We start from the raw sequence: 132,329 nt of genomic DNA, 5'->3' as shown, positions 1-132,329 counted from the left end.
CCCCCCCCCCCCCCCCCCCCCCCCCCCCCCCCCCCCCCCCCCCCCCCCCCCAACTGCCACTCTTGTTTTGTTTCACCTAAACTGGTCTGTGAAGAGAAGAAGCTCCCCCCTTTCCCTTTGAGAGCTGAGGACGAAGAAGAATAGCAGTAAGTGAGCAGTGCGGAGTAGTGGCTTGCGAAATACTAAGCCCTTGGACCAACGAAGATCCCCCTCAGTTGGCCTAGATCTACCAAGCATGGCATTGGCCTCACGTTAGGGCCGTCTTACCCCAACCTCAACTCAAACTCGGGGGTGTGCACGCGCACCTTTTGACACGGCACTCGAGCGGCCGAATGATTGGACGGCCGAAGCGTCTCTTTCGCAGCCGGTCTAAATTAGAGCAAGGAAAAAAAACGGTGGGCTAAAATGCTGGGGTAAGAAAAGTATGAGGGGAGAAGAAGAAAAAGGGAAATACACAATGCCGATCTGGGGTCTATTCTGTAGAGACATCCAACGGCTTTTTATTTTTGTTTGATAAACTGCCCTCGGAGCGTCGTATTGCATCTGCTTTCTTGTCGCATCATATTTTCGCCGCGGCATTGCTTCGCTTATCCTTGCCTGGGACTCCTTTTCCGCTGTGACTCTGCGACAAAGCAAGAAGCGCGACTTTCTGGCGTTTTCCTTTCCTTTTTGCAACAGCCGCCCTCGTATGCAATGCAAACAAATCCTTTCAAGACGAGATGCTGCATGAAAATAGAAACAAACAAATCAGGGTATAAACAAGCAAGCAAGCAAAAAACAAGGAAAAAAAAAGACACACAGAGGGGGGGGGGGAAAGGGCCCCTGCACCCGTCAAGTGACCGGCAAGCCACCTCCGCAAAATTCGCTCGCTCCTTTGCTCTACTGCAACTCGTACATACCACATGCTGTAAGCCCGTCAACCTTACATGGAGGGTTTTCCCCATTTCCCGTCTCTCGCCCGCCAATTGGACGGTGACCCTCGACTGACCCCCTTGGCATCATGACACAGGCGCGCATCTGCTAACTAGAATGACTTTGGTGAGCCGATTTGCTAGAAGGCCGAAAGCCTGCCCAATCGTGCATGACTTTTTTCTTTTCCCTTGCTTGCTTGCTTTGGTTCGGAACGCCCGTCTTGCGACGTTGCCTCGTGATCGCGTGCCTTTTTGTGGGCAGACGAAGCATCATCAGAGACGGGGTTTTATTTCTCTCTCTCTCTCTCTCGCTTGCTCTCCCTCTTTTCATTCTTTTTTCTTCCCTTTTTGCTAGACACTGAATTGAAAAGGCGATTCATCTTGCTATTGCTTCTTTTTTTTTTTTGGGTTGCTGCTTGTTCGCATCGTATACCCGCATCGGCTTTCCTCAGACAAATCTCATCCGTCCTACTGCACAGCACAAAATAGCTTCAGTTCTTCGGCTCCCTACATCCTCCATCCGTATCTCTGCCTCGCCCATTCCCCCAGGCATCTCTTCTCGGGCTGCATAACATAGCCTTCTAAGGGGGGCCCGAGCAAGGAGCTTTTTGAAAAAAAAAAAACAAAACAAGTGTCAGTCAAGTTGTTTATAAACCGAGTATGTGTGTCTCCAATTTTGGAAACCCGCCCCGTTGCTACCATAACACACACCACACCACACACTCGCCCGGCATTTATATTTAGTGCTCGCCCATTCCACTCCTCTTCGAGTCCATTCCCCCGTTGCTGATCGTCTTCTTCCTCTTTCTTCTCTCTACATAGGCTTTGCTCGTCCCTGGAACTTGAGCTGTTTTTGCTCCTCTTATACGAAATCCTGGCTTGGGAGAGTAAGCTTACTCGCGAGACTTCATCCTTGCGTTTTTGCCCGAGTAGTCACTGTTATTGCCACAAAACCTTCTTACCGACGGGTTTTTATTTTTATTTTTTTTATTTTAAATACACCAACGTCTTGTTAAATGCGGCTCCAGAAGCTGCATATACATAGCAGCAACACTGGTGCTGCTCAGACCTCCCTCAACAATCGCCAAAACCCACACGCAAACGCGCCCTTCGCCATGTTCTACGAGACCCTCTACGTCCATGATGCCAAAATGGCAGCTCACCAGCCCATGCCGCACAGAGCTGCAGCAAAGACCTCTTCGCGCAATCACGCCTCCAAGCCGCAGTCGCAGCGTCTCAAGGCCCTCGACGCAGATGACCTGACCAGGAGGCTGTATGTCGTGCTGGCTGAGCAAAAGGCCCAAGCCGAGAGGAAGAAGCGCGCGAGGGCAGCCGTCGAGGCCGAACGACAAGCAAACGCCGCGGCCGTGGCACGGAATGCCAACGCACTGCACCCCGGCCAGCACGGGATCCCATTGGGACCAACGGTTGCGTCTACGCAGATACAGAAGAGGGAGGCCACGGCGGCCAAATCACATGTCAGAAACGCACCGCGAGACTCAAACGAATATCCGCCCAAGGCAGACAAGCTGCAAAAGGCCGGCATGAAGAATTCTACCTCGTCATCTAGCAACAGGAATTCGGAGGATGCGGCGCCGCCGGCATCAAACTACCGTCACGTCCCGCAGGTTGCTGCTTCGCAGTTTGCCCGCACCACAACCACCGAGACGGTGACGGAGAAGCACCTCGTGCACAAGCTGTCCAGGCAGGCCGTCAAGTTTCACATGCAAGGCCCCAATGCCATGGTGGCGACGGACCTCGCGCCGTCCGAGCAGAACAAGGCGCTCCGAAGGGTGCAGAGCATGAGGGAGAGGCAGTATGAGCGGAACCAATTCCAACACACCCACTCGCTCGCCGCCACGGCCGAGGTGGACGAGAGACCCGCGTCCACCGCTCCTCACACGTTCCACGAATATCTCAAATCTAGAAACCCAGACCCCCTTGACGAAATGAGCAAGGAAACGCGGAGGAGAAGCATGGGCGCTATCCTCGGCATGATGATGCCGGCGGATGCCGAACCTGCGGAGAGGTCCATGTCGTCGTCGGACAACCAGTCGGACACCGTGCCCGTCAACCCTGACGAGCACCGCGTGGACTGGACCCAAAGTGACGAAGCCACAGTTCTGCTCCAACAGAGGCAACAGCAGCCGCCATCACAACAACAACCTCCACAGCAGCCGCAAAAAGGCGTCTTGCGCAAAGCCGAATCAAAATGGGCCCTGCGGACAAGGCTCGGGAGTTTCAGCAAGAAGGGCGACAAGCTTTCCTCGCCAACCGAGGAGAAAGACGCCGAGTCTTTCACCGAGACACCAAAGTCTCCCACAAAGACAGGAGGGCTCTTTGCGCGATTCAAGCGTTAGCCAAATGCCAAATGACGGATTATGCCCCGACATGATGGGGGGGCAAACAAACACACGTACCTTGGATCATCTGATGGGTATGACTTAACGATGAGGATGATATAATGCATAATGTAGGGAAAGGCGGGATTTATACATCGGTTTTTAAGGAGGGATGATGAGCCATTCGTGAGAGAGGAGGCAGGGGAGGCGAGCCGGTGTATGCTGCAGCAAAGTCGTATCGTAAAACATCATTATACCCCAAAAGCCATAGAGGCCGTCCAGGCCTGTAGTCGTCAAGTTTTCTTTCTGTTCTTCGTATCTTCGTATCTTCGCTCTCCCTCTCCAGTAGCTTTATCCGTGACGCCTGTCTTCGGCAAGCAGACGCTCGATGAGGGCCGTGTCTTGTTGAGCAACCTGTCGCTGCACAAACGCAGCGGCGTTGTTCTGCTCGCTCGTCTCGTTCATGATGTGCAGTATCAACTCGGTGTACTCTCGGATCGCCTCGCCGTCTTGGCCACTCGCTTTCCGCGCCCTTCGCAGCGCTGCCTTTCCGTTCTTGATGCCGATATCGTGGTTCCATGTGCCTCTGCCGCTGTTGGCCGGAAGGCCCTTCATGAGCGAGGCAGGTATAGCCTTGGTGGCAGCATCTGGGGCTTCCGCCGGAGGCTGAGTCGCGGCGTGGATCTCGAGGAGCTGGTTTGGGAGGTTGGGATATTTGTTGAAGAGGAGCTGGAGCTTGTCCGAATTGGCGAGGGCGCTGAAGGGGTTCGTTGGGTCGATGGGGCCAGGCGGAGGCAGGTTTGCGCTTGCTGCTTGCTGCTTGCTCGAGGCGAGGCTTGTCGGGTTGGGCTCTTCTTTAGGAGGGTCTGGCGGATGGTTCTGTTGGTGGGCTTTGCTACACGGGACAGAGCAGCTGGAACGGTAGTCAGTATTAGATCATAGGTGTCTTGCCACCGTCGTCCCGTTTGCTTCTTTGTCTTTTGCGACATGGCCACGACGGTTGAGAGGTGTGAAACGTACTAAGGAAGACGGCATCGCGAGCATTTGTATTTGCCAGGATTGGTTTCGCAGACGCCGCACAGGAGTGCGTTTGTCTTTTGCACGGACGGTTCCTGGGATGCTGCCATCTCGCTACTATTGCCTTGGTGATGCTGATTTGCGACTGCTCTCGCGTCAGACACGTGCGTCTGCTGGTCGTTGAAGCTATTCTCGCCAATAGTAGCAGCCTTGTTCGAAGGAGCAGGAGAAGCAGAGATCTTGTCAGCCTCGCCGCGAGCCTCTGACGCCATTGCTTTGGATTGGCAGGTGTCGCAGCAGGATTAATTTTTTTTCTCTCTCTCTCTGAAGGCGCGTGTTTGCACAAGAGTGCAAATGTCGAAATTTAGCGCCCCGCCAACCCGGACTTTTTTTTTTTTCAAGCTTCAAGGTTCCCTTTCGCAAGCCAAGCCTTTCTCATGTCAAAAGTATCAAAGTACAGTCAGTACTGCACTCGCACGGCACAGACTTCAAATGATCACGGTACTGTACTTTGCACGACTACCTACAAGGGGGATCCTGGCTCAAAAGAAACATGTTCACCAGGGCGAAAATTCTGGTGGCCGTGCACCCTGGAAGTGAATGCAAGTCAGACAGCATGCGAGCAATGCCATTGGTGCAGTTGCGTCATGACAGACGGCGCTGAAGCTTGCTAGCTTCTGGCAGTTCTGCAAATGAGCGTCTTCAGGCTGCCCCTTTTCGGAGCATTGCGCTACAGCAATATGTACTGCTGTACAAAGAAATACATGTTGACGGACATGAGGCTGCCGTTTGAGCCCTGTGATGTGGCGACGGCGAGTTCAAGTTTTGCTGCCTTGAGCTTGCTCTCAATTGGCCGCGGGATGAAGACAAGACCCGGCATGGGTTCGTTCTACTCGCAACCTGCTGCAAGCGTGCATTTTACCATTACGACGGTCCGCATTGTTCAATGCGAGCCTGCTTGCTTGGATGGACGCCACCTGGACGCCTCTGGTCCAACCCATCAATGCTGGGCACAAAGTCTGTGGTGGCCAGGCTCCGAGGGAAGAATTGAGAACGAATCGTGATTGCTCTGGTGTTACCGGTGTTACCATCATGTCTTGCCATGATTGTCACCTTGGGCATCTGGGCCGACAGCCATGTCGTCTGGCTTGACTCGTAGCGATAGCCCGTAGGGCTACAATGCCGCGCCAAGGGAATAAGCTCCAGCTGGCAAGTCCTTAGACCTGGATTTTCTGGAGATGCACTTTGGTAGCCTCAATAGCCTCGACTTGACGGCACAGTGCAGAGGAGCGGGGGCGGCCAGTCCAAGACGCCACCGAATCACCACATGACATGACGGCCATTGAGTGCCTTTGCAAACAAATGTCATTGCCGCGTGGACATTGCCCGGCGTTGCCCCAGAGGCTGATGCAAATCATGCAACCGGCATTGCTTATCCCCCATCCTTTTGAACATCTGGGGCAGAAGCTCGGCAGAAGACTTGATGACAACGTTGGTGCCGCCCTTCTTTTGGCTCGATGCTGAGAGATGCCGTGCCCAATTGGAGAAGCTGTCGAGGGCAATTGGAGCTGCGGCCGCAGATTGGAGCTTCGTAGCAGCCCGGCTATTATGCATAGCTGCAAGAGTTCTCCATCCCCCGCCGCAAAAGGCGTCGCGTGACGCCGTTTCAGCTGCTCGTATGGTACAGCACCTTGGGTCCTCTTGGAGCTCTCACCGGCCGAAGGCTTGCAAACGCGCTTGATGGTGGCCGAAGCGAATGAGAGGTGCCCGCCGCTATGCCATGCTAGCCCGTCAAGCTTTGGAGCGGAGAGCGAGAGGCTAAGGTGGCTAGCAATTAGCATCTTGGACAACGCCAATCTCGATGCCTGGCAGCCCAGAGGCAGTTGGAGCAGGCCAGGTGACTTGGGACAGCATCAAGGCGGGGTTCTGGAACCAGGCGAATTGCGGGGTGGCGATCCCTCGATGTCTGGTCGAAAACTGGGGTTCCATCACCTCTTGTCATCTTCTCTCGTGTCTTGTCTGCGTTTCTTTGCATGCGGCACGGCACCAGCAGGTACATACTTGGTATAGTGCTTCTGCTTCGTAATAAAGTGCAAGTGGTTGGAGAGAGGACGAGGCAGAGCTGTCCGCAACCAGCAACAGCCCAGTTCCAACAGCCAAAGCTCGGTGTTCAAGGAAACAGAAAACACACTCCCTCCTGCTCTCTCCTCTTCTCCACGTCCCCATATGCGGACTACTCGTTCTCCGTACCGTATCCAACTCAAAATCGTCTTGACTGACGGTGGCTGCTGAGCTAAGGTGGCGTGGCTTACAGGGCCCCCGCGATGGTTGACTTGTTTGTCTGTCTGCACCAAGTCTAGGCCATCTTTAAGCGCTCGTGTGCCGTCGCCGTGGTGCCCAAGATTCCCGAACGGCGTCTCGCCAGCGTGAGGATGATCGTCGATGGATATTTCAGGTTGGATTTAGTTTTGGGCCTTTGGCTGTTAGGGCACAATTCCAGCCGCACCTCCAAAGTTTCTGCCCGCCCCTCCAGAGCCAAGGTTGAGTGCCGGGATCAACCTGTAGGGTCGGGTACTAATTCATACAGTACGGGGTACAAGTACGAGACTCTACAAGCACGACTAAGCGGCCAGGATCCTCTCGCCGGCCCAGGAGCACGCAGGCACGGGCAGACCAGGCACGAGATGTACCCGCGGGTACTGGTGCTATTCCCACTAATGCAGGTCGCTTTGCAGGGGCCGGAAAATCACCAGATTGGCTCTCCGGCAACTGTTGCAAGAGTCCAAGTCAAGGAATTGGTGAAATTGATATGCGTGAGAGCAAGATGTCAAGTCAATACTAAAGCCAGCTATATAGCAGGCATGAAACAGCAGAATCAATGGCCATCTAATGTTGGTAAATACCTGGTGATTCAATACTACTAATGTCCGTCGTGTTGTGTATTGTCGGCATCTTGTCGACCAATATCAAGCAGAAGGATGCGGGAGCCGAGACAGGGACCTCATGGACTGCATGTGCCATGCTCCAACCAAGCGGGAGTGGCAGAGAGCCAAAAGATGCACAACTGAGACGGGAGAAGGGCGCAAACAAGGTGCGAATACTCTCGTACGTCGTTGTGAGTCAATGGCGCTGGCGCGTTGCGATATGGAAGCAGTCAAGACAGTCGATCAATCGTACGAGTGCCGTGCCGACTTCTCTTCACCGTAAGGTTTTCGTGTAACTACATGAATTTTCTGGGAGCATCGTAATCTAAGATTCGACAGACTATTTCATTCAATTGAATCCGTATGGACAGCCTCTGGCAGGGTGCAGAGAATCCCGCTCTTGGATTTCCAAAGGGGTAAACCACCGATTCCGTAATGGTATAATGCAGCAAATTACTGTGAAAAAAAGAGAGAGAGAAAATAACAAAATCTTACCAAGCTGGCACCGAGTATTACTACATTGCTCCGTACCTTGTCGTGCTTGTCTTGGCTCTGCACCCTCAGAGAAAAACCCCCGTCTGTTCCTGGGGCGAGGTTCAGGTAGTAGCCAGAGCCACGACTTAAAATAACCGCAAGGCGAGAGTCGCATTGCCCCAATAGGCTATAGTGGCAGCTTCAGGTTACCTAGATGCTACTGCTTGTCCCCATCAGCAGTCGGGGATGCCGGCGTCAGGCGGGCGGCATCGGTGATGCGAACTAGGATCGATCATGGTCAAAGTAGCAGCTCGCAGAAGCACCTGAAAAAGGGCATTCCGAAAAAAAAAAAAAAAAAGAAAAGCCTCTACAGTAGTCTATGGAGTATGTACGCAAACATGGCAGAAGGACGAACACATCGCCACCCTTGCGCATATATGTACTATGGTATACGAAATGTTGTACTTGTAGTACGTGGAGATGTTGGTTAAATGTCGATCTTGCAACGCCGCATGTACATGTAGCTGGTCCCGTGCTCGTGCCATGGGCGAATCGACTTACATGTACTTACATCCGATGCGGTGATACAATCGCCATGGCCCTCTTTTTCCTTTCCCATGCGCATGCTCCCCACTTTGCACCAGCATCCAAAACCTGGGCCGGGGGGAGCCTTGGCCGCAGAAGCTTGCAATATTGGCATCAGATGGAGCCCGCGTACTCCATACAGACGAGAAGCGAGAGTTGCGGGCAAGCGACTTGTAACAGGTACGAGTACGATGCGTGTCTGGATGGAGCACCGGCGTTTAGATTCCTGGTAGGGAAATTGACATGCAGCACGAATCTCACAAGCGAAGGGAAAAAAAGAAGAAGGACGGCTTGTGCATGCGAGAACACGACGGAGACATATCAACCAGCTCTGGGCATGGAATCCCAGGCTCTGGCGGTGTCACGCTGTCCAGGTGCCCATCAGAGAGAGGTATAGAGCCATGCTCGGCACTTGAATCCTCTCCAAAAGCCGCTCCAAGACGGAGACAAAAGACAAAGGACAAAGGACAAAAAACACTCGCTGTCTGTCCTCTTGTCCATGCAACAGGTTGGATCACATCACACCACATGCACGACATCCCGCAGCTCGTCTCCTCACTGTGAGATGCAAACTAACGCCTGGGCACTCCCCCTTTCTCCCCAATTCAATGCAGCGCCCATTCAGCTTTTGTGCAGGCCCGGTTCCACGGCCACCTCGGGCCGCCACCTGGTCCAACCCACATCGACTGCCCTAGGCCCCATCGTCATCTCGAGAGGCCTTTGGCTGGGCAGGATTGAGGTGCCGGAATGCTGCGAGGGGAAAGGGCCTGAGCAGTGCCGAAGTTGTCGATTGGCGCGTTGAGCCTTGCTTCGCCCGTCTGCTCGGCCTCAATGGTTCACTTGGTGGCCTCTTTCTCTGCTCCTCTCTGGCCTTTGCCTTCTGGCACCACCTCCATCATCCGACAAAAGAGCTGCGGGTGCTTTGTGCCAGCCAGAGCCCTCCAACCCCATGAATGAATCCACCACCCATCCATCCCATCCACTTCCCCCCTGTTAGCTCTCCGACTCGCTTCTTCTGTACATACACAGAGGAGAGGATGTGTGTTAGCGCTGCGAGTCAACACGACGACGGAGAGGGGTGAGTGCAGAGGGCAGAGGGTAGAGGACGGCGGGCAGAGGAAAAGGTGGAAAAAGCATAATTGCGGCGCCAGCTCCTCGTTGCAAGCCTCTTGCGGACGCCATCGCCGGCCGTCGTCGAGCTTCTCCATCTTGTGAGACGACTTTCTGCAATTACAATTACATGCTTCCCCTCTCTTGGGAGCATCTCCACTTCTCCCAGCGACGGCCAGCCTATCCGGATCGCCTAGCCCGGTATCTGCTTTTACTTCACACGGTATGGCCAAGTACTCCGTGGGCGCTGTTGGAGTTTCTGGAGTCTGTGCCTCTGAAATTAACCTCCAGCTTGTGGTAGCGGTATCCGTCTCGACACAGAGCTGAGGGGAGCCGGACAACTTTGCGTCTTTGTACATGTCCAGTGGCCCCCGGTACAGCCAAGTACCCTTTGCTGCTCCATGGCTTGCGTTCAATGCTCTTTGTATTAGGTAGGACAAGACAACGAAGAGAACAAACAAGCAGCATCTGCTTGACATTCTCGCAAGAGCACGCAGTAAAGTATAGTAGGCAATAAATAGGTATACGGGTTAGTCATAGTAGTCATGGCATCAAATTGGCATGGCAAAAACTTTCACACAACCCATGCAGCCCACCCATCAAATCAAATCTCATCAAATTCTTGCTCCTGGCTCCCTGCATCTGCCGCAATTCAATTCCCCTTGTGCAGCAATTGCTACGGTACCTGGCAGTTCGTACTTGTTCCAGCGCGTGCCCCGTGCGTTTGGCGGCATCCAGGGGCCCCCCCTTAGCGCTCAAGCCCCCAGTGGCCGCTATGCAGCAGCGCTATGCAGCAGCGCTCTGCAGTGCTGCGACCCTCCTCCCCCCCAAAGTTAGACCTGCAGAGGCCTGGTACTTCGGGGTACTCCGGACCCCATAAAGCTACAGCGGCCGTCCTCGTCCACGCCACTGACTGCTGGGGGACTCTCGTCTCTCCACCGGTTGAAAACGTCGACGCTTGCGCCGGCTTCTGTCGCGAAGCTCTTGACCTTCCCCCCCACCTGCTCTGCTCTACTGTACAAACCGCGACGCCTTCAGAGCTCAAGTGACTTGGACATTTTTTTTTTACCTTTTGCCGCATCCTGAAACTTGATCCCTTTTCAACTCTCGCCCCTCCCCCAAACTCGACCCTCCACGAGCATCGTCATCGCCTCGATTGCTCGTTCGTGCTCGTGCTCGATCCTTTGTCTCTCTCGCCTGCAGTGCAAAGAGCTGCTCACAAGTACAGACCCGACAGCTTTTGCGCTGGCATCGTGCGTTGTCAGCCGTCGCTGCGCTTGGATTGGCGAGTCCCGGGGCCTCTAGCAGGAGAATCATGGGCCTCGACTGGCACAAGGCGCTTCCCCAGCTCTAGCAACGCAACACCATTGCCTCCCCTTCATCTGCCGTCGCTCGCCATTTCCAGCGGCTGCGGATGCGTGCAAGGCCGGAGCACATCCCGCCTGGTTCCCTCCTTACAGCCACAATCCCTGCCTTTCCTCCCATCGTCTCACGCTCTTGACTCTTGTCTCTTGACTCTTGTCTCTTGACTCTTGTCTCTTGACTCTTGTCTCGTCTCTCTTTCGGGTTCAGTTCAGTTCAGTTCAGTTCTGGTTTAGACGCGCCGGCTTAGAAGTTGCTATACCCTCGGATATCGTCCCTCTCCTCCCGCTTCCTCGTTCTTCTTTTTAATCAATCGACCGCCCAACCGTCACCTGCGGCACCCAACCAGAACCACCAACTGCCGCGACACCACCGACGCACGGCAGTCTTTCGCCACCAGAAAAACCTTCATCGGCCTGTCGCGTCCCATCCAGTCGATCTCGTCCTCGTCACCTCTTTTTTTCCACCTTTTAGAGCTTCTTTTTTTCCATTTGATTCCCCACATAGACCGTACCTGACTTTGTTACTGGTGAGTGCAATCTCCTTTGAGCCTCAGCTGGCATCGAACCAGTCCCAACGGCCCCCCCGCAACTCTACGCACCTGCGGCAACCTAAGCGGATGCAAAGAACTTCGTCGCTCAGATCGGGAACCGTCCATGAGGCCAACGGCTCCGTCATTGCGCGCGCCTCTCCTTTTTTGCATCTGCTAGGCTGCCCCGAATTACATCATTCGCCGAGATTCGGGTGCTGTGGTCGTTCGAGACATCTCGCCATGCTTGCATGGGTTGGGCTCATCTGTGTTTTGGATTGATGCGCTAACAGCCCGGCAGTTTACTTTCTTCTTTTTCGAATTTCTTCTTCAAGAGCCATCCGTCTACTAAACTCTCAATCCTTCGTTCGGACCTCCTCCCTCGCGGATCTACATTCTCTTGGTTGGCATTCTTTGCCCAGAAGACCTCACGTGCTGAACCACTCCGGCTGATAACCCCCCGACTCTTTCCGCTCTACATCGCCATCTTTGGGCATTGGACTGTCTTCCATTAGTATCGATATCCTGCATTCTTTACGTTTGGAGAAGAAACAAGCACACGCAATAAAAAAAACAAGTCTTGGTACTTGGTCGAAATACTCGAAATTAGGCCTCTCGAATAGTGTTGCCTTTCCCAATCGATCATGAGTTCAAGCTCAATCAAGAACGGATCATCGTCGAGATTGACCCAGGCGCCATCCAGCCAGTCCCTGCTGCTGGAGAAGGTGAATGCTAGGACATCGACCCCAGATTCCGAAGCGCTAGCAAGCTCCGAAGACGAAGGCGAACACCGCCACGAATCATCTCAAAACCTTGCGCATCCCGTGAAGCCTGTTCGCCGGGCCTCTTGGTTGAACGATACATCTGCACCTCTCAGCCGACCTCGTAAGGGATCATTTGCGAGCAATTCAATGTCTCCCACCACATCGCACCCCAGCACCCCGTCCATCGAAACCGGGGCTGGTGCTTGGGGATCTCATTCTACTTCTTCCGTCATGGCCCGCGCCCCAGGCTCAAACTTCCCGTGGGGGACTGGCATCTGGAACAACGATCGCAAGGATCCACCGGCAAGGCTCAGTGAAGTCCTGCCATCTCCCACTTCGACAGTCCCCCCTGGGGCAGGAAACAACTCCTTCTTTGGGCCAGATCCTTCTGGCCTAACGCCAGTCTCCTCTGCAGGTCGCGAACCGGGCACCAACTCGCAGATTCCCTTCCCCATTCCGCTCCATCCTACACCAAAAACGTATCGCTCGCAGTCGTATTCTGCTGGACAACTCGATCCCGAGATGTCATCCGGCACTGGAATGAGCTCTTCCACCGTCATCGGCCGAGCCCGCTATCCTACTCTCCAACACCGACCATCACGGCCTAGCATGCTGAGTGAGATGGCGAGTGACGGAACCATGCTTGGAAAGGTCAAGGAGGTGGATGACGATGACGATGAGAACTCCTCGGAATCGCTTCAAGGCTCGTTTCACCAGAGTGCCGAGTCAAAGACTATTGAAATGCTTGCGCGAGAGAATGCCATGCTCAGGCAGCAGCAACAACAGCAACAGCAACAGCAGCAACATCAGCAACATCAGCAGCAGCAACAGCAGCAGCAACAGCAACAGCAGTACGGCTCTAGAATTCGACAACGTGGCGCCCCGGGATCCTATCATGGCAACGGATACCCTCTCCGTGAGTATGTTCCCGAGGAGGGAGAATATGCTATCGACGAGCTGGACGAAACGAATGACGGCGAGGCCATGGCCAGACGAGCTACTGATAGGAGAATGAGCGAGTTTGGTACAACCGGACCGTATCGCGGTCCTATGGGCTTTGAGCAACGCAAAGAAATGCCTTCCTTGAAAAAGGCTCTTTGGTCCAGCTCCCCGAGCTTCTTTGCAAACGACTTTTCTCAGAGCAGACGCCACTCCTTCGCCAACATGCCTACGCGGCAGGGCTCCATCAGCTCGATTGCCGATTCTGTAGCTACGCTGGAAGCACCCAATCCTGATAATCAGCTCAACCAGGGGTACCCATCAGGATATCCAGACAACACAGCTTTTGCAAGTTCAAGCAACGGTAAGTCTCGAACCGGGGCGCTTTATCGGTGTAACAATACTGACAGTCTCCTTGCAGCCAATTTCTTCCCCGGAAGTAGCAACATGGCGGGCTCTATCCCCTCGGCATTTGGCAACCCGTACATGTCCCAGTTTGGAATGCACAACCAATTTCCGAATCGGCCACCATCCCCCCATCGCAGCGTGTACAGTGTGGGCCAACCAAGGCACAATCAGCTTCTCCACGTCGTGCTGTTCAAGTGTGCCAGGGCAGACGTATTTTACATCCAGGAAGGAACTGGACTCACCGTCAAGCCCGGCGACTTGGTCATTGTGGAGGCCGATCGAGGCACTGACCTGGGCACTGTTGCACGCGACAATGTCGATTGGCAGATGGCCAAAGAGCTCAAGGAGCACTATGCAGAGGAGCAATACAAGTGGTTGATGATGTACTCTCAAAACGCAGCTGCCGCGCAGGAAGGCTCTGGTGCCGGCCTCTTGGCTTCGTCCAACGGCCTTCAGGGCAGCGCCATTGGCGGAATGGGGCCGCCGAATCAGCACCACATGCAGGAGCCAAGCGCCGGTGAGCTCCGTCCAAAGCTCATCAAGCGGCTTGCTCAGAATCACGAGATCCACGCTCTGCGGGATAAAGAAGGCCAAGAGGCCAAGGCAAAGAGGGTGTGCATGCAAAAGGTGAAGGAACATGGCCTCAACATGGAAATTCTCGACGCTGAATTCCAAATGTAAGTTGCACTGTTGTTTCATGGCGTTGATGGCATGTAAACTGACTGAAATCACTAGGGACTGGAAGAAGTTGACCTTTTACTACTTTGCCGATTCTTACATTAATTTCAACTCACTTGTCACGGACCTCTTCAAGATTTACAAGACGCGAATCTGGATGTCTGCGATCAACCCGGCCTCATTTGCTAGTCCTACTCTGGGCATCCAGGCTCCTAGCGGAGTTGGACCAGGCGCCGTTGGCGTTGGCCGTGGTGCCAATGCAAACGAGCGTCGCCAGAATCCAGTCTCGCAGCAGGAACAGCAATCTCAGGTCTTTGCAGGCGCTGCGCAAGCTCGGGGAATGCGATCTGGCTATGCTCAACCTCAGCTGGCTGCGGATAGGCAGGCCCCTTCGGCCACCGGATTCCCGCCTTCCAACTACGCATATGGGTCTGCTGGTGCCTTTGGAAATGCGCGAATGAATGGCGGTGCCTACACCTTGGGCATCAACCAGGGTATTGATCCCTTTGCCAACGCCGGATTCCCTCAGTCGGGTGATCTGCAATCGATCCGCCAACGATTTCCCACCTCTCAAACCATGCCGTCTCCTGGGCCGCACTCCCAAGGCGTGACTGCAATCTCACCCTCCAACGAATGGACGGCTAGCTTCCAAGGTCTTTCGCTCAACACTCACTAAAATCCAGGACGGCATAAATTGGACGAATTATACTAGCATGATTAGACTACAACACTCGTTTTCTTGTTTTTTTGGGCGCGCCGATTGCTACACTCTTAAAGGATATTGAACGATAATGAAAGAACAAAAGAAGACAAAATATTTCGTTTCGCAGTATCCCCTATCATCAGTTTTTATTCGATTTTATTTATATTTTCATCCGGCGGTGGCGGTGGCCATTTTGAAGACCACACGGGCGACACCGAGTTCGTGCTGGAAAGGAGCCTCAGTGCAAGGTTCCTCCCGACTGTCATTACCTCTTGAACAACTTTTTTTGCTATATACACACACATATATATACATATTATCCCTCTATGACTCTGGTACGGATTACGGGTTTGGCTACTGGACATGCGAGATCGAAGAATGGAGAACGGGTATGGTTTTGCTTTCGCTTCCATTGGCTGAGAATATAGACAGAGAGACCTGAGTTAACGCATGCATGCTGTAACTAATACACAATCAAAAAAGGGAAAACGGATTGGGTATGGCTAATGTCATGTACGACAAGAAACTTGTTGATTTTTGTTTTTGTTTTTCTTCTCTTGATGCTTTTCTTCTTCTCTTTTTGTCGCTCTCTCTCGACAATTGATATTCTACTTTTATTAGTACTTTTACTTTTATTCTACAGAATCTGGACTGCATTAGTACTTGTTTGTATTTTGGGCTTGGGAAATTGTACGTTTGAGACAAACATATGATTTTGTTCTTGAGACTAAATTGATGATTGAGGGCATATATATGGTTTTATTATTACATCTTCTGATGACTCTGGGAATGACCACGTGCATGATGCGTTGCTTCTTTTGAGAGCCTGGTTGCGGAGAGATACGTAAGCAAGCATCGAGGATGCACCCAAGACGGATGATTCACTTTACCACTACCTCTCTCTTTTTATATATGATGCTCTAATGAGGAATCATCTAATCTAAAAGACATTATTTTGCCTTTTAGATGACGAATGCAAACCTGAAGGTACAGATGTACTATACAAGGTACATCGTCATGTGGATTCCTCAGGTGTGAATTCTTCAACAGGAGGAAGGAGCGACGTTGGTGTTCAATGACCTCTGCGTTTCAATCCTGCAGCTGCATTTTCTTCTCTCTCTGCCAAACTTGGTCTTTCCATCAAGTCACTGGAAAGTCTCAGCCCTCCAGCGTATTGAGCGGAAACTTTTGTTCCTTTATTATTGCGTATTTCTTGCATTCTTCGTACTTGAGATGCCAGCGAAGACGAGGAAGAGAAAGGCCTCGGAGGAAGGTAAGTGGCTATGAGCGGGCTTGTGCTGCTTAGTGTTGCATATGTGTAGCTGACTCTGATGTCCTTAGAAGGAGATGATGTTGAAGAAGTTCCACAGCCCGTGAAGAAAACTGCTCGCAAGACACAGAAGAAGCAAGTGGGAGAGTCTTCAAAGAGAAGCCGAGCTGGACCCAGGTAAGACGGTGCCTTGGAATCATACGTGCGAAATGAATTGGTATTAATCGACGCGAGCAGTAATCGGGCCACCAACAGTACTTTAAAAAAGTCAAAGGCAGCATCTTCTTCTTCAAAGAGCGCAAAGAGTGCGATTCGCCGAGATGCGGATAGCTTGCTCCATATGATTGAGGGCCAGTACAACAACGCCCGGTGAGTTTTTTTAGACACATGTTTGAACGATTTTTTAATTCTAACGAGAAATAACGTTCCATAGATCTGCAATGACGGGAAACAACTCGTTGAGTTCCAAAATTTCTGCTCTTCTTCAAGATGGTCTCGATACACAGAACATTATACATCAAAAGCCGCTTGGTCGTATCAAAGCCTTGCAGCATACCCTAGATGAGTACGAGACGGCCAATCGCGACTCGATCAAGGCCAGAAAGCCAGCTGAAGGGGCCCAGTGGGAGCAAGATGCCAGAGATGTCGCCAAGGTGAATAAGAAGGCAATGGAAATGTCAATACAGATGATCAATTGCTTGGTTATTTCTGGAGAGCATGCTACATCACTTAAATCACCACCTCGTTCTGACGACGATGTCGAACAGGCAGCATGGCGGTGGATTGAAGGCGGGATTCCATCCGCAGATGATTCATGGGGATCAAGCGCACGAGAAACTTTGAAGGCTTTTGCGGGAGTTGCAAAGCTTCTTTTGTAATCTAAATGACACACACTTTAGGCGCATTTATATGCCATGTCTGGTAATTTGCTGCGGCAGTTGGTAACAAACGTTTACACACACAGAGAGAGAATCCGATATGATTGGAAGCCCAATATTACTGGGTACTCGATGGCTCCACACCCTCACCTTGTGAACTTTGCGGTGAATTTTGATGCTCACCTGGATGACTCAGCATCTTACCGCAGCTTAATTTTCCATCAAAAAATGGGCACGAGGGCTCTGAGGGGCAAGTCCTATTACGCTAGCACTAGAATAAGCCTAGCGCATCGCTTAACCCACAAACAGGCCCTTGAATTTTCAATGTCGTTTTCGGTTTTGCAGCCTCCTCCTCCGAAATTTCGACATCCTCTTGATCAACCTCCTTCAACTAACCCTCGGCAGGAAATTCTCTGACCTCAAGCCGGTTCGTCCCCTCCCCTTTCTCTATCCCCTTGAGCAACATCAATTCTTCTGTCTTCAATTGAGGAAAAAAGAAGAAGAAGAAACATTTCGCAAGAAAAGCTAACATTCTCGTCGCCGTCGCCGCATAGCCAAAATGGGTGCCCTCAAGTATGTCGAAGAGCTCCAGAAGAAGAAGCAGTCCGACCTGGTCCGCTTCCTTCTCCGCGTGCGCTGCTGGGAAGTACGTTGCCACCACTCCGAATAGCTACACAAACACACAAAATCTCGAGACGATGAAATATACGTTCTCCTTTGTGGACTTGGGCGGGCTGGATTTGTGAGGTCGAGGCAGTTTTGGGAAAGACTTTTTTCTTTGATGGGTCTGAAATTTTTCTCTACTCTCTTTTCTCGCCGGTCCCCTTTTCCCGTCTTGGGATGGGGATCTCGTGTGCGAAGTTTTTTTTTTCTTGGAATACAGAAAAAAATCTTGCACTGCTGATTTCTTGGTTTTGCCTATGAAACGGCAAAATTGATGAGATCACAGAAGAGAGACACAAAGAGAAAGATTTAGACTTCGTCTTTGTGATGTCCCCCTTGCTGCCAACATCTTCACTTTCCTTCCCCCTTGTCTTTGCTATACACTCGTTGAACATATGCTGAGAGTGCATCAATATAGTACCGTCAATTGAACGTTATCCACCGCGCCTCCCGCCCTTCGCGCCCCGACAAGGCCCGCCGTCTCGGCTACAAGGCCAAGCAGGGCTACGTTATCTACCGCGTGCGTGTCCGCCGTGGTGGCCGCAAGCGCCCTGCCCCCAAGGGTGCCACCTATGGTACGATTCTTCTCTCTCTCTCTCTCTTCCTCTTGTTTGTACTGACCGGGGAAACCGTGTGTGATCAACAGGCAAGCCCACCAACCAGGGTATCAACCAGCTCAAGTACCAGCGCTCCCTCAAGGCCACCGCCGAGGAGCGTGTCGGCCGCCGCTGCGCCAACTTGCGCGTCCTCAACTCGTACTGGATCAACCAGGACTCCACCTACAAGTACTACGAGGTCATCCTGGTCGACCCCAGCCACAAGGCCATCCGCATCGACCCCCGCATCAACTGGATCGTCAACCCCGTCCACAAGCACCGCGAGGCCCGCGGCCTCACTGCCACCGGCAAGCGCTCCCGCGGCCTCAACAAGGGCCACCGCTACAACAAGACCACCGCCGGCCGCAGAAAGACCTGGAAGAGACACAACACCCTGTCCCTGTGGCGCTACAGGTAAACGCTCTCTGCCGGAAAGCGGAAGCGTTGATGACGGCCGAGGAGGCGTCGTGGCGGTCTTCCTGGGTGTCCTTCTGGGAGTGTTTCGCGCGAGTCCTCTGGTGTCTTCTTTATTTGCGGCAGTCTCTTCTTCTTTTTGTTCGGAGTTTTGCCTGCAGTAAAAGAATCGGCGTGTCTTGAAAGTCGGGGGGGAGGCGATGAAAAAAAAAAAAAGGCCCAAGAGATGCTTCTTTGGTAGTTTTTAAAAATGGAAATGGTATGACATCTTCCGATAATAACTCGGAACTGCGATGATATCTCTTTATTTTCTTTTTTTCCTTATGTAGAAAGCAATTGTGACACTTTCACGTTCATCATCCTCATGTGTTCCCCACCATCTTAGCCATCAATCAGGTGCTTTTCGTATACTCACGATGCAAATCAATCCAGATCCCCTTGTTTCAACATCGTAGCAAAGCACACATACATCACAGCCCATAATGAACCCAAAGAAGAGAGTCGAAAAATCACATTCAATCCCAAAACCCCACGTCAAATTCGGAAGAAAAGCAAACGAAGTCTTATCTAAGTACAGTTTCAGAAGCGAGGACCCAACCTTATAAGACCCCCAAAGGCAGGAAAAGAAAAAGCCCAATGCCGCAGCTCCATCCAGAAAGCTGCCTCCTCAAGTCTTCCATCCCTTCAAATCGAACCACAGTCAAAGCAAAAAGAAGCTTCAACTGGTTCCGACTCAGTTTGTCTGCTCTCTTTCCCCCCCACCACATCATACAAGCAAGCACCGTAACCCGCAGATATTTTCGAAGAGATGAGGAAAAATAAGAAACACGCAACAATAAAGAAGAAGAAAGATAAGAAGAAAATTATCCAGCTACCCCAGTTCTACGTAAAATTCGCGACATTACCACTTCATTTCGCCCCCCATAACCCAACCAGTTTGCCATGATCTTTTCCTTTCCCACTTTAACCCTTATGAAGCTCCAATGTATAGAGTCCAATCTAGTAGTAGCTGGATCAGTCAGCTGCTCCCAAATCGAATCGGGGAACTGGCTCCATGCAGTCAATCAGAAATACAGGCCCCATTGGAAGACTCAGCATAGTCCCCCAAGTGCGGCATACAGGATCGTAGGCTCTGGACGTATAAAATGGCTGTCTGTCGTGATAAATGACCATTCTTGATCGTAGAACTGCGAACCGTAAAAGGAGAAATTGAGAAAGCACATCAAATGACAATAGAAGAATCGAAGATGAGAAGAAGTAGAAAAGATTTTGTTGCCGACGCCAGTATTGGCAACGACGGGGACGATCCAAATACAGATACAGACGAGGTTTGGGGCGAGAGCTTGCCTGCCTTTCGCTCTCAGCTCAATGCAGCTTGGAGTACCGGATGGTGCGAACTCGGAAACCCATTTCGACCCGTGTTTTTTTTTGTTTGTTTTTGTTCATAATGTACACACAAAGCATTGCGGAAATGCTGTGCTGCTCAGATCTGGAGTTGGCCGTTTCTGAAGGAATAACGCGTCCGGACTTGATGGGCTAGTGAAACAGAAAAAAGAAAACGTGAATCGAAATAGAAATGTCATCATCGTGGCAGTGTCATCACCGTGCCGCATGAAGTCGTATTCCACTGAAATGGCCGTGAGTGAATAAAAGAAGAAGAAAAGCACAAGCGGCCGAAGCGTCGTTATACAGGCAAATGGTTGAAATAAGAGGATTCAAATAGTTTACACCCAGCGTGCCTCGCCGGCATCCACCGACGTGTTGGAGGAATGTCCCTGGCTATAGCTGCCAGACAGCATCTGGTTGAACGGGGGAGGCTGGACAGGGCCGCCCGAGCTGGTGGTTGTAGAAGTTGTCGGCATCGAGACGCTGCTAGTGAAAGGAGGAGGTGCCTGCTGGCGAATGCCTTGGCTCCCAACACTAGACGTTGCTCCGTTGGTATTGCTGCCGTTCGTAGGCAGCACAGGAGTGCCAGAGAGACCTCGGTTGTGGCTTGGCCGCAGCGGGATCTGCCCTTGTGTGTTGTCGGCGGGCGTGACTTGTCCGCTTGAGGCAGCACTTCCGCGGTTATCGTAGGCGGCAATTTTGGCTTGGATACGGCGTCCATAAGGAGTTGTGCGAACCTGTGGAAGGACTGGACGAATAGCCTCGACAAGGCGATATTTTTGATGGGGGGTAGAGAAGTCAAGAGCCGTCTGGATAACGTAGTTGGCAAACGAATCGCGGAGGAATCGTTCCATCTCGTTGAGTATCTCCTCGACAATCATGTCCTTGGAAGCAGGCTGAGCGCAGCGCAAGCACTTCTCAATCACGTTGGAGCTGAACTTGTGGCGGGACAGCTGGCTGATACAGCCCTGGAACGTGGCAACGATGGGCTCAGTGAAGGTGGGCTCGTTCAGGTCGATGATGTACTGGACAACATAGTTTCCAAACGGGTCCTGCACCAGGATGCGCGCATGCTCGGTGATGCGCTGAATCAGCCAGAGCTTCTGCTGGCCAGTTGCATGATCGATGCAGCGCTGGAGCACACAGCAGCCATGTCGATGGGTTCCAACCTCGACACAGTTGTTACCAACAGCATCAAAGATGAACTGCGCGTCAGAAGCGGTGAGCTTGTTAAGGCACTTCTGGATGACGTGGTTGCCGTTGAGATCTTGGATGAGTTCCACAACTCGGAAGCGGAGAGCTTCGATGATGAGATGAACCTGCTGAGGAGTACTGACATACTCAATCATCTTCTGGAGGGCCCTTGTTCCGTGCTGGTTGAGAGCGATGCGCACCATGTCTTTGGATGCGTTCTGGATCAAGACAGTTCTTTCGTCGTCATTGCAGAACTCGAGGAGCTTTTGGCACAAATAATTACCAAACGGATCCGTCATGAGCTCGATGACATGCTGATTGGTCTCGAGCCAAATCATGTGAACTTGATCGCCTTCGCGCTCCTCCAGCTTCTTTTGGAGATAGCGGCAGCCGTGCTGATCCTTGCACAGCTCGTAAATCTGGCCTCGGAATGACTCCAGCGGCATGTTCTGATACCGAGACATCGCTGTAAAAATGGTTAGCACAGAGAATCAAGAAGAGGGAAGGTAAACCTGCTGTTACTATCCGACTGACCTTCATTGTCAAGTTGTCGACGATGTTGGATGACACGGGCCTGACTATCGCGAGGCTGACCATTCTGAGGATATGGCACGTTACCGTAGGGAGAGTAACTCTGAGGAGAGTAAGAATTCCCATTACCAGCGCCGTTAAGATTCATCTGCTGCATCCCAGTAGAGAGCGAGTGAGCCCCGTAAGAAGGTGGAGACGTAGTGCTCGGGGATGTGTAACCATTTGGCTGGTAGAAGCCACCGCCAGAGGAAGTTACAGGTGCGGCGGCGTGAGGCGCGGCGGTATGAGGAGCGGCGGTGGCCATGGTTGGCCCGAATGGAGCGGCACTCGCTTGGAGGGCTGAGTTGATGGATGGGAATACACCGGCCTGCTCACGGTTGGTGTTGATGCCATTGTCGTTGGACAGCTCGCGAGCATGACGGATTGGCATTGCCCCAGCGGGAATGCGGCCGATGCTGGCATTGTGGTTATGGAAGTGCTGCTGAGCGTGGTTGTTGGCGCTGCCGTTCAAGAGAGAAGAACCACCAGGGTTTTTGACCGTAGGTATATCGTTGGCAGAATAAGAACTCTGGAGTTTGGGAGGCGCGTGAATCGCCTGGGAACCGCCAGAGGTCTCATTCGAGCTTTCCGAGATATACTTAAGGTCAAGAGAATGACGAATGGACGAAGGGCGGCTTCCAATATTGCCAGCATCGCCAGTCTGGCTGGTGGAGAGCCCATTGATGGCTGACATGCTGTGCTGGGTGCGATGCCGGTTTACGCTGGTTCTCCAATTGTGGGAGGCCCGCGCTTCAGGGTTGGGTGAGGGCGATAGAGCAAGATCAAGAGCGGCTGAGGATGCTGAGAGCTAAAGAGGGAATGGCGAGATTAGCAAGGTCGGAATTTAATGATGAGAAGACTCTGGCCAGACGAATCACAGATCAAAGTTGGGTTGGATGAGGGTGGTGCAGGATGGAGAAAAGTCAGACGATAGGGAGGAAGAGGAGAAGAGAATTTATAGAGGAGGAAAGGATGAAAGAAGAGGAGAGCATGAGGGAAAAAAGAACAGGAGAGAGAGGAGAGTTGCAAACGCAAATCTGTGCCAAGTGGGTGAGTGAGAGAGGAGGGAGCGCTGCCAGCTGCTAAGCGCCAACTGACAGCCGCAAGAAGCTGGTGTGGAAAAAGGCACGGAGAACATAGCAGAGAAGACCTTCTTTCCTTCTCCAACCGAGATACATTGCAGGAGCGAAAAAACAAAACAAAAGATGGCTTACAATTTGATCGTCACGGCGAACGAGCGTGGGAAAGCTGTCGTCAGGAGTGTGGCCCCTAGGTAGGTGGTTGGGCTCGTCGTCACCGAACAAGAACCGCGTGGTGTTGGTCTGATCAAGGTTTAGATCATAGAACCCATTCCTTGTCCGAGTGACGGGCATTGAGTATCTGTTCGTTCTACTATTACCAAAGGTTGGGTCAGCAATTGTGTCAAGATATCCAGCTGTAAGCAAAGCAGTCGCGCAGCTTGGTATGCAGGATGGTGGCGGGAGGTGTGCGCGCATGCAGCCAGCTCTGCTCAGCGCAAAAGCTACATCAAGAGCCTGATCCCTGATGCCAACCGACAATGCTAAATACATTGCTCGCAATCCATTGCCAAGAAAGCCGCTCTTCATATGGGCTGGCTATTCTGATGGACACCGGCCCCATTCATGCAGCCCAGAGCAAAGGATTACGCCGACCAAGCAACAAATCACTCCAAGAGACAACGTCAATAAGGCTCTACTTACGAATTGGTCGCCCGGTGGCTGCTTGGATCCTGGCGAACAGCCTCTTCCTTGTCATCATCGTCGCTGTTCCGGCGCGTGGTAGGGACGGATCGTGATGGCATCTGGTTGTCGTCGAACCCGTATCGTTGCTGGAACACGCCTGTAGTGCCAGGAGGCGGAGAGGTCAAAAGCGATCCGGAGCGCGCTGGTCGATTAAACAAAGCCGCGGGAGAGGTCAAGCTTGAAGTGGAGTAGCGGTTTGGTCGCGAGAATATGCCAGGAAAGCCATTGTTGGTGCTGGTGTTTCGATACTCGGGAGGCGTTGTCGGTTCAGATTGGTGCCCGGCGAATCTATTCATGTCTTCTTCCATCTGAGCCAGCTCTAGGGCCTCCCGTCGCTGTTGTTGGTCTAGCTTTTGCATCTCGACTTCAAAGCGCCGCCTCTGTTCTCGGATCCTCTCATATTCTTGCTTTTTCTTCTCTATCTAGAAAGGAGGAGATTTAGAGTCAGCCGGGCTTCGCGAATTCAACCGCCCTCCTTGTTTCCCAAGGGTTTGCCGCGCCCGAATCTAACGGCGCCGGCCGGAACTGGGTGAAGGGGGTGGATGGGAGGCTTTTTGCGGACGAAAGCCATCAGGCTGGAGCAAGGGGGGCCACCTACCAATTGGACTTTATGCAATGCCTGCTTCGCATACAGTCAGCCAGCCAATCTCGCACATGAATAGAAGGAGAGTTCCCGGCCTGCGCACAGCAGCGAGCAGCGGCAAACAAGGGATTCTCAGCCAGAACTCTGCGACTCACGTTATTATAATCTTGAGCTGCGTCGGGCACGCGGGGGGGAGATGCCAAGGAGTTCATGGAAGACATTGTCGGTACACGCCCCGAGTCGGTTGTAAAACGGCGAGGCAGGGCGGAGCGCAGATCGTGATTCGCAGGCTGTTGTTGAGGGATGCGAGCGGCGCCGCGAGGAGGTGAGACAAGCGGGTTGATGGAGGGCTCGTTCCTCGGCGGCTGCTGAGGGCGGAAGCGCAGGTCTTCCATGCTGGGACGGAGGGAAACGAAGGACGGACAGGAATCGTACAGGCCGAATTGGCAGCGCTTGGGACGTCTATCTCGCTGCAGACATGAAGCAGGCAGGGCAAAGTCAGCAAGCTTGTCGTTGTGGACGACCAAGTTAGGGCCAGGCACAAGCCGGCGACGCTGGAGGCGGGGTGGGATAGGGTCAAGGGATTGGACAGTTGACGAGACAAGATGCTCGGTGTTGCAGCCAAGGACAAGGATGAGCCGGTGGATGCCCAGATGGTCTGGGCTGGACTGGGGCCAGCGCGCCAGGCAGGGGTCTGCGTCGAGTTCCCACACGTCGTGCTGCAGGAAGATCAGAGACTCGTTGCGGCCGAGTCGTCATCGCCTGTCTGCCAGCTCAGCATCACGTTGGTGTTGGGTGAGCGAGGCCAAGTCCAGAGCCAAGTCCAGAGCCAGAGCCAAAGCCAAAGCCAAAGCCAAAGCCACGGGCCTGAGCCTGGACAAAATCCAAAGCCACGAGCTAAGGCCCAGCCACGAACCGCCGGTGGATGGACAGAGGCGTCCAGGGCTGGTGCTACTGCCTGAGAGCAGCAGTTGCTCGTGTGGAATGGACGGCAGAAAACGTGCTCGTGCTCGTGTTCTTGGTCTCCCGCATTCCCTTGATAGCGTCCTGGTTGTACGAAGCACCGAGGGCCCAGCGTCGGGTCCAAAGAGCAAGGACAGCAGCAGAAAGCTAGCAACGCCATAGCAGCCCGCAAATCCCTTTTGTTTTCGACTTGAACCCTCTGGCCAGCTCTTTGTCCGGGGAGGGGATGAAGAATAAACAGGCCAGTCCATCACGTCTTGAACCCGCCGCCAGAGAACAGACATCGCCAGCGAAAGGAGGAGAGACAGGGAAATCCACGACCAACGGAATTGATGACATGGATATAACACTGACGGCATACGTACCTTGCTGCTTGCAATGGACTAAACAAGACGGGACAAGCGAAAGAATTAATCGTACACAACGTCTGCAATCGATTTGTCGATGGACATGGATGGAGCGGATAGACAGAAGACGAGGAAAGCGGGTGGCCTCAATGCCGCCCGCAAGGGGAAATCGAACCAAGGAATCCAATAGTACAACAGAAGAAACGAAGGTATTGAGAGAAGTTATACAAAAAGGGAACAGCCTCAGCAGCTCACGAGCGAGGATGGCGATCTGATCAAGATTCCTCCGTATAATACAAGTCGGGGAGAGGAGGGTGAGGGTGAGAGTGGGCGTGGGGAAGAGAAACAGAGACAGTGAGAGAATGTGTCTGAAGCACGGGATTCGAGAGGACATGAAACTATTTGATGGATGGATTTTCTGGGGATCCCGATATAGGCAAGTGGCGGAGGTCATGGATGACTACAGTGCTAAGGCTCAACTCCATGCTAGAGCAGCTGCTAGAGGCCCTGAGGTGGCCCTGAGGTGGCCGGTGGTGGCCGGTGGTCAGGGCAGGTTTTTAGTGAGCGCAGGAGGCGGCGCCACTGGGCTACAGCGCCAATCAGGCCGCGGCGTCGTTGTTGTGCCGGTGAAGGAAACGATGTGATCCATCGATTGAGCCTGAGGTCTCCGTACTTGGTACTTGGTACTTGGTACCTACGCATTTACTCGTGTTGGAATTGCCTTGCTTGTACGTGGCTGTGGTTACCGGAGAGCGAGGCATCAATGCGGCGGCCTGGTTGTCTCCGGTGGAATCTATCTGGGTGTAAAGGATGTAACTATATCTGCCAGCGTCTGTCTAACCTCAATCTTGGGTCCCAAGTACACCTATGTATACCAGCCTATCATTACGCGGCTGAACTCGTCAGTAGCACATCCATGGGCCACCGAGTGCCGGCGTGATTCTCCGTGCGGCCTTGCTAATTGAGTCTGGATCCCATTGCTTCCAGATTTTAATTTGATTGCTCTGCTCCTCCACTTGGGCAGCAGAGTTAGAAGTTTAAGGTTTTGCTGTTCAGGGGAAATCCGAAGCCCTCGGAGGCGATACTAATGGGACGAAAAAAATTTGGCCGAGTCGAGTTCGTTCTAGGATAGCCTTAGCGCAAGACCTGCCAGAAGGGGGATTGACTCGGGGACAAGCGGCTGTCACCCTCCCATGGATGGATGGATAAAGAAGAAAGACAGGAATTGAATTGAGCCATCACATACGAGTAGAATCGCCAGTGCTCCGTATATGCAGCATACGGTTGTGTCGTGTCGTGTCGTGTCGTGTCGTGTCCTGTACATGTATGTAGCTGGAGTGCATTCTGAGCCCCAGCCGTGCGGATACCTGTACTTATGCGGTACATGCGCTTCAAGACAAGCCCAAGCGAGGCAGAGTGCCGGGCTCTGCAGCCACCTCACTCCAATGGTTTGCATGTACATGTACATATATGTATATGTAGGTATGCTGTAAGGTGGTAGTATATCGTGGCAGCTGTATGTCATCTGCACGGATGAGTTGTTTGCGACTCAAGTGCGTCTTCGTTGCATGCTGACGCATTGTCGAGGCAGACGGGACACGCTGTTGGTACATGTACCTGGATCAAGACCAAGCATCGAGACAATTGGGAGGCGGTTTCACGGCGAAGTGGTCAATTCCAACACTCTTGATGTACAGGTACCGACTGGCATGGCGAAGCAAAAGAGCGGAACACCGGAGATACGCACGCGAACCTGGGGAAATGCACCGCAGGCCAGTTTATCCAGCAAGATGCTGCTCTTCAAAGGGACCAAGGCGCCAGCCCCCTCGTATATGTTGCCTACCTAGGTACTATTAGGTGGTAATATGGACTACCAAGGTAAGTACTAGGTAGGCAATAAGCCGCCGGCATTCAAGCCCAACAAACAACTTGGGCTTCCAATTACCAATTACCAATTGGCAGCCAAGATGGCCTCCTCACCTTGACCTGGAACGCCACTTGCCGACGTGCTCTCGAGCCGCTGCAATTGGATGCTCAAGATCCCGGCCGCATATACGCAGTACTCGTAGTCTACCGGAATTATGAGACCCTCCTGGAGATAGCAGAGCCAGTCCAATGCTTGTACCACTGAGGAGTTTGACAAGGCCGGAATCGCATCGGCAGTGGTGGCAACGGTCTGAACAGCAAGCCAGCATCCGACAGGGCTGCTAACCTGAAGGATCACCAACCAGTATCCATGCCGTTTTGGATCTCCCCGCCTGCCCCTCATGGCTAGATGCATGAATAGTGCGTGTGCTGTTAGATGAATTGTCCAACTAGATTCGCAGGCACCAGCTTAACATGTAATGGGTAGCAAGGGACGGAGTAGAGAGGCCGGTTTGGCCTGTTAAAAGGCATGCTGGCTGGTGGGAGCTACAAGAGCGACATGCGTGTGTGTCCCAGGCTGTCCCATGGGCAGGTAGAAGAATGTTGCAGATAGTCAGTGGTTGTTGGCAACCTAATCTTTGAGAGATGACGCCTCCTAGGCCTCACATCCAAGGACATGAATACCAATGGATTCGTTGAGCTCTTGCAGCATCTCACCGGTGTTGTTCAATGTCTGGGAGGCTGAGCCGAGAGTACCTTGCATGGCTTAATTTGACCCCGCCTCATAACCGTTTCCAACAAACAGAACAAAGTACTCCATGGACTGGTACCTGAATTCTCAAAGTCCAAAATTCAAAGCCCAAAGTTCGCCTTCCCCTTGTGGGCTTTTTTTTTTTTCACTTTCTATCTTGCACGCCTCGCTCCGCCTCTAGGCGTATTAGCAGGCAATGTTAGTCAAAAGTCGGTGAGTGGTTGAAAGGTTTTGCATTGATTCCATTTCATTCGGTACTCGTGAGCCTCAGCCTCATCATCTACGAGTACTACGAGCCTCGCCATGCTGATCTCCAAAAATATTCGGCAGCTGGCTAAATACATGTACACACTCCAGGGTATCACTTCCAAGTTTGTAGGCACTTGTAGAGTTCAATGTTACTCAATACCAAGATTATATGGACATTGCCTGCACTATTCAAGTAGCTTCTATCTCCAGGATTAACTGGGAGGCACCTGCCCGGACTACTAAATAACCGCCATGTGATACATCATGATTTCCAACCCTCAGATGCATTTTCTTTAGTAGTGAACCATTCCAAGCTTTTCACATTCCGCCTCAAACTTGTCATCATCTTCATCTTCATTATCCTCTTTTTTCTTTTCTTTCTTTTTTTTTTTTTTTTACTTCTGCTTACATATCCGCTCCCTGGCTACCCCCGCTAAAATAAGTCTCATTCGCACAGCAGACCCATCCAAACGCCGGCAAGCGACTCGTCATTGCGGGCGATAAAAATCGGAGACGCCTCAATCCGTATTACTCGCTCTTACGCCCCTTGAGCAACGACGAGACGATCCAAGCACCAAAAACATCATCTGCCTCTCTCTATTTAAAGGTACGGAGACTTCTAAAAATGAGACGCCCACCATCGCAAAGATTCGAAGCCAGCCTTTGAACGTTCCACAAAGCGGTTGATGCGGATAGCCCCGACTGCTGAAACCCAAGCGCCTCTTCCGACACTCTCGATATGCGAACCATCTGAGCGTGGCTCAACGCCAGGCCCGAATCTGGGCCCCCACTCGGCTAGCCAACGATCACTCTGTTGCGCGCTAGAGTTGATGGGAGAGGCAAGGGAACGAGGGGCCCTGATATCCTGGTCTGGCATCCCGGTCGGATCTGGCCGCTGACTAGATGGCATTGGAAGGTCGCTCGCCAACCAGACACAGGGGCCGGGCAGTTGCACGTCTTGGAGAATGCCCTATCCAAAGTCGAGCCAGGCACGTGTGCGCAGCTGGATGGCTGGCCCAAGTTCTGCTTTGTGTCCGTACCTATGAAGGCTTGCTCAGGCCACGGAGGCTGAACTCTCTCTGGGAGGGCCGTCGTGGCAGCAAATATGCGCGTATGTATGTATGTGGTGCATGCATGCGTTCTCTGTTCATGCGTAACAGACAGCACCTCTGGCAATCTACGCTTACCCAGTGAACTACCACAGACAGCGTAAGCACATGCAGGAGCACAAGCACAAGCACGAGCACGAGCACAAGAGCAGAGACCGCAGCGACAGTCGACGCTGAGTCTGTGCGCTCACATCAGGCCAAGCCTCCAAAAAGGACGCTGGCATTTGATACATGTATTGAGTTACGAAAGGCCTTCAGTTGGACGTGCGGGGTCGCAAGGAAAGCTACTCAACCTCGACTTGTCACGCATTTCCAAGACCTTTCGTTGGCCGAGATAGCCGCCTCCTGCCTCCGTCGACCCGCAAGAGGCTGTTCTCGGTCTGTCTGCCCGACGCAATTCCGTCATCAGATGTGAGAGCTGAGCGGGCTAGGCTGGATTAAACCTAGAGATGGATCTACCAACATCATGCATCGCCTTAGATGCGGTTTAATTAAGCACCAAGGATCTACTGCCCGGCCCTATGATGTACTACCGCAGTATTGCTTGCTGTTGAGGGTTGACTCATGGGTACGGGACTGAGGTAAAGAAACATGAGTATCGACAGTGCTAAAGCTTACAGGCAATCATCACACAAGCTACAAGCTACATTGATCCATCCACCATCTCTCTGCTGCCAGCAAAAGCCCTCTCGTTATCGGCCCAAATAGCGATTCGGATACTTTATATCTGGAGCAGCAAAAGCACTAGTTTGTCATTGGTGCGATGGTGACAACAAATTGGGGGTGTGGACCTCGTCTGGCATACCTGCTTGTACATGTGCATAAACGTTAATTAAAAATTGATGCCAGAGAGCCCAACGCACGAGAGCAAAGGCGCTCTATATGATTGTGACGATGGACCGGATGTCTGTTCTGTGTACGACTACCGGCCTGCTCTGAGGGGAAACCGTTGTCGAGGCGAATGTTGGGATATGAGAACGAGAGAGAGAGAGAGTCCATCCAGACAGGTCCCAAGTATCCAAGAGTACTGATTTGTTGGATGTCAAGATAGGTAACATCGATGTGCCTGAGCTGACGAGGAGATGCACAACTTGGTGATACACCACTTCAACCACTTGACACGCCACTCCTCTTTATCTTTCTGGCGTCAATGGCAAGGCACATGTGCGTGTGGTGTCACTTATACCCAATGCCTCGACTAATCACTCTCCGCATGCTTTATCATCCTTTTCTAGCTGCATTGGCTAGTTACTACCGTCAATGACATGGTTGGAGTAAACAAGACACAATGGTCAGTACTTAGTACTGACTCCGAGAGCAACGTGCATTACCTTCTCGAATTCCCTTTTCGATGTATTTAGGCACGGAAACCCGTATCCAGATCCCCCATTACCAAATACCCGCATCGAAGAGGGCCGTCGATTTTTGCCTAAGCAAGTGTATATCCTGATTTGACGAATCCCTTTATCCGCCTTTTATCCCTCTTTTGAAACGTGCCGCCGTTGCATCGGGAACCTTTCGGTTATGCTGTTCTGGACGTCAAGAGGAATAATTAATGGCTAGATTCCATCACTTGTCGACGTTTGCTTCGGTCGTACGGCGGTTTTGAGCAACATCTCTTCCGGTGGACCTAAATTGACGTCCCGATGTTAGTAATAAGTGGTGGTCACTGTACTTTGTTTGTGTTTGAGTGGTTGACGGTGAATGTGAAGCCACTGTAAGCAAAGCATGAGCATGTGTACTGGAAGAAATTGGGGCGATGCGAATCCCCCATCTTCTGGCGACCCAATTACGAATACAATATCAGCATAGATTCAATCATGAAATAATGATAGTATGATACATAGATCTTGCGTAAAGCTGTGCCGTAATTCAGCATCAGTAATCGTGATGTTACCACAACAGTGACCGAGAACACTCCAGACCTGCCCCCAATTTGCGTATTCCACTCGTGTTCTTTAACAGGACTTACGTAAATCTAATAGATAACGACATGAATCCAGCTCATACCAGGTATAGTGAATCTACAGAACTAGGGTCGTTTCCCATCATCTTGCAGAGTACCTAGCCGGCCTGATACACCGCAAGAGCGGCGACATGAGGGTTGATAAGACTCAAATTGTATGGAGTGACAGGCAAATTAGTATCCGTGAGTGCGAGGAACATTGTCCCGTTGATGGCCGGATCATGATCCCATGTCGACACATTGGGTTGGAACGTGTACGCCGTGTTGCCTCGTAGACTCATGTTGAGAAGCGGCGAGTATGTGACGTTTAGCTGCGATACCCAGGCCGCAAACCTGGGTTGTCTCACGGTGGTTGAAGTCACATAGCTGTTGTTTGGTCCGACTAACTGCCCCGGGTTGTCCCAGCGCAAGAAAACCTGGCGACCTGGATATGAAAGTGGGATGCTGCGATTCTGGGTGATGGCTGGCGAGCAGTCCAGCGTCTTGTTGGTCGCATTGAAGCAAAGCTGAGAACTGGAGATGTTTTTGGTAGACAAAGTGTTGGCCCAGCCGCCAGTCGTCTCGTTGAACGCGGCAGAGGCATTAATGCGAGCTGGGTTGGGCTGATTGAGGATATACAGCGCTGGAAAGTTCTGCCACACCAGTCTTGTCTGGTTTAAAGGGCAACTTGAGATGTAAGGCGCCAACAGAGACCATGCCCAACTCTGGGGTATTCCAGGTGTATGCCATTCCGGCATGGGGAATTGCCCGCCGAACTGACGGAAGATGAGTTGCTGGCGAGCTTCAATCGTGATGCTCTGGAGCAGTAACTGGGCTGCCGGCCCCGAGTTCAAGTGTGGCAGAAAGCCGTAAACGCCTGCCTCTCCCCACCGTGTGAGTTTTTGGTTGAAATCGACGAATTCCCGGACGTTGGAAACAGGGTAGTTGTAAGTACACTGTTTAGGCGCCTGCGGACCGAGCATATTGGTGAGAACAGTGGCATGTCCAATCTCCTGGTCGGCCATGTACTCGATGAGGAACCTGTCCTTGGCATTAATCCCGTTCGCCTCAAACTGTTCGGTCGTGAAATTCTTTAAGCCCCAGTGAAACAAGTCTAGTTCTATCCATTCTTGATAGAGAGCCAAGGCGAGTGACTGGTAGTCGTAATCACTTTGGACTCGGTATACCGGAGCAGAACCATTAGTCCCGATGCCGCCGTTGGGGGTAAACGGCGCAGGTTCGGGGCCGTGAAGTTTGCCATCGGCTGTGTAATTGAACGATCCCGGAGCAGGAGGCTGAGGGCGAATCGCAGAGGCTAAAACTGAAGTCGAGAGAGCCCCGGTGGTAGTTGCTGGCGGCCCGGTGTACGGGCCATGAGAGGTAACATTGCTCTGAGTCACCACGGCTGGAGTCACAGTTTCAGCGGCAGAAAATGTAGTTGTCGGAGTGTATTCTCTCGGGATAGCCTGGACAGGCAGCAGGTTCGAGAGGGCGAAAAGCCCCGCGCAATTGAGTACCGCTTTGTAGATCATGATGGCTTCGTTTCTGACGCGAAGCAAAGCGTTGTAAGACTCAACATCAGAGCACTGCTATTTGCATGCCTGAGAATATACGAAATAGTCGACTCCTTATATCTTTCCATAACTGTTCATACTCATTCACATGAAAAATGTGCCGATACACCCGGAACCCGTCACTCTGTCATGTCATTCAACGCGCGTGTCTGCCCTACTTCCCCAAATCCTCTCCACAAAATCTCCCATCGAGCCCAGCCCAGATGACGTGTCTCTACCATATTATCGAAACATCGATATGAGGTGACAACGCCATGTTGTAATGTCGCCGTCATGGAGATCTGTGGTATGCGAATTCCTTACGTGTCGAGATGTGGCGCAGGTGTAAAGTTAATGCTTGGACGGCTGGAGCGGGCGATGATCTGGAGGCATGTCATACCCGCGTATAGTAGTAATGCATGAAATCATATGCTGAAGTCTGGGAGTATCTTTAAAAGTGCTGTCATAATTTGTTTACGAATGAAAAGATAGGTCTTCGTCATGATATCCGTAGAATGTCTCATGATATAATGGTCCTGATGTCAGCAAAGTACTATTCTGAAGTTGTATGAACACTGCCCAAAATAACCCTCTTATTCGGCTCAGTGACCTACGATGGCCTTTCGAAATTGCTGTTTACTTATAAACAAACTTTTAGTTACATCACATTCACCATTCTAAGCGCGCTCCGATGAGACTTAATGGAGATTGGCGTATACACTTGCAGAGATCAATTGATGCTTGAGAGCCATTGTCAACTTCAACCATGCACCGGCATAATCACTCATTTATTGGTGCAAATAATTGAAAATAGATGACCGAGAATAAGGTTAGTATCAGTGGGCTTAACTTTTGATGTCAAATTAGTGAATCTCGTTCCCCAGCTCGTCCGTTACACAATCCGCCATTTTACAATTCATAACTTCAGAGTTATGCCGAAAGAGACCTTCAGGTATATATTACTTACCAACCAGGCTCCTCGGAGTCATCTGTATGTTTTTAGACAGTAGTGACATGAATATTTCCGCACCTCTGGCTTGCTGACCAGCATGCCGTGCTTCAAATTGAAAACTGGCAACATTACAAGACGCTAGAAGAACACAGCTGGAATAGCAGATACTAGAGGAATACAGTTCTAGTAGTGGATACCAGAGGAAAGTAGAGATAATAGCAGAAAGTAGTTAGTAGTAGTAGAAAGTAGTTGATAGTAGTGAAAAGTAGTAATAGTAGCAGGAAGTAGTTGATGATAGAAGAGAGTAGTTGATGATTGCAGATACAAAGAAAACGGACATCTACTACCATAGGTAGGTGGGCGTTCAGTATCTGTACCTAGTAGCAGATACAAAGCTTCCTTTGGTATCCTACTCCGACCGTGAAATCCACGGGATGCTGGATGGCAAACTCCGGGCGCTGAATGCTTCCTCCCTATTAAAAACATTCAACCGCTTTCGGATGGGGTTTCTGATCGTTGAGTGTCTAGTTAGCATTCGTTTCTACTATTTGCAGACATCTTAGTTCATACATTGCCGCGATCTCTATATGAGTTTGCGATATATAAGGCCTCCAGGAATATTGATTAGCGACAAAGACTTAAAAGCAACGGCCAAAGGCAGCTTACCTACTTCGTCTTGGGGTTAGGCTAGCAACCAAGATGTCAGGATGCATAACTCAAGATAGTAACGCATTCTAAACTGACCACCTCCCCTGCGGGAGGGGCTGCCGAAGTAGTGAGCATTAAGAAGGACATAGGCATGAATTTCGTGATTGCCAATAGCGTACCGGAGCAGGGCGGTGGGCGGCTTGCTTCGAATCTGGTGAATTGGATTACTATAATGTCGTATACCTAGAAAGTACGTTGAAGGAAGGAATTGAGGTGGTCACTGCAGAGCGCGCTCGTGGGTGATAGAGAAATAAAGGCGGGTATAGACTTGGGATAATTGATGGGAGGGTTATAAAGGGACAATCTGTCGGGGCCTAGTAACTTACGTTTCTTTGTTGTTCTTTGTGAAGGTTAGTGGTGAACTCATGAATACAAGAATGGAGGTAGTATGGTAATCACATACTTGTTTAAGATGTTGCTATATCAATTTGATAGCGTGTTAGTATGTTTGTAACTATGGAGTGGATGGAACCTACTTGCTTCTTTTGTCTTTTAGAGAGCAAAGCGTCAAGAGCAATATTCCAGCCAGCAGTAAAAGAGGATGGGGGTCAAGTTGGCCGCTGTTAGTAACCCAGAAGAGAACTCTAGAGTCTTCGGTTTGATGAGATATCGGTCAGCGACATGCGCGTGTCTTGGTGGGGATGATGGTGTTCCTGTGTTGTTGTTGAGAGAAGAAAAGAAGAGAAGATAATGGGAAGAAAAGAAGAAGAGAGAGGCAGGATGAAGTAAATTGCTGCTGCAGTGAAAACGCCGGGGGTTGTTTGGCCTGACGGCTGGCGGCCACTCTCAAGGTGCACTTCTCAACTCCATGCCCCGATCTTCGAAACATTAGGCACCATGGAAACCAGGCGGTACCATGAGGAGGTTGTAGAATCCGACTTCGCCACCCGCGTACTCTTCTTCCTGTGGATGGCAAGAGTCGTTCTACGGTTGGGAAGAATTGGTGTGGTGTTTACGAGACAAGGTCACCGATCTGGTCTGGGCCAGCATTGGAGCTTACATGCAGTTTCACAATACCAAAAGTACATCGTATGCCAAGTGGACTTGATACTGTCACACCATCCATCTTCTAGAGGGCGTCCGGCGTCTTTGCAGATATTGCCATATCAGACTTCTAGCTGAACCCTCTTTATAGAGTGGCCCCATGCCGTGTGGCTACATGTATGTACTCGGAAGTCTATGCCTCTGCTGTCTTCTCTAGAAGATGAAGATATCGACTCGTAGCTCGAGTGTAGGACGTTTTGGCAGTATCTTCAAGGCCATCGTCTCCATAGCCGTTGAAAACGTTTCCCCGGGTCATGAATTGGCGACCAAAACATCTGACGGTAGGTTGAGAGCATTCTGGCAGAACCTTTGCCATGGTCGGTGGCCAGCAGAGTATAGAATTCCTACAACATGATCTGACGCAGTAAATGCACTAACATCATCGTATTTGTCCAAGCAACCAGATTATTGGCCGGGGCTACCAGCAGCAGATTCACGAGCCGCATCTGCTGCTGCTCGCTGCGCTTCTTCGTACCTCTCTTCCCTGGCGTCTTTGTTGCCCTGCATCCAAAACGCCGTCTTTTCATACCGGGGCATGAGAGAAGCCTCGTTGTACTTCCCACTCCCTGTCCACTGCGGATATTTCTTGTCGTCTACCCATTGAGAGTGTGGCCCGACTAGCGGTTCGGTCTCTCCTATCGATCGTCAAGCCTCGAGCATGTCTTGGCTCGGTTTCCAATCGGTTGGATCAGGTCGAAGTCCAAACGCAGCGGCCTCTCTGGCCTCTAGGCCAATGACAGAATCAATGGCTGTCTCCAGAGTGACTTGAATAACACATCCAGGTTCGACATAATTGATGATCTTGGCTGCGAGAGGCTCAAACGAAATAGGTGCGTTGAGTTCTTCTTCCACCCCTGTTCGAGCTAAATAGACAGGAAGATTCCCAAGTGCTGTGGAGGGTTCTTTGTTGTATTTCTCATCGGAGACAATAATAACCAACGCTCGGAATAATGGTTGGAGGATGTAATGATCTAGGTCTTCTGGATCACCCCAGGAAATGCTGCACCAGTTTCGGGTCGCAGCGCGCTCTTCAACTTTGTCAATGCGTTGTTCTTCAAATTTGGCAATAACAGCCTTGTTTAAGGAGAGAATACTATCCACAGTTGATGGAGAAACTTTTGTGTTATCAGGCAGGTCCTCTGGGATTATGAACTTGCAGATGAAGCGCAAAAGGTCGATTTCGCTTCGATATGGGCGAAACCACCGTCGGTAAATGTAGTTGTGAAGTACAACACGGAGTAGTAGACATCTTTTCCCTGGCAAAAGATAGAGCGGTACTGATTTATTGCAGAAATCGATCCAATGATACGGGTATGTTGGGATATCGGGCAGGCAGTTGGCAGCGGCATCGCGAACCGAGGGTTTATAGGAGGGCACAGTAACAACACTGTGAATATTAGATCGGTGGCTTCCTTCCATGTCAGTACGAAAGAGCCAGAGGAGTTCGTCTCGTGTAAATTCGCTGAGCAATCGTGTGCCGCCGTCGCAGAGAAGGCCATCGCGTCCTCTACGCACAAACGGAGCATACATCTTGTGATCGGCGTCCTCCATGTCTGGAAATGGAGGTGAAATGTTTCAAGGGGAGAAAGAGGCGAAATCGAAGAGCAAAGCGATGGAAGCGAAAGATGGAATTGAATCGAGTAGAGGCGACCGAATATAGAGGTGAATAAAAAATGAAGGATTGTTTTGAGGGACGACGAGTTGGAGAGCCAAATTCACTTATGCGTCACCAAGTGTTAGCATCACATACCCTAGGCTTAGGTACTCCATATATATACTCCGTATATCTTGGTAGTATATCGAATCTAAAGTCAGATTCGCCTTAACAACGGGATGATGCCACTGCGCATATTTAATGTTGGGAGGCTTTATTTTGCTGTCCAACGCCAGCGCGAATGATAGTTGGATCACATTCATCCTACTGCGCTCGTCTGCCGGATTCCCTGTCGCAGACTCGATCATTATGTATGGCAACTTTACCAAGAGATCATGAAACAAGTTGAAAAACGCGCTCAACAGGTTTGGTGTCTCATGATCATCTTTGGCTTCTGCAATATATCAAGTCGATAGCTACTATAGCCCTGAATCAGAGTGTTTTAGGTTCACAAGACGGGACAATTAAGATATGGAAATTGGCCATAGGCACGAGTGAGAGAAGACTTGACAGCCATAGCCGCATTGATTAATCAATAGCTGATAGGAGCAAAAGATGGAATTGAATATAAGTAGAGGTGAACGGATATAGAGGTGAAATAAAAATAAAGGATTGTTTGAGGGACGAGTTGTTCGCCCGCCCAAAGATGGAGATAACGGGTACAACCCCTATACTCGGTATTGATGTCGAATCTAAAGTCAGATTCGCACCAACGATACATATAGTTGTATCGGAGTGCGTCAAATGTCATCCAAACATTGTAGAGGGGATCCGTGGCTGACAATTGCGGCTCTGCTTTTCGTCCCGGCTCTTGCTTCCTCCCACACACAGTTGGGTGGTAGTAGATACCTGTCTGCTATTTTTGCCATCTTATTCTAACATCTGCTGCTATTGTAATTATATTCCCCAGCATCTGACATTGTCACTGCCTAGGTAGGTAGTGTATACTGGGCTTTCAATTTGAGACACGCAGTGCCGGATAACAACTCACATGTTATACATCCAAACCCGCTATCCACAGATATTTAAAAAAATTTGGCCCCTGACTGTGTTATCCAGGTTAGTGCCTAGGCAATAAGATTGAAGAGGTTGAAAACATGATGGACTTTTGCGCTGTTACTAACAGGGATGACTCACCTGTACCTACATACATGCAGGTACTAATGTACAGGCACCTGTAGTAAGGCTTGCCAGATGCCACTGCCCAACTCGATATTTGTTTCAGGCTTTTATTATTTACATAGAGCTTTATTCACTTGTCCAACTGTGTCTACAGGAGCTTTAAGAAAAGGCAAAAGCATGACATGCTCGGTTACAATATTCGCTCGTTCACACACCCAGGACCTTAAGCCACACAGCTGTTTGGATGAGATTAGCCAAAGCTTTCAGAAGAATTCGATTTGATCCTTAGAAGCCACGGATCTTTTTTGATCAAAAATTCACAAGAATTGGAGAAAAACAAAAGCAGATAACGAAAGAGAGACTCAATGTGTAGGGCTTTAATCAGACGGTTGTCTTGTCAAATCTATAGCTCCAGTAGGTACAGATAGTTCCAGTAGATACAGATAGTCCTGGCAAATATAAATAGTTCTAGTAGACAAAGCTATGGGAGCTGCGTATCTGGTTCTGGGTCTAAAAACTTCATTTTGAGAAGATGACCCGATTTACAGAAAACAATCGAGGACTCCACGATGACCGAAGTATAGGACCGATATTCCACAGGCAGCCACAAGAGAGGCCTTCCGTCCTTCGTAATCCATTCATGACCTTTATCTATTCCGTAGCCACGAGTGGCAACATGTCGTCGCAGAAGGGGTTCATCCCCCAGTTCCGTGGCAACTGACCTCGGATCCAGATCCAGGTCCAGATCTATAATGCCAATGTCGCTATAGATGATATGGTTCGCCCTTGGGTCAAATGAAAGGCGGTGTACCATGCCAACGAGTGTCTGGAGGCACGCTTCTTCAGCTACATCCCAGACTTTGACTGTGCTGTCCGCGGATGCCGAGGCAACATACCGCCCATTTGAAGAAAAGGCCACTGCTAATATCTCGCTGTCATGGCCCTCGAGTGTACGAGTACATGTCTCTGTAGCGATATTCCAGATCGTAATCTTACCTGTATTCTCAAGGGTGCTTGATCCCAAGACCAACTGCTGAGCATCCATAGAGAAGGCGAGCGAATTGACAAAGCCTGTGTCATCAAGAACCCAAATACACTTACCCTTAGTCACATTCCAAATTTCTACTTTCTTCTTCAAACCCAATGCGATATACTTGCTGTGTGCCGAGGAGGCTATTGAGTAGACCGCATTGGAAGCCTTGAGTGTCTGAACACAGGCGCCTGTATCAACATGCCAGACTTTGACCATCCCATCCCACGAAGCTGAGGCGATCTGGCCGTTTTTGAGAAAAATGATGGACGTCACAAAATCGCTGTGACCCTGGAGTGTCTGGACACAGGTGCCTGTTTCCAAATCCCAGACCTTGATTCTGTCATCCGTTAAGCCTGAAGCCACTTGCCGCCCATCCAACGACAAAGCCGTTGACTGAACAAGACGGCTATGGCTATCAGAGCTTCTCTCACTCGGGCCTATCGCCAGGTCCCATATCTTGATTGTTCCATCATGCGAACCTGAAACTATTCCATCAGGGGACATAGTAGCTATCGACTTGATATAATCGGTGTGCCCTTTTAGTGTCTGAATGCACGCACCTGTAGCTATGTCCCAGATCTTGATCATGCCGTCAGATCCTGAAGCAACCTGGCCAGGTGCTACAACGGCTAACGACCAGATAGAATCGGTATGCCCTCTGAGTGTCTGAACACACTCCCCCGTAGCTATATCCCAAACCTTGATTGTCTCATCATCTGACCCTGAGATAATTTGCTGGCTGTTCAGGAAAGCTACCGAGCATATCCATGCAATATGGCCCTTGAGTGTCTGAACGCATGCACCTGTAGAGGAATCCCATATCTTGATGGTCGCATCGCCAGATCCTGTAGCGATATTGACGTTCGCAAAAGTAGCGACTGATGTTATATATTCATCATGTCCCCTGAATGTCATGATGCAAGCGCTTGTTAAAATATCCCAGACCTTGATTGTTTGATCGTGTGATACGGAGACGATCTGGCTATACGATAAGACGGCTACAGACTGAACTGCACCAGTGTGGCCTTCAAGTGACTCATCACAATTGCCTGTTGTTGCATTCCAGATCTTGATGGTTTCGTCAACGGACCCCGACACAACTTTCTTATCGTTTGGCAGGAAAATCACCGAAGTTACCCAATCAGTGTGACCTTCCATGGTTTGGAGGCATACTCCTGTAATGACGTCCCATATCTTGATGGTATTGTCCTTTGACCCTGAGGCAATATGTTTGCGATCTGCCGAGAACGCGACTGAAGTCACACAGGCGGTATGACCTTCTAGAGTCTGCAAACAAGGGCTCCAGTTGTCTTCAACTGTAGGCACCTCCTGGATCCACGACGGGATCTCTTGATGGAAAGCTTGTCGTACCAGGCTCTTCATAGGGCTGAATACTAGCGCAGATGAGTATGTCTGAAGGGGCGCGATTTCGATAGTCCTTCGATTATAGAGAATAAATCGATGTGCGTCTTGAAGGAGGCTAATAAGCTCTCTACTTGGCGATTTGAACTGGAGATTTCAGCTTCATTTCGAGGTAGGTGCCAGCTTGCATACTAACTGCATATATGGCCTTCAGCGATGTTATCGAGACGACCCCAGCTGACACGTGTTGCATGAGGCTTAGAGCCTCGAACCAGTGAAGTAAATGCTTCCGGAGGAATGACGATACGATGCCATGATCGCCAAGTAACCCCCCATGTGTGTCTCTCATTCCGAGGGCAATCGTTACAGTAAGATGGGTGACCCAGTGTACACAGGAATATCGAATAAGAGACAGAGGATCTGAACCTGATATGCTAATGCCATTTTCTATGAGGGATGCAGGATCTTTCAGGTCATAAATGTTGTTTCTTAAAATCTTGTTCATGGCCCGTAGCGAAAGAGAAAGGATGTTCCGGTGCACGTCCTTTAGACTGAAAGGAAATATGACATCGTAGTTCTTGTATAGGTGGTCTTGGGCGGACTGATGAACAAAGTAAATAATGTCTTCGCGGATGGTCAAAAAAGATCCGCAGAGCGCCACAATCTCTCTTAGAAATTCGATGTCAGCCGAAAGCTCTTCTGGGATTTCGATAAGACAGCCGAGTTCCTGCAGCGTAATAGGACGAGATACGCTCACGATGACGGCCAGAGTTTGCTTGCAGAGACTGATTTCGCTACTAGCGCTACTATCGTCTATGGCTGTCATCTGTTCTATCATGCGTTCGTATAGAGAATCGAGGCCTGGCGGAAACGTGCTCAACATATTGAGAACTTTCCATCGCGGGTACCTTGCGAGATTCTGACAGACTAAAGCCACCCAGAGAAATGTATCATTTGCGTTGTTGAAGAGATATTCTCGGATTGCGCTACAAGTCTTTTCATCATAGCCTTTCAGGTCTGATAGCTGTTGAACCTTTTTCTCGATGTAGAAGGTGACGGCACTGGATATAGCCTCTGCATTGAGCTCCAAACTCAGCTTAACCTTTTGTTCAGCAAATCGTAGTCGCTCCTCTATTATGGGCCAGTTTCGGCTGGACACAATCCATTTCACGCCGGCATTGCCAGTGGCGTGCACGATCAAGTCTAATAATTTCTCAAAGTCGGATACACATTCATCGATAGCATCAATGATCAAGTATGTGCTCTTCAACGTTGGGTCCTGAAGAATGGCCGTAAATATATCCGACAGGGCTATCCAAGTATTCAGTCCCTCGAAGAGCTTCTTGCCAGCTTCATCGTATTTCTTTCGTAGATGAGGTATAAGTGAAGGCTGCTGTTTCACAAGCATAAAGATTAGGCCACGTAAAGCAGCAGAAGCGTTGTTTAGTTGTTGGTCGGTAGCCTGGCAGAAAAAGTAGCATACACCGTGGCCTGATTGCATGTGGTTTGCCTGATTGCTGAGTTCGTTGATAATGCCACAAAGTAACATGGTTTTGCCCTTGCCGGGATCTCCTTTGATCCAAAGCAGTCGGCTATCTTCTGAATCCCGCCATTGCTGGTATTCCAGATTGCTGAGAACCCAGGTATATGATTCCTGTAATAGGCCGCCCTTGGTCTGTTCGATGCGCTTTTTGTCATCGGAAGGATCGCTTAGGCGCAAATCCCTCAGGCATTGCTGATCCTCCTTTGTTACTTGGGCAGTAGATTGTTTCTTCGCATGAGTAACTAGCTGTTTGATATCGGAGACTGTTTCTAGCCTCGTAAATATTTCGAAATCGTCGTGAAAGACACGCTCCGCGGCTTTGATAGATTGTATATCGCCAATCCAATCATCGAGACTGATCATATCGCGTAGCAGTACAGAACCACGGTTGCGGTAGTATGAGCAGACGCTTTTTATCTCATATGTGAGGAGTACTTTGTAGAGGTTAATTATTTGGGCCTCCAGCTCACCTCGAATGCCGGAAAGGCCATCCTTGGTAGTGTTCTTTAAGACAACACCGGATAATTCCCAATACATGTTCATTCTCCTGACCACATATTCGATGCCCTCACGGTTGGCCTTTGTTGCCGCTATGGGATTTTGCATCATCTGTGTTACAATTAGGGTCAATATAATCTCTCTCTCTCTCTCTCTCTCTCTCTCTCTCTCTCTCTCTCTCTTTCTCTCTCTCTCTCTTTCTCTCTCTCTCCTCCTCCTCTCTCCTCCTCTCTCTCTCGCGCGCGCCGGGGGGAAGCAGAATTACCTCAAGCGCCACGCATACACCGGTCCAAGCAAGGGCGGCTTGTGGGACAGCCTGAACAGCATTGGTGATGATATCCTTTGTCGAAAGAGCGATGCCAATAGCCTCTTTCAACTTTGCTTCCTTCGCCGTCTTGTTTAAGCCATGGTGGATAAGCTGCCGCATCTGATTCCGCCTCGTGTGGGCATCATTCTGTGCAATTATGTTCTGGCCTGACCCGGTTGCTTCAAGCTTACTAGATAGGATCTTTTCATAAGCTTGTATCAGTGCAGCGTCTTGTGCCTTCAAATCATCATATGCTCGATCCCAAAGCTGCTCAGCCAAGCTTGCGAGCGCATTATATGTGCCGATAGGTACAGAAGAGGCAGTGGGTAAAGTAGATGAATTTGCTGGCTCATGGAGGCCATCAAGTTGCGTTATCTGTGCCTTGGTGCTTGTAGATGCATTGTCGCTTCGGGAGAAAATGCCCTTTAACCGGCTGCGAAATCCCGGCTTAGAAGGCATAGGATTGTAAGAAACCTGCTCGAATGCAAAGTCAACGAAATGAGTCTTGAAAGGGTGCTTCGCTCGTGTTGCATTCGGTGAGAGGGGGATTCGGACAGCTATAAGGCAGCCATTAGCCGCAAACCGACAGCCATTTGAGATTGGGCTGAATAGATGCAGAAGACCCCTGCATGTTTCTTGGGTTGACGGTTCAGTTGCACTCAGCCATGTTGGTAGATGATTGGCTGACGGCGACGGCCGATTCTGATAAGTCTGCCTTGTGTTGCTATTCAACACGTCGAGTTTGTTGGTGACTCAGATTCGAAGTTGCATGTACACGGAAGAGGAATATCGCTATAGTAGTAGATGCTAGAGGAGAATAGGAATACCTACCTGTAGCAGAAAGTAAGGTACCTACCTACATGTAGGTGGTGATAGCAGCAGATGATTGAGAAACCGGGCACTACAAGCTGATGCCAAGTAGTGTTTTAGTAGGGAAAAACTCGTAGTAATAGATGAAAAGCTTCAAGTATCATTTCATCCTATTTCAACAATTGAATTACCCGCAGTTGCTGTTGAATGGCTCCATGGATATGTATCTTCCATCTCTCATCAATAACATCAATTGATTAGGTACAGTTACAGATGCCCGCCGCTACTGAAGCTATAGGTACCTGTTCGGTGCTAAAGAACTGAAAACACCTGAGACGCCTATCAACCTGAATCTTAGATAATCCCTGCCGCATGACATAACGCAGACGCCCCACTGGCTTGCTCACCGCGGGGCAGTACTTTTTTTCTTCTTCGGCGCAAGCTGCTTATCCATATCGCATTATCGAGCAGCGCCAAAATAATATTTTTTGCAGCTTGAATCAACTCATCGACATCATCCATTCCGCCAGTCCAGTTCATGACTCCCTGGAGGTGACACTCAAGATGCCGTTGATAGACGATGGCTTCGAGGCCCTGCTGGAGCCTTTCTACAACGGCAAGAAGCTGACGGATCCCATCTCGACCAAGGAAGACAAGTTCCAGCTGCTGCCGGCCTTCCTCAAGGTTAAAGGTAAAGACTCTCCCTCGCCCTACCAGCCAATCTTTATTACTCCGACTATGATGCTAACACCTCCAAGGCCTTGTAAAGCAGTATGCACAGCTCTCCCCCCTCTCATTTAGCCGGCGTTTGTTGCAGTCTACTAACTCTCGAGCCAGGCACATTGACTCATACAACTTCTTTGTCGAAACCGAGATCAAGGAAATCGTCCGCGCCAATCGCACCATCCGCAGCGATGTCGACAGCAACTTTTGGCTAGAGTATGTTTGACGACAGCTACCGACTGTCATCGTCATTGGCTAACTTAAGCGTCCAGCTTCACCGATATCCGAGTCGACCAACCTCGCCGACTAGACTACACGGACTCCAAATCCCGAACTGAGGTTACACCAATGGAGTGCCGACTCCGCGACATGACATATGCCGCTCCCATATTTGTCGATATTGCATATATCCGTGACAAGCAGAAGATTGTCCGCAAAAATGTGCCGCTTGGACGGATGCCTGTCATGCTCAAGAGCTGCAAGTGCCGACTTAGCGGAGCAAACAACTCTCAGATGGAGCAGATGAACGAATGTCCCTTGGACCCCGGTGGCTACTTTATCGTCAATGGCACCGAGAAAGTCATTCTGATTCAGGAGCAGCTCAGCAAGAATCGTGTCATTGTCGAAGCCGACGAGAAGAACGGCGTCATCTCCGCCTCGGTAACCAGTTCCACCCACGAGCGAAAGTCGAAGACATATGTTACATTAAAAAAGGACAAAATCAACCTCACCCACAATATTCTGGTCGAAGGCATCCCTATCGTCATCATTCTAAAAGCTCTAGGAGGTCTTTCGGACTACGAGATTATGCAGCTTGTGGCAGGCTCAGATGGCCGATATCAGGATGAATTCCTCGTCAATTTTGACGAAGCTGCCAAGGCCGGTATCTTCACGCAACACCAGGCGCTGGAATACATAGGATCGCGCGTCAAAATGGGCTCGAGGAAAGGCCAGTTTGGTGCTCAAGCTCGCCGCAACAACGTCGAAGAGGGACTGGATGCTCTAGCCAATCTTATCATTGCCCATGTCCCCATTGACGGTCTCGATTTCTACCCCAAGGCCATATATGTGGCTATGATGACACGGCGAGTTCTCATGGCCTCCCAGGATCCCAAGTTGGTAGATGATCGAGATTTCGTTGGAAACAAGCGCCTTGAGCTGGCTGGTCAGCTGCTCTCTCTCCTCTTTGAAGATCTTTTCAAGAGATTCATGGGAGAAGTCAAGATGTCAATCGACAAGTTCCTGAAAAAGAATAATAGAGCTGTGCCCTTGGACGCTGTTCACATGATTAGCAATCATGCCAATAGCATTGGCTTGGGAATCAATCGGGCTATTCAGTCAGGAAACTGGAGCGTCAAGCGATTCAACATGAACAGAGCCGGCGTCACTCACGTTCTCAGTCGACTCAGTTACATCAGCGCTCTCGGCATGATGACAAGAATTAGTAGTCAGTTTGAGAAGACAAGAAAAGTGAGTGGGCCTCGAGCTCTTCAGCCTTCGCAATGGGGTATGCTTTGCCCCTCCGATACGCCTGAAGGTGAGGCGTGTGGTCTCGTCAAGAACCTTGCTTTGATGACCCATATCACAACAAACGTGGACGAGGCACCCGTGATGCGGTGGATTTTCACCCTTGATGTTGGCGTTGAGCCGATTAGAAACTTTTCAGGCGCTGAGATGCACCGCGAAGGCTCCTACATCATTCACGTCAACGGTACACCGTTTGCACTTACCAGATATCCCAAGAGATTTACGCATAGATTCCGCACAATGCGTCGCCGCGGCTGGATCTCGCCCTTTGTCGGCATCCACACCAACTCACACTTCAATGCAATTCACATAGCTACCGATGAAGGCCGTATTTGTCGGCCGTACATCATTGTCAAGAACGGCAAGCAAAAGCTCAAGCCAGAACATCTCCGTCTTCTCCAGATGGGTAAGGTCACCTTTGATGACTTCCTGACAAAGGGTATCGTAGAGTACCTGGACGTCAATGAGGAAAATGATGCTCTCATTACCATCTATGAAGATCAAGTAACAATGAGCACGACCCATCTGGAGATTGAGCCATTCACGATTCTCGGCGCCGTTGCAGGCCTGATCCCCTTCCCGCACCACAACCAATCGCCTCGAAACACCTACCAATGTGCCATGGGTAAACAAGCCATTGGCGCCATTGCACACAACCAGTTCAACCGAATCGACACTCTCCTATACACCCTAGTTTACCCTCAACGGCCCATGGTCATCACAAAGACTATTCAGCTTATCCATTACGACAAACTCCCTGCTGGCCAAAACGCCACAGTCGTCGTCATGTCATACTCTGGATACGATATCGAAGATGCTCTGGTCTTGAACAAGGCATCGATTGACCGAGGATTTGGGCGCTGTCAGGTCTTCCGTAAATATACGACTGAGCTTCAGAAATACCCGAACGGAAGGAGAGAGCGAATAGGCGACCCACTCAATGAGATAGACAACGGCGTCATGCGACGAATCAAGAAGCACGAAGCGTTGGATGATGATGGCCTAGCCATTGTTGGTCAGAGAATTCACTCAGGAGAGGCAATGGTCAAGAAGGAGACACCTCTCGATATGACAACAACGGGTATTGGTCTTGATCGTGGACCCAGCGAGTACCGCGACACCGCAGTTTCATACCGCATCGCTGATCCGGCTTACATTGACAAGGTCATGATCTCGCAGACAGAAAAGGACACGACAGTCATCAAGGTTCAGACGAGGCAAACCCGTAGACCAGAACTGGGTGACAAGTTCTCTTCTCGTCACGGACAAAAGGGTGTCGTGGGCATCATTGTCGACCAAGAAGACATGCCATTTGCTGATAGCGGTCTGTGCCCTGATATTATCATGAACCCGCACGGCTTCCCCTCTCGAATGACAGTCGGCAAGCTGCTTGAATGCCTGACTGGCAAAGCATCCATTGTTCACGGCCGCAAAGAGTATGGTTTCGGTGACGCTTTCCGATCTCATCCCGTTGAGCAGGTAAGCGAGGTCTTGGTTGATCACGGCTTCTCATGGGAAGGCAAGGACTACTTCACATCCGGTATCACCGGAGAGCCACTTGAGGCGTACATTTTCAACGGTCCGATCTACTACCAACGTCTGAAGCACATGGTGCAGGACAAGATGCACTCTCGTGCCCGTGGTCCCAGAGCCATCTTGACTCGACAACCTACAGAAGGTCGATCGCGAGACGGTGGTCTACGTCTGGGAGAGATGGAACGTGATTGTCTCATCGCCTATGGCGCTTCTCAGCTTCTCTTGGAACGGCTCATGCTGAGTTCCGATGGAGTCATGATTGACATTTGCCAGCAGTGCGGTCTTTTTGGATACCGGGGATACTGTGGCACGTGTAAGAGCACAAGAGAGGTGACGAAGATGCAGATGCCGTATGCTGCCAAGTTGCTGGTACAGGAATTGATCAGCATGAATGTCGGAGTACGACTGCAGTTGGAGGACGAGTTCCCTCATCCCAGTTAGCTAGAAAAATAAGAACTTCTGTACTCTTACATATAGAGAGTATGGTGTATAAATGATATAAGCAGACTGTATATGTACGCAATAAAACAAGAATTCCTTTATTTATAAATGGCCTGCTTGCAATTCAGATTGACGTTTCCCCTTCTTTGCCTCTTCCTCAAGTCATTTCGACAACAGTGCTATATCACCACGGTTGGTTTTGCTTTAATCTTCTTGACAGATTTCAGCCCCGTCATTGTCACCTCGTATTCCGTCGCATTCTCAATGCCCTGCCCCGAAGCAGCCACATGCGGCGCAAACACCACCTTCATCCACCTCTTCCAGGTCTTGAGCGTCGGCGATCCCACGTCCACATCGTCGTCCGCAGAAATGGGAGCGGCTATCCTCGTTGGGCGGCCGTACACAGGTCGCTTGTAGAGGGCTACGCGACAAGATATCTGAGTAGACCAGACGAGCCCCAAACTCGGGGTTTTCAGAGAGCCGGAGCTGCGGGGGTCGTCGCCCCAGCCGGTGAACCAGCGTTGCTGGTGATCTAGCGCAAGGGCAGGAGAGGCGGGTTGTTCGTCGTCTGGAAATGAGAACGGCATGGAGGATGTGGGTGTGCTGGAGAGGTTCGGTATGGTTAATGGAGGGGGCATGCTTCGTGAGGCGAGGGGGCTCTCTAGGTGAGATGGCGACATGCCGCTTCTCATGGCGAGCGGGCGTGGGATGGAAGGCGTGGTGGAGGATGCGAAGCGGTCGGCGACTTGGTTTGCTACAACAATGGCAATGTTGTGTCTTCGAGCAAGATCGCGAAGGAGGGCGCCTAGTCGGATGAGCTCAGCGCTGCGTGTGGCCATGTTAGAGCCATGGGAGCCCTGGCGTTCGAATTCGGCACGATAGTTGGCGGCCACGGAGTCGATGATCATGAGACCTATATCATGTCTTGATAGCAGCACGGGCACCTGGTATTCCAAGATGTGGTCCTGAGACTCAAGGTCGGGAGTGACGGCGCTGTGGATACCATCTAGAGACGCTGGAGTTCCTGCTTCGCTGGCTTCTTGTAGGATTGTGTTCCCTTCGAGCATCTGGGCAAGACGCCTAGTTGCGAGTCCAGATTCTGTTGAGATGTAGAGAGCTTGCTTGCCCAGACCACGGGGAGCGGGTAGTTGTACGGCTAGACACAGTGAGAGGAGAAATTGTGTTTTGCCCACCCCACTCTCACCGGTGAATTCTGTGATGTGGCCGACGGGCACGCCGCCTCCGAGTGCTTCATCTAATCCATCGTCTAGGGTGCTGATAAACTCATCGGAGGTGGTTGATATAGGTAGTTGTTGTTGCTGCTTCTCTTCAGCTGAGGACGGCGGTGACGAAGGCGGTGGTGGTGCAAGCGGTCTGCTGGAAGCAAGGTCGTCCGATAAAGAAGCCTGTATAGCAGCAAGAAAACGCCTCAAGTCGATTATTGGCAGTTGAGTTCGCTTTGCCAAGTCTGCCGGGTGTGTAGTAAGGAGATCGGTAGTTGTGAGGGCGTGTCGTTCGATAGTCGGAATAAGAGCAGCAAAAGCAGAAAGGGGAAAAGAGGGAAGAATGTGGAGGAGGTCCGTCATTTGAATAAAGGCGTCCTCGGCATATACTTGAAGCACAAAAACACAACAATTCAGGGCCAGCTGAACCACGCCCTTTGGCGACCAAAATGCAGGGTGGAGGAGAGAGGGTGTAAGATGATAGGGCCGGAGGCTGGTATCTGAGAGGATTTGGGCACCAGTTCTGCAGCAACGTTGTGCTATGCTACGCTATTCCATGTCATGCCTTGCATGTGGCGTCCTGAGAGAGTTTTCCTTTGTTTTTGTGTCTGGCCAGAGCCTTGCTTTGATGCGCTAATGCCGCCCTCGCGCGTGGGTATACAGATTAACGAGGCCGCTACAGCTCTGTGGGCTGGGGTTTCCCGCTGTGGCCCAAGCGAGAAGGGCGTGAGGCTGTTAAACACGGATCGATGTTTAGTCCTGACTCTTGTGTACGCATCGAGGTGAGTTGTCCACACCAATGGACTCCTGGTTGAGGTGTTGTTGCTTGATCTGGTAACGTGGTGTTTTCTGCGTGAAGCAAACCGCCGTGATGCTTCTTCACGCCTACCCTACACCGCGTCCGAATTCTGCTTAGTAACACGCATAACCGTATGCACAAGCGCAGAGTTCCGACTCGGGTCTCGCACAACTTCTCTTGCGTCCTGCATCCGCAGGTCAAACGGAGTAACTCAGCGATTTTCCCCAACCTGTTTTCGCGCCTAGTGCAGGCCTGATCCCTGTCCAGGTTCCGCTTGGCAACAAGTCGTCGATTCAGCCTCACATCCATTCCTCTCAAGTCTCGGATCCTGGAGCTACCGGTGATCCCTGCAGGGTCTAGTCGACTAAAGTGAGGCGGTTGAATGGTGAAGCAAGGGTATCGCTAGCTTGAGACTGATTTGTGAGCTACAGATGGCGGTAAAAAAAGAAAAAGATCGCTGAGAAAACAACCAAAAGCAAAACAAGACTACTGCGCCCTTGCGATAGCTCGGCTGGGCAGACTTGGCAAACTCGGGTACGAGTACATGATGAAGACTGGAGCAGCCGTAAAAGATCAAGGGTCGATTCCACCGAGATTGTGTACTCGTACGAGCATTTCCGACATCGACGGCGATCCGGGAATGTCTGAGAGAGCCAACTCCGGAAGTCGACACAGAACCCGAGACGCTTCGACCACCACGCGATGGTGCGATGGGTGCGATGCCGCTGCGGCAGATTCTGACAGGGCATCAAGCGCACGCCATGGGCAGCTTAACCCAGCCGTGGCTAGTGGATGGGCAGCTTGTTTTGCTGGACAGGCTGTGCTGCTGATCGCGCATGTGCTACCATAAACAGTCGTGCCGGCCCCTCTCATTTCCACAATTGTTCCTCCGTCTTATTCGACAACTATAAAAGCTTGTTCCCGATTTAGATTCGGCGTCGATGGGAGCTCTGGTTCCGCGGTTTGGTGCTTTCCGCGCTTGAGGGGGATGGAAGACGAATGCCCTGATGCGTGGGAGACGCGGTTAGGCATCAAAGTCCGTGCTTGATTTGTCAATGATAGACGGGCGGCTCACGAGAGGTTCCGGTGCCGGGCCTCGCGGATGAGGCGACCTTGTGCGCGGCGTCATGGTCCTGCGTTGTTCAAGCGGGGCCTGTTGATGCCATGTCTATCATGGCGATATTGGTTCATTCATCGCCCACCACTTTGCGGCTGCGGCTGCGCTTGTGGCAAACCATCGAGCAATGGCTCAGATCTTGTGGCTTGGGCTACGGCATGTCAAGCTCTTCTTTAAGTTATGACGCCCAGGGGGGCCAACACAACTCGTAGACGAGTGTTGCCATCAACTGCGCAAACGAGATGCTCTGATTCTCGCTGGGCGGCAATCATGTTCTGTGTGCTATCCTGCATGGAGCTGACGCCCTTCCGGCCCCCCTGTCGGTTTGCCAAGCGCACACTGGCCGGGTGGTCTCATGGATCTAGGATCTATTTGCTGTTAGCGTGCTGCTCTCATTCAGCTCGTGCAGGCCACCAATCCAACGACACGACGTCTTGCGGTGATGGCACCTTTACACACAACACCCATGTCCTGCTACAGCCAGTCCTTCGACTAGTAGGCGAGCTAACTTGAGGCTGAATGGAGCGGAGGATGCAGTCGTGCCAATGCAAGTACCAGCAAAGCGGCTGGGCAGCTACAATTCATCAAACCGACGGGGGACTATACCTCAGTAGCTCGGGCATATTTTGTGCTTTCTGTGCCTTGGCCCCTTTGTGCCATCACTGGTGCAATAAAACCATTTGGGTGTGCCCCCAAACCAGACCGTCTTCTCTTTCCTCTGCTCCTTCTTGTCCTCAGTACTCGGTCAAGCCAGCTTTTTGAGACACGGCATTGTCAATCCTGTCGAAAAACGGCGTCGTCTTGAAGCCTAGCCCAGCCATGATGAACAAGGCAACAGGTGTTTATGCCGCTCTCGCGGCTCTGTTGGCCGCTGCCGATGCTCGCAACTTGAACAAGCTTCCTAGAGCAACTCCCGCTTCCGATTATGCCTTTGATGGCTTCTCCCCCAAGCCGACTGAGCCCATCAATTTCCCCTTCCATCAGGCTCTTCAGCGCCGAGCTGGCTCATCAACATCCAGCCCCGAGGTTGTCTATATTGCCCCCGATGCCACTTGTGGTTACATCTCTGGCCTTGCTGGCGCGGGATATACTTGTGGCGTTTCGGCAACCTGTGTTTTCTTCACATCATCGGCTGCTGGTCCGGGACATGTCGCCTGCTGTAACTCGCAGGACTGCAATGCCAGAAACGTCTGCATCGACTACGAGGGCTACTTTAGCCAAAGCAAATGTAACGATGGCTGCAAGGTCGATACCTTCACTCTCAAGTGGTATGTTTCTCTCCTCTGTTTGTAAATTGCATATTTGGGTGTTGGCTAACATGCTCGTCAACAGTACCAACTCGGCGCTGCCCTACTGCAACACAATTTCCTTCCCTGGAGATATCATGGACGTCTTTTGCAACGGTGCTGAGATTACAGAGGTGCAGGCTGCTCTGACCACATATCGTGGCGAGTCTTCTAGGAGGTTCTCACCTCTTACATTGACGAGCGATTCTCCTCAAAGCACCATCGCCAATGATTTTACTTCTTCCACTCAGTCGCCTCCTTCTACCACATCAGATACTACCCCAGAAACGACAACTCCTGCTCCTTCTGGCGGCGGCGGCGGCTCCAACACTGGCGCCATCGTTGGAGGTGTCGTTGGAGGCGTTGGCGGTCTTGCTTTGATTGGCCTCGCTGCCTTCTTCTTCCTCCGCCGCAAGAAGACCCATTCGGCCGTCCCGCAGGAGCAAACGCCACAAGTTCCTCCCGTCCATCAGGCTCCTCCTGGCATGCAGCAGACACCCCAGGGCCCATACGATCCCAAGTTCGCCGCGGTTACAGCACAATACCCGCAGTACCAGCAGGAATACTACCAGACTACTCCTGAAGGCCACACCATCTCTCCCGTCGATCCTCGATACAGCACCATCTCGTCAAGTACCAGCCCGGCCCCATCTGGCGGCTACGTCGCTCCTGGACCCGGACCCTACCAGCCACAGGAGAATGTTATCCACGAGGCTCCGGCACAGGGTTCCGAAAACCATCGTGGCGAAATGCATGAGCTTGCTTAGACGGCAGCGATGATTGAGCGGCATGGTTCGATAAATCTAATACTGGACAAGAAGAAAATACGGGATGAGATGGGGGGCAAGTATATACAAGTCAGTTGGCGTTTTGTGGGATTTTGGATCTTTGTCTTTGCATTGAGTGGCTGGAGTTGACTAAAACCCCTGGGTCCCTCTTTAAATACGTTTGTGTTTTTATTGCAGAAGGACGTGAACGGTCTTAATGCTGTTCATATTTTTTTTTTTGCGATATCATTAATTACATACTTGGCGAGGAATGATTGTCATTTATTATCAGTTGTTGAAGCCCGCTATTATTGTGGATATCCTGCCAGCGCATCTTTACATATTACGCGGCGACGATCTTTGTTGTATACAGTTGGCAAAAAGATGCAGATGAGAATGACGATGAATTTGTGGATTATATTACTCGAAGAATCATTATTGAGAATGCCTCGATCTGTCGTTGATATGCTGATAGAATAGTCCACTTTATAAGCATTGCTGTCAGGGGGGTCTTGACAAAGTAGGGTTGAGGCTTAGACGTGGATGTACTTTTGGAGTTTTGAGATGGCGAGGCAGAGTTATGATTGTGTTGGCCCTTGTTTGTGAAGCTAGAGCATTGCTTGATACTGTTGTGCGGATGAGATGAGGGAAATGACTTACCTTGAGGTGATGTTGAAGGTAGAAGCTCTGAGCTACTGGGTATTGGATGGCTTACTGCAAAGGGCGCGTATACTCGTAGGCCTGAAGCCTGTAACGATTGATCATATGGATTCTGTCTATCTTGGCGAGACTAATCCTGTTCTCGCTGCCAACGGGCGCCAGTTATGCCCAGAGCTTCGTTGTTTCGGCCCTGATATATTTGATGAGCGTCAATGGACACACGGGGCTGAGCCTCTAACGAACGATCGAATGGTATACTTTGTTAGGCAAGTATCATTTTGTTCTTCTACCTCGACAAACGATGCGCCGCTAACGACTGGACATTATCTAGCTTCACAAATCACTCTTCTACACCTCCTTTCAAATGGCAACGTGCTACTCTCATTCAACTTCGAGTAATCACCTTGGGACCATCAATCCTGAATTTGGTCTATACCAGCAAGAACACGCAAGTGATAAAGGAAAGCTTTTGGCGTTAGCTTGAAGGTTACCTTGTATCTCAAGCTGAAGAGTACGTCATCAACGGCGATTTCTCTCTCAGAAAGCACTGCATAGTGCTGGTAGCAGTGGAGGCCGCGGATAACCCAAAGTTCATGGACGCTGTCAGGCGGGCCATCACGCGTATACAGAACAACTCAGTTCACAGGTATAAGGAGGCTATGACAGGCCCCAAGGTGGAGTTGCTGGTCTCTCAGGATCTAACATACGCGGCGGCTGCTGGTGTTGCGCTCTGGAGGCGGACCATGATTGATTCGTCATATTGTGAAAATGTGGCAAACATGTATGCGGGCAAAAAGGACCGTGATGAATTCTAAAGTTGACAGCTTGAATTACATCAGCTTTGAGAGCTCAAATCCCCGGTCTGATTTGTTGTTAGCGAGCAACTTTCTACTCTCCAGCGTTCTGTTGAGCGCAGGCTGATGATCACTTATGTCGCATACCAATGATAGCTGTCGTGAGTGGCGCTTCCAATTTGTTATTCATTCAACTCTTGTGATGTGACCTGAGATTTAGCATGAGCGTTCCCTCCAAGGAATCTCGAGGAGTGTTCATTACGCCTCAGGATTGCCCCAGTTTCTGAGACAACCACAAATGATACCTTGAATTCATGTAGGCACCTCCCAGTCTACAAAAAAAGGGGGAGAAGAGGAGAAGGGCCGCTAGCGAACATTGACGAGTGCATGTAATGTATTGGGTTGGATATGGCCCATGGATGACTAAGCCGCAACAAGGCAGCAATTCTAACTCACCATCAATCACTGCTCTCCTCCCAACATAAAACTTGCATCAGAACCTTTAAAGCCAACGCAAAGCCAAGCAGAATATGACGGAGACGTGTGACGCAGCAGGTAGGACCAAGGCGAATCTTGTGCTACCCTTGGCAGCTGCCTGAAGGAATTGTGTGCAAGTCATCGTATCAATTGCCTCACTCTGATCAAAGCCAAGGACTCAAAGGGGCACAATTCTCATGAGCATAAAAAAGGTCGTTTGCCCTCTTCCATCGGCCTTCGCTGGCATTTAGGCCTGGTATTGTACTTCTAACGTCGCTTCGACGGTTACGCTTTGAAACGCCAGCTCAGTTTGATGAAATATCTTGGATGCGGTAGGCGAATCCAAATTTGGTCTACTTGATACCTCCGCATTCTCCTCTTGTGTAAAGAAGCAATGCCGAACGTTTACAACAAGAGTAGTGGACTCAGTCTTGACGATGGTACCACTACAGCCGATTCCTCTAGGCTTCTTACTCCTCCAAGGACCCCTTCCCCTGCGCCAGATACGGTTACGAAAAGTGATTGGCAGCCAACGAAAGAGATCGATGTAAGCGTGCTGAAGTCTCGACTCACTCTCCAGGATGGGCGATGCGGATGCCTTACCCAACAGGCGAGGCCCTGTAAAAGGGATTCTCCAGAAAAGAATAGGACCAAGGTGGATAGCTTGATAGAATCGATGGTGGCTTTGACTCAGTCATCTGTCGAACTCGAAGACAAGCTACTAAAGCTGGCTGAGCTAGTTCACTGCCATTTGCACCTCTATGAAAGACATATAGAGGATCGCGTTGAGAAATGGACGTCTATCTTTCCTACTGGAGACCCCGATACTAAGCCATTCATACCTCTGGAGAAGCGGATCACAATTGCTCTACGCCGCGATTACGCCCATTGCAGTAACCGTCATTGCATAGGGAAGACATTGAAGCAGAAAGATTGCCGTTGGAAGCTTGAAGGGCAAAAGATGCAAAATTACATCAAAACTATTGATGAGATTATCAAGTCAGTGGTTGGCTCTGATGATACCAAAGTTGAATATCTTCTCAAGGTCCTCGCATGTAATGGACTTTGTCATCATCACCAATATCAGTCATCTAACCATGTCGAGCTATGGATCTCGAGACTCGTGGAGATTCGCAGCACATACCAAGCCGAAACTAAACAGTCGGATAGCGGCTATACGCTGGATGGCTCTGATGAGTCTTGTACAACTTCACAACCGGAAACAGTTCAAAGTCCAACGATCAAAGTTAAAACTAGACATGATCTTGAAAACCGAGTTGGCTCAACACCCATTGACTTGGCATTGCCTCCACCAGATCAATACTGGCCCGAAGCTTTTGATGAGAGTCCCTTTAAGATTATTAAGAGAAGGGACGGCACTCAAGAGCGAGAGTCTTCATACACAGAGATCAAAACCACCGTAATGCTTCCCTTGGAAGAGACGTTGGGTGATCTAAAGAAGGGATTCATATACCTTTATACAGTTAAAGGAAACGAGAGGCTTGTCAAAATCGGATACACTACTCGCAGTCCGAAACAAAAGTATGAAGAGTGGAAGTTGAGCTGCAACAGAGAGCCCAAGTCGCTCTATGAGAGCTCAATTGTCCCAAATGCCCGCCGGGTTGAGGCTTTGTGCCACGCCGAGCTGGATTATTGCCGAACAAGCGTCTATTGTACTGGCTGTTCGATACAGCATATCGAATGGTTTGAAATGACGCCTGATGATGCCATTTCGGTTATCCAGAAATGATCAAAATGGATGGAATCTCAGCCATATACTGAGTCATTGCCGGAGTCCGGTGTAAAATGGGCATTAAAAGCAGAAGAGGTCAAGAAACTTGATGATGTGGATACATTCATGAAAGATCTAGCGCTTCGATTTGGCAAATGAGCCGAAGCTTTAAGCACTGGTGTTGTATTGGCGGCTCGGAAAGGGATAAAAATTGGCCACGGTAGTATGGATCAGCTGATCAAAAGCTGTAGAATGGCGGATAACCACTGCGTGGATAGCGACATATCATTGCCAGCTGATTGACTTCGCAATTTGAGTTTATATGCCTTCGATCCTTGTCTGTTATATCTTCGGAGTTTGGAGCCTTGCGGTGGTCTACATCGCTGTGTATAAACGACATGCCCGAACTATTACAATACCCCTCCAGGGTGTACCTAAAGGCATTGTCTTTGAGAACATTCTCTGTCATTTGGTCGATAAAGCACGATTGAAGCTGTGTAGTTAGATTGTTAGATTCATCGGGTACCAGAAGCAAAAGCACCCATGGTAAGAAGAACTTAACTGCTTGAAACTTCCATGTAACTCAGCTAAACCTAATGAAAATCAACTTAGACACTGCAACTATAGTACTTCAAATAGTCGGTGCCAACATCAGGCGCCCACCACACCTCAAATGGGAACATTTCTGGCAAGTCTTTGGATCTCTCGTAATCATTAAAGCTGCCGTTAAAATATTCTTGGCATGGCCGTGCCCATCTTGAAATCCATCGAGAAGCCTTTTCCATCCTAGGACAACTTTTTGGATCCAGAGATGAGGCAAACATCGTTTCTAACACTTCCCGCGCTCGTATTCTACAGTAGCCTGCGCCCTCCGAATCAGCGCATGCATCAGAAGCATCTGCAAGATATATGTAAGCGGTAATCAGGACGGCTCCTTCTTCTTCATCAAGCTCGATATTGCCATTATCGCTGGCCTGTATTATATCCATTGCAACATCTTCTCTCCCTAAGGCTACCTTTGCATTCACCCAAAGACATAAGATCCTCGAGAAAGACTGACGATTGATTGCACTGGTACTCACAGCACCATCCACGAATGGCCGGAGGAGCTCGCCCAGATGCTCGAAGAGATCATCATAGGCCTCAGCAACCTCGAGGACAAATTCAATCTTGTCCCTTTGAAAACATGGAATGGTTTTGATGACCCTGTAGCACTGGTCTCTCAAAAACCCAGCATGGGATCCTGAGCCAGGATCACTAGCAGTAGTGCATCTGACTACCATCCGACTGAACTGGATCGCCAAGTCCGCCACGCCCTCCCTCTCGCCATAACTCAATTTGCGCACAAGCAAGCGTCAAATAGCGATAAGGCACATATGCTCCCGAAGAGGATTCATACGGCCTGCGTGTAGTATATTCATTGCTTCTCGATAATGAACTTCTGCGTCCGGACCCCATGATGTATGGCCTACCCATAACCTAGCCCAAGTGCGAGTGCCTTTCTCTTTTATGACTCTTTGAAGAGCACTCTGGAAAATCTCCAATGCTTGCTCGTTTCTGCGAAGGACATTTGCAGTGTAAATGCCTATCTGCATCAATGGGAAAAATGCCATTTTCTTGATAGAATTCGCAAGTGCCGTGATTACACTATCCATGGGATTGATGATCAGCCGGTCTCTCGTCTGGATCATGGTACCGATTAAATTGCCAATCGGTAAGTCCATTATAACCAACAAATCATCTTTTATGCGACCGGTAGGACGATGGGTATCTGCTGTTGAAGACGAGGCGCCAGCCAGTGCTTCTCCTTTCCTTTTGCCTTTCAGGGCAGCTTCTCGACCGACATCAGCACCACTGCCATAAGCGCCAAATCCTTTGTTTTCATAATAGTCAGCGAGCTGATGCAGAAAATTTTTCGAAAGCTGCTCGCTGTCTTGGTATTGAGCCGGAGGGTCTGATATTTCTTGTTCGACATCAGAGAGAGAACCCAAGGCTCGTCTAACTTTTGTATCTGAGTAGCTCCAGGCTCCTAAGAAGTGGCAGGCATCGTCCCAAAACTGGATTGGTATACTTTCGTCTTCTTTCTTGAGTAACAAGTTCGTCAGAACACTAGCGTTGCCTGACTTCCAGAGTTCAAAAATTTGGAGTGATTCGTCTTGTAGGGTAATATTTGACTCCAATAAGTGTGAGAAAAAGTAATGAGATGCGTAATTGCGAAACTTATTATCGTTGATGGAATCCTCCATCTGATCGCTGCTAGTTTGAGCATGCCCGTCAAGACATTTCATATAAGTCGAACATGAGAGCCCCAGCATCCGGTGGCAGTATTGGTGCTAAAGACGGAAGAATTTAATGTCATATTCATCCAATCTCTCCCAGAGATGGGAAGGTCGGAGGAAAAACTCTCGCATAGAGGTGTGCACCAGTTGGACGACACCGTCATCGGCGATTATGAAGCCGCCACAAGCCTCAATGACGCTCTCTGGTTTAAGTAAATTTGGCTGGTAGCTGGACGCCTGTTGCGATAGTGGAAGGGCGAATGCATGTGCGCGAAGAAGTTCCATCATCGTAAAGGGACGCGATGCTCCGATGATGAGAGTGAAGCGGCCCTTTGATCGTCTCTTGACTAATTCTCCTTTATGTTTCATCATGATACTAGACAGCATGCGACTGTAATGCCTATTCAAGTCATCTGGTCGTCGATTCAGTGCTTCCTCAATCTCCCGCTCGCTACCCGCGTTGCGCAAATCGATGAAGATGTATTTGATCCACAAATACATGTTGACAGATTTTGATTCCAGGACCTTTTGTATCTCATCACGGCGGATTTCTTCAATTAACTGACAAACAAGAGGAGCCACATCCGAGAGTTGGCCTTCAAAAGCGTTTCCATATGGCCAAGAGGACCGTGTGAAAGCTTGTTCCAATCGTCTTCAGATTCGTCGATGCCGTCAATGACGATGTACAACTCTGATTCAATTTCTTTGGCCAACTCGACAACCATGCCGATGAGATCGTCCGGCTCATTGATGGGCCTTGTCTTGTCCAGAAGGCTCGATATATGATGTTGTTGCCGTTCGCTTGAAAGTATTTGAAGAATCTGTGAGAGAAGAGCCCTCAACAATGCTCTTGTATCCCTTTGATCCCTGAAATCTGTAGAGAAGGAGAAAAATAATGTTGGATGTCGGGTTTTCAGCTCATTTACTACATATGCTGCCAAGGTTGATTTACCACAGCCCACAACACCACTGATTATACGAACCTTCCCCTCTGGATTGGTATCATTGGTTATCGGAAGGACTGATGGCGTACTTTGATTGTCCTGTATCTGTGGCATAACAAGCCAATGAATGAAGATTGGATGTGTCCAGATCCATTAGAGTGTGCCATCTAGCCTCCTGCCTTTTAGATTGGGTAGAGAAAAGCTGAAGCGCTCGTACACCTGGTCTAGTTTTTGAGAAAAAGCTTTGTGTTGAGCTTCCAAGTCTCTCATATGGTCTTCCAACAAGTGTTTAAGTTTGTCAAGTTTCTCCGCATGACTCTTCAGATCTTTTCGAAGCCTCCAAGCACGAGGCGTCCTCTCTTCAGTACCCGACCATGGCCTTTGTGAGAAGCTTCCAGATCTTTCAAGACCTCCTGAACCTTATTTATTCTACTTTTAATGTCCTTGATAAGACCTTGTAAAGTCTGATCCTGGTTAGAGATCGGAAGATGTTCTTGACGCTGCTTGATATCGAGAAGGAAACGCTGCAGGTGAGAGAGATCGGTCTTAATCTCTTTAGCGACTTCATCCATCTTGGTTTTGCCGGTAACCCGCCTTATGAAATTAACGACATATTCGAGGAATTTGAGTAGATCGATTGTCGTTTTTATAGTCCCCGTGATCTCCATGATTGAATCCCCTATATGTAGTAGAAAAGTGGAAGGAGGCTGCTTGTATAGCTAGTCAAGATCGGAAGAGTAAAGATTCTGATGAAACAGGACATCATGCCAACTTCGGGAATACTTAAAATACCTGGCAATAGAGTGAGCGTATCGCTTTGAAGCTCGGGTATGAACGATTGGGCAGCAGCAAGGGATACATATGTATGTACATATGTAGATAATGTACGTGTTTAATCACACATACAGAGCCACGTGTATTTGCAAAGATACGTGCCATTACTATCACCTGTCAACCTATCTAATAGTCACCGAAGATTCCCATTCTTTGGGCTATGAGACATATTTTTCATGACAAAGGCGATCTTCTTGGCAAATTCTCAAGAGCTGACCAGTTATGAGAACCCCCCACGCGGAACGTGCGGTACGAGGCCTTAGAGGGCTGACTATCTGGGCTGCAAATAATGCGAAGCTGATATTCAATGTCGTCGTCACTGGGCCAACAGTCTTTAAATATAAAGTATTTATTTTGTGTAAAAAGCTTGATGAATATTATAATAAATACATAATTATTAATGAAACACAATTGAAGCTGTATAGTTGGATTGCCAGACCAATCGTTTGTGACTGGGTTTTACAGAGACTCAGGATGCCTGACTGAAGCTATGTCGGACTAAGCGACCGGGAGGCCTGTTTAGGTAGGTAAACACAGGTACATTTAACATTTTACAGACAAGAGTCTTCATGTTGGATATGTTGGAGCCTAAGCTAACCTTTGTAGTTATGTTGCGAAACAGAACATCGTACCAATATGATGGCAACCGGACCGAAAGTCCAGCCAAAGATTCGCAGTAATTAAAAGGAAACAAAACTACCTCCTAATTCCGTGAACGAGTGAGTACTACTGCACGGTGATGGGTGGAGAGGCGCGGGCCGAATTCAGCTCCTCCAATTGCCGAGGCGAGACGACCGATGATGCCGGTATTCGAGATTGTCGCCGATGCGGGGAGAATGGAATCAACCTCACTAGGAACCATAAGGTAGTCGAATAAAAGCCCCAGTCCATTGCAACGTCACAGCGTCGCCGCATCTCAATGTGTTTCTTCTCCCGTGCCTAGTAAGAGTTCATGTACATAGCATGCTACGGTGACCCTCTCAAGGACATATTCCCCTCATCGTCTAATATATGTACATAATCATTACTTTTTCATTGACAGACATGAGCCGTGTCCATCTGCGTATAATTGGGTATTTAATTGAGCAGCTGTCAAAGTCGGGCGCTATGAAACAAGGCCATCCATTCCATCCTCAAACGCCCTTTGGGAGTTCTCGTTGGTGTGTGATGTCCATGGGAAGAGACAAATATCACACAACTGCCGTCAGAGTCACTGGGTTAGTCCCATCTACGCTGCGGCTAAGACGCCTGAAGCGGTCCAATCGCCTTCGTTTGAGGGTTACCCAGCTGAGGCTAGAGACTGTGGAGGTAGCATTGATGTTAAACCCGGCGGCGGCGTATACAGTCCCTTGTGAGTGAAAAGCTGACGCTCCCCGAGATCGCCCAAACGAGCTACCCGCTCTTGGTCTGTCTAATAGAGCATCAATACGCACATCCATCAACGCTCTTGGTAGTAGATGAGAGCTTGATAGATTTGCTACTCGCCGAACTCGCCTAATGTCATTTGAGTAAGGTAACCATACTGCTCTTTCAGGCTATAGATTCCACGCTAGATGGATTATAAGAGTTCCAGGTTCTTCTTTGGGCTTGGTCCAACTTATGCGCCCATCCCCTACTGAGTCTCGAAACCGCAATTTGTCATGTGCTCCAGATGAATCGAAGTGAATATGGACCAATGGCGCTGAAAGTGATTGACCCCAATGGTAACTTGAGTGGATCAACTTTCAAGGAATGCGTGTAATTAAAACACGCTTACTCTCCACCTTATACGCCTGGTTTATGCTCTATACGCTTACTTGACAATCTATACGTTTTCTTTTCGTTAGATGAAATGGGATCCAAGAGCACAATAAGACATCACTTTGGGCTTATATAAACATTGGGCAGGAGAGGCTTGCCTGTAAATACACAAACAGTTGTCCCTGATAGTCTGCCCGCTCTTTTGATGTGGTGATATAGCCAAGTGAAGGCGCATCTAAGATGGGGCTGCCGTATCAAAATGGATTAGTAGACGGAGAGGCTGTCGGCATTATAGTCATGCTATATTAAAGGATTCATCGCCTAGTCGCTCACGATGTAACATGGGGTCATTCTTCAAGCCAAGACTTGCACAGTCTTTATTAGCAGATTTAGGAAGGACGCAGTACGGCATACTTGGACGCATCAAAAAGGCTAACTGATGCTTCCAAACCCAGCTCGCGCTTTGGATCGCGGTTTCCTTTTTCTCTATATAATGGCCTTCCATTCATTGCCGCCTCTAGAATATTCCTTTGTACACATGGGCTCCAGTCCATGCCCTCGTTGGAATGGTCAAAGCTGTCAGTTTCGAAGACATCATCCATTTCAAGATAGTGACCTCCGGATAAATGTCCTCAGTCTCGAGGCAAAAGCCAGCTGGACTCTAGCAAAATGAAGACACTTAGCGTTCCCGCCCTGGGTGCTGCCGTCATTGCCCTCTCAGGACGTTCCGTAGCCACCAATTTCTTGAATCATAGCCAGTTGCTTTCCGGATTTGAAGACCCCAACTGGTTCGAACAGAACATCCCGTTCCTTGATATCCCCAACTCACAGATTCAGGCCGTCTACTACTATCGTTGGCAGACTTACAAGGAGCATCTTACCTACACCGGTGCCCAGTATGGCTACATGCTCAGCGAGTTTCTAACGCCAGTCACTTACGGTGCGCCATACGGAGGCGTCGTAGCCGCCGCGGGACATCACATCATCGAAGGTCGATGGCTTCGGGATCAGAGATACGTTAAAGACAACATCAACTACTGGTTGGCTGGCCCTGGCACGTTCCCAAAGCCGCAAACTGATAATTACAATCTCGACACCTCTGATTGGGCCCACGAATACAGCTTCTGGGCAGCCACCGCAGTGTGGCGCCATTATCTTGTAACGGGAGATCGAGATTTCGCCATCGGTCAGTTGGATAATCTTGTCAAACAATACCGGGGCTGGGACAACCACTTCAACCAGAGCCTCGGGCTTTACTGGCAAGTCCCCGTCTGGGATGCAAGCGAATGCACAGCCGCATCGTATCAAACCAGCGATCCTTATCACGGCGGTGCTGGCTATAGACCTACCATTAACGGATATCAGTATGGAGACGCTCGTGCTATCGCGTCTTTGGCCACCTTGAAGGGAGATGCAGCCTTGGCTTCCGAGTATACAAGCCGAGCCAGCGCTCTACAGACGACAATGCAGAATACTCTCTGGGACAGTTCGCGTCAGTTCTTCATGCACCGGCAACGAGACAACAACCCCTCGGGAGCGCTGCTCACTACTCGTGAGATTATGGGTTACTTTCCGTGGATGTTCAACATGCCGCAAGCGTCGGGCATCGCCGCCTTTTCCCAGCTGAAGGATTCTCAGGGCTTTGCGGCCACATACGGACCTACCACTACTGAACGACGAAGCCAATGGTATATGTACCAAGGCGCAAACTGCCTCCAATGGGATGGCCCATCATGGCCATACGCTAGCTCACAGGTCCTCACTGCCGTGGAAACTGTGCTCCACGAGTATCCCGCGCAGTCATACATTACATCGACTGATTACTATAACCTTCTTGTTGGCTACGCTGCAACTCAATATAGGAATGGCATCCCCTATGTAGCCGAAGCTCATAATCCCGACGCAAACCAGTGGATGTACGACACTTATAACCATAGCGAAGACTACAATCATTCCACCTTTATCGACAACGTCATTGCTGGGCTTCTTGGCCTACGCGGACAATCCAATGATACCCTGACGGTTGATCCTCTCGTGCCGTCTTCATGGGACTACTTTGCACTGGAGAATGTTGAATACCACGGACATCAGGTGACGGTCATCTGGGACAGATCCGGTTCTCGCTACAACCAGGGTTCTGGCTTAAGAGTTTTTGTTGATGGCACCCTCGCGGGCACTCGTTCTACTATCGGTTTGCTCACTGTCAACGTCGGCAGTGCAGTTATCCAAACCATCAACTCACAGGTCAATATCGCCGCCAACACCCAGAAGTTCTCATCGGGCTCGACGCCATTCGCATCCTACACCTCACCGTACGACGATGTCTGGAGAGCCGTCGACGGCATCGTGTTCCGCAATGCCGTGCCCCAGAACAGCCGCTGGACTTCATACCAGAGCCCCAACGCCCAGGACTATTTCGGCGTGGACCTCCGAAGGTCGCAGGCAGTGTCCAACGTCCGGCTCTATTTCTACACCGACGGCGGCGGCGTGAAGTTGCCCTCGAGCTATGATCTCCAATATCTCTCTGGTAGCGCCTGGATCACAGTCCCCGGCCAGCAGCGGAGCACAGCCTCTTCGGCGTCAAATACACTGACGCAGATCACCTTCCCGACAATCACCACCTCGCAATTGCGTGTCGTGGCCCCCAACCCTGGCGGCGGATCGGGCTGGGGTCTCTCCGAGTTCGAAGTGTGGACCGCAGCTGTCTTCCAGCTCAAGAATCTAAACAGCGGCAAGCTCATGGGCGTCCAGAACGCTTCCGGGACCAACGGCGCCTACATTCAGCAATATGACAACAACGGCACCCGGGATCACCTGTGGCAGTTTGTCAAGGCTTCTGGTGGCTGGTACAAGATCCAGAACCTCAACAGCGGACTCCTGCTGGCCGTCGAAGGGCAGTCAACGTCCAACAGTGCACGTCTTCAGCAGTTTCAAGATAATGGGACCGACGACCACCTTTGGCGAGTACAGTCAAACAGCGATGGGCTATATCTGATAAAGAATAAGAATAGCGGGCTGGTGGTTGGAGTTGATGGCCAGTCGACGGCTAACAGCGCCAACGTTGTCCAGTTCCAGGACAACGGAACCAACGACCATCTATGGAGCTTGCTTGCGGCTGTTCCTGCTAGTTGAGATTCAATCTGAGTCATGAATTGATATACCAGTGGAGTGACCACTTAGCTTGCAATGTGTATATAGCACCAGCTTGAATTGATCGAGTGTCCACGGTTGATCTCGTACATAGAATAGCTTACCGTTATGAGAATCTTAAACATTACACAGTCAACGTAAGACCCCAGATGCAAATGTTTCCCCGACTAAGGCTTGCACCTGTATTTACCTCTCTCTCAGAGTTCCCTAAAAGCAGACCATTGTTATAAACAATAAATGTGAGGTATCCAAGCACGTTGGATTGTAGGTCGTGGGAATGAGAGACCTCTTCAGGCTCTTAAGAATATACCCTCTCCATATAAGAAGGGTAATATATGTCTAAATCAAGATAAAGAATATTAGGCAACCGCTTGTTGCGATGTGGGTAAATATAGAACTTGTATGCTCATTATAAATAGAGGTAATTATATTACCGTCAAGATCTTATTCGGGTGGGCTTTGAATCAAGTGTTAGCAGAGACTACCTAGGTACATGTACGTAAAATACAAGTAGAGTTCTACCTACTAGATACCAGGTATGTACACATATTCTGGTGCTCACAGGTAATACCTACTAGGTACCTACATGTGTATACATGCAGTTCCCTGATGTACGCAGATGCAGCCAGGTACCCAAGGGGGCTGCCTCATATTACCTAAATCTTGGGCTCCCTTGATCGTTGCCCAATGCATCAATACCAGCCCATGCGCATGCTGACTTCGTGTTATCTTCTGATAGGATTAACTTGCGTCTACCTATGCCAATCTAATCTTTGCATAATAAGCAGGTCGGGCCAATCAAGTACTCACTGATAAAGCGGAATACAAGGTCGGGGTTCATTGGGCGAGAGCTGGAAGTGTTCACAGCTTAGCATGTATTGCCTAACATAATCCAGGCCTTGACGACCCCTCACATGGTTTCTGACCAACTCTCGGCAATTCACACCATCTACTCTCTTGTGTCTTTGCAACTAATCTATATCTTTCTACCAAACCTGCGCTTTCCGTCAATTCGCGAAATTACCAACAGGCTGTATTAGCTGCATTGCATCAAGATGGCAGAGCCTCCGTCTTCCAGGACCGGAGCATCGATAATTTATGAACCAAAGGATGGTGAGCCCATGGTTGAGTGCGTCATGCCCGTCCACTGTGACAGACTCATAACGCCTTGACTGACAACGTTGTTGTAGTATTGTCCTCGTCCACGGACTGCAGGGACATCCCTTCAAGACCTGGACGTATGGACATGGATTCAAAGCAGAAACAGAAGCCGAAACGGCGCGAAACGGCGCGTCTGATAGTCAAGACCAGATGACAAATTCTCCATCGAAGGGGCCTTGGTTACAAGACTTGATCCGAAGATTTCAAGGCAGCAAAAGCCAAGACACCACCAAGCGTAACCCGAAGGCTAGCATTTTTTGGCCTCGAGATCTTCTACCTTCTGATTGCCCCAAGGCTAGAATTATTGTTCTAGGATATGACACTGTCATCGTCAAATTACCGTCCAGTGGAAGGACGAATCAGAACAATATTTTCACGCATGGCAAAGATATTTTGAATGAACTTTCGCGAACACGTCCTTTGGGCCGAAGAGTCATCTTTGTCGCCCATTCATTGGGAGGTATCCTAGTTAAAGAGGTGCGTGATATAGGCCACTTCCAATCACATTGTTCCAAAACTTTTATTCATCTCTAAGAACGTCATCACTAGATACTCACAAACTGCTCTACTTCAAACTCTGAGGAGCTTCAAGACATTCTGAATTCAACCTCCGCCGTCATATTTCTAGGCACGCCTCACAGAGGGAGCTCAGTAGCGTCTCTCGGGGCTATTGCACGAAAGGCAGCCAGTCTACTCTTGCTAGATACCAATTCTAGTATTGTTGATAGTCTAGCTCTTAAGAATGCTGATCTTTCCCGCTGCCAAGACGTATTCTCTTCTCTCTGGGCCAAACATGACTTTCAGGTAAAGTCATTTCAAGAAGGGTTGGCTTTCAAGTTCAAGATTAGAGGCCTGCCATTTGTAGTCGCAAAAGCAAAGGTAAGATGACCCAATCTCCAGTCAATCACGAAGTGGCAATTTCTTACAGCAATAGGTTGTTCCTGATTTTTCTTCCTGTCTTGGAGATCCTCGCGAGAGGGCCGAGACGTTGCATGGCGACCACAGAGAGATTTGCCGATTCGACAGCGCTGATTGTCCAAATTATAAAAAGGTGTCAGGCGAGATTAAAAGGATATACATACAGCTCGAGGCTGTGGTCTATGAAGGCGAAAAACCGAGTGTTAATTATACAGCCTCCGGTAAGATCGAGCGCTTTCTTGGCTTCCCAGGAATGCAAAATCGCTTGAGGGCCATCAAGAATCCTCTTTTAAACACATGCACATGGCTAGCACGAGTGAAAGCTTATGAGGACTGGATCTCTCGAAAGAATGTCAAAGTACATCATGGTCTGCTACAAGTTGTGGGAAAACCAGGGACAGGTAAATCAACAACTATGAAGCGAACGTTCGAGCAAGTTTCTTCCAAGTTTTCTGAGCCTACGATCTGTGTTGCCGGTTTCTTCTTCAACAAGCGGGGTAATTTGCTGGAGCACTCACAGTTAGGCATGTTTCGCTCATTGCTTCATCAAATCTTGCGATTTCATCCCCAGAAATTTCCAGCCCTCTTGAAGCTACGGGAACAGGAGTCACAGGAACAGGATGACGACCAGATTTCAGATGAATATCTATCCAGCTTTCGAGAAATATTTCAAGATATTTTTTTAGATGAACAGAACAATACTAGAACCGTCATTTTTGTGGACGCTCTCGACGAATGCGATGAGCCAGGTAACCGCGACATAGCCTACTTTTTTCGCCACCTCACAGACGAAGCATACAAAGCCGGCGTGCAGCTTGATGTGTGCTTGTCCAGGAGAGAATTTCCAAATGTGGTCCTGAAAGATTGTCCAGAAATCAGAGTGGAGAAGTTTACTCGTTCTGACATTGAATATTACATCTCAAGGCGGCTCGAAGTTGCCGGATTCGGTGATAACCAGACTACGAAGCAAATTCAATGCGAAATTGCCAACAAGGCTGATGGGATCTTTCTCTGGGTCATCTTGGTTATCGATAAAATCATCAAAGAAAGTGCTAATGGGCGTAACAAGAAGTACCTCCTTGACGAGATACTCCGCCTGCCAGCTCAGCTCAACAGCCTTTTCGCCGAGTTGCTGGACCCAAGTAAAATGTCAAGGGCAGAACTTCAGATAGTTATCTACTTGTTTCAGTGGGCGGTGTTGTCTACGAGCCCATTACGACTTCGAGAATGGCATCATATTCTTGCCTTCATTTATGGACCCCAAAAATCGCTTGCTGAATGGAAAGATTCCAAGTTTTACACTGCCACTGATCAAGAGTTGGTGGATCAACTTAGGGCGATTTCTCGTGGTCTCGTTGAAGTGAAAATGCATCAATCCACAGGTGCTTCGGAGGTTGAGGACGTGAAATCCGCGGCTGCCGGAGCAGGCTCCCTTGATAGTTCATCTGGAGACAGCAGAATTGTCCAGCTAATTCATGAATCTGTACGTTCATTCTTCGTTGAGGGCGGAGAGTGGCTATCGAAGGCTTGGGAGGTTGCAGGATATCAGAAGAACGGCATCGTATCATTTTGTGCAGAAGGACATATTGCCCTAGCAAAGTGCTGCTTTCAATATTTGGCTGTCGAGGAACTTCAAGGACTCTCTGACGCTCGGATACGCACAGAACAGACTGAAGTTCACCGGCAGTCTTCCCCGTCTCTTTCCTCTTTTTACCCCAAGATGTTCACAGAACAGCCTGAAGCTCACTTGGATAATTCCAACCCCTTTCTACCAATGAGTAACCGATTGTCTTCTTATAGGCCATACAATGTCGTTTGGCAGCCTTCCGTACATTCTCGGGCCACCAGTTTTGGGTCCTCGGCTAGCAGCCATGATAACCGCAATTCTCCCTACCCTGATGATAGGGAAGACGCAAATTCTTTCCCTCGTCCTCTTGAGGATTTAGAGCTAGGCGAAAACAATCAAAAACCGCGGGACATCTCAGACCTCATATCTGGATCCATGAATTCCCACTCATCATTAGCGAGATCCAAAATCCTTAGTGATTATCCGGCTCTCGAATCGTATGCCATCAATAGAGTCTTTCTCCATGCTCGATTGGCTCAAGATGACGGCGCGGACCCAATGCCAATCATTGACCTTCTTCATAATGGACATTACTGGCAACGGTGGTTGAGCTTGCAGGAAAACATCACTGAGACGAATTCATTGTTGTCATTGGCGGTGGAGCAGGGATTGGATACCTGGGTGGATTGCATTATGAGAAGCAAGTCAATCCGACCCCCTTCGGATCAAATTGACTCTGCACTCCTTTCCGCGATACTTTGTTGCCGAACCGAATCAATTCGCATTCTTGTGGCTCATGGTGCACAAGTCCACACAGAGGAAATAGAGAATGCGCTGAGGAAGAAGAAGTTTCGTCAGACTTTTCTGGCAGCATTGAAAGGAAATCACGCCGTGGAAGAGACGAAGGAAATAGTCTTAAGTGCGGTGGTTCCTGACTACCGGCTAATATTCAACAAAGCAATCGGGACTGGTGATTTTGAATTAGCCCTAGACTTTCTCAACTTCGATGTTAGCGTCAAGCAAAAGCTTTGCAATATTCCTCTTCATGACTTCTTTGGGGGAAGGTATTGCAAGCCCGATCACCTTTCCGCGGCATTACAATTCTTCTTAGACAAAGGTGCGGATATCAATGAGCGGAACGCATCCGGTGAAAGTCTTGTTCATCTTGCCGTCCAGTCTCGTGATATCAAACTTCTCCATGCGCTAGTACTGGCCGGCGCAGATGTTGAGGCCAGAGATGACCAAACGTTCACACCGCTCCACCAGCTTATCCGGTCTATTTCAGATGATAGCTCATCTTGTATTCTTCAACAATTAGTGTCCTGCGGAGTTGATGCTACTGCAACGGATAGCCAGGGTCGTACCCCCCTCCATCTAATTGCTGGAAAAGTTGAGGCTTCAGCCAGCATCAGATGGTCAAAAACTGCAAGCGATGAGAGCGAAGATGTATTTACACAGTTGTTTGTAAAGCTAATAGACGCTGGGGCAGACGCGAATGCAAGGAGCTCTTCTGGATGGACGTCGCTCCACCATATGTGCTACGAACATGGTAGAGAGGCATTTATCCAAGATCTCGTTCGTGCCGGTGCGGATATCAATGCGAAAGACGGTGCAGGTAGAACGCCACTCCATCACAGCGTTGAAAGCGTTCGAACTGGGAACTTGGTTAAAGAGTTGATCGCTAACGGTGCCATTATCCATATTGAAGACGCACAGCATTGCACCCCGATAGATATTGTGCTTGAACAATTGGAAGCAAATGGGCTTCATTCCGCGAGATTTCATCACGTCAATACACTGGTGTCTGCTGGTGCTCAGATTGATGTTACACGTCGAGACTCACGCGGTCAGACGCTACTATACAAGGCAGTGCTTGCTGGCGATAAGAAGCTTGCTGAGTTTCTCGTTTTGCACGGCGCAGACGTTAACGAGAAGGACGAAGAGGGCCGATCGGCTCTTCACCTTGCGTTTTCACTCGCCACAAACGAAGGATTGATATCCAACTTCTGTAAGCCACCGGGCGGGCTCCATATCGATCGCACATCGCGAATAGATTTTTGCCGGGTATTACTAGACTTGTCAGCAGATGTTTCAGCAAAGACAGCAACCGGCCTCACTGCCTTGCATATTGCCGCCGACGCTGGGATTTACGGACTAATCGATAGATTGGTTGCACTAGGGGCCGGGCTGGATGAGCGTGATCATCTGGGGAGAACCCCTTTATATCTCGCCGCAGCTCAAAGTTATACTCTCGTAATTCGTGAGCTTCTCAGATCCGGAGCAAATGCTCGCATTCGAGATAAAGCAGGTATCTCACCTCTAAGATGTGCTTCCGAGGGAACGTATGCAACGAGTATTACTGCCGCAGCAATACTCTGCGCTCATATTCAGAGACTCGACTTCGTACAATGTTCTTGTAAACCAGGAAATCGTCACGTTGGTGACTCTTAAATAAGTAGACACGCTTGAATGTATAGGATGATTGTATATAGTATCATTGATACTCGCTAATGATTGAAACTGATACCTTCAGTTGTTGCAACTGCGAAATACACGCAACGGGCTTAGAGATACTGACGTAACCCTATGACTAAATACCAACAATTGAAAGACAGAATAGTAGACGCAATTAACAAAGCTGAGTACACTTGCTGAACAACGATCCAGTACAAAGTTTATAACTTAAATGAGACCATTTTGCACTACGAGGAATTTGTAATCAAGGTAATGAGACTAGACTTGCTTGCCGATATCCAGCTACACGGGCCTGAGAGCAAAATTATTCCTTTCCTTTCAGATCTTTTGCTCTTCTTCTTTTTCGTAAGGGGATTTAATATGTATTCGTAGTCTTTGGTTCATTTTTGCTGAGCTAATCCCATACACCAAGTGATAAGCCGTTGCTTTGCATCTGGAGCCTCGGTACCTGCCCTATACTTGAAGTTTATCCCATTGCGTGTAAAGTGATTTATTTCTCTAGCCATTCAACTGTTGCTTATCCACTATATTTCAACGCATCCTCAGGGGCGACGCCAAAGCATTGCCGCAAACGTTTAGGTCAGGTGAGTTTCGCCTGTAGCCATTGACTGCGTGTTGCAGTTGAATCTATGTGTTATAAATAGAAGTTATATCTACCATCCAATTGAGAGGCCCAATGAAGACGTAACAGTGGGGAGTTTTTGCCTATTTTTATGACATTAGGTAAAGATTGTGTAATGATCCTGCCGTTTGGCTAGTGCGTCAATGAAGGTAGTTGTCTTTGAGATGAATAACATGTCGCTGGACGCGTCGTGGTATTCTGGAATGAAAGACTTGTGACTGAACTCTTCTGAGACTATTTGGTGTCCCAGATTGACTCGGGAAGCGAGTGTGGGAGGTTTCAATTCCCAACATACCGACGCTGTTGTTATACATAGTTATGTGAGAAGGCCGTCTACTTTGATGAGGGAGGGGAGTGGTGCTGCGTTCTCTGTCCCTGGGGTTGGTCGTATTTGGCCCTGGATTATTAAGTCGGCTGGATGCTGGGCCACGATTATTCTTTCCATTCGTTTGACGTGATGTTGAGGTATTCCCGGTCGAAGTGGGAAGCCGTTGACTCGGAATAGGGGTGTCGCTGCGCTGTGATACGCTGTTATTGATAACGCCTGCCCCTATATGACGAGGGTGTATGTGTCTTGAGGCTCCATCGTTACTCCCGGTACGTAAACCATATACTGATGTGTTCTTAACCGCAATAGAAGAACGCTGCAGGTTTTGGTTGGGGGTGGCACCATCTTGTCCATCACTGGAGTTGATCTGGTCTGGCTCTGTGAATATATGGCGATCTTCATCAGTGACTCCAAAAAAGACATTGGTTTCAGTACTTGGATCATATCTTGATGGGCTTTCCCTGTCATCATTTCGCGACTCGCTGACTCTTCTCACAGAGCTACTTTGGTTTGAATTTGCAAGAGACCGCGGTGATTGAGGAGGTCGCCGTGGGTAACTTGCCCAATGGCCAATGGCATCGAACCCGTTGTTTGGGCGTTTCGTAGATATGTGCTGGCCTGAAGGTGCTGGCGCATTGTTGAATTGCCCGCGATTCTGTTCGGAACAATGCCTTCTTGCTCTCTTTGGAGGAGCGGTGTAGTTCGAAAACGATATTTGGTCGATTCCGATGGGCTTTGGGGAATTGATGGAGCATTACCATCATTGTTCGTTTGACTCTGCTCATGACCACGGACTCTAAGCTCCGGCAGGAAAGCAGAGGTGGTTTGACAGGTGGAACAGGATTTAAATGGCGTTTCATTTCACCGTATTTGTAATTATTTTCAGAAGGATTGCCTTTGGACTCTTCTGGAAACGGCGCGGAGGCTTGAGAGGGCATACTATTTATTCGCTCAGGTGGTGACATTTCAGCATGGCCACCGTTTCTAGCCCCGAGATTGCCATTATCGTTTTCACTCTGGCTGTATCCGCCGGTAGTATACCCTTGATGAAGATTTTCATCTTCTTGGGAAACCGGCAGTTGGCCGAGGCCATGCGGATATTTCTCACAGCAGCCTCGTAATTCCCTTGTTGGAACATCGCTGCTACAGATGGCGGGGCTCCCTGTAACCATAATTCAAGCGTTTAATGCGTCAAAGGAGTATCATCAAGGGTTATTTGTTTTGATGTCTCAGTTGTTTGCCCCGCCCAAGCGGTATCATCGGAAAACATTGTTTCTCCTGACTTCGAGGACTTCGAGTTACGGCTTCCGTCATCCAGTAGGGCCATTTCAAGCGGCGGGTTACGCGGACCCAAAAATCGTTTTCAATACTAAAACCTTCAGAAGTTATTACTGTTGTGAATATTAATAAAAGATCTATGAAGCAGCGTAACAAGGGAATCCTTGTACATACCTTGAGAATCAGCGGGATCCTTCTTCTCATTTCTCTAAATTGACTAATAGTGCATCGCGCTCTGTATAAGACTAGGCGAGATTGTGACTGATTAGAGATTATCAGCTAAGAACTGCCTTAATTTGATGAGGGATGGACTTACGTTGTACTCGCTGAAGCTTATCCACCTCGCTCGTAGCCACTACCATAAATAATGCCTTTGCACATGCTGCGACCGTTGCAGCAGCGTAGTCTTGCCATTCATTGTTCTTATGCGAGTCTGCATAATCAGCAATGCGTCGGATAACAAAGCAAGGGAAGTCGTTCATCAGTCCTGCGGCTTCCATCTCGATACAAAGGATGTTGCTGTTAAACTTCTCGTACAGCGAGTCCCGAAAACGGGCGTCCTTGATTACTTGATTGCCCGATGCAATCAACCAGCAGTGTATCATGCCGCTCTCTCTTTTGCTTCTCCGAATTACCTTGCTCTTATCGCACCGGTGACAACCGTCTTCGTCTTCATCGCTCAGACAAGACTCATCTGCTTCTATATGGCCGTAGCTTGGATGAAACAGGAGGTCTTGGAGAGAGTCCGATTTTTTATAGCTTTCAGGTACATCGGGATCATTTCCCAGCTTCTTTCAATACTTAAGCATATTTCTTCGCGTTGTGATATGATCAGCTCTAAATCTTGTCAATGCTGTAAGTAAAGCCGTTGGCAGAGGAGCCAGGGATCTCGTTCGTACGAACTGGCCAGCCTCTGTCCTGTCCATATCTCACTGGACAACACCAGGCTCCGTACCATTAGGGCAGCTATAACGACATCTCCAAGCCAAGTTCTCTGAGGGATGCCTCCACCTACGCCTACCATTAATTCAACTCGGATATTCGGAAATACGGACACCATTCTGGTTGCAACTGTTGCTGCAGTGTTCTTGCCAACCCTACCTAAGGGCAGACCAGCAATAACAATATTATGTTTACTAATGCTTCCGAGTGTATACTTATTTTGGTCCCCCGATGAGTTGGGCATGTCTTCGTGCATGAAAACTGCGGCTGTCTGTTCGTTTGGTAATGCGCATACCCATCCGATGGTGTAATCATTGTGAGTGTGTCGCAGACGGAAGTCGTCCATAATGACTGATATTTGCGCTCAATGGCAATGGGGTGTTCTTAGATTGTATACAATTCTGGCTCTCAAGCAAAGATCGAGCTCCGAATAGAAGACAACTCTTGCTCTATAAGTGTTCCTGGAAATGTACGGTTCAAGGGCCTGAGAGAGAAGATGCGGATATTTATTTGTTTATATGAAGCCATCGGCAGCCAACAAAGCTGCACGGGTTGTGACTACACGCTCATTATCCCACTTCGAGACCCAGCACCCGACACCATCCATCCTTAGAAAACGCATCTATACTAGAGGCGCTATTCAGACACAAGTCCAGCTTTGACAACATCACCACGTTTGGCACGTCTTGGGCGCTACATTATTTACGGGTTGAACAACAAACCTCCCGCTGCATTTATCCCGAATGCCAATATTGTGCCAATATTATGCTTGGCTACCCAATGCTAGACGGCATATCGGAGCGCACCACGCACGCAGCCTCTTGGGATGAATACGTGGACCAAGAGAAATAACTGCATTAATCTATCGGCCTCATTATGCTGTCAAATCGAATTGCTGGGGACCACAGCCACAAGAATTGTATACAACATTAACGCGCAAGTGTTTAGTGGTTACTGCCAGGTAACATGTTCAAGCAGGGAGAGAATAAGCTATGTCGCTTGTACTGTAGTTGGCATGATCTCATGGAAGCATCATAGATTGGTTACATCGTGATATCAAGCACATACGACCATTGGTAGTGGAGAATTCGGGGTCCCGTCTGCTCCCCCATCGACAAGCCACTAACCGGCAGATTAGTAGTCAGGTGGGTGACCACTGGCGAACACCGGCTGTTGTATGTTTCTTTCTTTTTGTCCTCTCTCTCACTGAGATCAAGGATATATAAATCGATCAACTACGCTACCAAGCACATACGACCATAGGTAGTGGAAAGCTCGGGGTCCCGTCAAGCTCTTTTCTTGAGTTTAAATGTCATTTTGTTACTTTTGTTTAACCATAGGTCTGCAGACGCGCTTTTTATACACACATTTACTAAGCCAAGCTCGCTATACATAAACCCAAGTGGTTCGTTAATGTCAGCTATAAGAACATGTGCGTGGCTTCATTAACTGCCGTCTCGTGAGTATAAGTCATCCTCGCTCATGAGGACGCTTACAGGTACTTTGTGGTAAAGCATTGAGAGCACCTAATCACAGGTCTACACGGGAACCGATGTAAATTCATCTGCTACCTATTATTTATCCAAATATAAATGAATGCTATATTCAATCTCAAGTTTCGCTATTTAGAACATGATAAAGCGTGTATGTACTCCTCTCAGTCCCTCGGAGTGGGGATGCAAAGAGAGCGTCTTTCTATGTGAAAGGATAGTCGTTATGAAAGAAACAGTCAACAAGTCGGCGCGTGTTCAGGTTGTCGAATTCTTAATCGTAGAACTTCTCCCGATTGGCAACCAATGAAAACCATCCAACCTCGAATAATCGATGCGTCGGTAGAATATCCCGGTCTCCGATACTCTGGAGGAAGCCATACATGATCCTCGAAGCCGATCCTTATCCATTCCCTATCTGGGCTGAAACTTAGACCACAAAAGGTCAGATTCGGTAGCAGCCCTTGAATATCTGCCACATCTTCCATAGAAACTCGATTCATGCCTAAGGTCCCGACATCTGTATATAGGCACATTTCAGAAGCCGGATCATACACCAAGCTGAGAAGATTACCCGTCTCAAGGGTTCGCCGGCTCTTGCCCGTTGTCGTATCACAGAAGCAGAGTGTTCCATCATTTAATGCCGAGGCTAATACTTGGCCGTCAGGGGAGAAGGCAATCGCTATAATGAACTTGGTGTAGCCCTCGAAAGTCCGCTGATGTGTGCCCGTCGCTAAATCCCAAATCTGGACTGTACTATTACGAAATCCAAAGGCAACTAGTTGGCTCTTGGGCCAGAAAGTAATACATAGCACAAAAGTGCCATCGCTGCATTCAAGGAGTTGTCGGTTCGTGCCAGTCAATGTATCCCAGACTCGAACTGTTCCATCATGTGATGCCGACACCAGCAGCCGGCCATCAGGTGAGAAGACGGTTTCTGTAACCCAGCCGCTATGGCCCTCAAGCGCCATCTGGTGAGTGCCCATTGCCGTATCCCAGAGCTGGATTGTACTACCATCACCATACCCCAGCGTAGCTAGCTTGTTATGAGGTGAAAGAGCCATTGTTCTGATCCATTCATTATGATTCTGAAGCACATGTTGATGTACACCTGTTTCTGCATCCCATATTCGAATCTCATAACTGGATAATGAGACCAGTTGCCGGTTATCTTCCGAAAAGACAAGCTCACGAACCATACTGCTGTGACCTTTTAATGTCTGTCGAAATGACCCATTTGTTGCATCCCAAAGCTGTATTGTACCATCGGCAGATGATGACGCTATTATTTGGGCATTCGGTGAGATGCTAACAGCTGCAATCCAGTCGATGTTGCTCTCAGGCATCTGCTGGCGAGTACTCTTTGATGCATCCCAAAGTCGGACTGTTATATCACGAGCTATGGATGCCACCAGAAGATTACTGGGTGAGAAAATGATACCAGTGACAGAGGCGCTATGCCCCTTCAGAGTCTGATGGCATATCCCTGTTACTGTATCCCAGACACAGATTACATCCTCGCTTGACGCTGCAACTAGCTGGCCGTTGGGCGAGAAGACAACGTACCCTGTTATTGGGTCAGGGAACTTCAATGTTTGTTGAAGTGTGCCCGTTGCGACATCCCAGAGCCGGACAGTGGCATCCGCTGATCCAGATGCTACTAGCTCGCCGTTTGGTGAGAAAGCAGCCGCGTTAACCCTAAGTCTTTCATCGTGGCCTTTAAGCACCTTGTCATAACTGCCCGTTGCTACCTCCCAGAGGTAGAATGTGCCGTCGTCTACTGACGATGTTATTAACTGGCTATTGGGCGAAAAAACAACAGCATTGCTCGAACGGATATTATATTTAATCGTTTGCAGGCATACACCTTTAATATCCCAGAGTTGGATGGAACCCTCATTCAGCAATAATGCAATTAGTCGGTTATTGGGTGAAAACTTGACTGCTGTAACTAGACCATTATAGCCTTCGAGTGTTTGCCGATAGGCGCCGTTTTTGGTATCCCAGATCCGGATTGCATTATTTATTAATATTGACGCTGCTAGATGCCCATCAGGCGAAAACACAACTGCATCGACCCGGTTGATTCCACCTCCTTCCGCCCTGATATCTGTTAAAAGACTGCCTTCGCCCACAAGTGTTTGTTGAAGAGAGCCTGTTGTTGCATCCCAGAGCCGAATTGTATGATCATTTGACGCCGATGTTATCAACCCGCCATCGGGCGAAAAGAATACTCCTGTGACGCTTTCGCTGTGACCTACAAGCGTATGTCTGTGTGTTCCCGTTATTACGTCCCATAGCCGGATCATGCCGTCTTCTGACACAGATGCCACAGTTTGGCTGTCAGGCGAGAAGGCAAATGCTGTGAGGTGTTTCTTATGACCTTCGAGAGTCTGCCATTGTGCATCCCAATCAGACTTCACCCCCTCGATACTATCGATATCCACGAGGCATTCATTCCAAAAGTTTTGCCGCACCTTACTCGATGTCGGCGAAAACAGTAATGAGGCAGCATAGATTTGAAGGGGTGCTCGATCGATGATTGACCCAAAACTGGAGATGAATTTGCTTGCATCTAGTGTGAAAAGAACAAGATCTATAGGTATATCGGGCAAATGCTGCGAGAGTTAGTTCGGCAATGGTACACACCAAGGGACCTGCTAACCTGAAATGTCTCCAGAAGCCTCCTAATGGCCATGACTGCGTCTGATAGTCTTCCCACGATTGCAAGGACCTCTACCCAGTGGAGCAAGTGTTTATATATAAACGTGGGGATTTCACGATTCATTTGTTGTTCGCCGTGTTGAAGATGATGTATCCAATATAGGCAGGCATACTTAAGGTCGGCAGTGATGTGTTCATCCATGATATGCTGATCAATGTCTTTTCTGCGCTTGCCTAGCTTTTTGATGTTGCAAATATCCCGTTTAAGCATTGCGTTCATATGACCAAGACACTTGGTGGCTAGCATGGTGTGAGTGCTTGCAGTGTCTATAGAATACATGCTTTTTCCAGGCCCTTCGGAACTGAGAAGGAAGTCGCTGAACGATTTATGTAGTAGCCGTACGGGAACATGGTCGTCAGCAGGAATATTCAACACTGCGTGTAACTCCGGGAGCCACCAGACAACGTCGTCCACATCCAGCTGGAGAAGAGCGGCGAGTGATGCAGATGGCATCGGATCCACTAGAAGGACAAGAGACCCAAGGAAGCCCAGCCGCCTGTCAAATTCTTCAGGCTCTAGACTAGAAAAGACCTGGTTAAGAATGGGCTCGTAAATCTGATGAAGCTGTGACTGACGATCATCACACTGTTTGAGCCACATCCGTAACTGATCTTTCGGATTCTTGGGGCGCCGTTCACCATGAACAAATCGACAGAGAGTTGCGGCATAAATAAACAAGGGTTCAGGAGTCGTAGCTAATTCTACCAGGCGGTCCAGTTCTTCTTGCGTGGGCCAAGGGTTCTGCTGAACTCTGCGCTTCCTCCTGATGTCTGCAAAATTTCTCTCCAAGAAAATTTGTATGTCTGACTTAGCTTCAGCGGAGAATCTCCCGTCGAGGAGCTCAACGTTGCAGAAATCCCTGTCCTTCTGAAGGCCCATGAAGGCATCTCGGATCTCAGGAGATGATCTGCTTGTGAGCAGCACGCGCAAGCGTATTGTACGCAAGGTCCGAAGCTGGAGTAGTAGCGTGATAATCCTCGATAAGTGATATTCATTTTCACATTCATCTAGGGCATCGAGGATGATAACGCTTGTCAGACGGGGTATGTTATCAGAAGGAAGCTCTGCAAGAGGACTTAGAATAAGCTTTTTGAACTGAAATTCAAGGGCCATCCCCTCTATTGCGTCCTTGTCCAAACCAGAGAGAGACCGTCGAAGGTATTCTCTCATAGAAGGTATCTTTTCAATCATCTGCATTGCAATAGTAGAAAATAAGCGAGCAGTGCCGTTGCGGTCTTGCTGTCCTCTTTTGAAGAAGTAGCCAGCAACCAGTCGATCTTCACTATTCATGACGTCCGCAACAGTTCGTGCAATCGTAGATTTACCAGTACCCGCAGGGCCTGAGAGCCAGAACAGGGGTTCGGCAGAGTCCTTGTTTGCCCACTGAATGATTGTTCCTTGGATATTTGCCCTGGTACCGCTTTCGCATTTTGGGCTATCTTGAACATCAGCACTGTCATATCGTGCTTGGCTGACAGCAGGAAGCTCTATTGGGTGATCCTCGAGTAATTGACTAATGCTTGGTCAACATAGATTCGTATATTTAAATTCTTAACATACTTTGTGCGCTCGTGTATCTTGAGATGCTTGGATGAAATCTCGAGATGCTCTGTAGAGACTTGAATGTGTTGTCTCGCGATTGACAAAAGCGATTGTATATCGGAACAACTCTGCTGCGTAGCCTCGTCAATGGCTTCCAGGGCTTTCCGTGATGCCACAGAATTTAAGTTGCTCCAATCCCTTATCATGGTGAGTTCTAGATCTTTAATCACCGTAAGCATTCCTTTCCAGTCATCAGACCCAGATATGTCGCGCCCCACGTTGGCAAGCCAGTTTCGGTAGAAGCGCAAAACATTCTTGATCTGGAATTCGAGTATCTGCCGGTAGAGATCAATAATTTGAGTCTCAAAATTATCCTTGGCATTTGAGGCATTTAAGGAGTCTGGCCATAGGAGATGTTCAAACTCCATGTAGTAACGTATTCGAGAAGTAACGTATATAAAGCCATCTCGACTCGCCTCTTCTGCGGCACTTGAGCTCGTCAGGACGGGTAGAAGAATACAGACGCCAGCCCATGCAAGGGACGCTTCCGGTGATGCTTTCACAGCCTCATCAATAAGACTCTTGATATTTTGGACAAATTTTGCAGCTTCCGTGATTTGGTCCCTGAGAATAAATTGGCGGCCGAACAGCAAATACTCTATCTGCTTTTCGTCCACGCGTCGCAGTCCACGTTTCGTAATATCTTCCAATTGTTTATGGCGCTCACTGGAGTCGGTAGAGATCATAATCGTTGTGTTATTCAGATCCTCATCCGCAATTGACGTATTCGGCGATAACTCATTTCCGGCACATGTTGTGCATGTTAACTAATATGAACTAAACAAGGCCGCAAAATAGACATACTATTACTATAGCTCAGTTCTTTCGAGAGTAGCTGCTCATATCGGTCTACCAACCCCTCATCCGATTTTCGGAGAGAATCGTAAGCGCGATCCCATAATGATGGCCGCGTAACCGACTGCTCAAGGGATGCGGGGATAAAGTCATGGGGGGAGGGGAAGCGGCTGATGGGAGTATTTGTCGGCTGGGAAGCACTCCAACAAGGCTTTCAGCAGATGTCACAATGATCTGTGGTTCTGTGGACGAAGCTGTCCTTTGACTCGAATGCAAAGTCTGATGATGGATGACAAGTGATGGACCAGAGAGAGTGCCGGCTTCTGGAGATTCTATCTTGCTAGGCTGCAGTGTTTTCTGCCCTGGTTGAGCATCGCTTGCGGAACTGAGATTATCATCATTCCGACGACGACTGCGACTTCTGAAAATTTTCGACAGAACCATAGTATTGGCAAATTTACTAAAAGCACAGTAAATTCAGTGGTATCAGCAGTGAAGGAAGAAGAGCAAGGAGCGAGAGTGACTTCATTGAGGAGTTGAAAATGCGGTACCGAGTTGAGACTTGCATAAATGGCCGCGGCTATAGGCCTTGATTGGTCCACAGACAGTACAAGTAATCTCCACGCATGCGTATGCAGTGAGATGCAACTTCGCTGATTCGATATAGACCGATTCATGATGATGATTCTCTACTTTTACTGACAATCGCTGACTCTCATGATTGAAATAAAACTTTGCTCAGATGTTATAAACTACATTACCTTGATCTTTACTATGACTTTGTTTCCCATCCATTCTGTTTTCTTAAACAACGTCTGTGTTGAAGTGAAATGTTAGTCCAAGTTGGTTTTATAATCCCGCTGTGTCAGAGGCATGTCGGTAACAATGTGGAAACTATAGAAATTTACTATGCAACTGTTTTGTCATTGAGGCGAGCTATATGGATAAAGCAGAAGCGTCACAAATGAGTTGACTTCTCCTGTATTCTTCTAGCTTCCACTAGCGAACATCAGTTGCTGTTTGCATTTCGTCGCTATTATATCATTTACGACCCTAGCTGTGGACATCCAATATCCTTTCTAGGCGAAAAGGTCGAGGGTTTCTCGGCGGTCTTACTTTGCTGCTTCCACTTATCTTTCCATACTCTTATTATTACAGAGCGAATATGCTGTACAAAAAAAAAAAAAAAGAACACTAAAGGAAAATTTTGAAGGTCCGTTCAACTAGTTCGCGAGTTCAATGCCTTTTAGTTTTTGTATGTTTCAAGACTGTTCTCATAATACGGAGGACGACGACGTATTGTTTCGCAGCGTCAACCAAAACCCACGGTGTTACGTAGTTCTTTCATCTACATCATAGACTCTCCATCGCTCCTGAATCAATGCGACGGACGGCTGGATTACTTAGTCTTACATTCTTATATATCTGGTTACCCATATAACATCTTCTAAGCCAATCTATGCTATTAGCCGTGGGTTCTAGGCTAAGATACCACCGAAAGCCAATGGAAACTACCCCACGAACTGTGTGGCTCTACGATGTGTGTGACAACTTGCCTAGAGATGGTAAGTACGGTTACCTATATGTCTAAAAACATCGTCATACGTCGGACAATATGATTAACAGTAAATGTGATAATGTTTATATTACTACTGCCAAAGACTAACTCTATCTAGTGGTCTTATAAATGGGAAGTCGAAAACTATAAAGACAGGATGAAGCGTCCTGGACATTTTGTTTCAAGCTACTACGCACAAGCTATTCAGACAACCCATTAATTCTTTGCCTGTACCAATCAAGAATCCAACACGGATTAGCAGCCAAAATGCGCACCTTTTCTTCCAAAGCCTTCTTTTCGATTGCTTATGCTACTGGCATCTATAGCCAAGGTTTCGGCTCATTTGATACATTCACGGATACGCAGTGTAGTGAGGGACGGGAGGCGGTGCCTATTCCCGACCCAGACAAGTACCACCAGGTCTTTTCTAATTTTGCATCCGTCAAGGCTTATAATCTTGACTGTCCTCGTAAGCCTCCAAAGCAAACATTCATTTTACTTCTTCAAGTGGAAAGCAATGTGCTAAAATTTAAATTTATCAGTTGTGATTTGGGTTAAGAGCGGAGACTGGCATCCCTTGATCATTTATCCAGGCGATTCGTCATGTCATGAGCTCGAGGGAACGGCGTCGGGTTGGAGAATTACCTGTTAAATTTATGTCCTTATGACTAGGGTTATATGCGGAGGCTTTTTGATCGACCCCATGATGGATTGATAGCTCGATTTAGTGACTGAGCCAAGGCTAGCCCAAGCTTCTCATGTCGAGGGATTCCCCTCCTCCATTTATATAGAAGAGTCAAAACAGATTTACGCCCTAATTTTACCTCTAGGTACTCCTGAAGCTTTAATCCTAGGTAGACTTGGCCGCAGTAGCTTGAGCAAATGATATTATGGCTTGTTCTCATATACGCCAGCATTTATTTCGTTTTCTTTCAATCGATCGTATTGCATGAAGGAAGTCTCTACTTTGAAGCCAAAGCTATCAAGCTTCTCATTGATTCTGTGTGTGAGAGAGAGTAGTTATGCGTGAGCGTACCAGACATGAATACTTCGGCCCCATGCACTCACGACCCCTATCGCCCAAGACTCAAGAACGACGGTAGGTCTGCATTGGGCTGGCTACTCACAATAACCTCTTTAATAGCTTAGCAATGCTCACGCATTTCTGACGATCTGTTTGACGATTCAATTTAGGTATATACTTCTCTTTAGTAGTAAAGCTGCGAATGCCCCGATGAGGAACTGTACCTCCTCACTACTCCATCCCCATAAACTCAACAGCAATACGCCAGAGAGTAAACACCCTGCAAAAATGCTCATTCATACCACCCCAGAACCTGTAGTTCCGGCAAACAAATTCAAGCCGCCTCGGAGAGCTTGTTGGAAGCCCCGCAAGAGGGTCATCCCCAGACCCCGGCTCATCCGCAGTAAAACGCAGCCGGATGCTATGACTCGAGAAAAACTGGCCCAAAGTACTGTTCTGATCAGCTCTCCAATTATAAACGGTATGGCCAATAGACGTAATGGCACCGACGAGGTCGTCTCTGAACCCTTCAGGATTTCTTCTCTGGGCCTCTTCCACTTGTTCAGCCAAAGCAAACCCGTACCATCTGTTGCCGGTAACATCCTATTATATGGCACACATCAGTCAAGTTGCCACCATCAATGAATGCCTAACCTTACCGTGCCGCCCGGTCCCCCAGTAGTACTCGTACCTCCTCCAGGAGCACTTCCTCCAGAAGCTCCCCCGGAGGCTCCTCCAGAAGAGCCCGCACCAACGGATCCACTACCTGAATTACCAGGCGGGGAGGACTGGAGCATCTGGATGACGGTATTCATTTGCCTAGACAACCCTGCAACATCATCGCGCAATTGCCGAATTTCACCGTTGCTTGGGGACTGACCGGGATTAGGGGTCTGTGCAGGAGTGGTCTGTCCAGGACTGGGGTTGATAGTTGGGTTGAGAGTCGGAGTGGGATTCTGTCCGGGGTTCACGATGCCAGCGGCCGTATCAGTCTCCGCAACAGCTTGTGCCGGAAGAAGCCTAATGAGTTCTTTGGTATAGGCGGCTGCAGTCGCCGCCGCATACCGCTGCCATTGATCGTTTTTATGAGAGTCTGCATAATCGCATATGCCACGGATAACCAGGCAAGGGAACTGGTTCATTAATCCAGCTGCTTCCATCTCAAAGCAGATACAGTCCTCCCCTGTCCGTCGGACCATTTCCGCTCGTACTTCTGGATCTCTGATAAGCATATTGCCCGATGCAATAACTCCGTAATGGATCACAGGATTGGTTGAGTTCCTTTTGGTCCGTCTTTGCAGTTGTGTTGGGTCACAATTCAAACAGTCGTCACCCCCTTCGTGGGGGTATGTTGGGTTGAAGAGTCTGTCATTTAGAACTCCCTGGAAGGTATAACTCGGACCATCATTGTTTGGTTGACCAAGACGGGGAAACCTGCTGACCATTTGGTCAAGGTACTGAGGGATTTGAGGTTCTTGGAGGCCATGATGTGCTTGCAAGTTGGTGACTGCACTGCGAAGAACTCTAGGAGGACTATTCAGAAATCCGGTACGTCGAAATTCTCCTCCCTGAAGAGCCTTGCCGAAGTCATATTGAACCACGCCACCACTGGTTCCCTCTGGACGGCTAACAACAATATCACCAAGACGAACGTCTCGGCCTGGTCTAGGGACGCCAGCTCCAATGCCAACCATCAGCCCGAATCGGACTTGGGGAAAGGACAATAAAGTAGTGACGGCGGTACCAGCAGCGGAGGCAGTTCCATATTCCCCGGCAGGAAGCGAGGCGATAACTATGTTGAAGGAGTTAATGTCGCCCCAAGAGTACGAGTTGCTGTCATTTGGAGGCTGAATGAAATCATGAGGTCGCGCATGCTGATTATCCAGCATTCCAATTGCTGCCGTTTGTTCATGGGGCAGGGCGCTGATCCATGCAATAGTGTATGAATTGCGGCTGAAAGATCTGTTGGGGGGTGGAGTCGCTGACATGGTTCAGGTGATTCAAGCTGATATATGCCAGTTGATGAGCATGAAGATGTAAAGTCTACCGGATCATTGCTCGAAACTTGCCAGTTTATATACAACTCAACAGAGTATACACCCATCGAATTGCAGAAAGATATATTGGGCATCTCAAAACATGGCCTCTCGAATTGAATAAGTGAATAACCCAAATGAACGTCTTGCAGAAGGGGCTTCACTGCTATTGGTGAATGCAACTCGAGTGCGGCTGAAACTGTGGCGCTTCAGCTTCCCACATGCAATCCAATTAAGATGTAACTGCAAGAGTCCCAAGACTCATGTCAACTGCTATTGGTTCATAGCTCGTCATAATCCACGACAATACTACCTGTCTGCTGCATATTTCAATTTTTGACAAAAGGTCATTTACGTGGCAAAGCTTGATTGGATCCCGGATTGTTCTATTTGCAAGGCATGCATGGGGTATATGTGGTTGGGTATGAATGAGGCTCCGCGATTAGTTGTAGATGGGTGAGTGCCCATTCAGAACGCCTAGTTACCATTCAGCATCCCGCATCCCATACTCAAAGTTACACGTAATGATAATATCCGGTACTGGTGAGTACAGAAGAATAGTAATGGTAGCAGATACTCAAGAAATTGGATAGCTATTACTTAGGTAATTAAATTCCCTTACATAGTCGTACCTAAAGAGTTGTCTTTGCATGCTATTTCGACACTTCAATTCTGTATAGTCACTGGGGCGCATGACAATCAACTTGGGATGTGAATAGATACCCCTTAGATAGGTGCCTAGGCAATCATAGTTATGTTGACAAACAGGCGCACCTACAGGTTAGTATCGGCAGTTGTTGTATCCATTGACATTTTCTACCTCTCTTTTACAGCTAGTCAACCCTGCCAAATTGAAGACAATTGATCCCTTTATCAAGAGCATACAACTATATATATTAAACTAGATCTTCTAAAATGAAGAAGAATATTACGAAACATTTGGGCTGCCCCGAACCAAGCTTATCAACAACTGCGGCAATAGTTTTTGTGTATCATGGTCTTGCACCTTACAATGAATTTCTAAACCCCAACGGTCGTTTATGTCTCATTGGCCGGGACTATGCTGGGTTCTGTCCCAAGTGGTTCAAGTACTCTAGTGTGTTTAACTTTCTTAACTCACCCTGGAGTACATGGGCAGCCTGATGATGGAAACTGTCCACCTTCATTGCAGGTAGATTTCATGGTTCAGAAACTCGTTAGTTGGAAATAGTGAGGCCCAAATTGATGCGTTCAACGATTCAACATAAAAATTCAAAGGTTACGTTACTGTCGCTGGCAAAACAGATTCTACAGATTCATCTCCATAACCCGAATGTTGATAGCCGATATCAAGGAGCGCAGGTTGTCAAACCATTGGGGTTTCATCTAGATGGTATGACTGATGCGCTCAAGCTCACTCGAGCCGTTCTATTCCCGTCTAGCTAAGCTTCCTTGTAGAGACCGAGATCTGCAATTGGTAATATCTGATATCCTTATTAAGTAGTTGCTTGTCTATGTACTCCTATCTTTCCCTTGTCTATCCCTTGGCCTCTATGTCTAGTCTCATCTTTCCCAACCCTTGTTCTCCCTGCGGACGTCTCTATCTGGTCTTCTTTCCGTACAATACATTGCCTCTCTGTCCCCCATTCCCCAATTATCATATTACATACCATACATGATACCCCATTGACTTACAAGATCAACACATCATTCACAGGTATAGTACCTATGGTGTCATTCGTCCTCGTCTTGGGCAAGAGTCGCAGTTGTCGGGTCCGCTTGATTTCCATCCCGCGTTTCCCAAAATATCGCTGACTCTCATAGCTCCAATGGAACACACCACTCACGCACTGAGCCATGCCGTCCACAAGGGTCTGAATTTCCAAATCCACAGGCCCTACGTATCGTGGAACTTGCGGATACAGGAAGTAGAACCTATTCATCTTCACATCGGCCAGGTCTCCCGCCATATCCATGGCTTGTTGGACGTCAAGGTTGTACTGGCTCATGAGAATAGTAACAATGTTGTGCTCGTCATCTCCTATGGCCTGCTCCTTGTTGTACGACAGGATGTCCTGTGTGCGTAATCAGTAAGAGCCCTGGCACCGTCGCATACGCGTGTTGATCATCTGGAAAGGTTACATGTACCCACATTGGCAATAACGATGAGGTCCACCGCCAAGACTTCCAATTCACGAATGACAGGATGCTCTCGGATATCATCCGGGATGTCACTGTTCATTTCGTAAAAGGCAATTGTGGATGGTGCGCCAGAGGTGTTGCGTCTGATAGTAAGAAAGTCTTCCAAATCCAGGATACGTGACTCTGATCTGAATTGAGCCTGTTGGACTACAGAGTGGACATAGTCTATCCAAGTCGCACCGAATCGAGCCCGAAAAGTCTCGGTAGCAGTACGAGGAAGGTGAAGCAAGAATCTAAAATCATAAGTAAGCCTTAAGCATGGGTCGCTATGACTTTGCCACTTACTGTCGTATTATTTCACCTCCGATCCATTCCCCCTTTGGCCGAGGGGTCTCGGGACTTTTAAGAGTGTCAATCATGACCTGGGCCTGGTAAAGAACTTCTTCGGGAGAGGCCTTGTCGGAGTATTCGTCGAACATGAAGAAAAGATGCATAAGCTCGCATCCAGACCGAATTTGCTCTGTTTTGGAATATGTTAATATCATTCGAATAATAGAGACTTGGAAAAGGACATGTGTCTCACCTTTTGTCATTCTTGCATAGCACATGCCCGCAAGGAGATCTTCACAAGTTCCTTTGGTTAGCTCAAACAGCACGATTGACAGTCAGCGCGCAGAATTAGAAGACATACTGAGTTTTCCTTTCTCGTGAATAAGACATTGTGTTTCGTGGTCAAAGGCCGTAAAACTCGCCGACCATTTCAAACACTCCTCTTCGACTTCTTCCAAGTAGGAGCTCACAAGTCTAGGCCATCTCCATCCTAACTCAAGCGGCGGGAGACTGATCTTCTGACCAGTTGTCTCTGGGAGTTGAGAGTTTGGCATTGTGCTTGGTGGAAATGTGTCAAGTTGTTGATAAATGTCGTAGTTGTGTTTTTTCTTGTTTTTTCTCTGTTCTAGGCCCTTATAGTTATATTCGTCTCATCAATAGGTACAAGTAATTTGTTTCTACAAAGACTCTACGAACCATTTCCCCCAGCGTATTCCCACCCGGCATCGAATTCGGACCCCTGCAATCCGACTCCCGACGCTATCCCAGATGCCGGGATGGGTACATGCACCCTGGTTTGGGCAGTTAGCCGGGATGACAGGCAACGGCTTGCTTCCGGTTTTCAACCCAGGTTGTTGGGCCGAGTCCATTCTGCGCGCTTGACCTTACATGTGCCGCCCCCCTGAATCTCTTCTAGCATTCTTACATACATACGGATACTGTTCCCCTATCTCTCTCTCTCTATCCACACTTCGTGTCAAGTGTAGGTTACATACATACGAAGGGGGGGCTTAACGTCTCCCCGTATTACTCCGTACCTGTCACATAATAGCGATCCCTGCAAGCCTTGGGCGGCAATTGTGATGACCGGGGGCGGACGTCGCAGTAATTGGCCCCGACCATCCTCTGCTGGTTGCCACAAGCGAGTGATGGATTCCCATTCTGCCGGTAGCAGAGTAGTATTAATGTCGTCCTGTAGGACAGTTTTCTAGAGTTTCATTCTGTACACAGTAAAGTGTATTCGAGGCCAATATACTGTATGTACTTATCGCCACCATGGCCTTGCTAGAATTGTCTTCTCTTTACAGCGTCTCGGCACTTGGCACTGTCTCAGCGAGCCAGGCCTTGATGGCCATCACATTCATCGGTCTTTTGTACTGGGTCACTGCTGCGGTCTACTCAGTGACGTTTCACCCTCTGTCCAGATTCCCGGGCCCCTGGTACACCTCCTTGAGCTGTATTCCATTTTGGATCTCTGCTATCTCTGGACGACAGGTGCAATGGATGCAAAAACTCCACTCCAAGTATGGCCCGGTCGTTCGCTATGGGCCAAACGAATTGAGCTACATGGACGGCAGCGGTGCCGCCTGGAAGGCAATCCATGGCCATGAAAGGGGGGGCCGAGAGTTTCCAAAGGCCAAAGAGTGGTTTGTGGCGCCGTATAATGGTGAGGCTCCGAATAGGCGAGAGCAATCTTAAGCAGGGTTAACAAAAACGTACCAGGTGTCTATGGCATCAACAGCGCCCCAGCGCATGAGGATCACCGTCGCTTCAGGCAGGTTTTCGCACCCGCATTTTCGGAGCGAGCCTTGAAACGACAGGAGCCGATTTTCCAGAAGAATATTGATCAGTTGCTTTCATCATTGAGTGGAACTTCCGCTGAGGGTCAGAATGTAAACATGGTTGAGTTGTACCAATTCACTGCATTTGACATCATGGGACATCTCACCTTTGGAGAACCGCTGGGCCTCCTCCAGAGCAACCGATACTCGAAATGGGTCGAGTCGGTGTTTGACTCTATCAAGGCCATCCCCATTGCACAGATAATTCAATACTACGGGATTCTGGATGTTGCTTTCAAACTTTTGGAGCCGCAATCTATCAAGCAAATGAAATATAACCACTTCAAGCACTCTGCCGATCGTGTTGATAAGAGACTTCAGAGAAAGTCGGAAGAAGCAGATATCTGGAGCTTGGTCCTTGACACAGACCAGCAACTGACACTGGAGGAAATGCATTGCCATGGCGATGTCTTCATGTTGGCAGGCAGCGAAACAATAGGTAATTTCCCGAGCCTTTTAATCACATGTTGCTATAAGGTTTCAGGATTTAATTCTCTAATTTCATAGGCACGACACTTTCCGGTTTGACATACTACCTGCTTAGGAACGAAGAAAAGCTAGGTTTGCTCCTGAGAGAGATCCGCGCCAAGTTTCGGTCTCAGGAGGAAATCACTTTCCAGAGTGTCGCGGAACTCGTATATCTGAACGCATGTAAGTACACAGTTTCCACCTCGCAAATCCAATTTTGTTCATATGCACGTACTTAACCCTTTTGGAAGGTATCAAGGAAGCACTGAGGCTATATCCCCCGGTCCCGGTCGGAGTTCCAAGAGTGGTCCCGAACCATGTATCAGGGAAGAATATGCCTGGAGGCCCCGTCCCCGGCGGAACTCGTGTCTCTGTCCACCACTACGCCACCTACCGGAACGCCGATAACTTCCGTGATCCCAACAGCTTTGTCCCTGAGCGTTGGCTCAATGACCCTGCCTATAGCGGCGACAACCGTGAGTGCTGGCGCCCCTTTGCCTTCGGACCTCGGGACTGCCTGGGTCAACTCATGGCCATGAGGGAGACGCAGCTCATCCTTGCTCGTCTCTTGTTCGAGTTTAATATAGAAATTTGTGACGGTGTAGCGGGCGCTTCGGACTGGGATGATCAAAATGCCTATGTGCTTTGGGAGAAAAAGCCGCTCATGTGCCGACTCACATTAGCATCCGGTCACTCATCTTCCCCCTGAGAAGGATTGGATTCCTTGTTGTGAGCATGGAAGTATGAGTGGCAGAGCAATCAGGGGACATCTCGCTCATTCGAACGCCACGGAGTTCTAGAGCTCGGAGAGACGGGGATTGAAATCAGGGAAACGGAAAAAAGCGAATCTGAGTTATCATTCGGGCGCTAGGAAACTTGGGTCTAGTTTTTTTTTTTTTTAGAAACGGCATCACATGTGGAAATTGGCAAATTGTATAGACGAAAGGCACTGTAGCCATTAATTAATTCTATGTCCTTTTTAAAATGAACTCAAGATTCATACACCACTTTGACTGTCATGAGATTCGCGCACTAGTAAGCATTACGGTGAGAGTGGTCAGTATCGCTAGCTTTGTCTTCGCCCTCGTAACTGTGCTGGACGGTGTAAGTTGTCTCGCGCAAGATATTGTTTGCGCCCGGCTTCAAGATAAACTGGTCGCTCCTACTGTCATCCTCTAGCTGCTCGTGGGTTCTATTGAGAGGGTTCGTGCCAGGCCGGCTAACTTTGGACAAAGCGTAGGAAGAGTCCTTCGCCTCTGTGCCCTTAACCATGCGGACTAGCGGCCTAAAGAAGGGGATTGAGGCGGCGATGACAGTTGCACTGACTTCAGCAGAAAGCCAGATCAGGGGGAAGGCCGTTCCGTAGGTAAAGTCGGCGTTACGAGCAACAAGGCCAATTGTGGAAGTCTTGTAGATACCCACAACACCGGCTCTGCAAGTTTCAAAGTTAGCAAGTGCTCCAATTTCCGAGGTCAATGACATATTCAGGGTGCGAGACAACTTACACTATGCCCAAGCTCATAGAGGCAATGATACCAAACTTGTCACTGCTCTTCATTTGCAAGTTCCAGATAATAATGGCTGGGAATGCCGTAAGGACTAAATCCATGGTGGCTGAGTACCCTGCTGCGTACGACCCCAACCCGATGACGGCGTCGTTCTGAACGCATCCTGGAGTAGGCGGAACCGAACATTGAAAGAACTGAACGACAGCAATGCTGAACATGGACCCGTTGATGGTCACAAGCATGAACCACAACGCGGCCTTTTGCCAGGCCACAGTCACTAGCTTCAGTAGTGTCAAGATGAAGGACGACTTGGACACGGCAACCGAGATGACGGCAAAGAATTGGCCAATCGGTAATAGGTATAGCAGACGCGGCAGCAGTGTCAAATCCGCGTCTTCATAGTGCTTCCCGAGCCCGAACTTTGTAGCATAAATCGACAGGACAATGAATGTCACAAAAAGCAACTAGAAAGACATGAAGAGTTAGGCGGGCAGTTTCCGAGAGACAAGACATGGCGCAACCCTACCCAAGAAAAGAGAAGCACCGCGTCATCAATGCCGAGCTTCGTGGACACAAGGTGTTTGCTGAGGAATCGCAGGCTCATGAAGACCAACGATAGTGCGCTGCAAACTATCATTGTAACGTTCATGGCCGGAGCCATAGAGTTGGGCATCTTGAATTGTTGCGCTGTTTCGCACAGCCGCCAAGCAAACTGAAAGATGTGCAACCAGTCTGGAACACAAACTCGCCTTTGTGAAAAAGAGCAAGCAACTCACTAAAAAGTCGGGTCAGCGGACTTTTTAGAAAAACAAGGCTTATAAAAGTCTTCTGGTTAAAAGTTTTCTTGCAAATGAAGTGGCTTGACCAGGCAAGCTACCTACGGTGAGGAGTGCAGACGGACTCTGCAAGCTACCAGGTTTATGCCGGTTCTAAGATGGATGGGATCACCCGCGGCAGGGCTCCCCTGCACCGCGGTTAATGAACCTACTCCGTACTTTGTATACGTATAGTCGCAGCCCCTGGTGATGTGAATCCTTCGCCGTGGGAAACTGGCACTACTTTTACCTCCGTGCCGTTGGAGGGCGCCAGGGCTCCGGCAAAAAGAGTCCATCCGTATTACAAGGGCTCAGGTCAGCGTGCGAAGTACAATGGAGAAGATAAAGCCAGAAATAAGCTACGTGGGTATCCGCCGGGTGCATCCGTCTGACTAAATAACGGGACGAGAAAGTCATAGACGATCACTAACTTTATCTGGGGCATTTTAACTACGGAGAACATTCTCCGCATCTTACTGTACCTGGTTGACAGATTACCTTTTGTGGGCCAGGTTCATGCCGTTTGTCTTCATCCTTGCCTTGCCTCTCAGCCGTTGCAAGGTTGCACCAATGGGCAGGGGACAAACCACGTATTCCCAACCATCTAACCGAATAAATGACCAAGCAGGGTTATAAAGAGTTACTCACGACATCGGCAAGGTTTACAGCGACGGCCATCAGTTGTCCAGTGGGTACAACGCTAAACACACATCAGTGGACAGGCCTTAGTTGGGACGACGTACGAGTATGATTTCTGCAGCCAAATCTTGGTCTCTTGAGCGGAGAGGTTGGGGAAACGACTGGAAGAGCGGCCAGGCCCCCAGCAACGTGCCAACGTCGTTGGTGCAACCTAAGACTAATTCAAAAGTGCTTCTACTGGCCTTCTAGTAGTACGGTGGATTCGTTTCAGAGTTCCGGACGGGCTGAGTCTGGACTACAAAAGAAATTTGTTCATGTAGTATAGGGGCGAGCCAGGGTCCCTTGGATGCTTCGCATGCGGTTGCTCGTACTCACTCATGGAGGGGGCCAGGATTCTATTGAAGTTATAGGCTGCTGGATTCTGTAGTTTTTCAATGGGAAGCTGAATCCTATTTGCTTTTTTTTCGTTTGTGATTGTTAAACTCAGACTTGTATGAAACTAGTAAAGCAACCCTTTATTGAACACAATGGCGGTGATTGCCTCCTCTGGAGGAGCTTGGGTCGTGGGGATCGTCTGCGTTGCCCTGTATGTGGCATACAGACGAATCCTGCCAAAGCCAATCCCTGATATCCCATACAACAAAGATGCGGCAGCAAAGCTGTTTGGTGATGTGCCCGAGATGATGGGCTATGTGATGCGTACACAACGCATTTTCGTAAGTCACTGTCCCACTGCCACTGCTCACAATATCAGCTGGCGGATGCAGATTGCTAACATGTGAATTTTGAATGAGAATAGTGCTGGTTAACGTCCCTCAACACTCGCCATCAAAGTCCTATTGTGCAGGCTTTCATCAAGCCCGGAGGACTGCCATGGGTGGTGGTGACAGACCCTTTCGAAAGCCAAGATATCCTGCTTCGGAGAATCAAAGAATTCGACCGTAGCGAATTCTTCGGCGAACTCATCAATGGCATTTTGCCAGAGCAACATATCCAATTCATCTCGAGCGACCCTCGATTCAAAAACAACCGGAACCTGATCAACCACTTGATGGCCCCGACTTTCATCCGCGAGGTCAGCGCGCCTGAAGTCTACATGGCCGCAAGCACCCTGATGAAGCTGTGGAAGATCAAGTGCGACATGGCCAAGGGCCGTCCCTTTTCGGCCCACCACGATGTCACCTTTGCTACCTTGGACACCATCTTTGCCTCTTCCTTTGGCCTTCTCGAGAGCGAGACCAACACCATCCAGCGCATCAAGGCGTTGGACAACTTTGAACCCGTGTTCCCTGATGATGTCGATGAGCCCATCACTTTCCCCGAAGGCTACACTCCGGATATCTTCTCGGCTGTGCTCACCTTGGCCAACTCGGTCACAGACACTCAGCTCTCTCCTGCCCCGGTGTTGACTTCTTGGGTCATCCGCAAGTTCCCCTACATGATCAAGGCCAAGGCAATCAAGGACAAGTACATCCAGGACAAGGTGGAAGAATCCGTCCGATTGATCGAGAAAGACCCCAGCATCAAAGCCAAGAGCGCGCTTCACTCCGTCCTCCTTCGCGAACGTGATGTGGCGATCAAAGAAGGCCGCCAGCCCGACTACCGCAAGGGTGCCATTGCCGACGAATTCTTTGGTTTCATGACTGCTGGCCACGACACATCTGCCACCACCCTCGCCTGGGGCGTCAAAATGCTGGCCGACAACCCTGCCGCGCAGAGCCGTCTCCGTGACGAGCTCCGCTCGGCCTTCCCAGCTGCCGTCCAGGAGAAGCGCAGCCTGAATTACGCAGAACTCAGCACCGCACAAGTCCCCTACCTGGATGCCACAGTTGAAGAGATTCTTCGCCACTCCAACACCATCGCTTTCGTCGTCCGCCAGGCTCAGCAGGATGCCACCGTCCTCGGCCGCACTATCCCCAAGGGCACCAATGTCTTCCTCATGGCCAATGGCCCCGGTTACCTCGAACCCAATATGAAGCTTACAGACGAGGCTCGCAGCCCGGGTGCCCGCCAGACGGCCAAGTCAGCACTGACTCGCGCCTGGTCGGACGATGACATTGCCAAGTTTGCTCCCGAACGCTGGCTCGAGACGGATCCGGACACCGGCACCGAGGTGTTCAACACGATGGCTGGCCCATCGCTGGCATTCGGTTTGGGACTTAGGGGATGTTATGGAAGAAAGCTGGCCCTTCAAGTGCTCAAGATTCACTTTGCGCTGATGATCTGGAACTTTGAGTTTTTGCCCATCCCGGAGAAGCTGGGCGGCTACGACGCGGTGCAGAAGTTTGCGAGGGAGCCGACAAAGTGCTTCATTCGGTTGAAGGAGATTGAGCTGTAAGAGGCTTAGAGATTGCTTACCGTGTATTATATCATAAATGTATTCAACCCCATAGACTGAGAACAGAAATTAATTCGTTTGTTTGCCAACTACATGGACATAAACCTACATCACATCAAGTACATGTAGTCTCAATGATATCAACCAGGCCATGGATCCGCGGCCGCGCAACCCTACCAAATAGAAACCGAGTTGCATTTGATGTTTTGTTGGCATTCTCTGCCAATCTTGATTTGTTACGGTTGACAATACTGTAACCGCTGCGTTCGCCTATTTCTTTCAATGGAGTTGCCTCCACCTCTCAATAATCGTCTCCCCCGTACGAGTACATGTATCCTTCAGGGGCCGGATCAACGGAAGAGATGTGCGGCTGGACCGTGCTCACTTCCCCAGCTTGTGCACGGTCTGTAACCGATCTCAATAATGACATGTACAAATAGGCGATGCTAACCGATAGACGCGAATAACTTCATGTTCTATGGCTTCACATCTCTGTAGTTATGCAAAGTATAGTCGCGTTGTGTTGTATACATAATTACGCCCCCGCAAGATGATATATCGCACGACCCGGAAAGTCCCAGGAAGCAGTAGATTAGAGAATTTGTCACAACATCCCATCTGAATCACTATTGCATTACTTGGCACTGTTTTCAAAACCAAAGTTTATCAAATGATTTTATACTGATACTCGTTGAAAGTCTCACCAAATAGGCCGCTTCGACGGAAGGGATAGGCTAACGCCCTGGGTACATATATATAGAAACAGAGAGCTCCCTTTTTTCCGCCACCCAGGAGGTCCCTTATCAACATGGATGTATAAACAACATTGAAGGTAGTGTATAGCAGTCACTAGCAAGGGTTTAAAGATCCATATCGTCTATCCTCCTACGTATGTCAGAAAGTCATTCCACAAAATCTGAGAGAAGCATTAAGTAATCGTTTTAAACAAGACTCACGTCGGCAGCTCCTTTTCCAGCGAAAATAACCCGCCTTGGGCCTCGGATGTATCAAATCGTCTGGCCCACTGGCCCTTCATATGGCACTCGCCGGCGTGGGTCTTCTCAACTCTGCCGTTGTACGCCCACCCAAAGTCGGGGTACAGCTTCACGAACCTGACGGCTTTGTTCGACATGACCTGGCCATACACGACAAACTCTGCAACCCTATCCTCTCCACCGCCGGAAAACAAGATGAGGCCCTTCTTCAGCGCGGTCGGAGGTCCCCCAAAAACCGTCTTGATGTGAAACCCCGTCGGATCCTCAGACCTGTCCGAGCTGTTGGCGTAGTTGTAATTTCCTTTCCACTCCCCTACGAGTAAGCGCGTCCACCACCCAAGGTCTTGATCATCGCGATCGTCATTGTCTTCAGCAGCGTCAGGGTCGGCGTCTAGCGCCCCATGCGTGATTAGAAGCTTAGCCATGTCATTGCGTTTCAAGCCGTCACGAGCGCAGGCCTCAATGGCCTCAAGCAGGACACTCTTAGCGGCAGAGTGCCGGCTCTTGGCGAGTACAAGGGCCATAAGCTCTCGTGAGTCTTGTTTGACAGCCAGCAGGACTGGTGACGACGACGACCACCGTCCGAGCTGGCGATACGGGTTGGCACCGCGCTCAAGCAGCAGCTTCACCACATCATGTGAGCGGTTGGCGAGGGCGACTGGCAGCATGGCATCGGGCACGATGTCACGCGCCCCTGAGAAGTGCTGCCAGGCAGTGTCCAGCACCATCGCCTTCTGTAGGTCGCTGCCCCAGTACTGGCCCCTGAGCATGTCTTCTTCCTCATCGGACCAGACTGGATCCTCACCCATGTCCGTAGGACTCCTCTCCGGCCCGTCAAGTCCGAGGACATTCGATTTCAACTGGTGGAAGATGGCTTGCTGCTCAGCCTTCAGCGCAACGGTTAGGATATCTCGAACCATGTCGGCGTTGAGGGATGGCCAGCCGAGACTCTCAAATAACCTCCCAACCAAGTCGACATAACCTTCTTCGAGCGCAATGGCCAGTCTAGCGGGCAGCGAAGCTGCACCAGAAGCACTCCTCTCCTCGTGGCTGTTCATCGCCTCGATCACGTCTGTGGCGCGTTGTCTTACCGCAATGGTAAATGGCGTATAGGCATTCGCTCCAGCCAACAGCGAAGCGCCAGAGTCGAGCATCAGAATAGTACATTCCTTGGAGTTGTTCTGAGCAGCCCAGTGTAGCGGCGTCCAGCCGTCCACGTCTGCCGCATCCACCGCGGCTCCGCGCTCCAAGAGCAACTGAGTAAGATGTGCTGACGTTACAAAGCATGCCTCGTGTAGTGCAGTTGAACCCCATTCTGTTTGGTAGTGCGGGTCAGCGTCATGGTCGAGCAGCTGCTTGGCGATATCTTCGTCTCGCGCCTCGATGGCGAAGAAAAGCGGCGGGACCCCTTCACGCGTTTTCTCATTCGCATCAGCACCCTTCCCAAGGAGATACTCTACCACCTTGGTCTGTTTCTGTGCAATCGCTCGTATCAGAGGCGTGCGGCCTGACTTGGACGCCAAGCTCAGGCTCGCGCCTGCATCGACGAGCTTCTTCACCATGTCAACAGCTCCCAAGCCGCAGGCATAATGCAGCGCAGTCTTCCCGCTCTTGTCTGCTGCATCAATGTCTTTGCAGCTGCCAATAAGCTTATCAAAGATGTCTTCAGAACCCAGAATAACCGCAGCAATTAGAGGAGTGCCATATTTCCCCCCCTTTTGAGATGCGTTGGCCTTGTGCTTCAACAGCACCTCAATCGTAGCCTCTTGCTCATTCACGACCGCTGCCTGCAATGGAGTACCTAATTCACCTCCTAGGAGGTTGCAGTTATTACCCTCCTCGATTAAGCGCTCCACGATGTCTGCGAGGCCAAGGATAGTTGCGTAGTACACCGGAGACGGACTGATTTTTCGTCTTATAGTTGGCGTCGAAATTTCGAAAGAAGCGTCGTCTGCATTCTCGTCTGAGTCGTCCCCTTCGTTCTCTGAATCTTCCAACTGGCCTATGTCCAGAGATCCATAGCCACTGTCGGCACGGCCATGAGACCTCATCCAGGCAGGCCGTTGTAAACAACTCGAATCTCGGCCAGTGTCTTGCAGTTTTGCTTCAAACAGCTCTGCCCAGACCTTCCAATGCGCCGTTTTGAACAAATTCCACACTAGGTTTGACATATTAGACCCTGTATTGCTGGACTGACCTCGATAGAAGTGGTCTGGCCAACTAGTCGCAGTGTAGGAAAAGAATGGATAAGTGCAAAAGAAAGCGTCTGGGCTTTCCATGCCGTTGTTGGATGCATCATCAAATTCATCGTAGCACATGTACTGGAGACAAAGACCTGCTATTTGATGATGCTCAATCTTCTCTTCTTCGAAACATAGCTTTCTGTCGCTTTGATTGCCTCGATTGATTTGGTCCAGCAACGCATTGATGTCGAAGAGATTTCGAAGTAGGAATTCTTTGACAGAAAAGTGGACGAAATGGATAGTCTGCGATGCTAACAGGGTGTCTGCATGCTCTTTGCGCAGCTCGATGAGGGATCCACAGGGCTTCAATATGTAGTTGTCAACATAATCTTCGTCCAAGTCTTCTTCTGTGAAAGGATCTGGGAGGTCCTCGTGGGGATATTTTGATTGGGAGTCGTTGGAAGAGACAGCGAGAGCCTCGGCCATTTCGCGCACTGCCAAAGGACGAGCAGCAAAGAGGACCCATTTCAGAATCATCACAACCCGCTCCGCGTGACGTTGGTCGACTCTAGGATACAGGATCCTGCTCAGCTCCCTCTGGTAGGCCTCGTCTATTGCACTGGGCGTCTCGGATAGCAGCGCCTCTACTTCCCTCTTAGTGGCACCCGACCAAAGCCTTCTGTCGAGCAGAGCAATCCAGAGAAACATGCCCTCGCTCTTCTCGACCGCCTTGACTGCCATGTCACTCCTCTTTTTAGGCGGCATTTTGATTTTTCTTGCAAAGAGTGCCTCCGAGAACGATGACACATCCTTCATTGTGTCGTCCTTCGTGATTGGGTGCTCGATGACTCTCACAAATTCTGCGCCTCCGCAACATCCCATCACAACCTCCTTGATGTCGTGCTGACTGCGGCTCACTAGAAGGACGTGCGCTCCTGTTCCATCAATTGCCCTTATGAGCTCCTGGAGAAAATGAATTCGGCAAGATCTAGTGTGATATTTCGAGACAACGATGGAGGTTTCAATGCATTCGTCGTACCCATCAATAACAAGGGTGCAGTGTGACACCTCTTTGATCATTTCGCGAAATAGTGACCAGAGGCAGTCCTGGTCAGCTTCTGTGATGGCGACGCCTTCGCCGATCTTTTGCTGCAGCTGCTCATCTTTTATAGCAACTTGGACAGCCGTGTCGTCTTTGGCGAGTAGTTGTCCTATCCACGATTTTAAAATCGTGAATGGATGTGCCCTCTCACGATCTTGTCCAGAGCAGAAAAAAAACAAGACTCGGCCATATGAGTTGCTCTGACTCTCCATGTGATCGATGATTCTCGAGCATAGGACGGTCTTGCCGAAGCCCGCGGGCCCATGAAGCCAGAATATCTTGGATGTCTTGCCCTCGCAAGTGGCCCAACTATGAAACGCAGCAAGATCTAGCACCCAGTCACATGTAGACCCGTGACGAATAGCCTTGGTCTCATTGCGAGCATCTTCGGTCGATACTGGAGCTAGCCAATCTCGAATTTGAGCTCGGCTGTCGTTAACAGACTTCGTGGTGTTGGTGATCGCCTCCTTGAGGACATTAAGAGATGAGAGCAGCTCACTATGGCGCTCTACACTCTTTGCAGTATTGTCTGGTTGGATGACGTTTTCTTAGTGCCAGCAATAATAATAATAATAATAAGGACGGATTTGTCATACGTTGCCACCGTGCTTCATTTGATAAGTCATACACTTCGCGAATCGTAGAGGAGATACCGTCAATGAATTCCTTCACTGTTGATTTCAAGAGTTGGAATATACCCTTGACCCAACGAACTGGCCCAAAGTTAGTAATATGTATATATATATATATATATATATATACATATTGAAGATATCAGAATAGAGTAGCTTACCGCCAGCATTTTGATCGAAAAACCGCCGAGCGGTTGCCAGAAATTTCAATATCTTGGCGTATAAGTCGACAATAGTTTGGGAAAGTACTGACCTGAAGCCTCCCCACCCCAATATGCTCATTTCTACTTGGGTGACTTGTACAACTATATGAGAGACAATCTCCAATCCCTCCACCATCTTTGCATACGTCTCAAATTCATTAACAGTAATCTAATGCACGCTTAGCACTTGGCCCCAAAGGATTTGTGACGCATACGTACCTCAATCAGAAATTTTACCCCTGCCCAAGGCAATGAAGCGTGAACTGGACCAAAATGTGTGGCAGCGTCTCCGAGAGGTTCAAATTTCTTGACCCACGATGCGATCTTGCCCAGGACATCTCGGATTTTCACCTTTGTACCATCGTTTTTCGTGAAGAGAGTCCACTGCTTCGACTCGCAGTATGCTTGTTTATTCTCGACACATCGAATAAAATCCTCTGCCTGAAACCGATTAATTCTATCGGCGTCAAGTGTCGCCTTGTCTTTCTGGTTCAGGAGGCGGAAGGCTTCATCCCATCGGCCGCGATGCGCACTATAGGGCGGCATAGAATAAGTGACCTGGTTGATATCTAGAGGCGGTAAACCTGGGCGTTACCTTCTCCGAGCATTCCTACGCCGAATGACCACGTGAGCCCAAACGACTTGTGTAAATGACAGCTTGGGATTTTGTGTAGTAGCCATAGTGTCAGTCTGCAGACGGCCGCTCTGGAAGAAAATGCCCACGTGGAAAGGAAAGACAGGCACAAACGCTTTCACAAGTCTCGAGGGGACGGATAAGTCTCCAAACGGAAAAGCATAGTCCTGACCCCGCTCCAGGCAGCGGATGTGCTGCAAACCACATGACATTGCATCCAGCCTTCTCACAGGTTGATTGTTCACATGGAGGTGCCCTCAGCCTCGAAATTTAGCAGGCCAATCTGGCAAATCAAAACACAACAAGGCGAGATAAGAGCCACTATCACTTTGAAGCGACGGAGGGAACAATCTAGTCAATTGCAGGGGTATTAGCCAATAAAATCTCTGATTATACCTATTACTTAATTTTCCTTGGAGGTCGGGCTATGATATAGAATAGGTAGAAGTACTTTAGATAGATCAGCGTATGTATTAGGTACCTATATTGCAACACTGTATACATCACAGTCGCATCCCAACCTATTTCAATCCCTCAATATCTCAGAAGACGCCATATTCTAGTAACCAGACTTCCGTGATAGATACAAACATGTAGCGAGGGGTTGGTCAAGCGGTATCACCTTGATGGAACAGCAAGACCTTGATCGATGCAGCAGCATTGCTTGCACATATAACACCTTAGCGGTCATCAGACTTGTAGTAGAAACGAATTGGAATTATTAGTCGTGGTTCAATATAAGCGCAAGAAGCCCCATGTAGTCTCCCAGAGTTCAGTTAATGAGAGGCAGGGTTATTGTCAGGGTTACTAGGGATACAGGAGGTGGTGGTGACTGAAGGTGTAGGGCGGGTATAGTGGCTAGGCCCGAATATTGCCTACGAATGAGATATGAGAAGCAATTATGTGTAATGAAGTTGTTTTTATTGTAATTATTCTTACGGAAATGAATGGGGAGTGCAAATCGTTGAGAAGAAAAGCCAATTCATTATGCGGAATTATAGTCAATGTGTGGTTAAAGGCTGAGCATTTGCTGACAAACTCTGTCACTACAACTCCATACTACGAAACGAACTTTGCAACTCTGGGTAGAATATTTAGATTACAAGGCATAATATGTGGCAAAGTAATACAATTCTTGAATGTTAAGGTGAAGAAGCATACCCTACCCGCATACCCCTCTTAAATATGCGAGATAAGAGATGAACTGAAAGAAACACTTTATATGATGACATCTCAACAAGTACTCCAACACTATATTGTATGTTAATCCTGGAAAAGAATGTCATTTTCGAATACCGGATACAAACCGTGGAACTTTGACATATGGCTCAGAGGAGAGCGGCATATGAGATCTGGAGGGGATAGTGTGACACCCAAACGGGATTGGGACTGATCTACATGACAACAAATACTAGAAGCAATCAATGAGGCACCTTTACTTCAACCCCAGCTCTTAGATGCGAGTCTTGTTCTCGCTTCCTGGACGTAACAGCAGGCACTCTAAAGGGAAACTTGATGTGACCACCGAGCAGATATGCAGGTACAAATGCCTGAAAGGCGTTGTCTGCTCTCAAAAAGAAAGAAGGGGAGATGCAGCATCGAATTATGGAGATCCGGCCGTACGGCACTCGACACCCTTGCTCGTGTGTGGTCCGCAATATGCTTCTACGTGGATCATAAGCCGGGCAATAGAGCTACATAAGGTACAAACCTACACCTCGTAAGCTTAGGGCTGCCAATGTTACAATTCAGTGGACATGGTCAGATATTAATCACGATTTCCGCACTTCGAGCCTCCTGGATCTCCGGCGCTGCTGGGTACATGCACATTGTCTTGGTATCATGTCGTGTGTTTTGCCTGGCATCAAAGAGATATACCGACCCACTCCTCTGTTCGAGATCTGCCACTCATTATTCCAAGTCATGCTAATATCGGTTGGCTCTTGAGACTGTTAGAGGCTGAGAAAAGCAGACATCTGTTCAGACGTTGAGATGTCGATGAGCATACATCTACATGTACCAGTCTACTTGTGCGTCGCTATACAAGTACTTATGTAATATGTAGCGGAGAATCCGGATGTTCAGTCTGAGCAGCAAAAGTCTCGAATTAGGCGTTGGGCATAAAATTCTAGTTTCATACTTCTTCGAGATTCCATCCATGCAGTCTATATTGCTGCGCGAAATACTACTTACTGTATCCTGGGCAGTAAGAGATGCTGACATGTGAAAGCGACTTAACGACTCTGTGGGGGTGCTTGAATGGGGGAGGGGACAGGCGACAGGGTACGGTGTACATGGGCAATAGAATTAGTAGATTAGGTGAACCGTTCGCTGGATGACGGAATTCATCGAGTATTTTGCATGCATTTCTCTAGAAGGAGGAAGCGTCGGCGTGGTGGTGCTCGTATGGCATCCAGTGCTAGCAAATATTTGATCCAGCTTTGGTCCGTTGGCCCGAGGCGGGCGGGCCGTCGACAACCGAGTCGCTGGTACCAAGCGAGTACTCGACTGCAGCATAAATGCCCGGCGACGTACGAAGTACTACTGACGTTGGTAGATGGGCATAGAATACGAATGAAAGATGGGGGAGACGGCAGCAAGGGAATTCTCGGCTCTTTTAGTATTCTGCCAGGTGATGCTGTAGTCGTATCATTTACAGTTCCGATATGGGGTGAAGTCGAACGTCGGGGGGGCAATTATTAAAGACATGCGAGCATGTGATTGGACTCGGTGTCTTACCTTATCTTTTTGATCCTCTTGCCCGGAGACTGGAGAGAGCAGCTTCTCACTCCCTCCTTAGCCGATGCGGCGCATTTCGAGAGACGACCAAACCCACTTGAGCGTTCGGCGTTCGGCTTTTCCGGGACAAAGTTCAGCAGACTTGTATGTACTATTTTAAGCACTATATTCATTTAATGTCTTCAGCTGTCAGCCGATGGATGTGCTTCATATACAGGTAAAGAGGTACTACTAGAATTAAGGCGGCTGTGGCTGGTCTGCAAAGTTCCGCTTGGGTGCCGGATACTGTTGACTTTGTAGTATGGCCATGTTACATCGCAGGTATCGGATACTAAGGTTATAGCGAGGTTGCAACGTTCTCCACGCGGGAGCGAAGAAGAGAAAAGAAGAAGAAGAAGAAATGGGTGGTTGCTTGGCCGTCGAATCAGCCATAGAGGAGGCAGGCATCTCTACTGATCCATCAGATAACCGGAACTTGGAACAATTTAGCCACTTTGAGGGGCGCCATGGGGTCGCTAGCTCGTGACGTCGTTGCGCTGCAACTGGATGGGAATTTACCGCTTCTGTCCAACGGCCCGTCACTTACAGCCAGCAGCTGAGGGATTGCGATTGCGGTACGAGTACGTGCAATTTGCTTTCCACGGAATTTGCTGAATATGTGGCCTTGTGACCCGGATAGAGCCCTCCTGTCCTCACCAAAGGAGACCGACTGACTCAGCAGTTCGTTCGAGGCAGGTCCAAATGCGGAATCCCATCGTCTTCTAGGCTTTTCTCCAAGTTCGATTGGTTTTTCTTTTTTTTTTTTTTGCCACGCAACAACAACATCATCGTGAATAATGGCCCAGAGCCCAGATCGCAATCACAAGGACGCCAGTCGACGCTCATATCATATCAGACAGTGGATTTGATTTCTCACCCGGCGACCGAGTCTGAGATCATTCGCAGCAGCATTTCTGCTAGCGTCGCCGCTGCGGTTTCTCACAGCGCAACACAAATCAAATCCCTCTTCTGAAACCCTCAGCCCGAACATCCCCTCGTCCGAAGCCACCACTCCAACCCGGGATTTGATCCACTTGACGTGACGCCAGATCGAGGCACGTTCTTTTTCATCTCTCTGCAGCCGAGCACACGTTGCCTGCCATTGCCGCTCTCACCGTGGAACTTGGGCCGTTGAGCACATGCCGTTCATGTACATGTAGCTTTTCGCCATCTTGCTGCACTCCAGACAAACTCCCCCCACTTGGACGCTCGACTCTCGCCCCCGGCTATCACCTTGTGGCCGTCTTGTTGGGCCTCATACATGTATGAGAGAGAGGGCGTGTACGAGTACATGTACCGGCTGCGGATCGGTACATACCTAGGCACATGCTCCTAGATCAGCCGTCACAACCTGTGAGTGAGTGAGTGAATCACCTGCGTACCAAAGCAACGACTGAGGTAAGTCAAGAGGTTTCATCACTATGCCCTTGCTTGTCCAGCAGATCGCCGGGCATTATTCTTCTTTTTCTTCTTTTTATTTCCCTTTAGCTCGACACTAGACCAGCAAGTCTATGTACAAGTGTACAGCGAGACAGGTGTCTGCAAGGTTGTAGATACTTGGCAGGGCAAGGTACCCTTCGACGTCGTTTGACGTCTCACTATCGCGGCCGGGCATGCGGAGGAGCTCTTCCACGTTCCCCTCAACCCCGGCAAAGTCTCCCTTGGCTTTATTCACTCAACCTCCTGTGATACGATGCGCCTTTCACGGCGATTTACACAGATGACCCACAGCCAGACACCTGGAGCTGCCATTACACATCTTACACTCCCCAAGAAGACAAGACGTCGGCTGGTTGTGGGGACTCCACCCTTTCCCCGTCCCCCCGGATTCTGGTCCGTATCCGGCCGTTGAGGTCGTCTACGGCCAGATGAGCGTACATATATATCTCTCCTCCTAGTTGCGCTTGGCCCTGACACGGTCCTCTCTGCTACTAATTCCCATTTCCCGGTTCTTCCGTTGCCTCCTCCCTAGTCACTTGCCCTTATATGAGACTGAACCTCATTTACGTGGCACATCAAATGTAATGCCCGCTTATTGCCACGACGACTGCCATTATTTCTACCGCACCGCCCTTCGCGGACTCTCCATCAGCACCAGCATTTCCCCTCTATACTTCTAAGTGCTCTTAACCTGCTGACGCCATGACGGCCTCAGTCCGTGCCTTTCATCCCCCCCAGTCCATAGCCGAACGGCTTGCTGAGCCCAACTACTCCTACAACACTCCTCGCAGCCTCCCAGATCTTCCCGACTCGTCAAACGAGTCCGAACCAGGTCGGTCTCAGTCTCAGACGCCGACCCCCGCGCTGGCTCAACGGCAGCCTCCTCAGCTGTCTGCTGCGTATACCAGAGTCCCCAAGGCGACATACCACGAATCCATGATGGAGGGAGGCATCACTTTCGGCGCCCAGGACAAGCTACCGAAGCTGCCCATCCCCGAACTCGAGAACTCTGCTCGTAAATACCTGGAAGCCCTGAAACCACTCCAGTCTCCTAGAGAGCATGCCGAGACACAGCATGCCGTCAGCGAGTTCCTCAGAGAAGAAGGCCCTGATTTGCAGGAAAAGTTGAAGAGATATGCGCAGGGCAAGACGAGTTATATCGAGCAATTTTGTACGTTTGCCTTGGCTATTACTCTGGTGTCATATCACAGCTAACGTTGGTGAAAAGGGTACGACTCGTATCTCAACTTTGACAACCCCGTAGTGCTCAACCTCAACCCCTTCTTCCTCCTCGAAGATGACCCGACCCCAGCGAGAAACAACCAGGTGACCCGTGCCGCTTCCCTCGTCGTGTCCGCCCTAGAGTTCATCCGGGCGGTGAGAAAAGAAGAGCTGCCGCCGGACAAGATCAAGGGAACTCCTTTGTGCATGTATCAGTTTTCACGTCTCTTTGGTACGGCCAGAGTCCCCACGGAAGCTGGATGCCAGATTGAACAGGACCCTGAATCAAAGCACATCATTGTCATGTGCCACGGCCAGATCTACTGGTTTGACGTTCTCGACGACAACTCAGATGTCATCATGACTGAGAAGGATATTGAGCTCAACCTCCAGACAATTGTCGACGATGCTACTCAGACCCCCATCCAGGACGCGGCCAAGAACGCCCTTGGTGTGCTCAGCACAGAAAACCGCAAGGTGTGGTCGGGCTTACGAGACATCTTGACCCGTGAGCCAGGCTCCAACAATGCCGACTCGCTTAATATTGTCGACTCGGCCCTCTTCGTCTTGTGCCTTGACTACATCGAGCCGACCAACGTTGCGGATCTCTGCCAGAACATGCTCTGCGGAACCAGCGAGGTCAAGAACGGAGTGCAGATCGGTACATGCACCAACCGCTGGTACGACAAGCTTCAGATCATTGTCTGCAAGAACGGCAGTGCGGGAATCAACTTTGAGCATACCGGCGTGGACGGCCACACAGTGCTGCGGTTCGCAAGTGACGTCTATACCGACACCATTCTTCGCTTCGCACGCACCATTAATGGACAGGCGCCGACCCTCTGGACGTCTACCAGCCCTGACCCGTCCAAGCGAGAGATTGATAGTTTCGGAGACGTCAACACTACTCCCCGAAAGCTTGGATGGGATATGATGCCCGAGCTGAGCATCGCGGTGCGATTCGCCGAAACCAGGTTGGCAGATTTGATTGAACAAAACGAATTCCAGTGCCTCGATTTCTCCACGTATGGCAAGCACTTTATTACATCGATGGGATTCTCGCCTGACGCCTTTGTCCAAATGGCATTCCAGGCGGCGTATTACGGTCTGTATGGAAGGGTCGAGTGCACTTATGAGCCTGCCATGACCAAGACCTTCCTGCACGGCCGCACAGAGGCCATCAGACCCGTCACAAAGGAATCTGTCGACTTCGTCCAGACGTTCTGGGGCGACAACCCGATTGAGCACAAGATTGAGGCCCTCAAGCGCGCGTGCCAGAAGCATGTTGGCAACACCAGGGAGTGCTCGAAAGCGCAGGGATGCGACAGGCATCTCTACGCGCTCTTTAGCGTGTGGCAAAAGTACGTTGACGATTTGATTGATGGCGGCATGAGCAGCCCTGGAGCGTCAAGCCCAACGTCGTCTTCACCGACGGCGAGCCCAAGGAGCTCCAACTTGTCACTCGACGGCGTCGAAGTCAGGTCGACCAGGGAACGCGGCGACAGCACAAACTCCAGATCGCGAGACCACCACCCGCTCCCTCTCATCTTTGCCGATTCTGGCTGGGACAAGCTGAACACGACGATTCTCTCGACCTCAAACTGCGGCAACCCTTCTCTTCGCCACTTTGGATTCGGACCGACGTCGGGAGATGGATTCGGCATCGGCTACATCATCAAGGACGACAGCATTTCCATCTGCGTGTCGAGCAAGCACCGACAGACCAAGAGATTTGTGGACACGCTGGAGAGCTACCTGTTGGAAGTCCGACGCATCCTGCGCATCACAAACGGCAAGGTGGTCAGCACAAAGGGAAGCAGGGCGCGCGAAGCAGAGCTGGCTCGACCGAAGCCATCCAACCGACTCAAGTCCCGAGGCAGGTTGATCGCTGGGCCGGATGCGATTAAGTCGGGAAGCAGGCGCCTAAGTTTGGTCCCGGGATCGCCAACAGAAACAAGCTTCACAAGCGATGATGACGAATTGGGAGGATGTAAGTATATGTTGATCTTCTCTTACTATTTACATGGACGAGATGCTAACTTGAAAAAAACCAGATGGCTTCTTCGATGCTGGAATGCTCTTCCAGGCCCTCAAGGCTCGCGGAAACACCATCGAGGAGGAGCACAAGGCTTCGGAGCGGGCAGCAGGGCATTCAAAGAGGCGAGACGTGGGCAAAAAGCTGCGTCTAGTCACGGAATAAGGCTTATTCAAGGACATGTTTCTTTGCCGTCTCTATGTGTTATTAATGTTTGCGTGTGTAAATGCATTGTTTGCCGTGGAGTCTTGTTCGGTTTGGGTGTCACACATAGCGCTGCTTGGTGTTACGCATTGGGAACATGTTATGGTCCACGGCTTTTGTATCTAGGATTAGCCGACGTTGTGAATTCATCACGAGCTTTTGACAAGTAACTGCGCCTTTATGCCGGTGGGATATGCTATGCATAGGTACAAAGAAGCTCATGATGACAAAGGATTAGGCTTCCAGGACATCCGAGGTGTGGCTGAAAGCTCTGGAGTGACTACGAAGCTGATGGAGCTTATCCGGTATTGAGATACAAAGGACGGCGAGGTGGAATCAGCCTTTACCATCCATTGCATTTAGTACTCGTAAAGCAACTAGGAGGTAGTAATAGCAGCAGCATGTATCTACCCTTGCTACCCTATCAAGCTGAGCCAAACGAAGCTTACGGGGACGAGCAGACGCAGCCAAGCAGCTTCCAAACGATGCATCAATTCAACGGATTGGATTGGAAAAAAAGATGTGGAGCTAAAAACTCTTTTCCTTTTCTCTCCCTGTTCCAAGCTGTGATGGTGTGTGTACCTAGTATGCCGCGAATGGGGATTAGGCGGCTTTTGTTTCGTTGGTTGGACAAAGGGGGATCCGCTGTTTTTTTTGCCTCGCCGCCCAAAAGCTGCCTTGCCACTGGCTCTTGTTTTTTTGTTTTTGTCTGATTTCTACGTCTTTCTTTTGCCGCGTTGGGGTGGGACGATCGATGCCTTGTTGATTTTCATTGTTTCAGGGTTTGAGTGAGGCTGAATGTTGATGGGATGGGATGGGATGGGATAGCTTGCAGTCAGCGCCAAAGAAAAGTATATCATTGAATGGCGAAATGCCGGTTTAGGGTAAGGATAAGCGAGGACAGTTGTAGCTGCTTTGTGTCTGTTCCATTTTGGCTTCCATTGTTTTCTGTGGCATGATGGATGCGTCAAGATGACGATGGAGGATGGTTACAAGGGACTTTGTTTTCTCTGTGTAGAGCTGGTACCTTGGCAGTTTTGTGTCCATCGATCGGGGTTTTGCTTAACATCAGGCGAAACAGGCACAGGAGATGATGGGATAGTTGTCCAGCTTAGTGCTACAGTATCTGGTACTCTCTTTGCTTGGGCGTTGCTAGTCTATCTATCTTACCTGTAACCTAAGGTAATACTGGGTACCTTATGTATGTACCCAAGCGGCTGTTTAGGTGCTGCTTTGCTAGGGTTGCAAGGCTCTGGGCTGGTCTGGCTAAGGCAGCAACAATCAAATCCAATTCCAAAGCTGCACAGGATTTAATGTGGTACCAGGCAGTACCTCGCGATACGATAGAGCTGTCCAGCACCTTCTAGTGCCTTATAGTGGGGCAGCTGTGTACCCGCTACCAACGCGGCTGCCGCAGTCCTTGCAGAACCAGAGGTACCAGGGACCCCGCCACTGCCCCGCGATGGTTTTTTTTTTTTTTTTTTTCCGTTTCTTCTACTAAGAGCTGGAGGGGAGATGACATCAAAGGAGGGGGGGCAAAGAGGGGAGGGGGGAAAGGCAGCAGATCTGAGCTAGGTACCTGAGTGTACATGGGCACGAGCAATTGAAAGCTTCCACGAAAGAAGGAAGCAAAAAAACAAAGACGAAATGCAAGGGGCAGGCAGGGAAAGGATGATCGGGCACTGATCCCAAAAAACGCAAGGGGGGGCCTTTTCCAGCAGGCGCGCGCATGGTCTAGGCGTTTGCAGTGCCTACCAGAGGCTTCTGGCAGCCCCTGCAAGATGCCGGTGTGGGCACCCTTGGAATAGTGTAGAACCGCATCGAAACCCTCCCACCGTCCTTTATTTAGATGCTCTCTGCAGCCCGCCAGCAACGCCGTTTCCTTTTCCCGAACATACTCTCTCAAACACTCCATCCATCACATCTTCTCCTTTCTCTCCCTTCACTCTGCAGTAAATTCAATTCACCCTTTTTTTTCATTCGAGAGCACACGCAACACACACACAATCATTCACAATGTCTATGGGACCAGCCGTCGGTATCGACCTGGGTACTACGTACTCTTGCGTCGGTATCTTCCGTGAGGACCGATGTGATATCATCGCCAACGACCAGGGTAACCGAACGACCCCTTCGTTCGTTGCCTTCACCGACACCGAGCGTCTGATCGGTGATGCGGCCAAGAACCAGGTCGCCATGAACCCCCAGAACACCGTCTTCGACGCCAAGCGATTGATCGGACGCAAGTTTGCCGACTCCGAGGTCCAGGCTGACATGAAGCACTTCCCCTTCAAGATCATCGACAAGGGCTCCAAGCCCGTTGTCGAGGTCGAGTTCAAGGGCGAGAAGAAGAACTTCACCCCCGAGGAGATCTCCTCCATGATCCTGACCAAGATGCGTGAGACCGCCGAGTCCTACCTCGGAACCACCGTCAACAACGCCGTCATCACTGTCCCCGCCTACTTCAACGACAGCCAGCGTCAGGCTACCAAGGACGCCGGTCTCATCGCCGGTCTCAACGTCCTTCGTATCATCAACGAGCCCACCGCTGCTGCCATCGCCTACGGCCTTGACAAGAAGGTCGAGGGTGAGCGCAACGTCCTCATCTTTGATCTCGGTGGTGGTACCTTCGATGTCTCTCTTCTGACCATTGAGGAGGGCATCTTCGAGGTCAAGTCCACTGCCGGTGACACTCACTTGGGTGGTGAAGATTTCGACAACCGTCTTGTCAACCACTTTGTTAACGAATTCAAGCGCAAGAACAAGAAGGTTAGTAGTTCCCCCACCGACGAGTCCAAACCCCTCCAGAACCCGCATGTGCTAACTTCCGACCAGGATCTGTCCACCAACGCTCGTGCTCTCCGCCGTCTCCGCACTGCCTGCGAGCGTGCTAAGCGAACTCTGTCTTCGTCTGCCCAGACTTCCATTGAGATCGACTCTCTCTTCGAGGGTATCGACTACTACACCTCCATCACTCGTGCCCGTTTCGAGGAGCTGTGCCAGGATCTCTTCCGATCCACCATCCAGCCCGTCGACCGCGTCCTTGCCGATGCCAAGATCGACAAGTCCCAGGTCCACGAGATCGTCCTCGTCGGTGGCTCCACCCGTATCCCCCGTATCCAGAAGCTCATCACCGACTACTTCAACGGAAAGGAGCCCAACAAGTCCATCAACCCTGACGAGGCCGTCGCCTACGGTGCTGCCGTCCAGGCCGCCATTCTGTCTGGTGACACCTCCTCCAAGTCCACCAACGAGATCCTGCTTCTCGATGTCGCTCCCCTGTCCCTGGGTATCGAGACTGCTGGTGGCATGATGACCAAGCTCATCCCCCGCAACACCACCATTCCCACCAAGAAGTCCGAGGTCTTCTCCACCTTCTCTGACAACCAGCCTGGTGTGCTCATCCAGGTCTACGAGGGTGAGCGTCAGCGCACCAAGGACAACAACCTGCTCGGCAAGTTCGAGCTCACTGGCATCCCCCCCGCCCCTCGTGGTGTTCCCCAGATCGAGGTCACCTTCGACGTCGATGCCAACGGTATCATGAACGTCTCCGCCGTCGAGAAGGGCACCGGCAAGTCCAACAAGATTGTCATTACCAACGACAAGGGCCGCCTGTCCAAGGAGGAGATTGAGCGCATGCTGTCTGACGCCGAGAAGTACAAGGAGGAGGACGAGGCCGAGGGCCGCCGTGTCTCTGCCAAGAACGGCCTCGAGTCGTACGCCTACTCTCTCCGCAACACCCTCACCGACCCCAAGGTCGATGAGAAGATTGAGGCCGGCGACAAGGAGACCCTCAAGACCGAGATCGACAAGATCGTCCAGTGGCTCGATGAGAACCAGCAGGCCACTCGTGAGGAGTACGAGGAGCACCAGAAGGAGCTCGAGGGTGTCGCCAACCCCATCATGATGAAGTTCTACGGAGCTGGTGGTGAGGGTGGCATGCCCGGCGGCATGCCCGGCGGCCCTGGCGGCTTCCCTGGCGCTGGCGGCGCTCCCCACGCCGGTGGCGATGACGGCCCTACCGTCGAGGAGGTCGACTAAATTCACAAAAAAAAAGCTGTTTTGATACCCCAACATCAGACTTGAGCTTCCAGATTGGCAATGCCGTCTACGATGTGTGGAGGCCTACTCTAGGGGATCAAGGGATGATGCCATGATTAGATTCTTTCTTTGAGTTTTCTTTTGCTTTTATCGTAACTAGCATATCACGGACATGAAGGGTAAAAAGCTGGGCGGGAACGCTGGCCCTGGTTGTATTTTAATGAGTTTTAAGGGAATTAAAAAAAATTCAAATGGTTTAGAACCAACTACTTGTTTCCATTGCCTAGGAATCTGTGAATGTGCTTTGCCCAAGATTGAAAAGAATATTGAAGAAGTGAATGTTGAAGATGCTGGATGCAACGAGGTTTTTGTGGTTACCTTAGCAGAGGACTTTTTCGTCATCAGGTGCATTTTTTGTGTCAACGTGGGACGGTTGTAATGAGGTTTTCGCCGATGCTAAAAGCAGCTGTCCAGAGTATAATACTCTCACGATGTGTTATATACAAGAGAAGAAAATCTGGATATCTAGGTTATATCAGTGTAGTGGTAGTAACAGTCATAATAATACAAGGCAATGCCTCTGCCTTTAAAGGCCATTATCCAATTCTTTCCCTTGTCATTCTTTCTTGTCAAACCCCAATCCCTGCCGTATCTCCCTCCTCCTCTCCTCCTCCAGCTTCCTCCACTCGTTGTCGTCAACTTTGGCAATCTCAACAGCCTCGGCAAAGGCGGTCCCCGGCGCAACCTTTTGCTCCCTCGCCTGCCAGACGTCCTCGCTGCTGCGGCTGCCGGGGGCGTAGTACTTTTCGTACTCCTTGCGGCGGTAGTGCTCGCGGACGGCGTTTTCCTTGAGGGGTCCGGAGTAGGACTTTGTGCGCATGCAGAACCAGAAGTCGTCCCAGAGGTGGCCGCAGGAGCGCATCTCGCCGTGGCGGTAGACGGCGTTCCATTGGCCGCCGAGGGAGTTGCAGGACCAGGCGAGGTCGAAGGCTTGGCGGCAGGACATGTCGGTTGGGAGGAGGGATTCGCTGACGGGGTCGAGAAGGGGGACGGGAGGGGATTCGGGGGCGGAGGAGAGTTTTGAGGAGAGCCATGATGAGATGATGGAGGGGGATTGTGATGAAGAGGTTGAGGAGGAGGAGGAGGAGGAGGGTTTGGGTGCGTCTTCGGATTTGCTGAAGAGGTCGAGGAGTTTTTGGATTTCGGGGTCGACGGGCTCGTTGGGAGTTTGAGAGGAGGTGGGTGTTGATGAAGGAGGTGGAGGAGTTGATTGTGAAGGTGGATGAGAAGAGGAAGAGGAGGGAGATTGGTCGGCTGGTGGTTTGGGAGGCGAAGATGTCCAGAGCCAGCCCATTTTGAAGATGTTCGTAGAATGTGACGAACGTATGTATATGTAAATGGATCGATATTGATTGCGTTCAGGCTGCGGAATCGAGATTGAGCAATGGGTTGGCCGCTCACACACTCTTTTAGAAAAGAGTAAAAGCCGTCGATTCGGAATTGGATTCGGCTGGTGTTGGCAGAGCAATGGAATACGTCTGCCCGCCTTTCTTCTCTTTCTTCGCTGTCAAGTTGAATCATCTTTTTTCCGGGTCATCAAGGTCAAATCGACAATCGCCATTTTCGGCCGGGAAAAACAGCTTTCCCGAAGTGCCTTGGCTTTTCCTAGTCTGGCAAGCAGCTGGGCTGAGATGGATTCCTATGACCTCATTGGCCGTGCAACTAGCTCGTCATGCTATACTAGGTACTAATATGTATGAGAGCTCAATAGACAAGACGTTTTGGTTTCTTTCTTTCTCTTTACATCAACTCTTGCGAATGAGAGAAATGTGCAGTTTCTGTGGCAAAGAGCTGTCATGATTCCCTCGCGAAGCCTTGCGTTGTTGGCGGCGCGATCCAGCAGCGCGCGGGCGCTACGATCATGGCCTTCGGCGACAAGACGGACTGATTATGGGCTGATGAGATGGCGAGCTGGGCAGAGAATCTGGGAGACGACGACGACGACGATGCCTTTGGCTGAGGGTGGTGCTACTGAGCAGAAGCAGGATTCGTCTCCGTCTGAGGAGCAAGAGAGCGGGCGATTCGATGTCAAGTCTAACGAGTCGATTCTCTTTTTCGACAGTGAGGAAATGTTTATGGAATCCTGTGACTGATACCCTGTTAACTTGGCCTTTTTCTCACAGATTTGTTTCCCCTTAAGCTTACTCCGCTGTTGAGTCGCCAGACAGAAACAGATCAGCAGCTGACAGACCTCATGAAGCGCTTCAACAGCTCCTCTTTGGGCATCATGGATCCAATCCAATTGGTCAAGAGAGCGATACCGGAGAACTTGCCCATCAAAGTGACGGAGATTTTGCCACGGCTCAAGGACGGCGGAGCGTTTGTCAAGTTTGAGTACGATGCTAGTCTGAATGCTACAGACATTGAGGGTAAGCGAAACGCGATAATCATCTCTTTTTTGACTTACTGACCGTTGGCTAGCCAAGCTGTTGAAAAAGCTAAGAGAAGAGCCAATCAAGCCGTGGTTCAATCCCTTCCGCAGAATTCGGGCCCGTCTCGTCCGTGGAGTTCCCTGGCTTGAGGATCTGCATCGATATCCATCGCCTCTGCTCATGGTGGAATTCGTCCCTCCCGAACCTGGCGCTGCTCCCGAGGAGCTCCCCGAGGAAGTTCTTTACAGTCTCTTCCGCCGGTACGGAAAGATTGCAGACATTATTCCTCAGCCGGCTGATTCGAAAATTACACCGCGATATGCTCAGATTGGCTTTCCTACGCTGCGCGATACCATCATGGCGCGGAACTGCCTGCATGGCTTCGTTCTCAGCGAGGCTAAAGGAGGGGGCAAGAATGGAACCAAGCTGCGGTTGTCCTACGTGAAGCGAGAAAAGGCCCACAGCATATGGAATTGGATCACGACGCATCCTCGAATTGTTATCCCTATCGTGGCCGCGCTCATCGCCGGTGTCTCCGTCATCATCTTTGATCCTATTCGAATGTTCTTCATCAAAGTGCACGTGCAGCACTCTCTTCGCTATACGGACTGGAGAATTTACAAGTGGTTCAGGTCACAGGCAGGAAGCTTCTCTTTTCACAAGAAGGAAGAGCATATCGAAGGTCTTGGGACGATATGGAAACACCGCAAGGATCTCATCGAACAGCTACAAAGCTGGCTTGATGGCAGCTCGGATACTTTTATTGTCGTCACTGGTCCAAGAGGTTCTGGAAAAGCCGAGATGGTCATGAGTCAAACCTTGAGTGGACGCAAAAATGTCGTTCTCATTGATTGCAAACCGATTACGGAAGCTAACGGCGAAGCTGGTACCATCAGTAGACTGGCGGCGGCAGTTGGATATCGGCCGGTGTTCTCATGGGCAAACAGTATCAGCAGCATGATTGATCTCGCAGTTCAGGGCACGACAGGCGTCAAATCTGGATTTTCGGAGACGCTGGAATCGCAGCTGAACAAGATCCTGCACACCACTGCCACCGCTCTCAAGCATGTCGCCCTTTCGGAACGACACAAAACAGACAAGGATGCCAATATTTCCGAGGATGCGTACTTGGAGGCTCACCCGGAGCAACGCCCAATCATTGTCGTTGACAATTTTCTTCACAAGAACGAAGACTCTAGCATTGTGTACGACATGATTGCAGATTGGGCAGCAACAGTTGTCCAGAACAACATTGCCCACGTAGTGTTCCTCACCAGCGACTCTGCCTACTCAAAGTCCCTTACCAAAGCCATGCCAGACAGAGTCTTCCGCACTCTATCCTTGGGTGATTTGGATGCCGATGTGGCAAAGAACTTCGTCATCACACGTGTGGAAGAGGATTTGAGACGTGAGGCACAAGAGGAGGCAGAGCTAGGCGAGGAGAACAAGAAACCATCTCAGCGGCCCAGCTTGGCGGGATTGGACGATGGCATCAAGGTTCTGGGCGGCCGCTTGACAGATCTCGAGTTCCTAGCCCGGCGACTCAGGGCTGGGCAAACACCTCAGGAGGCTGTGGAAGAGATTGTCACTGAAGATGCCACTGACATTGTCAAGATGTATCTTCTCGGAAGGACAGCCGACGCGGACAGGCGATGGTCTATCGAACAGGCGTGGCACCTGATCAAGGCCCTCTCTGAAAACCCAACCCTGCGCTACCACCAAGTTCTTCTCTCGCCTACTTTCGCATCATCCCTCTCATCCAACGCAACGAACGGAGAGGCTGCCATTGAGAGTCTCGCCGGCACAGAGCTCATCACCGTCCAGACGTACCAGGGACGGCCTCAGACGATCATAGCCGGCAAGCCCCTCCACCAGGCGGCGTTTGGCCTCCTCGTCAAGGACCGCGTGCTCCGCGCAAAGATGGACCTGGCGGTTCTCAACGAAATGGCCAAGGTCGAGGCCAAGAACATTGACACGGTGGAAAAGGAGCTACAGCTGCTGGGCGGGCTGCCGCGGCATACCGGGGAGTCGGCGGGCAGAGTCATGTATTTGTTGGGGAAGCTGGATGCTGGGCAGAGGAAGATTGCGCAGCTGGAGAGGGAGATGGGTGGCTTGAAGAAGATTATGAATGAGGAGTTTTGAGGCGGCATGTAGTAGTAGTAGTAGTCTGTATGGTTGTATCATATGTGTATGATGAGAGACATGTTATCAGCGTGTCATATATGTATGTATGGATGGGTTGTACGATAGGAAATGAGCCATTAATTCTGCTTTTACCGCAGGTAATGACCTTGTTACACTGGCTACTCATCATCTTAAAGCCCATAATTGGCATTTTGATTGCCCTTTTCCTCCGCCTCATACGCATCAATCCTAGGCATACAGATAGCTATAGGTGAAACAAATCGTATCTCATAAAAAAAAAAAAAACAATCACGTAATACAAACATTGACGAATTCCATATAAAGAGACGGGGAGAGAGGTCTCATTTCACGCCAGAAAGCTTTGTAAGACAGATTAGAGAAAAGAGAAAAGAAACAAGAAAGTCAACAAATACTCCCCCTCCCTGCCAAACCCATCCGAACAATTCAGCCCGCCCTTGCGCCTTCTGAAGATGAACAAAATGAACATTTGACATTTCTCTTTCTTCCACCCCTCCCCCTTTTTGTGTTGCTTCGTTATAATCGAATGAGAGAAGAGAGAAAAGAAGGACAGGAAAAAGCTTGCTGCGCCAACGAGAAAAAAATGAATGGGAGAAATACGCTGTCGATGGGGGGAAAAGGGGGGGACGGTCAAATCGTATTGAAGAGGGAGGGTTTGTGAATCGTCATGGCCATGTGAATCGCTTATGTCTCTCTGCTGTTGTTTTTTCTTCTTTTTCATCTCCTTATGCTGCAATGCTCATCTGCGAAGCTTCATATTGCGCGGGTGATATCTCGCAGGCTTGACAGAAGAAGACTCGACTGGGAATATCGTAGTCGTTTGTGATGCTGTAATAGTTGCCTGTTTACATCAATGTTAGAACATGCCTTTGAGTATGGAAAAGATTGGAAAATGCTCACCTCTCGGGACAAACCACATGCCGCCCGCGGATATGCGAAACTGTGCCTCGTTGATCGTCACCATGACTTTTCCCGTGTGCACGAAAAAGACCATGTGCATCTTGCGCGAATTCTTGGGCCGCTTCTCGCCGCCGGGAGGTAGATCAACCACGCCGGCACCCATAAACGGCATCGTCAACGTCTTTGCGAACCGGAACGTCGCATCGCGAATCTCCGACGTCTGCACCGCCTTGGCCGATAGGGCGATGCGCTCGTCCGTTACCTGGACGGGCTCGTCGTCTGCCGGGGGGTGTTCTTCATGCTCCGTCTCCCATATCACGATTTCGCCCTCGACAGTACCTGGGTTAATCTCCCATGCTTCATAGTCTTCTTCCACCACAGGCTTCTTCGGTTTGGGCCGCGCCTTGCCCCGTGATGGAGCGGCTCTGCTGGACACCTCCTCCTCAGGCACACGCACAACTTCCTTGATGCTCGGCATGACGAATCGATCCTTGGCAAACATATCCGCCTGCTCCTCATCCTCCCGAACCACCTGCTCGCCTCTCCAATACTGGATAGGCCGGTAAGAATGCCGTCCGGATCTCGTCTGCGTTATGCTGTCCAAGTCCTTGCGCATGGATACCAAACCACGAGATTTGGGCATAGGTGGACCACGCTGCAGCGCCGCAAACGACGTCTCTCCCACATCTCCATCCTCGGCATCCGCGTCCTTGGGCTTCCTCCCAGGCCGGCCCTTAGTCTTGGGCTGGGATTCGGCTTTGGTCTTGGGTTTGGCCTTTGCCTTGCCCGCTGCCACCGGCACAACAATCCCACTGCGAGCAGGGGCTTTCCCTTTATTCAAAGGCTTCGACTTTGACTGGGCTTTTGAAGGCCCGGTAGTTTTCTGTTTCTTCCGTGGCACAAGCTCCTCTTCTTCTTCATCCTCTTCCCGCTGCTCTTCCTCTGACTGCTCTTGTGCTTCTTCTGGTGTATCTTCACGGAGAGACTTTCGCGGCGGTCCTCGCTTCTTCGGCGGCTGAGATGATGATGGCGCTTCCACACGGCGTTTCGATTCTTTGTTTGGCCGCCCCTTTTGTTTGACACTCGTCAACTCCTCCTCTTCTTCCTCTTCCTCTTGTTCCAACTCCTCTTCTTCGGGCTCCTCTTCTGGTTCCTCGGCGTCCAGCTCTTCTGAAGGTTCCCTTACGGGAGCTCGAGGAGCTGCTTTGGGTTTTGCCTGCGCTGCCGGCTTGACCTGCTTTCCGCGCTTCTTCTGCGACGATGAATCGTCATCCTTTCTCTGCGCAGCTTTCGTGTTGAGCCTCGGCGAATCGTTTGGCATCGCATCGACCATTAGTAGAGATTCCTCCGCCATGGCATCAATCGTTGCCCTATTTCCGGTCGCGCCCATGACATCGTCCAGCTCCTCCGATTCCGAATCGTCTCTGTGCCGTGAAAAGCCGTTTAATCCCGTCGCCTTTTGTTTCCCGTTCGTCTTCGCTGCCTTGTTTCCGGCCTTGCTGGCAAAGTTAAGCCTTCGGGCTGCCTTTTCGGCGCTAGGATTGCGCGTGGGAGAGGACGATCGTTCGTTTGCAATTCTGTTACGGGTAAGTTCGGGTTCGTTTCGAGCTCAAGGGTAGGGGGATAAAGTACTCGATGCTGCGCCGGTTCTTGAGGACCGTTCTTGGCCCTGGTCCAGCACCTAGAGTTTGCGAAAAGAGGGTGTCAGCCGTGCTTTGCTCGGAATTGAAGATTGTCATTCGCCCATGCAACAAAGCTCACTTGATGATATCTCCATGTCCTCGCTCCCGGATTCCTCCCCGCGAGTGACCGCGGGCGACGAGAAAATGGCATCCAGAGGCTGCATGCCATGCTCATCGCGCTCGCCCGTGTCCTTTAAGAAAGCGCCGGTTTTCCTATTTGCACATCAGCCCTGCGAGATTCGTCTCTCGTCGTCCAAGCGCCAAAACGTACCGGCCTCGAACGCCGAGCTCATGGAGAGCTTCCGGCTCAGCTGAAGAGTCGCCTCTCCGCCCTCCGCCTCGAGGCATGATGGGGGAATAAAATAAAATAAAAAGAGGCTGGTCGGGACTCGGTCAAGGGTGCGAAAATCAGCGGACGAAGAAAACAAAAATCTTCCGACGTCCGCTTGGTCCAAAAAAAAAACAACCGGTTTCCGCTGCCTCAATCCGCAGGCGACGCCGAGCTTCGAGTTTGCGCTGGTCCGAGTCGAGATTTCGGCGACGCGATTTTAGTGGATGTTGACGTGTTGAATTGAAGAGCTGCGCGCAAGAGAGACGGACCAGTAATGGCATTTTTACATTTTAGGCGGGGGTTGGCAGTGCTGGAACAGCTCATGAGTGCTGCTAAGAGCGCTAGCCGGGCCCGTTTGTCGGACAGCTCCCAGCACGTGTTGCTGAGCTCCAGCGACGAGCTTTACTGAGCTATGCGCTGTAATGATGGGGCATACTAGCGCTAGCACCAGCAACGCGTCAAAGTGAAAGACGCGTCGAGGGGCTGGATAAGATTGAATTGATTGATCTTTTTTATCAATCGTCCATCTACAACAATCTTGATGCTAGTATTTAAACCACAACAGCACCTCGTACAAGGCATTGGCGGTTGCAATAACACCGCCATCATCCTCTGAGATACGCTGGTGATTGTTTTTCTTCACACAATTCAATATCTACACCCAATTGCTCCCCATCACCAAGATCATCTTCAACACCATATATACCCGCCTCATCAACCACCAGACCGCAGTCATGGAAGAAGAAACCACCGCCCCCGTCTCTTCCACGATGCCCTCCTCCGGCACCTTCGTCCCTCCCTCAGTCTCCTCCCACCGCGATACCCTCATCTCCGGCGCCACCTTCTCCCACTTCTCGCCCATCCCGCCCGCTCTCCTCCCGACCGATCCCTCCGATCCCTCCACGGCCCCGCCCTGCGTCCTCGGCGTCGATGAGGCCGGTCGCGGACCTGTCCTCGGCCCCATGGTCTACGGCATCTTCTTCCTCCCGGCCGACATCTCGGATCCGCTGCTCAGAGAGACGCACCACTTCGACGACTCCAAGGTGCTCTCCGCGGCGGTGCGCTCGCAGCTGATGGAGACGCTGTGCACCCCCGGGTCGGATCTGCACGAGTCTTGTGGCTGGGCTACGACGGCGCTTTCCGCTCGAGATATTGGTGCCAACATGATGAAGCCCGTCTCGTACAACCTCAACGCCCAGGCCATGGACGCAACCATGGATCTCATCCGCGCCGTCTACGCAAAGGGCGTCAACATCAAGGAGATATACGTCGATACCATCGGCCCCCCGGCCACCTACCAGGCCAAGCTCCAACGAGTCTTCCCAACCGCCAAGGTCACCGTTGCCAAAAAGGCCGATAGTCTCTACGCCTGCGTCAGTGCCGCCTCTGTCTGCGCAAAAGTCACCCGTGATGCTGCTCTCGAAACCCTCTTTCACGCCCGGCAGGTCGCCACGGCCGCCACCAACGGTGAGGAGGCTCCATCTGAAGACACTCCTGTGGAATGGGGCTCTGGATATCCATCCGATTCCAAGACGGTGGGGTGGCTGAGGAACAACATGCATCCTCTCTTTGGATGGGGGTCTGAATGTCGTTTTAGCTGGGGCACCGCCAAAGACATGCTCGAGAGCAAGGGCAACGGCGTCAAAATCGAATGGCCCGCCGACGATGACGGCGAGACGAGCAGGTTGACAGACTTTTTCACGTCTGGGGGCGAAGAGAAGCAGGGGAATGAGCTGGCGTCATGGTTTGGAACCCCAGCAGGTCAAGAAGCGTTCTAGAGAAGATCGAGAGAGACAAAAGCAAGGTATGGACAGATTTTTCTTGACTCTTCCATTGGGGTGTGCATATGGATTGGCGTTGCAGATATATATCATGAAAGGGAATCAATGGCAGGGCATCGGCGTTTTAGTAGTCAAAGTTTAGTATTGAATTGGATAAATCAGCTTTATTTTATCTTGTGTAGACATTATTCGTATCCTGTCCGCTCATCAATGCTAAACGCTCTCGCATCCGTCAATGTCCCACAATGTCTTGAGAATTTATACAAAGGGCGCTTTTATTCTTCTCATATGTCGCCTCCGGGTTCCTTTTATTTTTTCCCGTTTCACATCTAAATGTCCTCCAGGCTCTCAGACTCAGTCTTCTTCTTTCCACGGCTATCCAGCGTGTCCATGCTGATGTCGCTGTCTTGCCTCGCCGGCATGGCCAACGCCTGTCGTGCAGTGTCATTGTTGGCGACGAAGTCGCGCAGCTGCTGCTTGGCAATATCCATGCCCTGGTTAACGGCGGCATTGCCCATTTGCATCATGGGGCCCAGGAGGTTGAGGTACCACGCGGTATAAGTTCCTCCACCAAGCAAGATAAGAAGGATGAACATGAGCGGATTGCGCAGAACTGGGATGAAAAGTTAGCCAAGGCCGACGAATCCAAAAGTCTCTTCCAAGGATATTCCTTACCCATCCAGATTTCGTTCCAGCCGAGAACGAGGAGCAGGACGTAAAAGTACAATGGCACCTGGGTCATGCCGCCAATGGCGCTTCGCTTGGCCTCGACATAGACGCCATCTGCTGTCTTCTTGAAGCGCACGACCAGGTCTTGTCGCTTGTTCTCATTTAGCACCGTCATCTCCTCCTCGAGGCTCTTGCCCTCTTCTTCATCGACGCCGCCGATGGGAACAAGATCCTCCTCGTCGCCAGCTTCAACTCCGCTAGGCTGCACGCCAATGAATGCAATCAGATCCGGAGACGCGTTGCTAGACAGCAGCTTGAACTTGGAAAGGAGGGGTATCAATGTGAGCGTAGACTCTCGCGCCTTGGTATAAATACCCTCGATGTCGTCCGTCGGCCTCCAGATGCGCGGCACACCAGCATCGTCGTATCGGAACTTGTCCTCAAAGTTTTCCCTAAGCTTCAAGAGGATGTTGCCCTCCATGACCTCCTCCTCAATCTTCTCTCGGAGAGCCGTCCAGCTCTTACGTCGGAGGCGCCATAGGCCAACTTCGACTTCAGAATCGCTGGCATCAAAGCTCTTGGCTCGGTCAGCAAACCGGGTCTCGGCTTCGCTGACTATTCCAGTAAAGACTTTCCAGATTCGGTCCCAGAGATCCTTTTCCGTCGGCGGCTTTTGGCCTTCCTCGGGCGCTCCCGAGCCTCCTCTGCCGGATCCCAGCTTGTTGAACTCTAGGCCGACGGCGTCGCCCAACCGTGACTTGACCCAACGCTCCACCCGGGTGGCCAGCCGTCGGATTTCGTCCTTGCGCAGCTTGCTGCTAACCTCGTCGAGTTCGGCCTCAAAGAGCTGGTTCTGGGACACAAAGTTGGTCCACTCGACGCCCTCAATCACAAGGCTGTCTACCTCTGCCTTGAAGATTTCCGTAGTCTTCTTCTTCTCGTTGGAGACGATTTCGGCAAACTCATAAGCTCCGCCGGCCTTTTGCCCGGCCTTTACCTTGTTCGCAACGGCTTCGCTAAAGGCCGCGACTCCGGCTTTGTGAGCTGCCGCGATCTGTCCTTGGTACAGGGCCTTGAGTCGACCGTCAACCTTGCTCTCTAGCTCCTGCTTCTTTCGGGTGTAGACGCCCTTGTGGTATCGGCTAGCCTGCACTTCAAAAGCTCTGAAGCATTTCTCACGGGCCTGGCTAGCTGTGGCGCCCAGATCAAGAAGCACAATGGCCTTGCCGAGCTTAGAGGCTTGGGTCTGCTGCTCCTCAAGCGGGGTCAGAAGCAGGTCAAAGGCAACCAGGACTTCTCGAGATATCTCGTCGCATCGGAACTGGGCTAGAAGCTCTTGCTGCGTCGGCAGGTCCAGGTCCTTGTTGTTCACAATTTGATCCCAGATGCCCTCTGTGTACACCGACAGTCCATCCGCGGGAATTCTCCTGTGATACTCGGGCAAGAGAATACCTCCCTCGGTCTCTGCAACACCGTCGTCACCCTTTCCTACTCGGTGCCCCGTGGTGAACCTCGCTCCCAAAAGCGCGACTTCACTCTCAAACTTTTCTCCTTGTAGAATCTTGTGGGGTAGAGCTGCAAAGCCAAAGTCAAAGTAGTCTTCAATACGGGACTGCTCCAGACCCTCTGGCTTGGAAATGGACGACCAGATCTTCGTTAGATCTTGAATCAATGTGTTTTGAAGAGCTGACAACGGTGTCACTCCAATGTGGTCTCGGATGACGAAGAATAGGAGAGATCGGGGGGTCGAGCTGCGGTAGACCGTTAGCACGTGAGCTTCAATTGGCGCATGTCTTGGAATGCTCGAGGCCTGCAAACCAATGGGGCGAGGTTCTTTACTTTTTATCTTTCAAAAACAACTGCAAGTTGACTTCAAACACCGTCTTGAGCAGGCCCATGTTGGCTCCCTGGTACAAGCCAACCTGGTGTTCCCAGATGTTGACCAGGAGAACTTCACTAGTAGCCAGGGCAAACAGAGCGCTCTTGCGCTCGAAATCCTGGTCCTCTCCACGCTCTCGGCCGTCGGTACCCTCGACGTCCATAACGAGAATGTTGTCTGCCATCCGGGTTCCGGCACTTGTCTCACGCTTGTTCTTAGACAACCAGATGCCTTTGGTCGTTTGACGACGTTCCGTCTCGGACATGACAGAGAATGTGGTGCCGAAGAGGTGGTTCAGGAGCGTCGACTTTCCCGTCGACTGAGATCCAAACACGGAGATGAGGTGGTAGTTGAAGCCTGCCTCGGCAACGTGCGTGGTCTGGAGGTAGTCGTTGAGGTTGCGGCTATGACGGCGAGGGATTTCGCATTAGCTTCCACTCTGGCTCCAACTCGAATCACCACAACGGGAGCTTCCCGGCACATACTTGAACTCCTTCTCTTCATCTATGACCTGACAACCATGGTCATAATTGCCGTTCGCCGGCTGGTCACCGACGGCGGAAAAGTGGCCGTTCATGGTTGCTGCTACACTGGAAGCTGAGCAATCCGAAGCGGCATGAGCTCTCGCTGGGGAGACACGAGAGGCAATTGGGGTCTCAAGAGAGCGGAATTGGATGGAGAAATAGCTGAGGGAGTGTAAAGAAGCTTAATAGGAGCGGTATGAAGGACGAAAGTCAAATGTCATTAGCATGGAGCTACTATATGGCGAGTTATGACCACCTTACGCTCTTCTGATCAAGCCGAAAGTGGCATGGTGGGGTACCGTGACAGCCACACGTGGTTCCGCTGGTGTGGCGTTTTGTTGGGCTGGCAAGCTGGATGCTGTGCTGGATGCTGTGCTGGATGCTGTGGCTGGTGCGTGAGGACGTCACAGATAGACGGCGTATCATTATTTTCTCCGAGTTCCGCCTGATGTTCTGCGAGCTGATTCGTCCATTCCCCCTTGTTTGCTTCATCTGTACTCCGTATCTACAATCTTACAACGTTGAATCATGCCCAAGATATGCATGAATGTCCGGCGCTTTTCCCTCATCATGTCATGTCGAGCCATGTGTTTCGTCCTTACCAGCACGGGGATTCATCAATGCATGCCATGGCCCTCGTGGGCTAGTTCAAGTGGCTCTCCGAGACTAACAAGCTTCCCTAATGCAAGTGTTGAGGCCTGAAAGAGGATATCGCCTGGAGCTCTCGTATTATCACCACTGGCTGGACTGTCGACATGCATGTCTTCATCTGCAAATACGGGTGTGAGACATGCTGCAGATCAAATCCTTGACAGTGCCACGCATGTTGGGCCACCCTGCAGCACATTGTTAGACATGGCGTGGGGGCGGGATTCTGAGATGCTGATGTTGACAGCACAGCTTACGGTTGCAGATGACGTTTCAGAGGTACTGCATTAACATGTCTTTTTTCCTATTTCTCTAGCCATCTAATTTGCGAGGACTTGCTCAATCAGGCTTTCTATTCGCCCAATGAACCGAAAACATCGACCTCTATGCCCGAGTCAGAGTCAACAGAACGCTTTCACCAGGCCCCAGCTTCGCCTTGACGCCGCTCTTCTGCTTGCCCAGGCTCTTGTTGTTCCAGACATCGTGGACGCTATAGGTTCCCTTGATACCCAGATCCTCCCATGAAGCCGAAACCCACTCGTCACCGGTGCTGGTGCCGTTAAATCCACCCTGGCCGAGATCGGGTCCGTAGTTGGCGAGGACAACAACGGCCTTTCCGTTTGGCGCAGGGCCTGCGATCCAGGCCTGCAGCTGCTTGGCACCCTGTCCTCCCGTGCCGGGGTTGCGGGGTTGCATGGGGTACTGTGCAGTGAAGTCGGCAACGTCGTGAGCCGCCTTGTTGGTGAGCAAGTTCCGGCCAAACCTGTCGAGATGGGTGAGGTCAGAGCCGAGAATGAGATTGGCACCCGCTCCGATGTAGTGTGTCATGACCGTCTGTCGCTGTGCGTCCGTGATTCCGGAGACAGTGGCGTTGTTGCCGACGAGGAGGTTGTCCAAGTCGGGATAGATGTTCAGGTGGTCAAAGAACTCCAGGCCAGCAATGATCCATTGACGATAGTTGTCAAAGGCTCGCTGAACCGTGGCCCATGCCACAAAGGTGGGCTGCTGGCTGTTGTTGAGATCCTGGTCGGTTCTCATGGAGTCGGCATTCGAGTTCCAGATGTTGAAGTACTTCTGAGTCCGGTCAAGCTTCCAGGAGATGTCCAGGCGCATCTTGCGGCCAGTTTGCTTAATGGCCTTGTGCCATGCAATGACGGAGCCGCTTCCATCAGGAGGGAGCATCTGACCATTGTCGGGCGATCCAGGAGTGACAAAGTCCAGCTTGACGAAATCGACTTTCCTAAGGCCGTTGTGAGCAAATATCTTATTGACGCGAGAGTAACCACCATGAAACTTACCACTTAGCAAACTGATCAGCACAGGAGTTGTGCCACAGCTGTGTCTCATGCCGTGTGTAGTCGAAGATGCATCGGATAAGGCCCTCGTTACCATGGCAAACATCACCAATCTTGGTGTTTGTGTGAATGATGGTCTTGTTCACATCTTCCAAGAAGGCACCGGGCACAATGTAGACGCCCAACTTCAAGCCTTTGCTATGGAGATGGTCTGCCAAGGCGGGGATGTTGAAGGTGGTGTTGTCGTAGAGGATACGGCCGTATTCATCGCCGTGATCTCCAACAGACCAACCCGAGTCCAAGCTGCAAGTGTCGTATCCAGGGAGGCCAACAAGGTGGTCGCATTGCTCAATGACATGCTCCTGGTCAAACTTGAAGCTGGGGAGGGTCAGCGGGTTTGCCTGGATGCCGAACGAGTTCCATCCACGGGCGGAGCTGCGAAAGCCGTTGGGTGTCTCCTTGTAGGAGATGATCTTCAACTGATGACCATGGCTAGACGTCCGTTTGGCATTGGGAGCTGCAACAGCACCTGTCACACCCAAGCCGAGCACGAGCGCCGAAAGCAAACGACCTGTCATGGCTGATCTTATCCCGAAACTGAATATAAGAAAAAGAAGGCACAAGGAACTCCTAGGATGTCAAGCAGAGACACTTCGGATCGACTAGCTTGCAGCTCTGGAAGTGGAGGGTTGCAGTTGGGTCAATGATACTCAATCAAGCTTCTATACGGCCAATTTATACTATCTTCGCCTACATATTATCCATTGTTATTCTCTCGTCATAGACGAATTCTTCCGGATACCTCTTGACCGGGAGAATTAAGCAACCCGGCGGTATACTCTCCGCCACTTGCAGCGGAGGATTGCTCGGCCTCTGACGCTCTCTGCCAAGGCTTACCAAACACGAGAGATGCAATACTCGGTATTGCGTTGCCTATTTTGTTCCTCGGTTCTTGTCAGCAGGAATGGCCAGACACACTACGACAGTTACGTACTTGGGTTGCACCGATCTAATGCAAAGTATGGGGATCTTCTGGGGCTTAATGCGGAGATGCTTTACCCCTGTGTTGCGATCGCGGGGGATTTACAACCCCGTCTGGGGTATAAGACGGAACTTGGCAAAGAAACTACATTTGGACAAAAGCTTGGCTGAGCTCCATATCGAGGACGAAGCGCAACTTCCAGCCGACGGAAATACCAGTCCTGGTATTTTGTACTACGGGAACGATTGAAGCTATTTAGAGCGAAGAGGCGGAAAAGGTGGAGAGATCCGGGACGGAAAAAGAGATGGTGGACGGAAAAGGTCGAAGAAGACGGTTTGCCGGCTAAAGTGCTGGGTCACCCGATGACGGTTATCCTTCCGTGAAGGCATTGCTTTGCAAATGTCAACTCCGTTTGGAATATCAAGTAATAACGAGACAAGACAAACTATTCTTTGTTGTTAGTCCACCCTCTTGGCGGGAGGAGGAATCAGCTGTCAATTGCGAAATCACAAAGTTACCTCCTTTCAAGGAGCACCAATCTGTTGACGAGGTCCCTTCGCTGCCGTGGCTGGAGTCCATAGCGGCAAGCTCTGTCTCTTTTTCTCTGAGTCTCCTTCTCATACCTTCTAATTCGTTCTTCTGTCCCGTCCCATCTGGTCTCTTCCATTCAGTCATCCCCTACTTTATCTGGTTGAGACTGAGGAATACTCCCCATCCAAGACCAGCAATGCTGCCAACAAGCTGCCGGTAGTCAAACGGCACGACAACCAAGTTCAATAAACAGACGATCGGCCACAATCGATAGCCTGCGAACAACATGGGCCAGAAGTCCTACAACTCTGGGTCAGCCTCTTCAGGGTTCTATCAACAGCTAGCGAAGAGGTAGTTTCAGTTACTCACACTGATAACACTGCTCAAGATGTTGTTAAAGCTTTGAAGGTTCATCTGGCCCATGAGGCAGATGAACATGAGCGTGTTGACCGGTGCTCCAAGGGCCTGATCCAGGATAAACTTGGCCGCCGTGTTGGCAATGTTCAGCCTACCTCCAGTCCCTGTCACAGCATCTTGGACTGGTTTATCCCCGACAGACTTGTCTTCTTCTTCCTCTGTCGTGGTTGGAAACGTCTGCTCTAGGAACTCCTGCCACCTATAGTTGGGAGGTGTTGTGAGCACCGTGTACACTATGAAGCGCAGGATGGAAGAGAGATCAACACCATCGACGGTCTGCATGCAAGCGGGCTTTGTGTCAGCACATCAACCATCAACCAACGGCGAATTATTGCGATGCCACGGGGCTGTTTACTAACCCCCCTGCGATATGCCAGAATGCCTTGGGCAAATACCCCGGACAGGGCATTTAGCACCGTCGCCTGAACGGTTGCAGCCGTGACTTTGGAGTCCATCGCACCAACAGACTGGACTTCTTTCGATGCCTATGCAAAAAGATGATCAGTTTAACGAGAGCAGCTACTGCAGTCGAATCGTTAAGTACGATTCCAAAAGGGGTCACTCCCGGGGAACAAACACCATCGCCTACATGTCCGCGAGATACTCCGAGAAATTACTGAGTCCGGAGCTATCATATCAAGCCATGTCGCCATTCTATAGCTCCTAGAGAGGGGGGGTTGTCTCGCAGTCACGTCTCCAGGCTCGCTGCCATCGTACCCAATCCAGTCGAGGTTCGGCGACACATCCGAAGCAGACCATCAATAGTCAAAATTTGGCTCGTGGAGCCCACAGGAAACAGACGTCGCATGATGACAGGAGACATCCGAGAGCGTCAGGCGACCTCAGGCCAGGGCGAGATGCTTTCTTCATCATTCTCATCTCAGTCCCCCTCTGCGAATACCCCTGTCACCTGCAACTGTCGCCAAAATATTTGCCTCTTCCTTGCTTCTGGCCCCGCGCCTGTTTTCACAATACCCAAAAGGGGAAATTATCGGGCATTGATACTTTTGCCTGAGAAACCACAGCACCTCAATACCGCCGCCAAAAACACAAAGTCCGGGGAGGCTTGTAAGGCTAAGTCTACCCTTGTATGGAATAGCCAATTGCGGGGTGAAGAAGATGAGCCGAGTCCACCCTTGTAAGCTATCTCGACGAGGCCAAGAGTTTTTTCAACAGCATGATAGGGACTCTTTGAGGGCGTCTAGTCATTATTGGGCTGGATGGAGGGGGAAGAGAAGAAGCTGGAATAACTATAAAATAGGCTCGTTGGGGTGTCGTTTTTCAAAAGGAAGTTGACCGAGAACCTGGAAGAGTGAGACAGGAGTCAAGATAAGCACGGGTCTGCCTCGAGTCTCTCTTACGGACAATTTCTTTTTTCACTCGATAACCCCCCCTCTTCTCTCTGTTGGAGGCTGTTCGCTTGATCTTCAAATCTCCACCATCAAGAGGAGCCATGGAGAAGTCACTGGCCGTGGACCACGCGGAAGATCTTCCCATTGAGCCCAATGAGAAGCTCGCCATCAATGAGGTTGCTGACAAGGCCAAGCAGGGTGCCGAGGCCGAGCACAACCTGCATCCGCTCAAGGCTCTGCGCCTCTATCCCAAGGCCATCTTCTGGTGCCTGGTTGTGTCTGCCTGCGTCATTATGGAGGGCTATGATACAAACCTCTTGAGCAACTTCTACGCCTATCCCGAATTCGCTAAGAAGTACGGCCACTTTAACGAGGCAACCAACAATTATCAGCTCTCAGCCCCCTGGCAGGCTGGTTTAGGCAATGCTTCCAACGTCGGCTCCTTCTTCGGTACTCTTCTCAATGGCTATCTCGTTCTCAGATTTGGTCACGTCCGCGTTATTCTGGGCTCCTTGGTCACCATGAGCGCTTTTGTCTTTATTGTCTTCTTTGCGCCAAACACAAAAGTCTTGCTTGTCGGCGAGTTGCTGTGTGGCCTGCCGTGGGGCATCTTTGCCACAACCGCGCCAGCATATGCTTCCGAAGTCCTGCCAATGACCTTGCGAGTGTACCTGACCAGCTGGACCAACATGTGCTTCATCATTGGTCAGCTCATCTCAGCCGGTATCTTCGCCGGCCTCGTTAATAATACGACGGAGTGGTCTTATCGAATTCCTTTTGCCGTTC

General features: G+C 50.1%; 35 protein-coding genes across 35 annotated transcripts in view; 17 read left to right on the top strand and 18 right to left on the bottom strand.

Moving 5' to 3' along the window:
• Positions 1 to 1,927: 1,927 nt before the first annotated feature.
• Triagg1_4677 (uncharacterized protein) lies at positions 1,928 to 3,271 on the top strand (the record flags this gene model as incomplete). Its single annotated transcript, XM_062899106.1, has 1 exon — positions 1,928 to 3,271. One exon carries the CDS (start codon positions 1,928 to 1,930, stop codon positions 3,269 to 3,271), a length of 1,344 nt encoding a protein of 447 aa, XP_062756257.1.
• A 333-nt stretch (positions 3,272 to 3,604) lies between these two features.
• Triagg1_4676 (uncharacterized protein) lies at positions 3,605 to 4,542 on the bottom strand (the record flags this gene model as incomplete). Its single annotated transcript, XM_062899105.1, has 2 exons — positions 3,605 to 4,166; positions 4,274 to 4,542. 2 exons carry the CDS (start codon positions 4,540 to 4,542, stop codon positions 3,605 to 3,607), a joined length of 831 nt encoding a protein of 276 aa, XP_062756256.1.
• Positions 4,543 to 11,898: 7,356 nt separating this feature from the next.
• Positions 11,899 to 14,719, top strand: Triagg1_4675 (uncharacterized protein; the record flags this gene model as incomplete). The annotated part of the gene is made up of 3 exons (XM_062899104.1): positions 11,899 to 13,321; positions 13,379 to 14,042; positions 14,101 to 14,719. 3 exons carry the CDS (start codon positions 11,899 to 11,901, stop codon positions 14,717 to 14,719), a joined length of 2,706 nt encoding a protein of 901 aa, XP_062756255.1.
• Positions 14,720 to 15,979: 1,260 nt separating this feature from the next.
• On the top strand, positions 15,980 to 16,894 carry Triagg1_4674 (uncharacterized protein; the record flags this gene model as incomplete). The annotated part of the gene is made up of 4 exons (XM_062899103.1): positions 15,980 to 16,019; positions 16,088 to 16,193; positions 16,254 to 16,385; positions 16,450 to 16,894. The coding sequence occupies 4 exons, from the start codon at positions 15,980 to 15,982 to the stop codon at positions 16,892 to 16,894; spliced, it is 723 nt and encodes a 240-aa protein (XP_062756254.1).
• Positions 16,895 to 17,453: 559 nt separating this feature from the next.
• Positions 17,454 to 18,571, top strand: Triagg1_4673 (uncharacterized protein; the record flags this gene model as incomplete). The annotated part of the gene is made up of 3 exons (XM_062899102.1): positions 17,454 to 17,540; positions 17,976 to 18,132; positions 18,204 to 18,571. The coding sequence occupies 3 exons, from the start codon at positions 17,454 to 17,456 to the stop codon at positions 18,569 to 18,571; spliced, it is 612 nt and encodes a 203-aa protein (XP_062756253.1).
• A 1,720-nt stretch (positions 18,572 to 20,291) lies between these two features.
• On the bottom strand, positions 20,292 to 24,458 carry Triagg1_4672 (uncharacterized protein; the record flags this gene model as incomplete). The annotated part of the gene is made up of 5 exons (XM_062899101.1): positions 20,292 to 21,613; positions 21,682 to 22,525; positions 22,932 to 23,109; positions 23,439 to 23,902; positions 24,219 to 24,458. The coding sequence occupies 5 exons, from the start codon at positions 24,456 to 24,458 to the stop codon at positions 20,292 to 20,294; spliced, it is 3,048 nt and encodes a 1,015-aa protein (XP_062756252.1).
• A 210-nt stretch (positions 24,459 to 24,668) lies between these two features.
• Positions 24,669 to 25,025, top strand: Triagg1_4671 (uncharacterized protein; the record flags this gene model as incomplete). The annotated part of the gene is made up of 1 exon (XM_062899100.1): positions 24,669 to 25,025. The coding sequence occupies one exon, from the start codon at positions 24,669 to 24,671 to the stop codon at positions 25,023 to 25,025; it is 357 nt and encodes a 118-aa protein (XP_062756251.1).
• A 6,387-nt stretch (positions 25,026 to 31,412) lies between these two features.
• Triagg1_4670 (uncharacterized protein) lies at positions 31,413 to 32,825 on the bottom strand (the record flags this gene model as incomplete). The annotated part of the gene is made up of 1 exon (XM_062899099.1): positions 31,413 to 32,825. The coding sequence occupies one exon, from the start codon at positions 32,823 to 32,825 to the stop codon at positions 31,413 to 31,415; it is 1,413 nt and encodes a 470-aa protein (XP_062756250.1).
• Positions 32,826 to 36,195: 3,370 nt separating this feature from the next.
• Positions 36,196 to 37,101, bottom strand: Triagg1_4669 (uncharacterized protein; the record flags this gene model as incomplete). Its single annotated transcript, XM_062899098.1, has 1 exon — positions 36,196 to 37,101. One exon carries the CDS (start codon positions 37,099 to 37,101, stop codon positions 36,196 to 36,198), a length of 906 nt encoding a protein of 301 aa, XP_062756249.1.
• A 1,706-nt stretch (positions 37,102 to 38,807) lies between these two features.
• On the bottom strand, positions 38,808 to 40,742 carry Triagg1_4668 (uncharacterized protein; the record flags this gene model as incomplete). The annotated part of the gene is made up of 1 exon (XM_062899096.1): positions 38,808 to 40,742. One exon carries the CDS (start codon positions 40,740 to 40,742, stop codon positions 38,808 to 38,810), a length of 1,935 nt encoding a protein of 644 aa, XP_062756248.1.
• A 109-nt stretch (positions 40,743 to 40,851) lies between these two features.
• Positions 40,852 to 43,528, bottom strand: Triagg1_4667 (uncharacterized protein; the record flags this gene model as incomplete). The annotated part of the gene is made up of 2 exons (XM_062899095.1): positions 40,852 to 42,873; positions 43,028 to 43,528. 2 exons carry the CDS (start codon positions 43,526 to 43,528, stop codon positions 40,852 to 40,854), a joined length of 2,523 nt encoding a protein of 840 aa, XP_062756247.1.
• A 915-nt stretch (positions 43,529 to 44,443) lies between these two features.
• On the top strand, positions 44,444 to 48,106 carry Triagg1_4666 (uncharacterized protein; the record flags this gene model as incomplete). The annotated part of the gene is made up of 4 exons (XM_062899094.1): positions 44,444 to 44,570; positions 44,638 to 44,650; positions 44,717 to 44,818; positions 44,875 to 48,106. The coding sequence occupies 4 exons, from the start codon at positions 44,444 to 44,446 to the stop codon at positions 48,104 to 48,106; spliced, it is 3,474 nt and encodes a 1,157-aa protein (XP_062756246.1).
• A 179-nt stretch (positions 48,107 to 48,285) lies between these two features.
• On the bottom strand, positions 48,286 to 49,692 carry Triagg1_4665 (uncharacterized protein; the record flags this gene model as incomplete). The annotated part of the gene is made up of 1 exon (XM_062899093.1): positions 48,286 to 49,692. The coding sequence occupies one exon, from the start codon at positions 49,690 to 49,692 to the stop codon at positions 48,286 to 48,288; it is 1,407 nt and encodes a 468-aa protein (XP_062756245.1).
• A 2,372-nt stretch (positions 49,693 to 52,064) lies between these two features.
• On the top strand, positions 52,065 to 53,298 carry Triagg1_4664 (uncharacterized protein; the record flags this gene model as incomplete). Its single annotated transcript, XM_062899092.1, has 2 exons — positions 52,065 to 52,513; positions 52,578 to 53,298. 2 exons carry the CDS (start codon positions 52,065 to 52,067, stop codon positions 53,296 to 53,298), a joined length of 1,170 nt encoding a protein of 389 aa, XP_062756244.1.
• Positions 53,299 to 55,623: 2,325 nt separating this feature from the next.
• Positions 55,624 to 56,979, top strand: Triagg1_4663 (uncharacterized protein; the record flags this gene model as incomplete). The annotated part of the gene is made up of 1 exon (XM_062899091.1): positions 55,624 to 56,979. The coding sequence occupies one exon, from the start codon at positions 55,624 to 55,626 to the stop codon at positions 56,977 to 56,979; it is 1,356 nt and encodes a 451-aa protein (XP_062756243.1).
• A 2,315-nt stretch (positions 56,980 to 59,294) lies between these two features.
• Positions 59,295 to 60,852, bottom strand: Triagg1_4662 (uncharacterized protein; the record flags this gene model as incomplete). Its single annotated transcript, XM_062899090.1, has 3 exons — positions 59,295 to 59,765; positions 59,807 to 60,061; positions 60,553 to 60,852. 3 exons carry the CDS (start codon positions 60,850 to 60,852, stop codon positions 59,295 to 59,297), a joined length of 1,026 nt encoding a protein of 341 aa, XP_062756242.1.
• Positions 60,853 to 63,427: 2,575 nt separating this feature from the next.
• Positions 63,428 to 65,890, top strand: Triagg1_4661 (CAZyme family GH142 and CBM13; the record flags this gene model as incomplete). Its single annotated transcript, XM_062899089.1, has 1 exon — positions 63,428 to 65,890. One exon carries the CDS (start codon positions 63,428 to 63,430, stop codon positions 65,888 to 65,890), a length of 2,463 nt encoding a protein of 820 aa, XP_062756241.1.
• A 1,073-nt stretch (positions 65,891 to 66,963) lies between these two features.
• Positions 66,964 to 72,122, top strand: Triagg1_4660 (uncharacterized protein; the record flags this gene model as incomplete). Its single annotated transcript, XM_062899088.1, has 6 exons — positions 66,964 to 67,037; positions 67,099 to 67,546; positions 67,619 to 67,948; positions 68,004 to 71,562; positions 71,641 to 71,862; positions 72,088 to 72,122. The coding sequence occupies 6 exons, from the start codon at positions 66,964 to 66,966 to the stop codon at positions 72,120 to 72,122; spliced, it is 4,668 nt and encodes a 1,555-aa protein (XP_062756240.1).
• A 4,806-nt stretch (positions 72,123 to 76,928) lies between these two features.
• Triagg1_4659 (uncharacterized protein) lies at positions 76,929 to 81,702 on the bottom strand (the record flags this gene model as incomplete). Its single annotated transcript, XM_062899087.1, has 3 exons — positions 76,929 to 79,307; positions 79,355 to 80,927; positions 80,975 to 81,702. The coding sequence occupies 3 exons, from the start codon at positions 81,700 to 81,702 to the stop codon at positions 76,929 to 76,931; spliced, it is 4,680 nt and encodes a 1,559-aa protein (XP_062756239.1).
• A 2,922-nt stretch (positions 81,703 to 84,624) lies between these two features.
• Triagg1_4658 (uncharacterized protein) lies at positions 84,625 to 86,381 on the bottom strand (the record flags this gene model as incomplete). The annotated part of the gene is made up of 2 exons (XM_062899085.1): positions 84,625 to 84,996; positions 85,053 to 86,381. 2 exons carry the CDS (start codon positions 86,379 to 86,381, stop codon positions 84,625 to 84,627), a joined length of 1,701 nt encoding a protein of 566 aa, XP_062756238.1.
• A 1,718-nt stretch (positions 86,382 to 88,099) lies between these two features.
• Positions 88,100 to 89,434, bottom strand: Triagg1_4657 (uncharacterized protein; the record flags this gene model as incomplete). The annotated part of the gene is made up of 4 exons (XM_062899084.1): positions 88,100 to 88,483; positions 88,561 to 88,843; positions 88,896 to 89,070; positions 89,242 to 89,434. 4 exons carry the CDS (start codon positions 89,432 to 89,434, stop codon positions 88,100 to 88,102), a joined length of 1,035 nt encoding a protein of 344 aa, XP_062756237.1.
• Positions 89,435 to 90,155: 721 nt separating this feature from the next.
• On the top strand, positions 90,156 to 91,898 carry Triagg1_4656 (uncharacterized protein; the record flags this gene model as incomplete). Its single annotated transcript, XM_062899083.1, has 4 exons — positions 90,156 to 90,546; positions 90,603 to 91,160; positions 91,229 to 91,372; positions 91,441 to 91,898. 4 exons carry the CDS (start codon positions 90,156 to 90,158, stop codon positions 91,896 to 91,898), a joined length of 1,551 nt encoding a protein of 516 aa, XP_062756236.1.
• Positions 91,899 to 92,221: 323 nt separating this feature from the next.
• Positions 92,222 to 93,370, bottom strand: Triagg1_4655 (uncharacterized protein; the record flags this gene model as incomplete). Its single annotated transcript, XM_062899082.1, has 3 exons — positions 92,222 to 92,621; positions 92,695 to 93,161; positions 93,224 to 93,370. 3 exons carry the CDS (start codon positions 93,368 to 93,370, stop codon positions 92,222 to 92,224), a joined length of 1,014 nt encoding a protein of 337 aa, XP_062756235.1.
• A 1,308-nt stretch (positions 93,371 to 94,678) lies between these two features.
• On the top strand, positions 94,679 to 96,489 carry Triagg1_4654 (uncharacterized protein; the record flags this gene model as incomplete). Its single annotated transcript, XM_062899081.1, has 2 exons — positions 94,679 to 94,867; positions 94,951 to 96,489. 2 exons carry the CDS (start codon positions 94,679 to 94,681, stop codon positions 96,487 to 96,489), a joined length of 1,728 nt encoding a protein of 575 aa, XP_062756234.1.
• Positions 96,490 to 97,349: 860 nt separating this feature from the next.
• On the bottom strand, positions 97,350 to 102,150 carry Triagg1_4653 (uncharacterized protein; the record flags this gene model as incomplete). The annotated part of the gene is made up of 5 exons (XM_062899080.1): positions 97,350 to 97,374; positions 97,446 to 101,298; positions 101,366 to 101,482; positions 101,563 to 101,773; positions 101,824 to 102,150. The coding sequence occupies 5 exons, from the start codon at positions 102,148 to 102,150 to the stop codon at positions 97,350 to 97,352; spliced, it is 4,533 nt and encodes a 1,510-aa protein (XP_062756233.1).
• Positions 102,151 to 107,158: 5,008 nt separating this feature from the next.
• On the top strand, positions 107,159 to 109,877 carry Triagg1_4652 (uncharacterized protein; the record flags this gene model as incomplete). Its single annotated transcript, XM_062899079.1, has 3 exons — positions 107,159 to 107,627; positions 107,685 to 109,667; positions 109,732 to 109,877. 3 exons carry the CDS (start codon positions 107,159 to 107,161, stop codon positions 109,875 to 109,877), a joined length of 2,598 nt encoding a protein of 865 aa, XP_062756232.1.
• Positions 109,878 to 111,932: 2,055 nt separating this feature from the next.
• Positions 111,933 to 113,957, top strand: Triagg1_4651 (uncharacterized protein; the record flags this gene model as incomplete). The annotated part of the gene is made up of 1 exon (XM_062899078.1): positions 111,933 to 113,957. The coding sequence occupies one exon, from the start codon at positions 111,933 to 111,935 to the stop codon at positions 113,955 to 113,957; it is 2,025 nt and encodes a 674-aa protein (XP_062756231.1).
• Positions 113,958 to 114,573: 616 nt separating this feature from the next.
• Positions 114,574 to 115,311, bottom strand: Triagg1_4650 (uncharacterized protein; the record flags this gene model as incomplete). The annotated part of the gene is made up of 1 exon (XM_062899077.1): positions 114,574 to 115,311. The coding sequence occupies one exon, from the start codon at positions 115,309 to 115,311 to the stop codon at positions 114,574 to 114,576; it is 738 nt and encodes a 245-aa protein (XP_062756230.1).
• Positions 115,312 to 115,813: 502 nt separating this feature from the next.
• Triagg1_4649 (uncharacterized protein) lies at positions 115,814 to 118,531 on the top strand (the record flags this gene model as incomplete). The annotated part of the gene is made up of 3 exons (XM_062899076.1): positions 115,814 to 116,078; positions 116,141 to 116,386; positions 116,439 to 118,531. The coding sequence occupies 3 exons, from the start codon at positions 115,814 to 115,816 to the stop codon at positions 118,529 to 118,531; spliced, it is 2,604 nt and encodes an 867-aa protein (XP_062756229.1).
• Positions 118,532 to 119,277: 746 nt separating this feature from the next.
• Positions 119,278 to 121,482, bottom strand: Triagg1_4648 (uncharacterized protein; the record flags this gene model as incomplete). Its single annotated transcript, XM_062899074.1, has 5 exons — positions 119,278 to 119,393; positions 119,453 to 121,029; positions 121,085 to 121,133; positions 121,214 to 121,347; positions 121,406 to 121,482. 5 exons carry the CDS (start codon positions 121,480 to 121,482, stop codon positions 119,278 to 119,280), a joined length of 1,953 nt encoding a protein of 650 aa, XP_062756228.1.
• A 717-nt stretch (positions 121,483 to 122,199) lies between these two features.
• Positions 122,200 to 123,243, top strand: Triagg1_4647 (uncharacterized protein; the record flags this gene model as incomplete). Its single annotated transcript, XM_062899073.1, has 1 exon — positions 122,200 to 123,243. The coding sequence occupies one exon, from the start codon at positions 122,200 to 122,202 to the stop codon at positions 123,241 to 123,243; it is 1,044 nt and encodes a 347-aa protein (XP_062756227.1).
• Positions 123,244 to 123,575: 332 nt separating this feature from the next.
• Positions 123,576 to 126,371, bottom strand: Triagg1_4646 (uncharacterized protein; the record flags this gene model as incomplete). Its single annotated transcript, XM_062899072.1, has 4 exons — positions 123,576 to 123,859; positions 123,922 to 125,666; positions 125,755 to 126,198; positions 126,280 to 126,371. 4 exons carry the CDS (start codon positions 126,369 to 126,371, stop codon positions 123,576 to 123,578), a joined length of 2,565 nt encoding a protein of 854 aa, XP_062756226.1.
• A 979-nt stretch (positions 126,372 to 127,350) lies between these two features.
• Positions 127,351 to 128,839, bottom strand: Triagg1_4645 (uncharacterized protein; the record flags this gene model as incomplete). The annotated part of the gene is made up of 2 exons (XM_062899071.1): positions 127,351 to 128,206; positions 128,265 to 128,839. The coding sequence occupies 2 exons, from the start codon at positions 128,837 to 128,839 to the stop codon at positions 127,351 to 127,353; spliced, it is 1,431 nt and encodes a 476-aa protein (XP_062756225.1).
• Positions 128,840 to 129,921: 1,082 nt separating this feature from the next.
• On the bottom strand, positions 129,922 to 130,844 carry Triagg1_4644 (uncharacterized protein; the record flags this gene model as incomplete). Its single annotated transcript, XM_062899070.1, has 4 exons — positions 129,922 to 130,074; positions 130,144 to 130,467; positions 130,551 to 130,676; positions 130,809 to 130,844. 4 exons carry the CDS (start codon positions 130,842 to 130,844, stop codon positions 129,922 to 129,924), a joined length of 639 nt encoding a protein of 212 aa, XP_062756224.1.
• Positions 130,845 to 131,644: 800 nt separating this feature from the next.
• Triagg1_4643 (uncharacterized protein) overlaps positions 131,645 to 132,329 on the top strand; it is a gene marked incomplete at both ends in the record, with an annotated part of 1,602 nt that continues 917 nt past the window's right edge. The window contains one exon of the mRNA XM_062899069.1: positions 131,645 to 132,329. This exon is cut by the window's right edge and continues 917 nt beyond it. Coding sequence (XP_062756223.1) covers positions 131,645 to 132,329 — 685 coding nt within the window.

The sequence above is a fragment of the Trichoderma aggressivum genome (genome assembly GCF_033847375.1).
Source record: "Trichoderma aggressivum f. europaeum strain CBS 100526 chromosome Unknown scaffold_015, whole genome shotgun sequence".
Taxonomy (NCBI): Eukaryota; Fungi; Ascomycota; class Sordariomycetes; order Hypocreales; family Hypocreaceae; genus Trichoderma; species Trichoderma aggressivum.
The sequence above is the reverse complement of the archived record's forward strand: the minus strand, read 5'-3'. Positions and strand labels throughout refer to the sequence as shown.